At 44.8% G+C, this 121,896-nt stretch overlaps 2 protein-coding genes across 2 annotated transcripts in view; one reads left to right on the forward strand and one right to left on the reverse strand.

Moving 5' to 3' along the window:
- The window catches only part of LOC121571120 (neurexin-2), a 712,543-nt gene extending 678,136 nt beyond the window's left edge, over positions 1-34,407 (forward strand). The window contains 3 exon segments of the mRNA XM_041882424.2: positions 8,342-8,670; positions 20,395-20,473; positions 31,091-34,407. Coding sequence (XP_041738358.2) covers positions 8,342-8,670; positions 20,395-20,473; positions 31,091-31,953 — 1,271 coding nt within the window. The 3' untranslated portion in view covers positions 31,954-34,407.
- Positions 34,408-65,265: 30,858 nt separating this feature from the next.
- On the reverse strand, positions 65,266-117,180 carry LOC121571017 (mitogen-activated protein kinase kinase kinase 11-like). The gene is made up of 10 exons (XM_045221708.1): positions 115,239-117,180; positions 91,627-91,807; positions 82,554-82,702; positions 81,771-81,946; positions 81,263-81,509; positions 77,642-77,758; positions 76,207-76,378; positions 75,972-76,072; positions 75,140-75,814; positions 65,266-69,089 (listed from the first exon to the last, which is right to left on the reverse strand). Exons 1-10 carry the CDS (start codon positions 116,008-116,010, stop codon positions 68,461-68,463), a joined length of 3,219 nt encoding a protein of 1,072 aa, XP_045077643.1. The 5' UTR covers positions 116,011-117,180; the 3' UTR covers positions 65,266-68,460.
- Between the last annotated feature and the right edge of the window lie 4,716 nt (positions 117,181-121,896).

Raw genomic sequence — 121,896 nt, forward strand, 5'->3', positions numbered from 1 at the left:
CGTTAAAAATTCCGCTTTTTGCCAATGAGGTATATTTACTTCCTGGCTTTACCTCCATGAGGCTTAATGTTCAGTGTTTAATGGCCTGGTTCAGGCTCTCCCTTTCTCCCTAATCGAGAACGATCGAGTCCTCCCACTCGATACCAGAGCCAAGGCCCAAATCAACCCTCTCCTGGCTGGGCGCCCATCCAGACAGGGCATGCGTGAGCCTGGCTTTATTGCAGAGATTTTTCAACCCGGGCCTCTCACCAGTGGGGCCGGCTCTGTGGCCCCTGCAGAACCCTCCAGGCCGCCCATGACGAGTTTATTTGGCCGCCTTCTCCTCTTTCACCTCTTTTCATTCACTCTTTTTCTTTTATTTCTGCTGTGTTGGACGCATTTCTAACTCGTTGAAGGAACAGTGGCTGCAAGACACCGTTTCCTCCTGGCTTAAATAATGGGGCACCGTGGCTGTGTTATTTCACTGTCCCCTACCATGTAATGGGAAAAAAATGTAATGGTGTAGAACAGCGCCGTTGCAGCTGGAGTGACTGGAGAAATAGGATCTGTCCCGAGCTCACCGATATGCTTTTCAGCACTTCTTAGAATTCTCCAGATGTGTAATTATATGGAAAAAGCCACTACGCCGTGTCATATCTAGTGTACTGTACCCTATCTGGAGTCCTCAGGTACCTCCCCACCACAGTGTGTCTCTATCTATGTCCCCTGGCCCCTGAGGGCCCCACTACCTGTTCCTTCATGCAGCGCTTTCTTCCAATGTCACGTGCATTCCGGCCCTCTCCTTCCTTTGTCAAACACAGTTCATTCACAACGAGACCAAATCGCCTACTTTTCCATTGGAATAAAAAAAGTGAAAGACGCCTTGAGCTAAGGAGATAACTACTACCCAATTCATAATCAACTTTGTCTGCAGTGCACCCCATTCTCTCTTGGCTTGGAGGCAAGAAAGGGGGGGCTGTGTTTTTGAGATAATTATTGAATTCTGTAGTCAAGGGAGGGATTCGCTAATGGACAGAGCCATATGAAAGCTTCTCAGTGTAAACGTTCCAAGCTTCTGTCAATCAAAACCTCCAAAAAGTGCTTGCGCAGTGGAGGAGCCTGGGTAATCCATCCATCCGCTCTACTAGCCGAGTCGCCCCCGCAAAGCACTTAAGATGGTAGCTTCTTCTTCTGTGCCCGTGTGTCACTCCCTCTCTCCTGGATAATCAGAAAGAGAGGTAACATAATGATGTCAGAGAGAAAGAGTCATCTCGCCTCCACTTCCAATCCCTCCCTCTGATCCCTTCCACTGGAGTGCCATTAGATCCAGAACAGCCCCCCTTCTTCCTGCCACCTCTCTCCCACCTTAGCCACTTGGAAGAGGGCTAAGCTGTGTTCAAGCCTCCCCCACCCCTCCACATCATGGTTGTAGGCTTGCTCTAGTTACCTCAGTCTTCAGACAGGCAATTTGTGCATTAGGCAGCCGAGCGTGGCCCGGACTCAGCCCACTCCCCCACGGCTTCGTGGGCTCAGCCACTAATTGCCGTCTCATCTGAAAACCCTGGCCCTTCTCTCTCTCGTCAAGAAAACATAGGAGGTGGATGGACACATAGGAGGTGGATGTGCTACGCCCCTATGAACGATTCTCTTCTGGTCACTGGAGAGTGGAGCAGTGATACAGTTGACGTGAACAGGTTTCCCATGGAACAAGTAGCAGAGTCCCATGGTTTTTCTCGGCCGAGCTCTGGTGATTGCTGCTAGGTTAGCCGTATGCTTAGTTAACAAGAAAAGGAGAGGGGAAAGCTTGCGTTGTATGATTCACTGAAGTTGCATTACTCCTACATGCGTTTAGCTAGGGCACAAATTCTCTCCATCTCTCCCTCTGTTACACTAACTCTCCTCCTTTCTCTCCCCTGGGTTCTCTCTGGTCTTCTCTCTCACCCTCTCTCTCAATCTTTTCTTCTCTCCATCGTCAATGGTTGACACGCTCTCTCCCTTTGTTTTACAAACTCCCTCCTCCTTTCTCTCCCTTGATTTATTTTTCATTCTCTCGCTCTCTCTCTTTTAACCTTTTTTGCTTTCCATAATCCCTGGTTAACACTCTTTTCTTGCCCTTTCTCACTCCTCTCCTTTATCAGGCCTGTCATCCTCTCTGTCTCTCCCTCCCCTGACTCTATGACATGCCATCCTCAGCCTGTTATCTTCCTTTAGTCCTGCCCTCGTTTGGCTTCCTCCCTCTGTCTTGTCATTTCCCAATTCTCCCTTCTTTCTTCTTTCTCGTATCGTTAACTCGTATCGTTAACTCGTATAGGCTATAGTCTCTCTGAGTGTCTTATGGCACTGTCTGTCTCCATTCATTTCAGATATAAATAAAAAGAGAAATTGTAAAGATATTAGGAATGATTGTAAAACCACAGATATTTCTTTCACGGTCAGTCTGGCTCTCTTTCTCGCTCGTAGATTATAATTATTTTGTTTCGTTTATTTTATCATTTAAAACAAGGTAGCCCTACACATAAAAAATGATGCACTTGATTAAGAATCATTGAGGGTAAACACCAGAAGTGTTATTGCCCTTGTGTTCCTCTTTCATGATAGCATTTGGCAAGTTTGTCGTATGTGGCAGCATAAAAAAACAGAAGCTAAAATGGCAGGTCAATTTGGTTATTTAGTCATATCAAAACACAACAACATACACATAACATACACAAAGGAATACTATTTGGCACCAAGATCATCATTATATCTTATTAATTGATTATCCCCCCCACCAAACAAAACACCCGAAGAAATCACTTAAGGAAATGTGCAATCTCATAATATGAATAGTATTCAATCACCTTGTTTTATTTCATAATTCCGTTGTTCCATATAAGCACTAATTTCAGAACAACCACCAAGGGGTACAATTGCAGAGTCAATCTTTTTTCATTTCCTTGTGTTAAAAATTGGGAGATTACGACCCCTAGAACAATTCAACCAGTCTCAACATTTCCTCACACAAAAAAATGGCACAGTAGGGATTGAAAAATCACCCCTCCTTCGCCACTACACAAGGGGGTCATAGCATTGGGCTAGGGGATCGTTACCACATCCCCTCAGTGAGGAAATCGAAGCCTCTCTCACCTCCTAGCCGCCATGCTAGGCTATCAGCCGCTAAGCCCTCGTGTGATTCGGCGTTGTCGCAAGTGATTGCCTCCATGCCCCCTTCCCCTTTACCCAGATGCCCCATTTATGTAGCGAGGAGCATTCATTGCTTCCATGATCCTCTCTTGTCTCAGAGCGACCAAGCGACTGGGACAATTTTCCTGGGTGCGCCACTGATGAGTGATACAGTGTGAGGCCTTACAGAAGGTCGTGATGGGGCCGGAGCGTTATGACGCTCCAATGCAGACTTATTTTCCAGGCTGGAGGGATTTACATGACAGCTTGCTAAGCTATCTGTTTGGCTGTCTTCTTCGCTCTTTCTACAGCATTTCTCGTCCTCCCCTCTTATTCTCCTGTAAATCCCTTCCTTTATATCACTCTCTCTCTCGGCTTTCTAGCATGTTCTCTGTCTACATGATTTCCCTGGTCCGTAGTGCTATTCTTACCCACAGCGCTAGCTAGCTAGTGTCATCGCGTCAGTCAAATAGACTGGATGTCCCCCCTCCTGGATTAAAACACAATACAGCCATGTTGTAATGATAGAGGGAGAGGAAAATACAGCCATGTTCTAATGATAGAGGCAGAGGAAAATACAGCCATGTTCTAATTATAGAGGGAGAGGAAAATACAGCCATGTTCTAATGATAGAGGCAGAGGAAAATACAGCCATGTTCTAATGATAGAGGCAGAGGAAAATACAGCCATGTTCTAATGATAGAGGGAGAGAAAAATACAGCCATGTTCTAATGATAGAGGGAGAGAAAAATACAGCCATGTTCTAATGATAGGAGAGGAAGAGGAAAATACAGCCATGTTCTAATGATAGAGGGAGAGGAAATACAGCCATGTTCTAATGATAGGAGAGGAAGAGGAAACTGGGGGCAGAGAAGAGCTATATGTCAAGTTTGTGAGAGAAAAGGAGATGCAGGGAGAGAGAAAAGAGAGATTGTGAGATAGAAAAATAAATATAAGAGAGTGAGAGAAAGAGAAGGGAAGATCAGGCAGGAGAGAGAGAGAGAGAGGAGAGAGAGAGAGAGAGAGAGAGAGAGAGAGAGAGAGAGAGAGAGAGAGAGAGAGAGAGAGAAGAGAGAGAGAGAGAGAGAGAGAGAGAGAGAGAGAGAGAGAGAGAGAGAGAGAGAGAGAGAGAGATAAAGAGAGAGAGCCTATCACCCAGCCACCTAAGTGACTTGAGTTCCTTCAGGACTGAAGGACGTCCATCACTCTAGAGTCGGCAGGGCTGAAGGACGTCCATCACTCTAGAGTCGGCAGGGCTGAAGGACGTCCATCACTCTAGAGTCGGCAGGGCTGAAGGACGTCCATCACTCTAGAGTCGGCAGGGCTGAAGGACGTCCATCACTCTAGAGTCGACAGGGCTGAAGGACGTCCATCACTCTAGAGTCGGCAGGGCTGAAGGACGTCCATCACTCTAGAGTCGGCAGGGCTGAAGTTATTTAGGTAGTAGTGTGTTTCGTCTTGAATGGCTGTTTTAATGAGGACCAGCTAGTGGCTGTCACCTCCCTTCCCAGCCCAGCCCTGCCTGGGACCCAGGCCCTTGGGCCATTATGTGCCCATCATCATAAGGGCCCAGAGAGAGAGGAGACCAGGGAGCTGACACTTGATCCAACACCCAAATTGGTGCAATAAACTCTCATCAATGCAGGCCAGCCCGGCACTGTCCACCGAGAGATCACACACACTGCAAAGCAGGCAGGGAGGAACACACACACAGATGCACACACTGCAAAGCAGGCAGGGAGGAACACACACACAGACACACACACTGCAAAGCAGGCAGGAAGGAACACACACACAGACACACACACTGCAAAGCAGGCAGGAAGGAACACACACAGACACACACACTGCAAAGCAGGCAGGAAGGAACACACACACAGATGCACACACTGCAAAGCAGGCAGGAAGGAACACACACAGACACACACACTGCAAAGCAGGCAGGAAGGAACACACACACAGATGCACACACTGCAAAGCAGGCAGGAAGGAACACACACAGACACACACACTGCAAAGCAGGCAGGAAGGAACACACACACAGACACACACACTGCAAAGCAGGCAGGGAGGAACACACACACAGATGCACACACTGCAAAGCAGGCAGGAAGGAACACACACAGACACACACACGCAGAGGAAAAAACCTGCTGTTCAAAGAGGCTACCTATCACACACACAAACACACATGTAAAGGTCACCTTGCTGACAGCTCACGCATGTTATTATGCGCGCAGGCACACACACACACACACACACACACACACACACACACACACACACACACACACACACACACCTGGTTGTGTCATATTAAGCAGTCTCATTGCCAGTCGTGCCAAGACCTTCCTCTCTCCTCTCTCCTCTCTCCTCTCTCCTCTCTCCTCTCTCCACTCTCCTCTCTCCACTCTCCTCTCTCCTCTCTCCTCTCTCCTCTCTCCTCTCTCCTCTCTCCACTCTCCACTCTCCTCTCTCCTCTCTCCTCTCTCCTCTCTCCACTCTCCTCTCTCCTCTCTCCTCTCTCCTCTCTCCACTCTCCACTCTCCACTCTCCACTCTCCACTCTCCTCTCTCCTCTCTCCTCTCTCCTCTCTCCTCTCCCTACCTCTAGACCCTCCCAGCCTAAATTGGCTCTGAAGTGACACGTCAGTTTCAATTTAACCCGGCAGGCCCCAAAACAATAACTTCATCAGCCCCTGTTAAAGTCTCCTTTCCATCGGACAGTCTCACAAACAAACACTGATTCCCTCCACTTTCTTCCTGAGGGCACCTCTTCCTTTGACTGATGTCGAGGAGAAAATAGAACGCCTTCAAGGATCCCTCAAGGACCTCTCAAGTGTTGAATACTGTTTTAGAATACTGTTTTAGTTCACTTTCTCTCAGCCTACACACTTCCTTCTTACAGTGCATTGCTTTACTGGCTAAAAGTAAGACACAGCAGTGTGCTGTTTTCCCTAGCTTTCTCATAGCTACAGGAGATTCCAGAATTCAGCTAGTTGATAAAGCTGAACTCATTTGAGACAGCCGTATTTCCTGACCACATGACCAGACCATGGTAAAACTCTTGTGTGTGTGTGTGTGTGTATGTGTGTGTGTGCGTGTGTAGACTCTTGAATGTGTGTTCCTATTGTCCATCCTCAATGCAGTCTCCCCCTCCTTCTCCTCCCCTCCTTCTCCCATCCCCCTCCTTCTCCCCCTCATTCTCCCCCTCATTCTCCCCTCATTCTCCCCCTCCTTCTCCCCTCCCCCTCCTTCTCCCCCTCCTTCTCCCTCTCCCCTCCTTCTCCTTCCCCCTCTCCCTCCCCTCCTTCTCCTCCCCCCTCCTTCTCCCCTCTCCCTCCCCCTCCTTCTCCCCTCCCCCTCCTTCTCCCCTCCTCCCCTCCTTCCCCCTCCTTCTCCCCTCTCCCTCCCCTCCCCCTCCTCGTTCCCCCTCTTTCTCCCCTCTCCCTCCCCTCCCTCCTCCTTCTCTCCTCTCCTTCCCCCTCCCCCTCTCCTTCTCCCCTCTCCCCTCCTTCTCCCCTCTCCCTCCCCCTCCTCCTTCTCCCCTCTCCTTCCCCCTCCCCCTCCTTCCCCCCTCCTTCTCCCCTCTCCCTCCCCCTCCTTCCCCCTCCCCCTCCTTCCCCTCTCCTTCTCCCCTCTCCCTCCTTCCCTCCTCCTTCTCTCCTCCCCTCCATCCTCCCCCTCCTTCCCACCTCACCACTCTTTCCCCCTCTCCCTTCCACCACTATTACCTTCCCAGCAAAACATGTTAAACTACATCTTTACAGAGATAATAGAGTGAGAAGGAGCTATTCTGTCAACATATGCCCCACATTAAGTGTCATCATTAGTCAGGCATGGAGGACCTAATGATCACATCTAATGATGGCTTGACATGTGTAATGGACTGTCTCACTGGAGGCTTTATCGCTGGGACATCTACACACACACACGCACACACAGACATGCAGGCATATACACACATCTTCATAATGTGAATTATTGTTACACATTTGTACACACATTAGATGCACACGCATCACCTCTCTCTCTCTCTCTCTCTCTCTCTCTCTCTCTCTCTCTCTCTCTCTCTCTCTCTCTCTCTCTCTCTCTCTCTCTCTCTCTCTCTCTCTCTCTCTCTCTCTCTCTCTCTCTCACACACACATGCCCCCAACAGGGATTGGTTCATCCATAAAGAGGGGCCTCTCTTGGCTTCTCCTCTTCTCTTTCCTGTCTCTGCAGTAATTACCTCATCAAGTCTAATTTTAACCCACTTCCTACAAATAAACATCCTACAGTAATCCTCTCTCACCCCTCCCTCCACCCTCCACCCTCCTAACCCCCCGAGAAGCCCATGAACGAGGTCAAGTGTCATCACTTCTGATATCCAACTTGATTGGCCCAGCATGACTCCCCATCCACTGAGAAAATGAGTGTGAGGGAAGCAGAAGGGAAATTAAAAAGAACTGACATCAGCAAAGAAAATGTGATTTTTTTTCTTCACCTGCTCAGATCACCCCCCCTGGTAACACATTAGTATTGGATCATGCAAATTGGACGAAACCTCATCCGTCCAATTCAGATGCATAATAATGGCTGAAGGACGAGAAGAGAGAGAGCTGTTTAATTAAACAATAAACCAATTTCCTCCAAAATGGTTTATTTTGGCTAAACGGCTCCTTTCTCTGGGATAGGATGTTTTTATTTTTTTGTCCGAGGCACTTCATCATTTGTGTGTCTCGGGTGAAGAGGGGTCAATGACACCGGCTAGCACCGCCTGTAATGTATTCCATCTCTGCGGGGAATGAGATGCGTCTCCACCCAGCCCCCTGCCTCAGGGTCAGACCACTACTACAGCCTGCAATCTATTACTCTGCCAGTTTCCACATTCTTCAGGCTCTGCTGTGAAACTGAGTGGCATTTGTGTGTGCCAGAGTCGAGCCGTAATGGCCGCCACCTGCAGCAGAACGGCTCAGGCAAGGTTCCAATCTCCCTAACGTGTTACCAGGGGAAAATCCCCCCGTGTGATGGATACTGTCCGCCGCTGTTTCACTACTCTGTGTCTGTCTGTGTGAGTGTGGGGAATTGGGATGTGTGTTGGTCAGCATACGAAGAGACAGAGACTGATGGTGTCGTCCTTGCCACTTTTCTCTCTTCTTTCTTCTTTCTCTTCTGTCTCTATTTGTTTCTCTCGCTTTCTCTCCTCCTACCTCCACCAGGTCGACAGTTGACCATCTTCAACAGCCAGGCGTTCATCAAGATCGGAGGTGGTGGCGGCGACAAGGCTCGTCACTTCCAGGGCCAGATCTCAGGCCTCTACTACAACGGGCTGCAGGTGCTCAAGCTGGCGGCCGAGGGCGACCCCAACGTGCAGGCCCAGGGCAACCTGCGGCTGGTGGGCGACGTGCCCTCAGTGCTCACCACGGACACCACCAGCACCACGCCGCTGGCTGACATGTCCACCACCATCATGGAGACAACCACCACAATGGCTACCACCACCACCCGCAAGCAGCGCTCACCCACCATGAGGGACAGTGTCACACAGGTTAGTGTATGGGGACTAGGGTGGGTTAGGATGGGGTAGGGTGGGTGGGTTAGGGTGGGTTAGGGTGGGGTCTGATGGGTCAGGGTAAGGTAGGCTGGTTGTAGACTATAGACTGGGCTGGGCTGGGTAGTAGGGACAGGGATGAAGTTACCCTGCCGGGATCCTAGACAGTATTCAAAGGTCAGTTTTGAGTTTTTCCTATGAGATGTTGGGGTTTGGCAAGGGTTATATGATCCTAGACCTGTGAGTATAAGGACAACTTTCTACCCACAGTGGTAGGTGGCTTAGTATTGGTTTGAGATAATAGGGGTCATGAATGTTTCATGAAGTTTATCCTTCCCTACAAAATTACACTAGAACTTCAAATTAACTCCATAAAAATTCCACAGTCTAGTATACCCTAGTATACCCTAGTATACCCTAGTATACCCTAGTATACCCTAGTAGAGCAATCCAGACTGGGGTTTTGATTCCTTCCAAAGCAATATCACTGACCGAAGCCTAAACACATTGTTAGGGACATTTAACATTTACATTTACATCATTTAGCAGACGCTCTTATCCAGAGCGACTTACAAATTGGTGCATTCAACTAATGATAGCCAGTGGGACAACCACTTTTTTTTATGGGGGGGGTAGAAGGATTACTTTATACTATTCCAGGTATTCCTTAAAGAGGTAGGGTTTCAAGTGTCTCCGAAAGGTGGTCGTTGATTCCGCTGTCTTGGCGTCGTGGGGGAGCTTGTTCCACCATTGGGGTGCCAGAGAAGCAAATAGCTTTGACTGGTCTGAGCGAGAACTGTGCTTCCGTAGAGGTAGGGGAGCTAGCAGGCCAGAGGTGGATGAACATAGTGCCCTCGTTTGAGTGTAGGATCAGAGCCTGAAGGTAAGGAGGTGCCGTTCCCCTCACAGCTCCGTAGGCAAGCACCATGGTCTTGTAGTAGATGCGAGCCTCAACTGGAAGCCAGTGGAGTGTGCGGAGGAGCGGGGTGACATGAGAGAACTTGGGAAGGTCGAACACCAGACGGGCTGCAGCGTTCTGGATAAGTTGTAGGGGTTTAATGGCACAGGCAGGGAGCCCAGCCAACAGCGAGTTGCAGTAATCCAGACGGGAGATGACAAGTGCCTGGATTAGGACCTGTGCCGCTTTCTGTGTAAGGTAGGGTCGTACTCTGCGAATGTTGTAGAGCATGAACCTGCAGGATCGGGTCACCACTTTGATGTTAGCGGAGAATGACAGGGCGTTGTCCAGGGTCACGCCAAGGTTCTTTGCACTCTGGGAGGAGGACACAATGGAGTTGTCAACCGTGATGGCGAGATCATGGAGCGGGCAGTCCTTCCCCAGGAGGAAGAGCAGCTCCGTCTTGCCGAGGTTCAGCTTGAGGTGGTGATCCGACATCCACACTGATATGTCTGCCAGACATGCAGAGATGCGATTCGCCACCTGGTTATCAGAAGGGGGAAAGGAGAAAATTAATTGTGTGTCGTCTGCGTAGCAATGATAGGAGAGACCATGTGAGGATATGACAGAGCCAAGTGACTTGGTGTATAGAGAGAATAGGAGAGGGCCTAGAACTGAGCCCTGGGGGACACCAGTGGTGAGAGCACGTGGTGCGGAGACAGATTCTCGCCACGCCACCTGGTAGGAGCGACCTGTCAGGTAGGACGCAATCCAAGAGTGAGCAGCGCCGGAGATGCCCAACTCGGAGAGGGTGGAGAGGAGGATCTGATGGTTCACAGTATCAAAGGCAGCGGATACGTCTAGAAGGATAAGAGCAGAGGAGAGAGAGTTAGCTTTAGCAGTGCAGAGAGCCTCCGTGACACAGAGAAGAGCAGTCTCAGTTGAATGACCAGTCTTGAAACCTGACTGGTTTGGATCAAGAAGGTCATTCTGAGAGCGATAGCAGGAGAGTTGGCTAGAGACGGCACGCTCAAGAGTTTTGGAGAGAAAAGAAAGAAGGGATACTGGTCTGTAGTTGTTGACATCGGAGGGATCGAGTGTAGGTTTTTTGAGGAGGGGTGCAACTCTCGCTCTCTTGAAGACGGAAGGGACATGGGCAGCAGTCAAGGATGAGTTGATGAGCGAGGTGAGGTAAGGGAGAAGGTCTCCGGAAATGGTCTGGAGAAGAGAGGAGGGGATAGGGTCAAGCGGGCAGGTTGTTGGGCGGCCGGCCGACACAAGTCGCAAGATTTCATCTGGAGAAAGAGGGGAGAAAGAAGTCAAAGCATAGGGTAGGGCAGTGTGAGCAGGACCAGCGGTGTCATTTTACTTAATAAATGAGGATCGGATGTCGTCAACCTTCTTTTCAAAATGGTTGACGAAGTCATCCACAGAGAGGGAGGAGGGAGGGGGAGGAGGAGGAGGCTTCAGCAGGGAGGAGAAGGTGGCAAAGAGCTTCCTAGGGTTAGAGGTAGAGGCTTGAAATTTAGAGTGGTAGAAAGTGGCTTTAGCAGCGGAAACAGAGGAAGAGAATGTAGAGAGGAGGGAGTGAAAAGATGACAGGTCGGCAGGGAGTCTAGTTTTCCTCAATTTCCACTCGGCTGCCCGGAGCCCTCTTCTGTGAGCTCGCAATGAGTCGTCAAGCCACGGAGCAGGAGTGGAGGACCGAGCCGGCCGGGAGGATAGGGGACATAGAGAGTCAAAAGATGCAGAAAGGGAGGAGAGGAGGGTTGAGGAGGCAGAATCAGGAGATCGGAGGGAGAAGGATTTAGCAGAGGGAAGAGATGATAGGATGGAAGAGGAGAGAGTAGCGGGAGAGAGAGAGCGAAGGTTGCGATGGCACATTACCATCTGAGTAGGGGCAGAGTGAGTAGTGTTGGAGGAGAGCGAGAAAGAAAAGGATACAAAGTAGTGGTCGGAGACTTGGAGGGGAGTTGCAGTGAGATTAGTAGAAGAACAGCATCTAGTAAAGATGAGGTCAAGCGTATTGCCTGCCTTGTGAGTAGGGGGGGACAGTGAGAGGGTGAGGTCAAAAGAGGAAAGGAGTGGAAAGGAGGCAGAGAGAAATTAGTCAAAGGCAGACGTAGGGAGGTTAAAGTCACCCATAACTGTGAGGGGTGAGCCATCCTCAGGAAAGGAACTTATCAAGGCATCAAGCTCATTGATGAACTCTCCAAGGGAACCTGGAGGGCGATAAATGACAAGGATGTTAAGCTTGAATGTGCTAGTGACTGTGACAGCATGGAATTCAAATGAGGAGATAGACAGATGGGTCAGGGGAGAAAGAGAGAATGTCCACTTGGGAGAGATGAGGATTCCTGTGCCACCGCCACGCTGACCAGATGCTCTCGGGTATGCGAGAACACATGGTTAGACGAGGAAAGAGCAGTAGGAGTAGCAGTGTGTTCTGTGGTAATCCATGTTTCCGTCAGCGCCAAGAAGTCGAGGGACTGGAGGGTAGCATAGGCTGAGATGAACTCTGCCTTGTTGGCTGCAGAACGGCAGTTACAGAGGCTGCCAGAGACCTGGAACTCCACGTGGATCGTGCGCGCAGGGACCACCAGATTAGAGTGGCAACAGCCACGTGGTGTGAAGCATTTGTATGGCCTGTGCAGAGAGGAGAGAACAGGGATAGACAGACACATAGTTGACAGGCTACAGAAAAAGGCTACAATAATGCAAAGGAGATCGGAATGAAATGAACTAAACATCTGGGAAAGCGAGAGAGCGGGGCCTCCCTCACTTACGTTTCACTGAAACACTCAAATATAACTCTCCCAACTTCCACTTTAGAAATTATAATTGTTGTAAACTACAGCGGTTCAATGTTTCTAGGAATAGACTAACTTAGTTTATTCAGCTAGCTAACTTGGTACAGTATTCTTCCGTGAAAACCGTCCACGGCACCGAATCCTATGATGCCGAAGCCAACTAGCATGCCAGCCTCCAATAACACGGTTTAGCACCAATACTCGGTCACAACAAACCACTAGTGTGTTAACACGCCAAGCAGATAATTCGTGTCCGTGTCTAACGTTGTGTAAAGTTTTGGGTTAGTTTTGACAGTTTGAGTGAGTACGTCGTCAACTTATTCAGCCAGTTAGTTAGCTAGAATAGTTAGCATACTAGCTAGCCATTGCTCCCACGGCACGTACACACAGAGAGCCAAGCTAACGTTAACTAGTCACCCATGTCCCGAATTCCCTTGAACGACTCTGGTTACCAGTAGGTAAAAACAAAACAAAAATAAATGTAGGTTATAACTTACCCTTAGTAGCTACTGTTAGCCAGTTAAGTGCAAAGCTAGCCACTGAATCGATTCAGCCAGTTCGCGTCTGTCCCAATGGAGAGAATGCGTCTCCAATTATTAAAGCTAGGTTGTTCCAGCTATTGTTTAATTAGCTATCCAGGTAGCTACATTCCGAGTACAGTAGCTACTAACTACCTAACGTTAACGCTTCAGATAATGAGGTTAGAAAAACAGCTGAATGGTAGGTAGCTAGCTGGCATAATCACAGGTACTCTTAAGCGTGAAATAACATTGGAAACAACTATCCACAGTTGCTAATAGTTACCAGTAGCTACCCACTAGCTAGCTAGCTTTATTGGTCCAGGTAGTGAGTTAGCTAGCCTCGTGCTTCACCGGGCTCAGTTGAATACAATACTTACCTACAATAATTACCTACAATAACCTACAATAACTACCTAGATAAACTACCTACAATACCTAACTACAATACCTACCTACCTACAATCTAAATACATGGTTTAAGCTTTAGTCGACAAGCTTACCTCCCGCCAGAGAGAGACACAACCTCACCCGAGTATGTCCAACCGGACCATATGAATCACACCCATCCAGCCCTACCAATCACACCCATCCAGACCTACCAATCACACCCATCCAGACCTACAAATCACACCCATGCAGACCTACCAATCACACCCATCCAGACCTACCAATCACACCCATCCACACCCCACGCAGTCCATAATAAGCTGTAATAACAGTCCCCATGTCATCGCCATGCCTCCGAGTCCCCACGCAGTCCATAATAAGCTGTAATAACAGTCCCCATGTCATCGCCATGCCTCCGAGTCCCCACGCAGTCCATAATAAGCTGTAATAACAGTCCCCATGTCATCGCCATGCCTCCGAGTCCCCACGCAGTCCATAATAAGCTGTAATAACAGTCCCCATGTCCTCCAGGAGAGGAAAGCGCTTGCCCCCATTTCACGGCCCCTACCATCTATTAATTAGCCCGCAAGCCACATGCATTATAATGTAATGTAGTGTAATGTAAATGCAGCTATGCAGCAGCAGTGTGGTGTCATAGCATTAGAATAGTATTAGGCTCCAGGCGCCCAGAGAGAAATGGTTTAGTGGAGGACAAGCTGTTGGTTAATAGTTCAAATGTTTTTTCCCAAATAGTTTAGCTATATTGATTGAGCTAGCCTGACACATCTGAACAAATGGAATAGTCCCTAAAGTGCAAACCCCGGACATCTGCCATTCCAGGCAGTCTCAAACACTCAAAGTCAACTGCCAAGAACTCTTACATGTATCATAATCATAATTTGAAAGAAAATGAATAACTAAAGCAGGTCTGGATGGATGTTTTTTTGTATATCTGTTTGTTTACTTGGTTCCATGTTTTAAGTGTTGCAGAATACCAAATGATGTAAGGGTGGATTAGGTAAGGCTCAGTTCTTACGCAAGCTGTGGCCGTTTATAACATTTCAACAAACTTGCCTGGTGTTGCATTGCAAATATACAAAAGTTCCAATTAACATTGGGTTTGTCTCCAACAAGTGGGTCATTATCAGCCTCCTTGTCCTCCAGGGTTGGGGAGTAACGGTAACCTACCCAACCCTGTTGTCCTCAAGCTTACCTAAGATCAGTCACACAAAGCTCTCAGCATGCCAGCCTGCCTTTGACTACCGTGATTAAGCGTTCTCTCTCTCTCTCTCTCTCTCTCTCTCTCTCTCTCTCTCTCTCTCTCTCTCTCTCTCTCTCTCTCTCTCTCTCTCTCCTCTCTCTCTTCTCTCTCTCTCTCTCTCTCTCTCCCCCTCTCTCTCTCCTCTCTCTCTCTCTCTCTCTCTCTCTCTCTCTCTCTCTCTCTCTCTCTCTCTCTCTCTCAATTCAATTTCAATTTAAGGGCTTTATTGGCATGGGAAACATATGTTAACATTGTCAAAGCAAGTGAAGTAGATAATAAACTAAAGTGAAATAAACAATAAAATTGACAGTAAACACTACACTCACAAAAGTTCCAAAAGAATAAAGACATTTCAGATGTAATATTATGTGCAAATTCTCTCTCTCTCTCTCTCTCTCTCTCTCTCTCTCTCTCTCTCTCTCTCTCTCTCTCTCTCTCTCTCTCTCTCTCTCTCTCTCTCTCTCTCTCTCTCTCTCTCTCTCTCTCTCTCTCTCTCTCTCTCTCTCTCTCTCTCTCTCTCTCTCTCTCTCTCTCGCTCTCTCTCTCGCTCTCTCTCTCCTGAGCTGATAACAACAGTGCTAATTACTGTGTGGAACTAAAAGGTTCTCAGAGAGAGAGACAGAGAGAGAGAGAGGCTGCGAGAGGCTGCTTGAGAGAGACTGAGTGTGCCAGGGGGTTGAGAGGGTGTGTAGGGGTAGACACACTGAAAACACCAATCAAGTCCCATCTAATTCAATGTTAGCTATTGGACCATCGTGGTCCATCCCTGATCGCGCTGCATAGGCAGAGCCACAATCCTTTGACTTCAGTTTGACTCAATTCAATAAATGGGGTGAAATGCACTTAATTATCTCTATATGGTGTTATCAAAGCAGTTGGGGACTGTCCGTGTACTCTTTCCATCGGTTGCGAGGAGAGAGGAGATCAGACATTGTGGACAGTATAAAGATCAACGCTGCTAGCTTCGCCAACCTTCCAAGGTCATGTATGATTCAATAGTTGTGGTTCTGCACAGTTATCAATGCAGATAGTCTGTCCTTCCAAAGTCAAGATGTACAGTATGACGCAACTGGCTCTACTGTTAGGAATGGAGTTTAGGGACTTCTGTAGAGTTATATTACACCAAATGGTAGCTTATTCCCTATCGGCCCTGGTCAATAGTAGTGCACTATATAGGAGATAAGGTGTAATTTGGGATACAGCCTATGTTATATCTGATTACCTTTTTGCTGTGGTTATACAGGAGACATGATGGTGTGCGGTTTAGCTACTCTCAGAGCCTAGTAAACATGAGATCAATGAAACCCAAGCTTTAATATCTGTAGGCTTCCTAGCACCCGGAGGCACAGTCAGCTCCTGCAGATATCTGGTGTTTTGTGTTTGTTCGGCTCGCCACCACCACTGCTTTCTATCATTAATGAGCGTAACATTCATTGCCTGACGTTTATGAACGGCACAAAGTCATAACACAACCCCAGGTCCTACCTTCACTGTGTTCTTAGAGCTAATAAGCTATTTCTCCGCATTTCTCAGAGATGTTTGAAAATTTTAACGGCTTTGCTATATTGCCTTGTACCTACACAGGCATACACGAAACCCCAAATAACATTTTATTTTACGAATAGCAACGCACAAGTTACTCAACCAAGTGCCATAATTATAAATTCTATGATCTAAGCCTTAAAGGAAAACTCCACCCAAAAACTATATTTTGGTGTTTGTTTCATTAGTCCATTGTCCCAAAACAAATGGGTGGAATTCAGCCATGTGCATTAGTACGGATGCTTTGTTGGGCTAACCCAGCTTTCACCACTCTAACGGATGGCTCTGTCAACGCCCTGCTTTTCCTGGTATATCTTCCTTTTACTCCACTAATAGCTGATGTGTCGTTTTTCATGGCCCGGCGACCTCGCCTTGCTCTCCCACTGGCGGACAAGGAGAGAGAGATGAGACAAAGGGAGAGATGGAGATAGAGGAGACAGAGAGAGGGATGGAGGAATGGGGAAGTGAGGACAGGAAGAGACAGAACATTTCAGTTTTGGGGGAGCGGAAAGACAATGAGGAAAAGACGAAGGAAAGGCCCCCAAATCACAAATGACACATTACAACTATGGCTGAATGGCCCATCCCTTTACAGCTGAAGAAATCCAGAGACCATATGCCACGTTCAACAGCTAAGATGGCCGCCCATCAGATCCTGTTGATTTTCTTAGTTCCATTTCCTGGGCCAGTTATCTGATGGGGTGCTCCTCTCAATCCTGTTCACATGGCCCATGCATTAGTCAGTTAGCTAGCATTGCGTCCCCAACACACACACACACTGTCGTCTGTGCAGTTAATAGGCAATCTTATGTCATGTGTTTTGCGCTAGACCAAACTTGGCAATTGCTCTATAAATACTGTACAGCCTCAACTGGGGCCCAAGCTAACGAGCCAGAAGGCCCACTTCTGCTCGACGTGTACGCCACCAACACCATCGAAACGGGATAGGGGGACGGGACACAGGCGAACTAACCCACATTTCTCAAAGACAGAGCAAAAAATACTTGAGTGAGACGCTTTGATCATGACAAATAATGCTTTGATGTTTTTAATAAGACCGTACCTTTTGATGGTTTCGTTTTACCCTGATAGCAGACTAGATGCCACAGAATGGGGGGAGTCATCTCTTATGCTGACGTTTCCCCTGGGTAGAGATCTAGGATAATATTCCCCTCCCCCAATCTTAACCATAACCATTTTTGGTGGAAATACTAAACTGACCCCAGATCAGCGTCTAGGGGCAACTTTACCCAACTCTGAGTACCACCAGCCATTACACTTACTTGGTACATGTATATTCCAGTCCTACATATAGCACACTTGATTCAACTAATCAAAAGCTTGATGATTAGTTACTAGTTTAATGAGGTGTGCTGGTACTGGAATATATTAAATAAATGGAACTGGCTCGAGAAGAGATTTGGTTAACACTGACCTGGATGAAAAGTATTGCAGCAAGACGTCAACAGTGCAGCTTGGGCAGGTTGTCCAGGTGTACAGATTAAAGAAGTGAATGTCTGCATTCCGAACTCCAGGGGGAGGCATTGAGACAACTCCTTGACAACATCAACATTTGTGTCATTCTCAAAACATCAAAAGTTTTGAGAATGACACAAATATTAATTTTCACAAAGTCTGCTGCCTCAGTTTTTATGATGGCAATTTGCATATACTCCAGAATGTTATGAAGAGTGATCAAATGAATTGCAATTAATTGCAAAGTCCCTCTTTGCCATGAAAATGACCTTAATCCCCAAAAAGCATTTCCACTGCATTTCAGCCCTGCCACAAAAGGACTCTGTTCATGCTGATTGAGTTAGAATAACAGACTGGAAGCTTTAAAGGGAGGGTGGTGCTTGAAATCATTGTTCTTCCTCTGTTAACCATGGTTACCTTCAAGGAAACACGTGCCGTCATCATTGCTTTGCACAAAAAGGGCTTCACAGGCAAGGATATTGCTGCTAGTAAGATTGCACCTAAATCAACCATTTATCGGATCATCAAGACCTTCAAGGAGAGAGGTTCAATTGTTGTGAAGAAGGCTTCAGGGCACCCAAGAAAGTCCAGCAAGCGCCAGGACCGTCTCCTAAAGTTGATTCAGCTGCGAGATCGGGGCACCACCAGTGCAGAGCTTGCTCAGGAATGGCAGCAGGCAGGTGTGAGTGCATCTGCACGCACAGTGAGGCGAAGACCTTTGGAGGATGGCCTGGAGTCAAGAAGGGCAGCAAAGAAGCCACTTCTCTCCAGGAAAAACATAAGGGACAGACTGATATTCTGCAAAAGGTACAGGGATTGGACTGCTGAGGACTTGGGTAAAGTCATTTTCTCTGATGAAGCCCCTTTCCGATTGTTTGGGGCATCCAGAAAAAAGCTTGTCCGGAGAAGACAAGGTGAGCGCTACCATCAGTCCTGTGTCATGCCAACAGTAAAGCATCCTGAGACCATTCATGTGTGGGGTTGCTTCTCAGCCAAGGTAGTGGGCTCACTCACAATTTTGCCTAAGAACACAGCCATGAATAAAGAATGGTACCAACATTACCGAGAGCAACTTCTCCCAACCATCCAAGAACAGTTTGGTGACGAACAATGCCTTTTCCAGCATGATGGAGCACCTTGCTATAAGAAATGTTGGGTCCATGGCCAGGAAACTCCCCAGACCTTAATTCCATTGAGAACTTGTGGTCAATCCTCAAGAGGCGGGTGGACAAACAAAAACCCATAAATTCTGACAAACTCCAAGCATTGATTATGCAAGAATGGGCTGCCATCAGTCAGGATGTGGCCCAGAAGTTAATTGACAGCATGCCAGGGCGGATTGCAGAGGTCTTGAAAAAGAAGGGTCAACACTGCAAATATTGACTCTTTGCATAAACTTAATGTAATTGTCAATAAAAGCCTTTGACACTTATGGAATGCTTGTAATTATACTTCAGTGTACCATAGTAACATCTGACAAAAATATCTAAAAACACTGAAGCAGCAAACTTTGTGAAGACCAATACTTGTGACATTCTCAAAACTTTTGACCACGACTGTATACAGCATCTAATACTATACTGGACTCCTTCTAAAACAGTGGCAAGTGTTACCGAGTGGACCATCCTAAATAAATAAATACCAATTCTATTGTAGGGCCATTGTCAAACATGAGGATATTTTCAGATATTCATTGATTTTTTCAAGCTGCATTCCTAAAATGTAACGTAAAAAGGCCAATAATGTGTGACATGGGTTCAAACCCCACCTGCTCCTTCATATCTGTATTAATCTACCCACCTGTCTCCCCCTCTCATTAATGACGTTCTATATTAATAAAGAGAAAATACAAATCAAATATACATTAAAAGACCAATACTTTGAAAGCACAACATTAGAAATCCATTATAGGCTACAACATCATTAGATATTTGTTATCAAAGGTAGCGCTGGTCATTTCGGAGATGGTAAATGAAATGTAAGAGTGTGCAGATTTTTACCATGGGTTCATTAAGCCCAGGTGGGGACACACGCACTCACACACACACACACACACACACACACTCTCGTTCGCACTCTCTCACACACACACACACACACACTCTCGCACTCTCTCACACACACACACACACACACACACACACACACACACAAACACACACGCACTGCATTTAATGAATAAGTAAATCCATCTTGGCTATGGATACATAAAGGTGAACTCTGTGTACAGACACAGTGAACAAATCACTGTGCTCAAATCAATTGTGCTGCTCATGATAAAAGCCCTCATCCCTCCCCCTGTATTCCATCAGGCTGAGCTTGTCTTGAATATTAACTTGAGCCTGGGGGTTGAGGAGAATAGATAAGGTATTCTGCCAGGCAGTACAGGCGTGTGGGAGTGAGAGTACACGAACGACAGAGTTCTGAATGGGCTTTTTATTATGGGCGCTATTAGCCTGGCTTCCACTGTGATAACGTAGTGCGCAGTGGCTCTGGGCTTAATGGACGTCAACAATGTGTTATCACTGGGTTGTATTATATGGAGTGTGGTGAACTCAAAATGGAGGTGTGTCAGCTTGGTTGCCATTCTGTTTCTTCTTGACTATGATGATGGGGGAGTTGGCCAATGCAGAAACAGTGATAACCAGGTTGAAGGTGTGACACTGTAGTGGGCTTACCTTGTTCTTTGGCGTCCGACTAGTTGCATAACGGCTAGGGACGTATGTTTAAGGCTACCTAAAACTCCTGTCTGTCCCAGAAATAGAACCCACTCTCACACCCTCTACCTCCCCCCTCTCTCTTTCTCTCCCTCCCTCTCTGTTCCAGAACACGGATGACATATTGGTAGCGTCTGCTGAGTGTCCCAGCGATGACGAGGACTTGGAGGAGTGTGAGCCTGGAAATGGTGAGTCCACTCTGGGGGTTCTGTGTCCACTACAGGGGGTCCAGCAGCCCAGCAGAGACCCAAAAGAACAGAAACAGCTAGCTCCCCTAACCCACTTTGTTCTACTACTGTGACCCCATGACCTCCCATATGCAGCTCTGATTGGCCAGATGTGCACCCACCCTGGTTTCTCATTGGCTAAGATCTCAAAGCGGCGCAATGACAGCTCCAAAGTCTCCCGAGCGATCTGCCAGGTAGCCTAGCATCCAGATTGGGTAGCAGCAGGTGTTAGACGAGCTGTTGCACCAATCAGCCGCTCCGATCTTAACGAGGCCGGACAGGTTCAACATTGAACTCCTCTTGACTGTCTGCCCCGCAGTGGCGGCTGAGTGGACCCGGTACTGAGCGATGTCGACGTGAACAGAAAGGTCAAACGAACTTCTGACACTGGATGGACGGGGGTGTGAAAAGGGCAGGATGTTGATAGATTTTACCGTGGTTTCAGGACATAGTGCGCTGTCCGGTTGCTTGGGAAATTACAAGAACTCTTACATGCATCATAATGCTAAGACTGCCAGAGTTAAGTTCCACTGGGCATGTTTCTGTGTTCTCCGGTGAAGGCTCAAATCAAACGCTTACCCTACAGCAACCTAGGAGGTCTATAAATAACCTTAATAAAATATTTAGTTAACATTCCGTTTTTTTACCTTTCATGTTTTCATTTGATGTGGAATAGAACTCAGCAAAGATTACATTACGTTTGACAATTTTTATTCAATAGATGTTAACATGCTGACCAGACCTCTCGCACGCATGTTGATTTTGTCCACCCACACCAGACGCGATCAGGACACGCAGGTTGAAATATCAAAACGAACTCTAAACCAACTATATTAATTTGGGGACAGGTCGAAAAGCATTAAACATTTATGGCAATTTAGCTAGCTAGCTTGCTGTTTTATTTGTCCTGGGATATAAACATTGGGTTGTTATTTTACCTGAAATTCACAAGGTCCTCTACTCCGACAATTAAGCCACAGATAAAAGGGTAAACCGAGTTCGTTTCTAGTAATCTCTCCTCCTTCAGACTTCTTCTTCTTCTTTGGACTTTATATTGCGGTTGGCATCCAACTTAAAGGTGCATTACCACCACAAACTGGACTGGAGTGTGGACCTCAGTTCATCTTTCAATCACCCACATGGGTATATGCTCCTAAAAACCAATGAGGAGATGGGAGATGTGGGACTTGCGCGCCAAGTGTCTATTTTAGCGTCTGGCTATGCAGACGCTTGTTGACGCGCGCGAGCAGTTAGGTGCAATGATTGAATAACATGTATGTGTACATTTATTTTTGCAACGCTCGTGCACACGACGCGAGCGGTGTGGTCAGCAGGTTAAGGCGTTTTAAAAACCACATGAAAATCTTATTACACCTTAAGTGGGTGGAAATTACTGTGTTTACTAGGTAATACTGATCTAAACCAAGACGAAATACTTGACACTACATCAATTCTCTGTGCGGTTTCACCGTAGGTGGTGGAAGCCAAAATAGAGGTTTAATTACCTTGTTATCAGAATGATAAATGTTTTTCGGTGGCTGCCTGCTGCCCAGAAGACAGAGGAGTACCACACACTATCGTTTTGGGGCCTCCCGAGTGGCGCAGCGGTCTAAGGCACTGCATCGCAGTGCTAGAGGCGTCACTACAGACCTGGGTTCGATCCCGGGCTATATCACAACTGGCCGTGACCGGAAGTCCCATAGGGCGGCGCACAATTGGCCCAGCGCCGTCCGGGTTAAGGGAGGGTTTGGAAGGGGGGGGCCGCCTACAGGCTGACCTCGGTCGTCAGTTGGACAGTGTTTCCTCCGACACATTGGTGCGGCTGGCTTCCGGGTTAAGAAGTGCGGTTTGGCGGGTCATGTTTCGGAGGACGCAAAAAAGCAAGTAAAATATGCAAAAATGAAACTTAAGAACGGGAAGCATAGAAACAGTGCACATAGAACATATATACTACTTCTTAGACTTGCTTTCAAATGAGAACGACAGATCTACAACACACAGTTCTATGTGAATTCGGTCGAGAACCCATAGAGAACCCATAAAGCTGCCCTTGGTTTGGAAGATCGAAAATCCACTTTACTCACTCCATTGTGAAATGATATGACCTTTTGAGAGAGTCTGAGCTTTTCCACTAGTTAGGTTAGCCTGCTGTGGTCACTTGTCTGTATTGGTCACCCTCTCCACAGCACTAGAGGAAGACTCACCTTTTTAAAACCGAACCAAAACTCAAAAGGGCGTGGGTTTTTTCCCTAATAAGCAAGCAGATCGTTAAAGATGGATACTGACGCAGACGAACAAACACGGGGACTTAGTTATTCTGCCTATCACGGTGGCTCGTCCTGAGCCACTTGAAATATTAACGGTTGAACGACTGACTGTTCAGAGTTTGTACATTGCAAAAAAAATTGCTTTTATTATGTTGTGGATGGAATAGAGATTAGAAACCATTATGTTCTAGTCTCTGTCTAACCGAATGTATTCTCCATCTCTGCTATTTCTATGCTTCCTGTTCTGAAGTTTCATTTTTGCGTCTTTTACTTTCGGTTTTGTACACCAGCTTCAAACAGCTGAAACAACTATATTTTTGGTTATGGAAAATATATTTCACAGCGGTTTAGATGGTACAATCATTCTCTACACTATACTTGCTTGTTTAGTTACATAAACTGAAATTAGGCGAACTATTATAATTTTTGCAACCAGGAAATGGCACAGAAATGCAGCTTTAAAGGGGAACATTCATGACTTGTCTCTATGCATTGTCTGGCCAGGGAACTAAACATTCCATCTCACTGACCTGGAGCTCTGTGACAGCACCGTCACTTGCCCCTCTCATTAGACTTTTCTGTAGTGTACATGTGTGGGAGAGCGAGAGGAAGGGGGTGGGAGAGAGAGAGGGATGGAGAGAGAGAGAGGTAGAGAGAGAGAGAGAGAGAGAGAGAGAGGTAGAGAGAGAGAGAGAGAGAGAGAGAGAGAGAGAGAGAGAGAGAGAGAGAGAGAGAGAGCGAGAGAGCGAGCGAGAGGAAGAGAGAGAGAGAGAGGTAGAGAGAGAGAGAGCGAGCGAGAGGGAGAGAGAGAGAGAGAGAGAGAGAGAGAGAGAGAGAGAGAGAGAGAGTGAGAGAGGTAGAGAGAGAGCGAGAGGAAGAGAGAGAGAGAGAGAGAGAGACACAGATTGTTAGCAGGTTAAAGAGAGAAGGCTGGAGCTAGCTGTATCTCTTTGTGTGTGTGTGTGTGTGTGTGACTGTGTGTGTGTGTGTTCATGTCTTTGTCTGTGTATGAGTCCTCCAAAGCCGATGCTGTGGTGTAGATAGCAGGGCTTTGTTAAAGAGAGCCCTGCTATGTATTCTCCCTATTCTGTCTGGGGCTCATTAAAAGTGAGTGAAACCAAATCCAGGCTCGGTTGGATGATGTAATTACAGCAAGTCTAACGAGGCCAAATATTAATTAGCCCGGTGGGAGAGGCAGGCAGGGCAGATAGAAAACTCACAAGTTACACAGAGAGGGATCCCTTCTCTACCTCTCTACCTCTCTCTCTCTCTCTCTCTCTCTCTCTCTCTCTCTCTTCTCTCTCTCTCTCTCTCTCTCTCTGTCTCTACCTCTCTCTCCCTCTCTCTCTCTCTCTCTCTCTGTCTCTCTCTACCTCTCTCTCTCCGGCCTCTTCTTTCTTTTATGATCAGTCTCACTCTCTCCCTCTCTGTCGCCATCCTAGTTCTTGTTCCCCTTCTTTAACTTTGTATGTGTGTTTTGACATGTGTGCTTCCGTGTGTATGTGTGTGTTTATTTCCCCTTTGGACTCCACTGAAAAGCCTTCAGAGAGTTACAATGTTTGAGCTCTCTGCATCAACAGTCACTTTCTTCGAGGGAAGAAGTTTTAAAACACAAAAATACCCTTTGAAGCTAGAATACGCAGTTGAAACAACAAAGTGCCCACCCCGCCTCTGTTTTGGTAAAAAGCTGTGGGGCTAGAGAAATGTAACCACTCTCAGATTAATTGACAGAGCTATGGATGCAAGGACTGACCATCCATGATATCAACATTATAGTTTTTTTTACCCCCTTTTTCAATCTTGTCTCATCGCTGCAACTCCCCAAAGGGCTCGGGAGGTGAAGGTCGAGTCATACGCAAAAATGAAACTTATGAACGGGAAGCATAGAAACAGTGCACATAGAACATATATAGCGCTTCTTTGACTTGCTTTCAATGAGAATGACAGATCTATAACACACAGTTCTATGTGAATTCGGTCGGGTTCCCAAAAAGTTACATATTGCAGCTTTAAAGAACAAATGGTGAGGCAGAAATAACTTTTGGTCAAATATAAAAACCCATCCCCTTTAACTTACCATAGAGAGCACTGTAGCCCCCCTGTGGTCAAACTGATCAATTGAGAACAGTGGGCATATATCTGTATGGTGATGTTGATATACACTGAGTGAATCAAACATAAAGAACGCCTGCTCGTTCCATGACAGACTGACCAGGTGAATCCAGGTGAAAGCTATGATCCCTTATTGATGTCACCTGTTAAATCCACTTCAATCAGTGTAGACGAAGGGGAGGAGACAGGTTAAAGGAGGATTTTTAAGCCTTGAGAGAAATGAGACATGGATTGTGTATGTGTGCCATTCAGAGGGTGAATGGACAAGACAAAAGAGAGAATTGGAAAGTGACCTCATTGATTGTAGTCATATATTTCACTTCCTATTAAGTATGTATTATACAGTGTCTGAATACAGAGGAACATACACACCTATGCTGGTTGATACTAGGGCGGCAGGTAGCTTAGTGGTTAAGAGCGTTGTGGCAGTAACCGAAAGGTCGCTGGTTCTAATCCCTGAGCTGACTAGGTGAAAAATCTGTCGATGTGCCCTTGAGCAAGGCACTTAACCCTAATTGCTCCTGTAAGTCACTCTGGATAAGAGCATCTGCTAAATGACAAAAAAATATAAAATAAAAAAATATATACTATATATTCATATATTTCCATGTGTCAATAGACTATATTTGAGGCAGTTTCTGTGCATCAATATATAGTATATTGTCTGTCTTCAAATCCAATACGCTCACTGAGGTAGAATATCAACCAGCTTCAGCTCCACTCTCCTCAGGAAAAAAACACTGCAGCCATATTAAAAATGAATTCATGTTGAAGAAATCACATAAAGAAAAAGTGTAAACAAATGTAGTTTGCCAGATTAATGTAGCTTTTTCTTCTTCTTCTGTCCTTAATGAGATTGTGGGTTTTACTATGCCCTGTAAATACTTCATTTGAATGAAACATCTGACCTTTTTTTATATACTGACACATTTTCTAGTCTTAAATACCATTGTGGATTTTAAAAAAGTGATAGGAACAAAATTATTTCAGTAAATATTAATAAGAGATGAGAAGACTGACAGTGAGAGAGAGAGAGAGAGAGAGAGAGAGAGAGAGAGAGAGAGAGAGAGAGAGAGAGAGAGAGAGAGAGAGAGAGAGAGAGAGAGAGAGAGAGAGAGAGAGAGAGAGAGAGAGAGAGAGAGAGAGAGAGAGAGAGAGAGAGAGAGAGAGAGAGAGAGAGGGGAGAAAGAAGACAAGAAGGAGAGAAAAGAGGGAGAAAGAGAGACAAATTTAAGGGCGGTAAAGAAGTTGATATTTCATGCGTTCACTCAGCCCAGGATCAAACAGAGTTTGTTGGGGCCTCAGGACCCTCTAATTTGAGTCACGCTGAGGTAGAAACAGTATGCAGCCGACCAAGCCAAAACCAGGGAGAATTCATGGACCCCATCCAGACGTGCTGTGCAGAAAGCACTGCGGAAAGGAGCAACCCGTTGTAATCAATCAGACGTGGTGAACGTAGATTCATTGATCAACGTCAGAATACATTACCCTCCCTCAGGACGTAGAACAGCGTGGACTGTGTATTCAATTATTCGCTGTCTATGTGAAAGGAAACTGTGTGCTTTTCGCTATTGAATGCACACTAGGTCCAGATAAAGAACGTCTTAACTAAATCAAGGATGTAGTGTTCATGAAATTGATTATTACCAAATATAGCAGACCATTGCAGAGATGGAGAAGGCATTCGGTTAGACAGAGACTAGAACATACTGGTTTCTAATCTCTATTCCATCCACAACATAATAAAAGCAATTTTTTTAATGCAACGTACAAACTCTGAACAGTCAGTCGTTCAAACGTTAATATTTCAAGTGGCTCAGGACGAGCCACCGTGATAGGCAGAATAACTAAGTCCCCGTGTTTGTTCGTCTGCGTCAGTATCCATCTTTAACGATCTGCTTGCTTATTAGGGAAAAAACACACGCCCTTTTGAGTTTTGGTTCAGTTTTTAAAAAGTGAGTCTTCCTCTAGTGCTGTGGAGAGGGTGACTGATACAGACAAGGGACCAGAGCAGGCTAACATAACTAGTGGAAAAGCTCAGACTCTCTCAACAGGTCAAATCATTTCACAATGGAGTGAGTAAAGTGGATTTTCGATCTTCCAAACCAAGGGCAGCTTTATGGGTTCTTTATGGGTTCTTGGCAGTTCTCATTGTGACGATGACCGAAGCGTTTGAAGCCTGTTTGAACATGTCCATTCACACCAGCTGATTCATCATACAGCCAATGGCATGGCTGTGTGGCCAACCTATGGGTGTTAACTGACCAATCAGAAGCTGCATATGCCGTTAAAGGGCACAGTCATGGGAAGGGGAGGTATACCAGAGGTATTGATAGGACTGTGTCCAGACAAAGACACACTCAGTGAAGAGATGAGCGAGTCAAGTGCAGCTATACATGTACATGTCTGTGTGCTCTGTGTTTGAGTGTTGAGAACCCATCATCTTCTCCATCCTGTGGTTAACAGTAACTTTTCCTATCATGGCATGGCACCAAGGACAAAGCTTATAGCAGTCACGCTAAAGCTGTGAATTCTGTGGCCAGTAGAGAGTGGTGGTATCATTTGCAGGGGTGGTCCTCTCAAAATTATTTTGCATACTCATTTATGATAATTAGTACCAAAGGCCTACAACATATTTGAGAAGAATGTGAACAGTAATACATGACTGTACATTCTAAGAGAGTCTTGGATTCACATTATGATCACAACTACTTAGAAGCAGGTGCACAAAGCATCTTTAGCGATTACTTTAACCAAGTTACACTTTTTCCCAACTATTTTCTGTAGACACATTGAGCAGCTCCACCAGATGCATAACTGCTCTAGGTTTTCTCACAACACTCAGACACCTATAACTGGGCCACGCAGGAGCGGAACACATTGAGGGGTAGTCAGCATACAGACAGACGGATGGCGAGGTAAAGATACACTACATGACCAAAAGTATGTGGACACCTGCTCGTCAAACATCTCATTCCAAAATCATGGGCATTAATATGGAGTTGGTCCCCCCCTTTGCTGCTATAACAGCATCAACTCTTCTGCGAAGGCTTTCCACTAGATGTTGGAACATTGCTGCGGGGACTTGCTTCCATTCAGCCACAAGAGCATTAGTGAGGTTTGGCAATGATGTTGGGCGATTAGGCCTGGCTTGCAGTCGGCGTTCCAATTCATCCCAAAGGTGTTCGATAGGGTTGCGGTCAGGGCTCTGTGTAGGCCAGTCAAGTTCTTCCACACCGATCTCGACAAACCGTTTCTGTATGGATCTCGCTTTGTGCACGGGAGAATTGTCATGCTGAAACAGGAAAGGGCCTTCCCCAAACTGTTGCCACAAAGTTGGAAGCACAGAATGGTCTAGAATGGCATTGTATGCTGAAGCGTTAAGATTTCCCTTCACTGGAACTAAGGGGCCTAGCCCGAACCATGAAAAACAGCCCCAGACCATTATTCCTCCTCCACCAAACTTTACATTTGGCAATATGCGTTCGGGCAGGTAGCGTTCTTCTGGCATCCACCAGATTCGTCCGTCGGACTGCCAGATGGTGAAGCGTGATTCATCACTCCAGAGAACGCGTTTCCACTGCTCCAGAGTCCAATGGCGGTGAGCTTTACACCACTCCAGCCGACGCTTGGCATTGCGCATGGTGATCTTAGGCTTGTGTGCGGCTGCTCGGCCATGGAAACCCATTTCATGAAGCTCCCGACAAACAGTTATTGTGCTGACATTGCTTCCAGAGGCAGTTTGGAACTCGGTAGTGAGTGTTGCAACCGAGGACAGACGATTTTTACACACTACGCGCTTCACCACTCGGCTGTCCTTCTGTGAGCTTGTGTGGCCTACAACTTCACAGCTGAGCCGTTGTTGCTCCTAGACGTTTCCACTTCACAATAACAGCACTTACAGGTGACCGGGGCAGCTCTAGCAGGGCAGAAAATTGACGAACTGACTTGTTGGAAAGGTGGCATCCTATGACGGTGCCACGTTGAAAGTCACCGAGCTCTTCAGTAACTGCCAATGTTTGTCTATAGAGATTGCATGGCTGTGTGCTCGATTTTATACACCTGTCAACAACGGGTGTGGCTGAACTAGCTGAATCCACTAATTTGAAGGGTTGTCCACATACTTTTATAGATACAGTATAGCTGCACCTTCATCTTATCCAGCCACAGACAAGAAGCTAACTATCTCTAGCGTCCAGAAGATGGGAGAGTAGGAAACATTTGAAAGATTACTTAGAATCTGACGAGTTTACAGAATATGTATGACAAGTCCTCTAATAATCTATAGTGCTATCTTATTTGGGCTAATGGTTAATTCATTTTCTCTGTGAATTTTTCTCTGTTCCTCAAATATGCCACCACTTTCTTCAAGGTGTATCTTAACCTTCAGACACAGAGATACACACACATAAAAGCAGGCGCCCTTATGTTGCCAGGGTAACACAGTGGCCATTTATCTGTGCAGCAGGAGTTGTATGAGTTGGGAATGGGCTGGATCCTATAAGGTTGAATACTGACTAACTTTTCTCTTTCTCAGCATTCATGTTTTTACTCCCTTTCAAGGCCTGTTTTTGTGCGCTGTGTATTATTGTTGATAATCTTTTGAAAGGTTTTGTGTAAGAGTTGCACTATAACCCTTCTGAAAGTCCCTTGTCCTACTAATTGTGGGGTTGTCAGGAAAAATGTGGCTTGGGGGGCTTGAGCACTGGTGGGATATGTTGGCCTGGGGGTGACAAATACACCCCAAAATACCCTTGATACACGTTTCTAGATTCCCCCCTCCACACTCACTCGCTTCATCCGATCTCTATTCCGTTTAGATGCATTAATTTACCTCATCAACTCAAGAAAGGGCCAACGTTAAGACTATGTATGATTAATGTTATGGACATTTCTGTGGCTTACGTTATCATTGTCCATAAAAATAAATGTCATAACCTTTTAAATTGCCCCTAACATTTTTGCTAATTGTTTCTGTGATTGTGACCCTGACACGATTACGGGATGTGGCAGAGGGTAGCAGATCGTTTTTTGAAGAGGGAATGTAATTTGTTATTTACGTTGTTCTTTGTACTGCTAACACTTTCCTATTATGTTTAACATCTCCAATTGGTGCTCCTGTGTTTGACTCAATGATTTTGTCCTGACTTAACTACAAAGCAATGTACTGATGTGTAACACCCTAAAATGTTTTATTAACTGTGGGTGTGAATATATTACAAAGGACAAAAAAGTAGTTCACAAAATCATTCAATTCCCCTCTAAGACCGAATATGAAGGCATAGAGATCCGGCTAAGACAGAAAGATCTGAGAAATTGTTGTTAACTGTGTTGGGTGATAATTGAGAACAGGATTTTTTTATGTCCCATGTTTTAGCATATCTAGTGGGAGGAGATGGGTGTTGGGACAACATCTGTAGACTGTGTTTTAGGGTAGAAACTAGGGGAATCAGTTTCCCCTAGCTGGTGTTTAGGGTTTGAATACAGATTACAGCTAAGAATTTAGCTGTAGAAATCACCATGCCCCCAGGCGGAATGGGATTTGAACCATTCTTTATGAAAACTGAAAAACACAATGAATTATTAAGACAATTATTTTATTTTTCACACGAAAAAGAAAATAAAATAAAAAGAAGTGGGGGGAAAGTTGTTTATCACTATCCGAGAACAATCTTACACAGCTTTCTTTTTGTAATTTTTTTTTTCATGCAAAAATCATGCGGCCAATTTGTTGATGTAAGTGACCTGAACTCCGTGGTTTGCTATCTTATTTAACCCAAAGAAAAACTGAGAGTTAGCATAGAAATAGAACAGCATAGACAGGCAGACAGAGAAGGATAGCTTGTATCTAGTAGATGTTGATCTGTTGTTTAGTCTTTTAAACATGTAAAGTAACATATCTGTGTAGTCATGTCCAGTCTAGCGTCAGGGAGATATCATAAGGAATATCAGAATATTTATTATTATCTTTATACCATATATTGTACATCTGTTTAGTCAACTTAACTCTTTAAATAGAAGACTAAAGACTAACTAAACTAGCTTTAGAACTAACCTCATGTTAAGTTTTAGTGCTGTTCTAATAATGGTGTTGGTGTTTTCATTTCAACTGTTGTTGCTTTTCTTTTTTTGTCCGGAGGGGGTGCACTCAGTTTCTCACTAACGCTTTCTTCCCTCCGTTGTCTCTTTCTTGTCCTAGGAGGTGAATTAGTGTTGCCCATAATAACTGTGGACTCACTAGACCCCCCCTATGCCACCCGCTACCCCGTAATCCCCCCGCCCCCCACCTATCGCCCCTTCCTCGAAACCACCAAAGAGTCCCTCCCCCTGCCCAACGGTCGCCCCCCCTGCCCACTGGATCAGGAGGACTGCGAGGAGGCGGGGCCCATCGAGGTGTCCGCCTACGGCTCAGGCGAGATGACTGAGTCGGACGACGAGGACTATTACAAAAACTCCCCCCTCGTCACCGATAGGACGGTCCTCCCCCCTCCCCCCAACGAGGGCAGTGTCCAGAACCCCCGCGACCGACACTTCTCCCACCGCCCCCCCCTGTCGTCCACCCCCACGGCCAACCCCGACCAGCTAGGTCCCAGGCTCAACAAGCCGGGCGGCAGCAGCAGCAACATTCCCGCCGGCAAGATGAACACCCGGGATCAAGTGCTGCTGCCGCCCGCCCACCCCTCTTCCGACCCTGACCGCCACCGCCACGTCCCGGGCGTAACCTACCCTCCCAATTTCCCCCATGTGCCCACCCAAGACCCCACGTCCCCGGAGAGAGGAGGGCCTCCCGGCGCGGTAGAGGTGATCAGGGAGTCCAGCAGCACCACTGGCATGGTGGTGGGCATCGTGGCGGCCGCTGCCCTCTGCATCCTCATCCTACTCTATGCCATGTACAAGTACCGTAACCGTGACGAGGGCTCCTACCAGGTGGACCAGAGCCGTAACTACATCAGTAACTCGGCCACGCAGAGCAACGGCACCTTGGTGAAGGAGAAGCAGCCGGGCACAGCCAAGACAACCACCAAGAACAAGAAGAACAAAGACAAGGAGTACTACGTCTGAGACCAGCCAGAAACAGAGGACGAAAGGAGACGCACAGAGAGGAGGAGGGATGGAGAGGAGGAGAGAGGGAAGGGTTGAAGGTATAGGTAGGAGAGGTAGGAGAGGGTAAGGCACTAGATAAACTGACAACTGTAGAGTAATGAGTAAAATATTTGTTGGCAGAGTTTTCTTTTGTTTAGTATAGTGGTTACCTTGCTGACAAAATGACCTCCTAGCTTTCCTTCTCATCCCATTTAGAGCCTAAAGCAGAGAGAGAAAAGATGGGATTGGCACAGAAACATATTTAATTAGATCTACACATAGTCCTATTTTTTCCACAGTTATTAAAAACACGTGTGATATTCTTCATTACAGTAATATTCTTTCTCACATAGCCGTATAACCTTTTTTTTGAAAACACAGAGCGACAAAGTCTTGGCTACAACGAATGGCTGCCAAACCTCGCTCAAAGCAACATATTTTGGGCCAACTGCCAGACCCAGAGCTCATGCCACAATGGAGCCAGCTAATCCAGCAGCGTTTTAAAGGGTACAATCAGAGTTAAGCATGGTGCTACAGAGACACAGAGAAGAAAGAACCACCATCAGTGTTAGAGCAGAGGCCTATTGTTTGGTATCAGATGCTAAGTAGCGGGTCTAAACAGCCAAAAAAGCTAACGGATTAAATCGTAAATGTGTTGATTCTATCTAAATAGATGGGTTTGTATTGGAAGTTGAAACCTCACTGCTAGCCAAGTATGATAACACCAAATTACTGCCAACATACAGAAACTAGGTGTCAAATCTGCCTCCTTCCCTCATCCAAGAATTCAAACATCACCTCACTCCTCTTGTAAAGTCTTTCTCTTTCTCTCCCACTCCGCTTCTCTTTCACTTGTGCGCTCTCTTTCTCTCCCTGTCTGTGGTCCTGAGGAGCTGATGCGACATTATTCTGCTGTGTTTCAAGCATGTAGTATTAATTTACAAAAAAGAGATGCCTATTTCTGTGGAGAAAAAAAAAAAATGATAATGCTGTTTGATAACGTTTAACTAGCGAACCATGTGTGAGAACAACAAAAACTCCAACCAACCAACGGATGCTACTTATTACGTTTTAGCCGCCAAACCAACTTCTGAGAACAAAACCCTGGGTCGTCTTTCAGTTTTCCAACAGATAGGCTATCCGTCATGTGTTCTCTTCTGGGCTCCACACAGCATTTCACCCTACTGAGCCCACTAATGCGGAGGAACTAGCTCACATCGTTACTATCGAACAAAGACCAGAAACCAACCTCCAGCAGATAAACTGACTTTGTTCTAAATAAATATATATATGTATAGACGTTTCAGAGAAAAAAAACCTATGGACCTAACTGAGAGCGTGTCATAAGAGAAGAAATTCACCCGAATGCGCGTGCATCAGTGGACTGGGTGATAGATAACGAATATGATGAACGATTGATACTTTGACGTGAGACCAATTTCCCCCCCACCCCCACCAATCATACATACTATGACCAACATTCAACGACAGTGGGAAACGCAGGTAGAGATTAAAATACTTTTTTTGGTTTGCTGTTTTTGTTTAGTTTTTTGGTTTCTTTCCCTCAAAAATGAGAGACATTTGATGGAAATTGTGAATTCATTTGGCAGGGGAGTCCCACTGTCGCCCCCTGGTGTTGGGGGGAAAGCGTACGTTACCTTGGATCTGCGTTCTTGCCTCTCATTGGTCAAGACAGATGACAGCCAATAAGGGCAAGCCCAGCGAAAAACATTCAATGAAAAAAAAAATTTACAGAACAAGCAGTTCCCTTGCAGATGTACAAGAACTCTAGTATTCCAATTTTCTCAACTCTATTAAAAAAGAAAACTGTACAATGAAAAGAAAAGAAAAACCTTCAAAAAAAGTTTGTGAAATGTCTAAATATTTGAATCTCTCATCCCATTACTAAGAAAATATGTGTTTTCCCTATTACCATTCCTGTTTAGAGAAAACATTATGACAAAGATAATCAATTCCGGGAAATTGGAAATTTATATTTAATTGGTAATTGAGCAAATATGATTTGGGTTTACAAACATAAAACCGTGTTTTCTCATTGTCAGTACAGAGAAAATATATTCTCCATCCCTCCTGCTGCCATCTCAATCTGTTCTTGTCCCACATACATCCCCCTATCCTTCATCCCCCTTTACTCACAATGGCAGATTGTATGTTACCATTTAACTGAAGACCGAACAGGGTTCTTATCCATCTTGTATTTTCTATTGTTTTATATATATATATCTCTATAACTGCTAGAGTCTGGAGACTGGCTCCATCCCACCCATCCTTCTTCCTCATCCAGTTTGTTCAGTTTACATTCCAATCCATCCTCCTCCCAGTATCTTCCTGTTCTTTCTAAATGTTATTGTAAAGTGTTCCAGTGAGATGACTCTAAATATGTGGGGAATACACTTGGTTATATACTTCTTATATATCTTGTTGCGTGGTCTGTTGATCTCAATCAGTCAAATATATTCCAGATGTTGTTTTTCAGGTTGGAAGGTGTTAACACAACACTTATTTCAACACTCCTTCTTTAACACGTACATACAGTGAGGGAAAAATTTATTTGATCCCCTGCTGATTTTGTACGTTTGCCCACTGACAAAGAAATGATCAGTCTATAATTTTAATGGTAGGTTTATTTGAACAGTGAGAGACAGAATAACAACAACAAAAATCCAGAAACAAAAATGTTATAAATTGATTTGCATTTTAATGAGGGAAATAAGTATTTGACCCCCTCTCAATCAGAAAGATTTCTGGCTCCCAGGTGTCTTTTATACAGGTAACGAGCTGAGATTAGGAGCACCCTCTTAAAGGGAGTGCTCCTAATCTCAGCTTGTTACCTGCATAAGATAGAGGCCCGTCTGAAGTTTGCCATTGAACATCTGAATGATTCAGAGGAGAACTGGGTGAAAGTGTTGTGGTCAGATAAAACCAAACTCGAGCTCTTTGGCATCAACTCAACTCGCCGTGTTTGGAGGAGGAGGAATGCTGCCTATGACCCCAAGAACACCATCCCCACCGTCAAACATGGAGGTGGAAACATTATGCTTTGGGGGTGTTTTTCTGCTAAGGGGACAGGACAACTTCACCGCATCACAGGGACGATGGACGGGGCCATGTCCTGTCAAATCTTGGGTGAGAACCTCCTTTCCTCAGCCAGGGCATTGAAAATGGGTCGTGGATGGGTATTCCAGCATGACAATGACCCAAAACACACGGCCAAGGCAACAAAGGAGTGGCTCAAGAACACTAAGTAGCTCCTACTTCAACTTACAGAAGTGTTATAGATGCTGCATTATAGGTACTAATTATAGGTACTACTCCCGTATAATGTTAGTCCCGTACACCTGTCAGGAGTCATTGTGAAGTCATTAATACACATGCAGAGACATCACAACCGACATCACAACATAATCCTGTCTGCCTTCCAGGATGCGTAGGTGATGAGTGGAAGAGGTGATAAGCGTGCTGCATTGTATCCTTACCTACACACATAGGTCACTGTATATACCAGCTGAAACACTATACACTCACCGGCAAGTTTATTAGGTACAGCACCCCGTTCACAAAAATGTATCGTTCCTACAGACAGTGAGTCACGTGGCCGTGGCTTGCTATATAAAGCAGGCAGACGGGCATCCTGTTACTAAGCGAGTTTTGGGCGTGGTATGATCGTCGGTGCCAGGCATGCCGGATCCCGTATTTGGTCTTTTCACGCAGGACATTGTCTAGGGTTTCACGAGAATGGTGCGACAGACAAAAAACATCCAGTCAGCGGCTGTCCTGTGGGGGAAAATAGCTTGTTGATGAGAGAGGTCGAAGGAGAATGGCAAGAATCATGCAAGCTAACAGGCCTCAAACAGACAAATAACGGCGCAGTACAACAGTGGTGTGCAGAACGGCATCGCCTAACGCAGAACTCGTCAATCCTTGTCACGGATGGGCTATTGCAGCAGACTACCAGGAAGAGTAGCTGCTGCTTTGGGGATCCCTAATAAATACAAATACAAATACACCGGGTAAAAATAAGAAGAAGCCGCTCCAGTGGGCACGTGATCACCAACACTGGACAATTGTGGAGTGGAAAAACATCGCCTGGTCCGACAAATCCCGGTTCCAGTTGCATCATGCTGATGGCAGAGTCAGGATTTGGTGTAAGCAGCATGAGTCCAATGACCCATCCTGCCTGGTGCAGGCTGGTGGCGGTGGTGTACCGCCATCCAATCTGCAGCAACTGCGTAATGCCATCACATCAGCATGGACCAACATCACTGTGGAACGTTTTTGACTTGTAGAATCCATGCCCCGAAGATTTCAGGCTGTTCTGAAGGGAAAGGGGGGTCCGACCCGGTACTAGATGGATGTACCTAACAAACTGGCCACTGAGTGTATACTTAAGCAATAAGGCCTGAGGGGGTGTGGTATATGGCCAATATACCATGACCAAGGGCTGTTAATAATAATATGCCATTTAGCAGACGCTTTTATCCAAAGCGACTTACAGTCATGCGTGCATACATTTTTTGTGTATGGGTGGTCCCGGGGATCGAACCCACTACCTTGGCATTACAAGCGCCGTGCTCTACCAGCTGAGCTACAGAGGACCACACTGTTCTTAGGCATGATGCAACCTGGATACAGCCCTTAGCCGTGGTATATTGGCCATATTCCACAAACCCCAGAGGTGCCTTATTGCTATTATAAACTGGTTACCAACGTAATTAGAGCAGTAAAAATAAATGTTTTGACATACCCGTGGTATACGGTCTGATATACCACGGCTTTCAGCCAATCAGCATTCAGGGCTCGAACCACCCAGTGCATACTCCCACATAATGAGCACGCACACTATGGAGAACATCTGTCTTCCAACCCCACAGAGGTGAATGTTACACTGGTAGTGACGGTATCTTCTACATCCCTTTGGCTCTCACAATCCTGGAGGTACTTCATCTGACCAAGACCTGCGGCTGGAAGACAAGGATACAGGTTACAGCGTTATTGGGGTTAGCGGAAAGCTAGTGGAGACACTAGTAGGAAAGTCTGATCATTGAAATGTTTTATTCCTCTCTACAGCAGTCCTGCAGTCGGCAGGCAGAAACCCACACACTGTTGAATAAGAGAATACACACTCACACTCGCAGACATACACACACACACACACCCACGCCTCCCACCGAAAAAAGACTTGTGTACCAAATAAATATTATCTTTCTCCAAGTATGATGCTAACGTTATTGAAAAACATGAAAAGTGAACCCAAACCCAACTGTCACAGAGTTACACATGTTTCTCTGGAGCAGGTTAGGTAAAGGATGGTTTGATCATTGACTTCACACCCCAAAGAATTCCCTCCAATTATTGTTGGTTTCCCCTCTATTTCATCATCCCTTGTTCTTTCTCTCCCTTCGTTCCAATAAAAAACAAATGCTCCCCCGCGTCCGTTTGCTCTCACCACACCTTACCAACATGACAGGTCTCCTCAAACGCTACGACTCCAAACTAGTCTGAAGAAATGAGAGAGAGCTTCGCACCGACGCCAACCCCCTTCTCTGAAAATACTCATCTTTGTTCTTCCTGAGCTTGCTTCGCTCTGCATTCATCAAAACGTCTTTATTTCCTGCATGGCTACTGTTGAGAAAAGCATTATGGTAAACAAGCCTTAACAAGGACTACGTCATCACTCCCCCCAACGAGCCATCAGCTCTGACATAATCTGAAGCAGCCGCCGCCGTAGCACGCACAAATTAGTGTTACTGTGTGTTCGCGTTTGCGTTCGCGATGGGACTTCAATCCCAGTTTATTGTTTATTCACTTCGCTTTCTGACGCTCAAATGTCTTGTGTGATGTGTGTGTGTGATGTGTTCCCCCCAGGCACATCGTTTTAAATGACAGAGGAGCGTCCCTCAGGGCTAGAAGTTGTGCCCTTGCAGAGAGCAGGGCAGGTAATCCTTCCCAGTCTATTACCTGTAAAGGGATTTGGGGCAGGGACTCCTCAGGGCTTTTAGAATGCCAGGTCATGATGAACTACTGGTATTATTTTGTTAACATACAATCAAAGATGCAGTGACATTGTGTCCCATATTGCATCATGGAAAAAAATCAAGAAGGAAATGGCAAAAAGGAATATAAATATGCATTCCTGTGTGCATGTGTGCGTGTGTGTGTGTTTGTGTACGTGCGTGAATAAACGTTTATCACTCATAGTTCTCAGTGCCACTACCAACCCAGCTTCAGTGTCCTGAACTGCTGCTGTGTGTTAACACCATCCAAATCTGCATTAAATCCCTCTCTCTCTCTCCACTACGGTGGCCTAGTCTCTCTCTCCTATCACTCCCCCACACTCAAGTCTCCTCCACGGGGTGCATCATGTGTTACTGATCCAGAACCTTTCTCTCAACCGCCGGGGGCCTTCTCTGATGACACACCAGCTGATCTAGGACCTGTCGAAACCGCGGGAAGCTTTCTCTGATGACACACAAGCAGCAGCAGCTTCTGACGGTCCTCCTTCTCCTCCTCTCAAATCAAATCAAATCAAATGTTATTTGTCACATGCGCTGAATACAACAGGTGTAGACCTTACAGTGAAATGCTTACTTACAAGCCCTTAACCAACAATGCAGTTAGAAGCTAGAATCGTGCAAGCCCTTAACAATGCAGGGTAGAAGCTGTTTATAAGCCACTTGGACCTAGACTTGGCGCTCTGGTACCACTTGCCATGCGGTAGCAGAGAGAACAGTCTATGACTAGGGTGGCTGGAGTCTTTTTTTAGGGCCTTCCTCTGACACCGCTAGGTATAGAGGTCCTGGATGTCAGGAAGCTTGGCCTCAGTGATGTACTGGACCGTACGCACTACCCTCTGTAGTGCCTTGCGGTCGGAGGCTGAGCAGTTGCCATACAAAGCAGTGATGCAACTAGTCAGGATGCTCTCGATGGTGCAGCTGTAGAACCTTTTGAGGAACTGAGGACCAATACCAAATCTTTTCAGTCTCCTTAGGGGGAATAGGTTTTGTCAAGCCCTCTTCACGACTGTCTTGGTGTGCTTGGATCACGTTAGTTTGTTGGTGATGTGGACACCAAGAAACTTGAAGCTCTCAACCTGCTCCACTACAGCCCCATCGATGAGAATGGGGGCATGCTCGGTCCTCTTCTTTTTCCTGTAGTCCGCAATCATCTCCTTTGTCTTGATCACGTTGAGGGAGAGGTTGTTGTCCTGGCACCACACAGCCAGGTCTCTGACCTCCTCCCTATAGGCTGTCTCGTCGTTGTCGGTGATCAGGCCTACCACTGTTGTGTCATCGGCAAACTTAATGATGGTGTTGGAGTCGTGCCTGGCCATGCAGTCATGAGTGAACAGGGAGTACAGGAGGGGACTGAGCACCCACCCCTGAGGGGCCCCCGTATTGAGGATCAGCGTGGCGGATGTGTTGTTACATACCCTTACCACCTGGGGGCGGCCCGTCAGGGAGTCCAGGATCCAGTTGCAGAGGGAGGTGTTTAGTCCCAGGGTCCTTAGCTTAGTGATGAACTTTGAGGGCACTATGGTGTTGAACACTGAGCTGTAGTCAATGAATAGCATTCTCACATAGGTGTTCCTTTTGTCCAGGTGTGAAAGGGCAGTGTGGAGCGCAATAGAGATTGCATCATCTGTGGATCTGTTGGGACGGTATACAAATTGGAGTGGGTCTAGGGTTTCTGGGATAATGGTGTTAATGTGAGCCATGACCAGCCTTTCAAAGCACTTCATGGCTACAGACGTGAGTACTACGGGTCGGTGGTCATTTAGGCAGGTTACCTTAGTATTCTTAGGCACAGGGACTATGGTGGTCTGCTTGAAACATGTTGGTATTACAGACTCAGAGAGGGAGAGGTTGAAAATGTCAGTGAAGACACTTGCCAGTTGGTCAGCGCATGCTCGGAGTACACGTCCTGGTAATCCGTCTGGCCCTGCGGCCTTGTGAATGTTGACCTGTTTAAAGCTCTTACTCACATCGGCTACGGAGAGCGTGATCACACAGTCGTCTGGAACAGCTAATGCTCTCGTGCATGTTTCAGTGTTACTTGCCTCGAAGCGAGCATAGAAGTAATTTAGCTCGTCTGGTGGGCTCGCGTTACTAGGCATCTCGCGGCTGTGCTTCCCTTTGTAGTCTGTAACAGTTTGCAAGCCCTGCCACAACCGACGAGCGTCGGAGCCGGTGTAGTACGATTCGTTCTTAGTCCTGTATTGACGCTTTCCCTGTTTGATGGTTCGTCGGAGGGCATAGCGGGATTTCTTATAAGCTTCTGGGTTAGCCCCACTCCTTGAAAGCGGCAGCTCTACCCTTTAGCACAGTGCAGATGTTGCCTGTAATCCATGGCTTCTGGTTGGGATATGTACGTACAGTCACTGTGGGGATGACATCATTGATGCACTTATTGATGAAGCCAGCAACTGATGTGGTGTAATCCTCAATGCCATCGGAAGAATCCCGGAACATGTTCCAGTATGTGCTAGCAAAAGTCCTGTAGCTTAGCATCTGTTTCATCTGACCACTTTTTTATTGACCGAGTCACTGGTACTTCCTGCTTTAGTTTTTGCTTGTAAGCAGGAATCAGGAGGATATAATTATGGTCAGATTTGTCAAATGGAGGGCGAGGGAGAGCTTTGTACGCATCTCTGTGTGTGGAGTAAAAGTGGTCTAGAGTTTTTTTTCCCTCTGGTTGCACATTTAACATGCTGGTAGAAATGAGGTAAGACGGATTTAAGTTTCCCTGCATTAAAGTCCCCGGCCACTAGGAGCGCCGCCTCTGGATGAGTTTTTTCCTGTTTGCTTATGGCCGTATACAGTTAATTGAGTGCGGTCTTAGTGCCAGCATCGGTTTGTGGTGGTAAATATACAGCTACGAAGAATATAGATGAAAACTCTCTTGGTAGATAGTGTGGTCTACAGCTTATCATGAGATACTCTTCCTCAGGCGAGCAAAACCTCGAAACTTCCTTAGATATCGTGCACCAGCTGTTGTCTACAAATATACATAGACCGCCACCCCTTGTCTTACCAGAGGCTGCTGTTCTATCCTGCCAATACAGTGTATAACCCGCCAGCTGTATGTAATTCATGTCTTCGTTCAGCCACGACTCTGTGAAACATAAGATATTACCGTTTTTAATGTCCCGTTGGTAGGATATACATTCTTGTAGTTTGTCAACTTTATTATCAAGTGATTGTAAATTGGTCAATAGTATCGATGGCAAAGGCAGATTAGCCACTCGTCGCCGGCTCCTTACCAAGCACCCCGATCTCCTTCTGCGATATCTCCTTTTCTTTCTACTGCGAATGACTGGGATGAGGGCCCTGTCGGGTGTCTGGAGCAAATCGCTCTCGTCCGACTCATTAAATAAAAAGTATTCGTCCAGTTCAAGGTGAGTAATCGCTGTTCTGATGTCCAGAAGCTCTTTTCGGTCATAAGAGACGGTAGCAGCAACATTATGTACAAAATAAGTTACAAACAACGGCAGCCATCCCCTCCGGCGCCATTGAGCCATTCTCACTACGCATATCTATCAATCTGACTGTCAGAGGATTACAGCAGCTCAGTGGCAGATGGAGAGATGGATGGAGGGAGAGATGGAGGAGATGGGATGAAGTGATCTCTATTGCAAAGGAGAGACGTAGCTGAGATTGGAGGAGCAAGCCTAGGTGTGTGTGTGTGTGTGTCTGTGTGTGCGTGTGCGTGCGCATGTTTTTTCCGAGCTGCACTATCCTTCCCCCACCATTTTCCCCCGTGGTTGCCATGGTAACCGGGTCCCGCCATTGCGTGCGTGTTTGTTTTGGATGTAAAGGCGATGTTGAGACCAGCAGCAGACACCACAGAGAGAATAGGGCCCTTGTCTATAGAGACTCAGATGCTTATTCACTCAGCCCATACAACCACTCCCAGTTGAGTTCTAATGACCACCTTACCAATAACAAACTACATAATTGTCATTGATTAATGAATCATGTTTGTGATTAATCCTATGCTCATTCACACTGAACAAATTAAGGACACAAAATAATGAATAGGTGCTCATTAAATAAGCCTGTATACCATTGTAATCAGGCCACTGTGGCATTGAAGTAAGTATCCAGCTCACATATATATATTATTTAAAGGAAGTCACATTCTATTCTACTAAAATCTACTCTTTATTCCATTCAACTCTATCAAACTAATGAGGATATTCAACTCTATCAAACTAATTAGGATATTCAACTCTATCAACCTAATGAGGATATTCAACTCTATCAAACTAATGAGGATATTCAACTCTATCAAACTAATGAGGATCTTGGAGATGATTGTACAATTCACACACTCTCAGGTGAAAACAATACCACACACAGTGTGAGAAGTCTTAGGAAGGACTGGGATAGGGAGGACTGGGATAGGGAGGACTGGGATAGGGAGGACTGGGATAGGAAGGACTGGGATAGGGAGGACTGGGATAGGGAGGACTGGAATAGTAGGAAGGACTGGGATAGGGAGGACTGGGATAGGGAGGACTGGGATAGGAAGGACTGGAATATGGAGGACTGGGATAGGGAGGACTTGGATAGGAAGGACTGGAATAGGGAGGACTGGGATAGGGAGGACTGGGATAGTAGGAAGGACTGGGATAGGAAGGACTGGGATAGGGAGGACTGGAATAGTAGGAAGGACTGGGATAGGGAGGACTGGGATAGGAATAACTGGGATAGGGAGGACTGGGATAGGGAGGACTGGGATAGGGAGGACTGGGATAGTAGGAAGGACTGGGATAGGGAGGACCGGGATAGGGAGGACTGGGATAGGAAGGACTGGGATAGGGAGGACTGGGATAGGGAGGACTGGAATAGTAGGAAGGACTGGGATAGGGAGGACTGGGATAGGAAGGACTGGAATAGGGAGGACTGGGATAGGGAGGACTGGGATAGTAGGATGGACTGGGATAGGAAGGACTGGGATAGGGAGGACTGGGATAGGGAGGACTGGAATAGTAGGAAGGACTGGGATAGGGAGGACTGGGATAGGAAGGACTGGGATAGGGAGGACTGGGATAGGGAGGACTGGGATAGGGAGGACTGGAATAGTAGGAAGGACTGGGATAGGGAGGACTGGGATAGGGAGGACTGGGATATGGAGGACTGGGATAGGAAGGGACTGGGATAGGAAGGACTGGGATAGGGAGGACTGGGATAGGGAGGACTGGGTTGACCGAACACAATATTGGGATGACCTTCAACAGGTAAGGATTAATCATAGACCTGTGGAACAGCGATGGGGGTAGAGAGGAAACTAGAGGGTTGATGAGAAAAGAGGGCAAAGAAACAGAGTGAGTGATATTTAGGACACAAGAGGGAGGAGGAGGGAGGGTCAGCTAATATGAAGATATTGCCCAGCTACATATCCAATTGGTTGTCTGTTAAAGGTGGTCGATGGATGGATGGACTTCCTGGATTTCATTTGGATAAGAGATGGGGGCAATCTGTCATCATTGTTCACACAGCAGGGCTATGGACGGCTCTTAAGAACACCATGTATTAAGCCTATAGGGAGAACAGCTAACACTGTATACGCGACACATTTATGTTCAATTGCACCACCGCTGGCCATGAATCACAATGACTTCTCAAGTCCTCGGGGACAGAGGCGGAAGGAGAATAGTGCGATATCGTCCTCAGCACTAAGGCTATAAGAGATGGGTTTATACACTGCGCTTGGTTTCCCACCTCTATGTTTATCTCTGTTGTTAATGTGGCGAATGTGTCCGGCTGAGCTTTTTCATGAGTCTGTGACGGGGAGATTTGTTTAGTTCTGTGTCCTTTTCTCTCTTCTCTCGCTATCGCTTATCATTGTTTCCCTTTTGGGATCAAAGTTTTATTGTAATTTGGCTTATTGTGCTCTATTAGAGGGGGAAATTATTGTATTCGGGTGCTTTTTATAGCCTTGGGTCCTGTCTTTTTCTCAGCTGTTCCAATATCCACACTAGGGTAACAGAGTGGACTAGGATGCTTGGGTTGTTTGATATGGAATTGGTCCTATTATGCTGACTGGGTACATCTCAATACTCTTTCACTGGGGTGCATCTCAATACTTTTTCACTGGGGTAAATCTCAATACTCTTTCGTCAGGGGTAAATCTCAACACTCTTTCGTCGGGGTAAATCTCAATACTCTTTCGTCGGGGTAAATCTCAATACTCTTTCGTCGGGGTAAATCTCAATACTCCTTCGTCGGGGTAAATCTCAATACTCTTTTGTCGGGGTAAATCTCAATACACTTTCGTCGGGGTAAATCTCAATACTCTTTCATCAGGGCTAAATCTCAATACTCTTTCGCCGGGGTAAATCTCAATACTCTTTCGTCGGAGTAAGTCTCAATACTCTTTCGTCGGGGTAAATCTCAATACTCTTTCGTCGGGGTAAATCTCAATACTCTTTCGTCGGAGTAAGTCTCAATACTCTTTCGTCGGGGTAAATCTCAATACTCTTTCGTCGGGGTAAATCTCAATACTCTTTCATCGGGGTAAATTTCAATACTCGATTGTTGGGGTGCATCTCAATACTCTGTCATTGGGGTGCATCTCAATCCTCTTTCATTGGGATACATACATCTCAATACACTTTCAGGGGGAGCATCTCAATACTCTTTCAATGGAATACCTTCTACTACAAATCAAGACAGTATGCTGACAAGTTAAATCCATATTGCACATTTATTCATTTCAGAGCATGAGCAGTATGAGATCATTCAAGAATTTGCTGTTGTAACAGATTTTTACAACAGAACACTCATGTGTTTACATGGTGTGCTGAACCACAGCATGGCTTATTAGGAAAAACCACCCCACCCCTTAATATGCACATTGCATATTACAGTGTAGCTTCAAAACAAGCAACATTTATTATCTTGTGCGCTGTGACACACACACAGCCAAACAAAATGAATACCAAGTGCCCGCCGCTTCTCAAGCAACTGCCGTCGTCTCGGCCATTTTGTCACAATAATGAAGCATGTAATTGTTCTGTACACATTATGCAGAGGCCAATTGAAATATTTACCCCCAAACACTCCTTCTCTGAAGTATTTCATGCAAACACAACCTTTTATTCAGCTTCTCTTATCAGCCGCCTCAAAACGGCAGCTTTTGTAGTTTTCTGTGTGCTGGCATGTACTTCACAGTCCAAATACACAGCCATAGTATTTGTAGAATTAGTTTGGCTATCAACCAAAAGGATGTTACACCTTTTAGGGATGCCAGTACCAAAGAACAACTACAATACTGAGTCATTTAGAATCTGGTACTAAGGAAGGTCAAGATATCACAACAAATTGCAAAAGCAGGCTTGGCATACTCCTCAGTGGAGCTATAACTATTGCAATAAAATGGTCTTGTGTTTAGAGAATAACTTAACTATAATTGAGTATTTGATCCAAAAATACATTCTGCAATAGATTTAATAGGATATTTAAGCAGGCTAGTTTTCTTTGCCATGTGCCATCTTTTTCAGATAATGTATGTGGCAAAGGAGTAATTTCACAAGTACAGTAGAATTCTACAAGGCAGGCTTTACATAGCATTCTCTTCTGTGATGTTGCTGTTCTCAATCTGTCAATATGCAGTCTTGGCTACCATAACTCACTATGATAGAAGCCTTGTTCAATCTTCTCAAAACATCAGTTGACCATTCTGAAGTGAAAGCCTTTTGATCAATTTGATGGTAGGGGCTGATCAGCAGAAAAATACAAGCTCAATAATGAGTCATAATGAGTACTGCCTAAACATTGTGTATGTTTTGTAATTTAGCCTTGATAGATCCATCAAAATGTGCAAGTGATCTAAATAAAATAAAAATTAAATGATTAATTCAGAAAATCTTTGAATATGCATCATGCAATTGGAGCTGTTGACACTGCCCTCTGGTGTCCATCTTCAGAAAACAGGTCATTTTTACCCTCATAGTATCTGGTCTTTTTGTGTTTCTGCACATGGGAACCGTAAGTCACTTTAATTTACCTATGTGGTTTTCAGTTTTTCAAAGGATAGCCTGGAATGCACACTGAATATCACTCCATTTCACTATTGTTTTGTTTGAACGGAGCAATATTCTGTATATACCCCAGGCCAGTGGAGGCTGCTGAGGGGAGAACGGCTCATAATAATGTCCGGAATGGAGCCGATGGAATGGCATCAAAACCTGGAAACCATGTATTTGCTGTATTTGATACCATTCCACTTATTCCGCTCCTGCCATTACCACAAGGCCGTTCTCTCCAATTAACGTGCCACCAACCTCCTGTGCTCCAGGCTATCCTTGATAAAAGTGAAAACCATGTAGTTCAATGAAAGGGACTTCCGGTCTCCATGTGCAGCAACACACCAAAGATTGTCTATTATATTGACAAGATAGTCAAGTAACCTCAAAGATGGAAGGCAGGCGGGAGGTGGCATGATCAGGTGGGACCATTCTAGCCAATGAGAGGGCAGATACGCATGTGAACAACAGGACATAGAGATAGATAGAGGGCTCGTCTTTGTATCTGTCCCATTATAGCGTCTGTGACAGCATGGGGCTCCCGAGTGGCGCAGCGGTCTAAGGCACTGCATCTCAGTGCTAGAGGCGTCACCACAGACCCTGGTTCGATTCCAGGCTGTATCACAATCCGGTCATGATTGGGAGTCCCATAGGGCGGCGCACAATTGGCCCGGGGTAGGCCGTCATTGTAAATAAGAATTTGTTCTTAACTGACATGCCTGGTTAAAAAAATAAAACAATTGAGGCTATCTCCATTTTAAAGTAATGAATTTCGTTCTTCATTGGCTGATTGCTCCTAACTCATTGGAATCCCCACCCAGTTGACTACTTTAAAATGGTGGAAGCCCTCAATTGCAATATCCATGATAAAGCATGTTATAGCCACGATGAGTCCTCAATCTATCTCTATGACAACAGTCATATCTCCGATATAAAGTTGTCCACTTATATCAGTGCATTCATAGCCTCTGGTGAGTCCCCAACAACCGGATGATCTGATTTTCAGGGGAAATTCAAGAGAGCCTGCTTTTGGACGTTATCAAGGCGACACCGGAGATATTAGAGAGAAGATGAGATAGGAATCCAATTGGGCATATGAATGGAGAAAAGTATAACGCCCCGCCCAGCAGACTGTTGACCAATCGTGTTCACATTGTCATACGGTTGCTAAGCTAACCCTTCTCAAAGTCAGGGTATAGGTCGAGAAACCTGCCCATTTTCCTCTAAAGTACGTAATGTCACGATTCCAAAGCTATACAATATTACAGAGAACAAGTTAATTATCTCACATTTCGGAAAGATTTGTAATGTTTTTGAGCTAGCGCCCAATTGACTCCCATTCATTCCTTGAAGGAGAGCTCTCTTTGTCCCAGAATCGCCCAGAATGCACCGCACGGCCCATTGACAACGCATGGGCAACGTACACAATGGGTGCTAATACGAGTCCAATGGAGTTACCCATCTCCAAAAATATATCTCTGGATAGTTTTTTCTTCTCCTCAAGACCAGTATGTAAGGGATCTAGTTTCAGGCGTTTATTTTACACCTGCTGTGTTAGGTTAGTGCATTTATAACAACCTAGCTATTCCGAAACTTCTATTCGAACAAATAAGCCTCAAGTCGCAAATTTGCCATTACCTTTTTTGTTGACCAAATTTGACACAATCTCATCATTGACTCTCTCAACTTTCCCACTTCGTAGGCTTATTTACATGGACAGATATTGTGCAGAGTAAAACCTCTTGCTTCCTCTCTGAGCACACCAAACAACCAGCCCTCCCATCACCAGAGACAGAAGAGGAAGCAAGTGTTGTGTCGAGAAAACGTTGCTAATTATGCTGTGAGACCAAGGAAATCCGCTGACGCTGTACTTTGATCATAAAGGTTTATTTATATCAAAGGGTTACAGCTTCAATTTACAGATATCTGCAGACATCTGGAGACCAACGACCCAAAAGAATAAGTTGTTCTGACTTCCTTTGTCTCAACCAAGTATTTATAATCTTTACCATGATATGGGTGGTTTCCCATACAGACCAATCACCTGTCTCCACACAACAGACTCCCTCTGTTCTATGGGGTGTCCCCATAAAACTGCTCCCCAGATGCTCCCTCTAAGCTGAATAAACATCCTCTCAGATTCCATTTGAAAACGTTAGCAAAGTCATAATTCCTCAGATACTACACAAGACACCCCACTTGCTGTTTTTTGGGGGGGGTTCAAAGAAAGTCAATGAACTAAGTAGACCAGACCCAACTGCTATTGTATTGGTGTCTATGGGAAACACACCCAGTTAAATAGACTGGAACTGACCTTTTTTTTTTCAACTGTAAAATGCCTGCGTGAACTATCTTCATTTATCCACCATCTTTGACCACCACATGGAATCTGAGTGAGGGCTAGACTAGCCACACCCTTCCTTTGAGTAGCCTTGAGAGTATCGCTAGCAACTGCCTGTGGGCATGGAGTGTGATTACGTCGTGATGCTGTCTAAACTAAATGCCCTTTCCTAATACAGAACTACCACTTTTTTGATGATGATGATATGATTGTGTGTTCATACTTTTCTGATCTTGTGTATGAAGTTAATCTAACAAATTATGATAATTTAAAAAAACGGAAAGAAAACTACTAAGATTTAGCTCTATTTGCCTCACCTTGAAGGCCCTCAGAAAAATGTATTTGGTCTTGCTTTCTTTTTGAGTGGGACTACAAACGGCATAGGTATTACGTATTCACCCAATTATATTTCTGCAAGGCAATGGAGTTCAGTTCATTGGTGTGGTTGTGTTAAAATCATCCCTGGTTACAAAATGAACGTCAGGGGCATTGTCTGGAAATTGACCCAAAAATATTTGTTGAACGCAAACTATCAAATCTACATAGAGCCATGACTACATGGAACTCTATTCCACATCAAGTAAATGATGCAAGTAGCAAAATTAGATTTAAAAAACACCTTATGGAACAGCGGGGACTGTGAAGCAACACAAACATAGGCGCAGACACATGCATACACACACACAATAACATATGCACTATACACACACGTACACATGGATTTTTGTACTGTAGATATGTGGTAGTGGTGGAGTAGGGGCCCGAGGGCACACAGTGTGTTGTGAAATCTGTGAATGTATTGTAATGTTTTTAAAATTGTATGAACTGCCTTAATTTTGCTGGACCCCAGCAGCTAATGGGGATCCATAATAAATACAAATACAAATCAGAAGGAAAAAAAAAAAGTTTATAAGCATTTCTTTCCCTCAGAAAGCTTGCAAGCCCCCATCAAAAATAAAAATCATAATTTTGGCCAAGTTTTTTCCCAACTTTAATAATCTTCTTAGCATTACAGTTTGATGAACAGGGAAATGCACTCTTTTATGGATTTGGATTTAAACAAATCTAATCTCGCATTGGGCTCAAGGTTCTCCGCTCCTTCATATTTACCTCAAAGAAAATGAATCACTTCAAAGGAGAATCACCAGAGGGGAAGAGCAGAAGCAGATAGGAATGCTAAGATAAAGTATATTCTTTATTAATGATGAGGATGGTGTCCTCCCTTGGGGAGTGGAGCGCTTTGGACGAGTGGGGATTCTGATTTAATTGCTGACAAAGTGTACACACACGCAATGATTTGATGTGCGTTAATGTATTAGGCCCACGCTAAAATTCTGCAAATCATTTGTCAAATATAGGACGTATTTTGTTACTTGAAAGTAGGATTTGGGGGGAAATGTAAAACATTTCTTTCTAGCATAGAATTATTTGTGTTCTAAGAGCCAAGGTAAAATAAAATACGTTCACTTCACATGGTGTCCATGGTAACAGCGAGAGCTTCAAAGACATCGGTCGGGATGGAAGAGGGTCATATATCCAGATGGTCCTCTTTTTATACATCTTCCAAATGGCACCCTATTCCCAATATAGTGCACTACTTTTGACCAGGGCTCATAGTGCTCTGGTCAAAAGTAGTGCACTATATAGGGAATAGGGTGCCATTTGGGACTCAGTATTTGCTCTCTCTGTGTGTTTTGGATGTAAATTGGCATTCTATGAGGCGTAAGAGTTTTGAAGTGCAAAGTCTCAGAGTAGTACTTAGATACAGAGCTTTCAGAAAGTATTCAAACCCCTTGACTTTTTCCACATTTTGTTGTGTTACAGCCTGAATTTAAAATGGATTAAATTGAGATTTTGTGTCACCTGCCTACACACAATACCCCATAATGTCAAAGTGGAATTATGTTTTAGCAATTCTTTACAAATTAATTAAAATTGAAAAGCTGAAATGTCTTGAGTCAATAAGTATTCAACCCCTTTGTTATGGCAAGCCTAAATAAGTTCAGGATTAAAAATGTGCTTAACAAGTCACATAATAAGTTGCATGGACTCACTCGGTGTGCAATAATAGTGTCTAACATTGTTTTTGAATGAATACTTCATCTCTGTACCGCACACAGTCGAGCAGTGAATTTCAAACACAGATTTAACCACAAAGACCAGAGAGGTTTTCCAATGCCTCGCATTGAAGGGCACCTATTGGTAGATGGGTGAAAATAAAAAAAGCAGACATTGAATATCCCTTTGTGCATGGTGAAGTTATTAATTACACTTTGGACGGTGTGTCAATACACCCAGTTACTACAAAGATACAGGCATCCTTCCTAACTCAGTTGCCGGAGAGCAAGGAAACCGCTCAGGGATTTCACCATGAGGCCAATGGTGACATTAAAACAGTTACAGAGTTTAATGGCTGTGATAGGAGATAACTGAGGATGGATCAACAACATTGTAGCAACTCCATAATATTAACCTAAATGACAGAGTGAAAAGGAGGAAGCCTTAACAGAATAAAAATATTCCAAAACATGCATTCTGTTTGCAATAAGACACTGAAGTAAAACTGCAACAAATGTGGCAAAGAAATTAACTTTATGTCCAGAATACAAAGCGTTATGTTTGGGGCAAATCCAACACAACACATCACTGAGTACCACTCTTCATATTTTCAAGCATGGTGGTGGCTGCATCATGTTATGGGTATGCTTGTCATCGGCAAGGACTAGGGAGTTTTTTGGGATAAAAATAAACGGAATAGAGATAAGCACAGGCAAAATCCTAGAGGAAACCCTGGTTCAGTCTGCTTTCCAACAGACACTGGGAGAATGAATTCATCTTTCAGCAGGGCAATAACTTAAACACAAAGCCAAATATACACTGGAGTTGCTTACTAGGACAACATTGAATGTTCCTCGGTGGCCTAGTTACAGTTTTGACTGAAATCGGCTTGACAATCTATGGCAAGAATTGGAAATGGCTATCTAGCAATGATCAACAACCAACTTGACAGAGCTTGAATAATTTTTTTAAGAATAATGTGCAAATATTGTACAATCCAGGTGTGCAAAGCTCTTAGAGACTTACCCAGAAAGACTCACAGCTGTAATCAATGCCAAAGGTGATTGTAACATGTATTGACTCAGGGGTGTGAATATGTATGTAAATGACATATTTCTATACTTCATTTTTCAATAAATGTACAACAATTTCTAAAAACATGTTTTCACTTTGTCATTATGGGGTATTGTGTGTAGATGGGTGAGAAACAAATATTTAATCAATTTTGAATTGAGGCTGTAATATAACAAAATGTGGAATAAGTCAAGACTCATTTAATGATAACGTCTCTAGAAACGTAAAGGCACTGCATTTTAGAGTCACTTCAGAGCTAATTTGCATGTTTAGACCTCACAACATGAAATAGCCTAAATTCTGAAACAGTTTCCCCCCTTTTACATATAGCGTGACTTGGGGGAACACTTTCCTCTGTCACGTTAGTGTGGTTGTTCCTGAGGATTGCTAGCAATAGTTTATTATATAAGGCTAACATATTACAAGTTGTGCAATCATTTGACACATGGAGCCTATTTTAATCATTATGGAACGCAGACCATAGCAGTTTTTCAACCTGGAGCGCGGTTCACGATGACTGGACCGTTGTCATCACAGTTCCATGATTAGTGAGGATTATTACGGTAGATTTATAGGACTACTGTTAAACCCCTATTATACACTTCTCAGCTTCCAATATTTCACGGATTGAACAATTGAATATGGCAACTTTCAGGATTAATCAAACCACTATTTTTTTAAAGGCTCTCCAAAACAGTTTTTTTTTTTTATAAATACTTTCCTAAACCTAAATAACATACAAGATCATAGTATTTTTAAATATACCACTTGGTGCTGAAAAGGAGACGAATATGCATATATTTATTTGACTTTCTTTCATTGATACCATATATTCTAGTGAGTCTGTCTAAGAAAAATCTATTTAAAGGTACACCAAATTTAAAGGGATGGCTTTATATACATTTACTGAAAACTTTATTGAATGAAAACTCCACAAGAAAATCTGTTGGCTAGCAAGTGGGAGGATTTTCAGTGGTTGAATTACATTTATTCTGTGCACGCAAGGGAACCACAACTGCAAAGCCTGTTACGCACCTGCATAAGGTAAGTCTGAATACCAACTACTGAGAAGTGAGTAGGAAAGGTGTGCACAGGAAAGGCGTACATTTTCTAAGTCTGAATCGGGCCCATACTGAATTAGCTGCAGCATATTATTAATTTACAGTCCCTCTATATGCCTGGCTCAGATACTTAAAGGAAAACTCCACCCAAAAATGATATTTTGATATTTATTTCATTAGTCAAGGAGTTTTCATTTAGAGCATGTATATGCACTGCAGCATATGCCATTACGTTAATAATATAATAATATGCCATTTAGCAGACGCTTTTATCCAAAGCGACTTACAGTCATGCATGCATACATTTTTGTGTATGGGTGGTCCTGGGGCTCGAACCCACTACCTTGGCGTTACAAGCGCCGTGCTCTACCAGCTGAGCTACAGAGAACCACTAGTTACACAGCATTGAAAATCTGAGCCAGCCATATACAGTCACCTCCAAAATTATTGGCACCCTTGATAAAGATGAGCAAAAAATACTCTATATAATAAATAATTATAATAAGTTATGCTAATACATTTGCTCAGAGTAATACATTTGAACAAGTAATAAAAAAAAATCTAAAAAAGATAAGTGTCCAAATTATTGGCACCTCTTAAAGATTCTTATAAATAAAATAAAACAAAATTAAATCTGCATTAACATTTTACTGTATTGTGGCTTTCAATGGGGTATAAAACACATTTGGTAAAACGCATGTAAAATCACTTTGTCATCCATCACCATGGGGAAAGGCAAGGAACTCACAAATGAAGATACAAATGGTTGTTGATGTTCACAATCAGGCAATGGGTGCAATTATGCAGTTTAAAATGACTGGAAGTGGTAAACGTATATGGTAGAGGAGACAGGTGTATCTTGTCCCCACGCACAGTAAGGAAGATTGTTTGGGAGGCTCAGAAAAGTCCAAGGGACACAGTTGGAGAATTCCAGAACTTTGTCACATCTTGGGGTCACCAAGTCTCCAAATCTACAATCAGACGCCACCTCCACACCAATAGACTCTTTGGAAGGGTTGCCAAAAAAAAGCCTTTATTGAGAGTAACCAATGAATGTAAACACCTGGAGTTTGCTAACCGGCATTGGCACTTGGATTGGAACCGGTGCTATGGTCAGATGAGATGAAAATAGAGCTCTTTGTCTACGCACACCAGTGGTGGGTTTGGCCTCGAAAGAAGGACGCATATTCAGAAAATAACCTCATACCTATGTTAAAATATGGTGGTGGATCTTTGATGTTATGGGGCTGTTTTGCTTGCACTGGTCCTGGGGCCCTTGTTAAGGTCAACGGCATCATTTTAACCAAGAACCTGGTTGCCTCTGTCAGGTGGCTGAAACTTGGCAGCAAGTGGATCTTCCAGCAAGACATTGACCTCAAGCACACAAAATCAAAATCTACAAAGAAATTGTTAATTGACCACAAAATCTAAATTTTGCAATGGCCATCTCAGTCTCCGGACTTGAACCACATTGAAAATATGTGGTTTGAAGAGGGCAGTCCATAAGCGCAGACCAAAGGATATCAAGGATCTAGAAAGATTCTGTATAGAGGAATGGTCTAAGATCCCTCCCAATGTGTTCTCCAATCTCATAAAACATTATAGAAAAAGTCTAAGTGCCGTTATCCTCGCAGAGGATGCACAAGTATTGAAAACAGCGATGCCAATAATTATGACACCTATCTTTTTGTTAAACAAAATATCTTTCTCCAAGCAATTGTATTAGTATAACATAGTATAATTTTCCCATTTTCATGAGCATACAATATAGCTCAGTATGTGTAGTCTTTTTTTGCTCATCTTTATCAAGGGTGGCAATAATGTTGGAAGTGACTATCCATCTTTGTATCTGGGTCCTCTTTTGTTTTAGGTCAACATGTATTTCTACCAACTGTATCAACTTGTGACTGTTCTGCCTGGTCTGTCTTTCTAAAATGGCACTGGGTTAGTCACAACGTAAGCGAGGCAAGGTGATGTGAGACAAGGCCAAAAACACACCCTCACTCTGATGTGTGTGTGTGTGGAGCGTATGGGTCAGTGAACTCAGCCCCTTCCTACATGCTGTGCTAGCAGGCACAGTGAACACTCATTGCACACTGCTCCTCACCCCATCATCACCCCATGTATCTGAAAAGCATTGGGCTTCACAACTGCCATAACAGTGTAAATGTGCTGTCCCCTCACACAGAGAAAGTGGGAAAGATGAAGACTGCTGATCCTTCCATGTGTCTAACACGCTTCACCATGGAGGAAGCATATAGCCTGCATGGCTGTGTAGGCCTACTTGATGTTGACATTATTTCCTACTTATATCCATTGTGCAGCTTGATATTCTATTGTATAGAGATTTGTTGTAACATTAACTAAATCTATTATGTAGCTATATTTTCAAGAGATGTTCTATAGCTATTCACAGTTGGACAATTTACCATAGACTATTTTTGAAAAGTTCCCTGCAAGCCAAAAATGTTGAATAAAATTCAATTTCATCTTACCCAGACAGTTGTCTGTGTGGTTAGCCCTTATTCAGCTGGGAACAAAATATCCACAGGAAAGTATTATTAAACAGACTTTCCAAACACGGATTTGCTTTAGGTACCATTCCTCAGCTGACAGGTCACTTCTTCTCTGCTCATCACAAAATAAAAGTCCTGCATGTGCACCATATGTGGGCAAGCAATCCATGCGCAAGAGGCTTGTAGGGGACTTTTATTTTTACATGAGGCGTAGAGAGGAAGTGTAGAAAAAATAAGATATATATACAGTATCTCACAAAACTGAGTACACCCCTCACATGTTCGTAAATATTTGAGTATATCTTTTCATGTGACAACACTGAAGAAATGACACTTTGCTACAATGTAAAGTAGTGAGTGTACAGCTTGTATAACAGTGTACATTTGCTGTCCCCTCAAAATAACACAACACACAGCCATTAATGTCTAAACTGCTGGCAACAAAGGTGAGTACACCCCTAAGTGAAAATGTCCAAATTGGGCCCAAAGTGTCAATATTTTGTGTGGCCACCATCATTTTCCAGCACTGCCTTAACCCTCTTGGGCATGGAGTTCACCAGAGCTTCACAGGTTGCCACTGGAGTACTCTTCAACTCCTCCATGACGACATCACAGAGCTGGTGGATGTTAGAGACCTTGCACTCCTCCACCTTCTGTTTGAGGATGCCCCACAGATGTTCAATAGGGTTTAGGTCTGGAGACATGCTTGGCCAGTCCATCACCTTTACCCTCAGCTTCTTTAGCAAGGCAGTGGTCGTCTTGGAGGTGTATTTGGGGTCGTTATCATGTTGGAATACTGCCCTGCGGCCCAGTCTCCGAAGGGAGGGGGTCATGCTCTGCTTCAGTATGTCACAGTACATGTTGGCATTCATGGTTCCCTCAATGAACTGTAGCTCCCCATTGCCGGCAGCACTCATGCAGCCCCAGACCACGACACTCCCACCACCATGCTTGACTGTAGGCAAGACACACTTGTCTTTGTACTCCTCACCTGGTTGCCGCCACACACGCTTGACACCATCTGAAACAAATAAGTGCATCTTGGTCTCATCAGACCACAGGACATGGTTCCAGTAATCAATTTCCTTAGTCTGCTTGTCTTCAGCAAACTGTTTGTGGGCTTTCTTGTGCATCATCTTTAGAAGAGGCTTCCTTCTGGGACGACAGCCATGCAGACCAATTTGATGCAGTATGCGGCGTATGGTCTGAGCACTGACAGGCTGACCCCCCACCCCTTCAACCTCTGTAGCAATGCTGGCAGCACTCATACGTCTATTTCCCAAAGACAACCTCTGGATATGACGCTGAGCACGTGCACTCAACTTCTTTGGTCGACCATGGCGAGGCCTGTTCAGAGTGGAACCTGTCCTGTTAAACCGCTGTATGGTCTTGGCCACCATGCTGCAGCTCAGTTTCAGGGTCTTGGCAATCTTCTTATAGCACAGGCCATCTTTATGTAGAGCAACAATTCTTTTTTTCAGATCCTCAGAGAGTTCTTTGCCATGAGGTGCCATGTTGAACTTCCAGTGACCAGTATGAGGGAGTGTGAGAGCGATGACACCAAATTTAACACACCTGCTCCCCATTCACACCTGAGACCTTGTAACACTAACGAGTCACATGACACCGGGGAGGGAAAATGGCTAATTGAGCCCAATTTGGTCATTTTCACTTAGGGGTGTAATCACTTTTGTTGCCAGCGGTTCAGACATTAATGGCTGTGTGTTGAGTTATTTTGAGGGGACAGCAAATTTACACTGTTATACAAGCTGTACACTCACTACTTTACATTGTAGCAAAGTGTCATTTCTTCAGTGTTGTCACATGAAAAGATATACTCAAATATTTACAAAAATGTGAGGGTGTACTCACTTTTGTGAGATACTGTACATATATATACATATATACATATACATATATATACATGTACATAAAGTGAGGGAAAAAAAAGATTTGATACCCTGCTGATTTTGTACGTTTGCCCACTGACAAAGACATGATCAGTCTATAATTTTAATGGTAGGTTTATTTGAACAGTGAGAGACAGAATAACAACAAAAAAATCAAGAAAAACGCATGTCAAAAATGTTATAAATTGATTCGCATTTTAATGAGGGAAATAAGTATTTGACCCCTCTGCAAAACATGACTTAGTACTTGGTGGCAAAACCCTTGTTGGCAATCACAGAGGTTTGTTGTTATTCTGTCTCTCACTGTTCAAATAAACCTACCATTAAAATTATAGACTGATCATTTCTTTGTCAGTGGGCAAACGTACAAAATCAGCAGGGGATCAAATACTTTTTTCTCTCACTGTACATATACATATATATGTACAGTGGGGGAAAAAAGTATTTAGTCAGCCACCAATTGTGCAAGTTCTCCCACTTAAAAAGATGAGAGAGGCCTGTAATTTTCATCATATGTACACGTCAACTATGAAGTCTGCTTGTAGGATTTTTAATGAATTTATTTGCAAATTATGGTGGAAAATAAGTATTTGGTCAATAACAAAAGTTTCTCAATACTTTGTTATATACCCTTTGTTGGCAATGACACAGGTCAAACGTTTTCTGTAAGTCTTCACAAGGTTTTCACACACTGTTGCTGGTATTTTGGCCCATTCCTCCATGCAGATCTCCTCTAGAGCAGTGATGTTTTGGGGCTGTCGCTGGGCAACATGGACTTTCAACTCCCTCCAAAGATTTTCTATGGGGTTGAGATCTGGAGACTGGCTAGGCCACTCCAGGACCTTGAAATGCTTCTTACGAAGCCACTCCTTCGTTGCCCGGGCGGTGTGTTTGGGATCATTGTCATGCTGAAAGACCCAGCCACGTTTCATCTTCAATGCCCTTGCTGATGGAAGGAGGTTTTCACTCAAAATCTCACGATACATGGCCCCATTCATTCTTTCCTTTACACGGATCAGTCGTCCTGGTCCCTTTGCAGAAAAAACAGCCCCAAAGCATGATGTTTCCACCCCCATGCTTCACAGTAGGTATGGTGTTCTTTGGATGCAACTCAGCATTATTTGTCCTCCAAACACGACGAGTTGAGTTTTTACCAAAAAGTTCTATTTTGGTTTCATCTGACCATATGACATTCTCCCAATCCTCTTCTGGATCATCCAAATGCACTCTAGCACACTTCAGACGGGCCTGGACATGTACTGGCTTAAGCAGGGGGATACGTCTGGCACTGCAGGATTTGAGTCCCTGGCGGCGTAGTGTGCTACTGATGGTAGGCTTTGTTACTTTGGTCCCAGCTCTCTGCAGGTCATTCACTAGGTCCCCCCGTGTGGTTCTGGGATTTTTTCTCACCGTTCTTGTGATCATTTTGACCCCACGGGGTGAGATCTTGCGTGGAGCCCCAGATCGAGGGAGATTATCAGTGGTCTTGTATGTCTTCCATTTCCTAATAATTGCTCCCACAGTTGATTTCTTCAAACCAAGCTGCTTACCTATTGCAGATTCAGTCTTCCCAGCCTGGTGCAGGTCTACAATTTTGTTTCTGGTGTCCTTTGACAGCTCTTTGGTCTTGGCCATAGTGGAGTTTGGAGTGTGACTGTTTTGAGGTTGTGGACAGGTGTCTTTTATACTGATAACAAGTTCAAACAGGTGCCATTAATACAGGTAACGAGTGGAGGACAGAGGAGCCTCTTAAAGAAGAAGTTACAGGTCTGTGAGAGCCAGAAATCTTGCTTGTTTGTAGGTGACCAAATACTTATTTTCCACCATAATTTGCAAATAAATTCATTAAAAATCCTACAATGTGATTTTCTGGAAAAAAAATTCTCAATTTGTCTGTCATAGTTGACGTGTACCTATAAATTACAGGCCTCTCTCATCGTTTTAAGTGGGAGAACTTGCACAATTGGTGGCTGACTAAATACTTTTTTTCCCCACTGTATATACATACATATACACTTTTATGCCATTTAGCAGACGCTTTTATCCAAAGCGACTTACAGTCATGTGCGCATACATTTTTACGTATGGGTGGTCCCGGGGATCGAACCCACTACACTGGCGTTACAAGCGCCATGCTCTACCAATTGAGCTACAGAGGACCACAGTTGAAGTCGGAAGTTTACATACACCTTAGCCAAATACATTTAAACTTAGTTTTTCACAATTCCTGACATTTAACCCTAGTAAAAATTCCCTGTCTTAGGTCAGTTAGGATCACCACTTTTAAGAATGTGAAATGTCAGTATAATAGTAGAGAGAATTATTTATTTCAGCTTTTATTTATTTTATCACATTCCCAGTGGGTCAGAAGTTTACATACACTAAATTTGTATTTGGTAGCATTGCTTTTAAATTGTTTAACTTGGGTCAAACGTTTCGGGTAGCCTTCCACAAGCTTCCCACAATAAGTTGGGTGAATTTTGGCCCATTCCTCCTGACAGAGTTGGTGTAACTGAGTCAGGTTTGTAGGCCTCCTTGCTCACACACGCTTTTTCAGTTCTGCCCACAAATGTTCTATAGGATTGAGGTCAGGGCTTTGTGATGGCCACTCCAATACCTTGACTTTGTTGTCCTTAAGCCATTTTGCCACAACTTTGGAAGTATGCTTGCGGTCATTGTCCATTTGGAAGACCCATTTGCGACCAAGCTTTAACTTCCTGACTGATGTCTTGAGATGTTGCTTTAATATATCCACATAATTTTCCTTCCTCATGATGCCATCTATTTTGTGAAGTGCACCAGTCCCTTTTTCCTCCAAACATAACGATGGTCATTATGGCCAAACAGTTCGATTTTTGTTTCATCAGACCAGAGGACATTTCTCCAAAAAGTACGATCTTTGTCCCCATGTGCAGTTGCAAACCGTAGTCTGGCTTTTTTATGGCGGTTTTGGAGCAGTGTCTTCTTCCTTGCTGAGCAGCCTTTCAGGTTATGTCGATATAGGACTCGTTTTACTGTGGATATAGATACTTTTGTACCTGTTTCCTCCAGCATCTTCACAAGGTCCTTTGCTGTTGTTTTGGGATTGATTTGCACTTTTCGCACCAAAGTACGTTCATCTCAAAGTACGTCTCCTTCCTGAGAGGTATGACGGCTGCGCGGTCCCATGGTGTTTATACTTGCGTACTATTGTTTGTACAGATGAACGTGGTACCTTCAGGCGTTTGGAAATTGCTCCCAAGGATGAACCAGACTTGTGGAGGTCTACAAAAACAATTCTGAGGTCTTGGCTGATTTCTTTTGATTTTCCCATGATGTCAAGCAAAGAGGCACTGAGTTTGAAGGTAGGCCTTGAAATACATCCACAGGTACACCTCCAATTGACTCAAAATATGTCAATTAGCCTATCAGAAGCTTCTAAAGCCATGACATCATTTTCTGGAATTTCCCAAGCCGTTTAAATGCACAGTCAACTTAGTGTATGTAAACTTCTGACCCACTGGAATTGTGATACAGTGAATTATAAGTGAAATAATCTGTCTGTAAACAATTATTGGACAAATGACTTGTGTCATGCATGAAGTAGATCTCCTAACCGACTTGCCAAAACTATAGTTTGTTAACAAGAAATTTGTGGAGTGGTTGAAAAACAAGTTTGAATGATTCCAACCTAAGTGTATGTAAACTTCCGACTTCAACTGTATATATATACAGTATATATACAGTATATTATGGACTTGGATTCATTGGATTGATATATGGATTAATTATTGCTGGCTTTTCAATTGAAAACCCCCAAAAGAAAATTACAAAACCACACATCTCAGGGTTGTGTTACATTTTATTTGGTCTCGTTTTCTTTGAGTTTTTCCTTTATGTTTTTCCACAGGTTAAACCCCATTAAAATAGTCAAGAACAAAAAACAAGTACACACATTCTCACATATACACACAAACACGCCTCTGATGCACAACAATAAAATAGTTTTTGATTAGGCCCAGCCCAGTGCGAGATTTCACAAACAACACAACAAATGACGACATAATCTCAAAGCCCAACGACAAACTCATACGAGCAGAAACCAAGGGCTCTATTCACTTCCTATTGCCCAACTGAAATTTAAAGGCAATGTTCCCGCGTTGGCGGAAACGGCATTCAAGGTAAACGCTGCGTATGTCGGCTCACTCAGAAATTACCTTTACATTTCTATCGCGTAATCTGTAACGCTTCAGCGATACAGATTGAATAGAGCCCCAAATGTGGATAGTTGTACAGCAGGCTTTGAGGAAATGCAACATAATACTCATCACATAGCCTATGTAAAATAAAAAAGGATTCGGAAAGGAATGTTTAACAAACACAAAGCAAACATATATTCTACAAAAACAGGGAGGAGGTCACAAAATGTCCACTGTTGTCAAGACATATTTCAGTCAAACTGAAGACCTCATCTCTACTTAGGTAGATAGCAGTTTTATGCACATACCTGTTAATCAGTATGGGTGCCTCGAAGGGATCTCAGTTTGGGATCTTGTTCAATGTACAAGTCAGAAGGATATCTTTCGATAACATATTTATCAAACTATAAAAAGTAAAGTCTTCCATTTTTTGCTATTTAAAAAATACTGGGATGCCTAGATAGATTTTACAAAACCATTTTGGTTCAATTTGGAAGCAGGAACGTAAGAGTTTTCGCCAGTGAAGCACCCATACTGTTTTATCTTAAATACTCCAGTGAAAACCTAAAGTGAAATACAAAATACAATTAAAAACTTTGTCGTCCAAAAATATGAAGCAATCAAGCATCCTAATGTGGACTGTATCTGGCCCTCTTCAAAATATTTTATGTCCAGTGTTTAAAAAAAAAGGCCATTATAAATATAATATCCTATCCTTTGTCCCCCTATATAAAACTCCATAGCAAGCTGATGGGAGCCAGTCACAGTAAGGAGTGCAACAGTTCATTCGGAAAGTATTCAGACCCCTCCCCTTTTCCACATTTTGTTACGTTACAGCCTTATTCTAAAATTGATTAAATAAATGTTTTCCCTCATCAATCTACACACAATACCCCATAATGACAAAGCGAAAACAGGTTTTTCGAAATTGAAAATGAATATATTTAAAAAGCACACCTGTCTATATAAGGTCCCAAAGTTGACAGTGCATGTCAGAGCAAAAACCAGACCATGAGGTCGAAGGAATTGTCTGTAGAGTTCTGAGACAGCAATGCGTCGAGGCACAGATCTGGGGAAAGGTACCAAAAAATGTATGCAGCATTGAAGGTCCCCAAGAACACAGTGGCTTCCATTATTCTTAAATGGAAGAAGTCTGGAACCACCAATACTCTTCCTTGAGCTGGCCGCCTGCCAAACTGAGCAATCGGGGGAGAAGGGCCTTGGTCAGGGAGGTGACCAAGAATCCGATGGTCACTCTGACAGAGCTCCAGAGTTCCTCTGTGGAGAACCTTCCAGAAGGACAACCATCTCTGCAGCACTCCACCAATCAGGCCTTTATGGTAGAGTGGCCAGACGGAAGCCACTTCTCAGTAAAAGGCACGACAGCCCGCTTGGAGTTTGCCAAAAGGCACCTAAAGACTCTCAGACCATGAGAAACAAGATTCTCTGGTCTGATGAAACCAAGATTGAACTCTTTGGCCTGAATGCCAAGCGTCACGTCTGGAGGAAAGCTGGCACCATCCCTACGTTGAAGCATTGTGGTGGCAGCATCATGATGTGGGGATGTCTTTCAGTGGCAGGAACATGGAGACTAATCAGGATTGAGGGAAAGATGAATGGAGCAGAGTACAGAGAGATCCTTGATGAAAACCTGCTCCAGAGTGCTCAGAACCTCAGACTGGGGTGAAGGTTCACCTTCCAACAGAACAACGACCCTAAGCACACAGCCAAGACAACGCAGGAGTGGATTCGGGACAAGTCTCAATGTCCTTGAGTGGCCCAGCCAGAGCCCAGACTTGAACCCGATCTAACATCTCTGGAGACCTGAAAATAGCTGTGCAGCAACGCTCCCCATCCAACCTGACAGAGCTTGAGAGGATCTGCAGAGAAGAATGGGAGAAACTCCCCAAATACAGGTGTGCCAAGCTTGTAGCGTCATACCCAAGAAGAGTTGAGGCTGTAATCGCTGCCAAAGGTACTTGAACAAAGTACTGAGTAAAGGGTCTGAATACTTCTGTAAGTGATATCTGTTTTTTATTTTTAATACATTTGCAAACATTTCTAAAAACCTGTTTTTGCTTTGTCATTATGGGGTATTGTGTGTAGATTGATGAGGGGAAAAAACTATTTAATCAATTTTAGAATAAGTCTGTAACGTAACAAAATGTGGAAAATGTCAAACGGTCTGAACACTTTCCAAATGCACTGTACACAGTACTGTGATTATCTGAGTGCGAGTCCGAACATATTCTACCACAAAGTCCCAGGGAATTGCACCATCTAAACCATCTTTCATAGGTTACTTATTGTTTGACGATTTAGATTGAAATTAGTTAATTTAAGCAGGACTCGAGTGAGATGACCTATACCAACAAATACCCCCAAATATCTTGAAATATGAACTGTTTACTCAAATGAACCAAAGGACAAGGAAAAGAGAAATCAGATACTTAATTGATCGGATTCAGTCTAATTCAGGTTGACAGGGTCACCCTCTCTATCAACATCTTAAAATCTTGACGGTTCCATCAGAGATATTCTAATTAGATTTATTCCATTTCTTTGTTCCATATGCTTTTGTGCAAGGAATGTATTTTTGGCACAGGGATGATTAAAAATAAAGTACACTTTAGAGGGAGCCATTGGCTTTAGACGAAACAATTACACGCGCATGTGCTTTTGACACATCTTTGTTAAATTGCTCGTACCGGTAACGGCTTTCTTTCATAACACTCGGTCAATAGTCAAACCGGACAATAATAACGGCAGTTTGGCTACGGAGGAGACGCATCTAGACCTTGGAACTAAATAACCACAGATTGGTCCATGCGTCGTTTCCCCACACTTTATGAACTGAACAGAATTCTGGGTAGCCGCTGTAGTGTGGTTGTCTTGGAAACAAATCTGTCTCCTCATTTATTCGATTTAGGGCTCTTAAGTGTTATCTTTTGAACGAGCGGACAACAGATGGTGACCTTGAAGAGTGATCGGACTAAAACGGATGAGAAATACGCTTAAGAGCTAGCTTCAGAACTAGGCTACACCTGGTATTGGTTTAGCCTCACACAGACACGTTGTTGGGTCCCTAGAGGCCATTTTCCCCTCACGTTTGGTAAAGGTCATCTTTAATCATTTTGTTTGACAACATCATGCAGAACAAAGGCAGGTGTTCACAAAGAGACATAATCCCCCTCTGGTAATAATAGCTGGGTGCGAGAAGATGGAAATGGAGGCCATAAATCGGGTTTATTTGAATGATTCATTCAGTCCAGGTAAGTAGCGAGGATGCTGGGTAAATGAGCCGAGTCCGGCACTAAATCTCCACTAACGATGAAGGAGAGGGAGAGCATGCCTTGGCTGAGGCAGGAAGCAATTACCGTAATAGACCCGATGCGATTTGCTAAGTGAAAATAAAATAGCTTCAATAATTTGGTTATGTTACTAACTGATACCCCTCAAAGCTTGACACAAATGGACAAAGTAAGCATGAATGAAGCCAGTATTTGTCCTACAGCCATACCTTCCTCTCCTCCTCTGCAAAGTTCTGTTTCATTCGGCCTGTCAGCACGGATGGGGGGCGCTGATTCGCGATGACGGATGAGGCAATGCCTGAAAGGGCGGCGCGTCACAAACAACTCGTCAGGAGTTTCTTATTGGAGCACCGCCTGTCATCCGCATCAATCTAGGGACCGGCAGCGCGACCCGACAGCATTCTAGGACCATTCGAGGAATCTAGTTTCCTGTCCAAAAACCTGTCATCACCGTGACCAGGTTAGAAGACCATGAAGAGAATCAAAGAGAGAAACAAGGGGGAGGAGGGTTTTGTCTTTCAATTGGGTTAAGGCCAGGGAGTTAAGGTAGACTTTTGATTCTATCCAGACATCATGAGTGAATTTGATGTTTTGTGTACAACCGAAAGGTAATTGTCTAATGACCTTTGCAACTTATGAAACAGCGGGGACTGTAAAAGACACAAACACAGGCACATGCATACACACACATGATAACATACACACTATACACACACATACACATGGATTTTGTATTGTAGATTTGTGGTAGTAGAGTAGTGGCCTGAGGGCACACACTTAATGTGTTGTGAATGTATTGTAATGTTTTTATATTTGTATAACTGCCTTAATTTGGCTAGATCCCAGGAAGAGTAGGATGAAACTGAGACTGGTGGTCGAAATCATCACAAGAGCTTCAGCATTGCTGCCTGTCCGTCTGTCTCGTCATGTGTCAGTCAGTCTGTCACCCTAATGGGGATCCATAATAAATACAGCTAGTTACTTCAAGAAAAGTGTAAATGTTCAATCTCACTAAAGGACCATTGTAGTGTGACACCCAACATGAAGGGGAGATTCCACTGTATCTGTTTGTCTGATGGCTTGTCAAGATCAAAACACACTCCTCAAACCTATCACTGACTCTTGACCTAAGATGATAAAATATAGTCAAACTGATATAATCTACACAAGATCATCACTTAGGTGGATAGTGACTCTGCCCTTAGTAGGGCAAACATACAACCTCACAACAATTCAGAGAGGCATAAGTTGAGTAAACTCTCTTTTGGGTTATCTGTGTACTACACTATAACCTTTAAGGGGTTGGACGCATCTGACTGACAGCGTGTGGTCTAAGGGAAATTAAAGTCTACAGATAAGACGGTGAAGAACAGCCGGATATGAGGGCTCGGTGTCTAGACAGACTGACTGACACATGACGAGAAAGATGGACAGGCAGCAATACTGAAGCTCTTGCGACGATTTCGACCATCAGTCTCAGTTTCATCCTGTCCCTATGGGAGTTACAGGGGTTGTCTGTTAACTTGTATGTTGAGGCTAAAGCGCAGGGTTCAAGTATGGATTAGTATTGTAGGCAATAACACACCTGCCACAGCTTTAGATGACTCTGTGATGGGAGAGGGGAAAGCCAAGGGGCCCAGAGCTGAGGAGATCTATATTAAATGGCACCCTATTCCCTATATAGGGCCCTGGTCAAAAGTAGTGCACTACTTTTTTTGGCACGCATGCACACACACCGTGGGCTGTTGGGTTGGACCATAAGTCAGTACAATAAGAGTGCATTTTGTGTATTTAAGCGTTGAGTGTCACAGGGCACTGCATGGCTGCTTTACAAATCTAACAATTAAACCTAGAGAGGACCCTTTTGAAATACGAATATGTAATACTATGAATGGGAATAAAACTCATTTTTGCAGATTACTTTTATAATCCTAAATATGAAACATCCTTGGCCATTTCCTTGTCCTTTGGTGATGATTAGACCACTGGCCTACCCTTGTAGACTCAGACATCGATGCCACTAGCTGTTTATCTCCATTGAACCACAATTGAAATTCCATAGTACATGTATCTTCTACTGGAGTGAATTCTCACTTTCTGTTCTTTATCGAATATGAAATGATGACAGACAGATTTGGGGTTGACATATACTGTAGTCTCAGGCCACACCTGCCCTTCAAACAAATCTCAGTAAGAACGATGATAAAGATCAAAGATGATAGGTCTCTAAGTAGTTATGTGCACGTCACATAGGGGGAGAGGTAGAGAGGGGAGGCACCTTATAGGTTGAGATGCAGTCCCGTCAGTAGTCAATGGCGTGAAGCGAAAACGGAACCCAATCTCTTTGGATCAAGAGAGGAGCAGTTTGCCTGACCTGAGAATAAGTGGGATCTGAGTGATGGGTAAGGTTAGGAGTCTCTCCTGACCATGTGACCTGACCAGGAAGGAAGAACTCTGGGCCCCTGGTCACGTGACCATGAATGAAGAACTCTGGGCCCCCGGTCAAGTGACCTGACCAGGAAGGAAGAACTCTGTGCCCCTGGTCATGTCCTTTGGTCAGGAAAAATTCCAAGCCCTTATAATGAGGCATTGCTCTAAAGGGAGCGGGCTTCTGTATAATCTGGAATCTCATTAAATGGGCCTCCTGCCGTGGATGCGATAAAACGGACAGCGCTGCTTAAATCCCCTTTATGATCCTGACTCATTTAGTCTAAACTTTATGTTGGGGGAAATGTATCAATTAGGCAAATATCTCCATGTTAATAAATTAACCCTGTCCTTATCACAATGCTAATTAATATTATCACCCGGTTCGTCAGCACAGTCATTAAGACTAATCACAAAGCTTGCCACTTGGGTAAACTCTCTTCCCCTAGAACGGAACAGCCATTGGATTCTAATGACACGGTTTTTGTGAGGGGATATCTTACCCAAATTTGTTTGCAGTCTATTATACTGTAGCTTCCCTTCTAACATGCCAATTAGTCACTAAGAAGTTAGTGTAATACTTAGTGATTTTCTTTTAAGTCGCTACTTCCGGGATTTCATCCAATCAGATTTAACAGTATTCCCATGTTGGACTGGACAGAACCAATCCTGGTAGATAATACTTGACAAATGGGGGAGGGGCTATAGTTTTGTGCCCTACCACTCTGCCGTACTGTGGGGGGAACATGTATAACACTGTTGGCCGAAGCAGTCGCATTCTTTGGCACATGAACGGAATGTGCTGTGTGGCGCCTCTAGTCTCCCCATGCTTTGTCACCTGCCGACCAGCCAAATAAATAAGTCGCATTTTGAGAATGTGTTTTTAATGTTATATTTTTCCTGGCGGAATGCCTGGGTTCTGGGTTTGTTTGGCTTTAATATCCAGAGACTTTCTAAGGAATTTTGATTGGATGATATGGCACCTCTGTAGCCATACTTGGAGTACTCTCTCACATTGACCCACCACATGCTATTTATTGCAAAGAGAGAGACAAACATGCTTGAGACTTTTTTGTTTGTCAAGGGTAAGACCAGAATCATCCTCACATCTTGCACCTAGCTTCCCTTAGCTCCCAGTCCTTTGCACATTTAAGCCAAATCATAGAAAATAGGTTCTGAAGTAGGTTCACCACTCAAGACAAGACCAGAAATAAAATGGGCATCAGACATTGGTTTGTTGTGCACAGGGATCCACTTCCACAATCCATTATCACTGAGCTAGATGGCAGGCAGGATTAGCTTCCTGGTTGGTTTCTAAGGCAACACGAAACCACTCCACTGTTTCGGCACCCCACTTCCCACAATTACCCTAAAGGGGAGCGGGGGGCGGGTCATGTGCATTTTTGTTTTAAAAAGGACTCCAAATCCTCATCATTCCTAACACAGGATATACACGACCTGTACTCTGTCCATTTAGGGGGCGGGGGGCCGCATTCTTTAAAAAAATGCCTGTAAAAACTCTGTCTATGAGAAAGGCAAGGTCGGGGTTGGGGGTTTAGTTTAGAAGCGATCGTCTCTGGGTTGCATGGGGGACTTGAAGGGCTTGAGTCCCAGAGTCCTTCCGGGTCGCATCTTTTCTTTGGTGACCTCCAGGGGCTTGACCCTGACCCCGCACACCGCCGCCCAGCCCAGGTCGATAAGCGGCGAGTCGGCCGGGTTCAGGGGCGCCACCCGGAACGTGGGCAGGGTTGGGGACCCGTTAGTGGAGCAGGGCGCCGAGCGGGAGGTGGGGAACGGTGCCGAGAAGGGGTCAAAGGGCGAGGGCATGTCGGGCGTGATGCCTGACGATGGGTCGGCTCTCAGGGAGAATGGGTCGCAGTCCGGGGAGGGGAAGGGGTCACAGTTTGTGAAGGGGTTGGTGGGCGAGGGCTGGTACCCCAATGGGTGGCTATCTGACCGCCGGGGGCTGCGGGCACCACCAAATGCTCCGCCACCGCCCCCAGCAGAGATGAAGCTCCAGGGGTCGATGCGGGGTCGGATGGGGGAGGGGCGCGGGCGGGGGATGACGTTGACCTCCAGGCGGCATGTTTTGGGGCTCCAGAGGCGAGGGTCAGGGAAAAGGGAGAAGGGGACCGCCGAGGGATTGTCTTCGGACTCCAGACTGTCCTGGCACATGGGGAGGTCCAGGACTGAGAGAGAGAGAGTGAGAGAGAACAGATTAGATGAGTGGAACACAGAGATTATAATAAATATGTTACGTAATAATTAATTAAAACAGTGTCACAGACTGAAGCATCAAAATCTACCACACACCCCAAACAGGTTGCTAAGATACAGGAAGGTAAATAATAACAATTTCACTGACAGCTTAGCTAATATAAAACTATCAAATAAATGGCAATTGACTAAGTGTGCAGACATTTTCGTCTTAGTCTAGTATTACTGACTGACAAAAGACTCACTTTCAGTGATGGAAATTAGATCCTATTGGGGCATTGAATAAGCACTGAAGCGAGATCAGCTTGCGTGCAGACGATAGGGTGGAAAAGGTGAGGCGGAAACCAAAGGTGTGTGTCAGATGACCTGATACAGCTCTCTGGAGGTATTAAAGGGCAACTCCACCAATATTTCAACCTCATGTTCATTATCTCCAGCACAATACCAATGTCAACATACGTGAAAATGACAAATTTCTAAGTTTTGTAGAAAAAAATATAAAGTGAAAAAGTTCTCCTCGATGACATCATCAAGAAAATACCCCCCTTTGGGCTAGAAACTCGTTGCAGGTTTTGAAAATCACAGATGTCACAGAGAAGCATTTCGTTTTTTATGTTAAATAAGGAAATACATTTTAATGACAACCGCACACTTGAGCCGTGAAAATTACCATTAAGCCTACGAATTATTACAGAGGCATGAATACAACCCCCTTTTTAATGCATAAATGAATCAAAAAGATGTTTTCAGAAACCACTAAACCAATAAAATATTTTATATAAATTCAATTGCGATCTTAATTGTGCTTTTAAACTCAACCATTGTGGTTAGGCCTATTTTATGGGCATTTTGGGAAAACCCATTTAAGTCTGTTGGGACACAGCAAATTCCTGTAGGTGTGTTATAGGACATTATCTGTGGGGAGAATTCTCCCACTAAGGGGAAACAGTCATTATAATGTAATTTGTCTTTAGCTCTGACTCCAGCAACTCAATATTAAGAAGGAGTTCCTAATGTTTGGTATACTGAGGAGCGATGGGGTGAGGTTGTGTTCCTCTAAGCGGGGAGGTAAGCTTGGCTTCTTTATATGTGTCGAGTAAAGCTTAAACCATGCATTTAGATTGTAGGTAGGTATTGTAGTTAGCTATTGTAGGTAGTTTATCCAGGTAGTTATTGTAGGTAAGTATTGTAGTGTATTCGACTGAGCCCGGTGAAGCATGAGGCTAGCTAGCTAACCCACTACCTGGACCATTAAAGCTAGCTAGCTAGCGGGTAGCAACACCGCAGCCACTGCTTAAACCATGTATTTAGATTGTAGGTAGGTAGGTATTGTAGGTAGGTATTGTAGGTAGTTTATCCAGGTAGTTATTGTAGGTAGTTATTGTAGGTAAGTATTGTAGTGTATTCGACTGAGCCCGGTGAAGCACGAGGCTAGCTAGCTTTAATGGTCCAGGTAGTGGGTTAGCTAGCTAGCCTCGTGCTTCACCGGGCTCAGTCGAATACACTACAATACCAGCTAGCAGTACTGTAGCAACTAAATACTTTTCAACAGAACGATTTGATTAGTGTAAAGTTAGCTATCTACATAGTTGTCTTGGTATCAAAGACAAAGGTGTAGTATAGAGAAACTATCGAGGTTAGCTAGCCAGCTACATTTTCAAACAGTCAACACCGCAGCCACTGCTAGCTGCCAACATTACCAGCTAGCAGTACTGTATCATTTTAGTCAATGAGAATTTTGCAACGCAAGCTTCACTTTCTGAACATTCGAGATGTGTAGTCCACTTGTGTAGCTAGCATGACTGACTTTGTGCTAGCTAGCCAACGTTTAATTACTTCTGCGTTATGAAAGGAACTAGACACGGACATGAATGATCCATTGGTAGTTTGTTGTAACCAAGTATTGGTGCTAAACCGTGTGTTATTGGATGCTAGCATGCTAGTTAGCTATGGCGTCATAGGATATGGTGCACTGGGCGGTTTTCACAGAAGAATACTGTATCAAGTTAGCTAGCTGAATAAACTAAGTTAGTCTATTCCTGGAAACATTGAACTACTGTAGATTATAGCAATTATAATTCCTAAAGTGGAAGAGTTGTATTTGAGTGTTTCAGTGAAAGGTTAGTGAGGGAGGCCTCGTTTCCCCAGATGTTTAGTTAATTTCATTCCGATCTCCTTTGCATTAGTGTAGCCTTTTCTGTGTGTCTGTCTATCCCTGTTCTCTCCTCTCCGCACAGGCCATACAAACGCCTCACACCGCGTGGCTGCTGCCTCTCTAACCTGGTGGTCCCTGCACGCACGACCCACGTGGAGTTCAAGGTCTCCGGCAGCCTCTGGAACTGCCGTTCTGCGGCCAACAAGGCAGAGTTCATCTCAGCCTATGCTACCCTCCAGTCCCTCGACTTCTTGGCGCTGACGGAAACATGGATTACCACAGAAAACACTGCTACTCCTACTGCCCTCTCCTCGTCTGACCATGTGTTCTCGCATACCCCGAGAGCATCTGGTCAGCGGGGCGGTGGCACAGGAATCCTCATCTCTCCCAAGTGGACATTCTCTCTTTCTCCCCTGACCCATCGGTCTATCTCCTCATTTGAATTCCATGCTGTCACAGTCACTAGCCCATTCAAGCTTAACATCCATGTCATATATCGCCCTCCAGGTTCCCTTGGAGAGTTCATCAATGAGCTTGACAAGTTCCTTTCCTGAGGATGGCTCAACCCTCACAGTTCTGGGTGACTTTAACCTCCCTACGTCTGCCTTTGACTAATTTCTCTCTGCCTCCTTCTTTCAACTCCTTTCCTCTTTTGACCTCACCCTCTCACCGTCCCCCCCTACTCACAAGGCAGGCAATACGCTTGACCTCATCTTTACTAGATGCTGTTCTTCTACTAATCTCACTGCAACTCCCCTCCAAGTCTCCGACCACTACTTTGTATCCTTTTCTCTCTCGCTCTCCTCCAACACTACTCACTCTGTCCCTACTCAGATGGTAATGCGCCGTCGCGACCTTCACTCTCTCTCTCCCGCTACTCTCTCCTCTTCCATCCTATCATCTCTTCCCTCTGCTCAATCCTTCTCCCTCCAATCTCCTGATTCTGCCTCATCAACCCTCCTCTCCTCCCTTTCTGCATCTTTTGACTCTCTATGTCCCCTATCCTCCCGGCCGGCTCGGTCCTCCACTCCTGCTCCGTGGCTTGACGACTCATTGCGAGCTCACAGAACAGGGCTCCGGGCAGCCGAGGGGAAATGGAGGAAAACTAGACTCCCTGCCGACCTGTCATCTTTTCATTCCCTCCTCACTACATTTTCTTCCTCTGTTTCTGCTGCTAAAGCCACTTTCTACCACTCTAAATTTCAAGCCTCTGCCTCTAACCCTAGGAAGCTCTTTGCCACCTTCTCCTCCCTGCTGAATCCTCCTCCTCCTCCCCCTCCCTCCTCCCTCTCTGTGGATGACTTCGTCAACCATTTTGAAAAGAAGGTTGACGACATCCGATCCTAATTTATTAAGTCAAATGTCACCGCTGGTCCTGCTCACACTGCCCTACCCTATGCTTTGACTTCTTTCTCCCCTCTCTCTCCAGATGAAATCTTGCGACTTGTGACAGCCGGCAGCCCAACAACCTGCCCGCTTGACCCTATCCCCTCCTCTCTTCTCCAGACCATTTCCGGAGACCTTCTCCCTTACCTCAACTCGCTCATCAACTCATCCTTCACCACTGGCTATGTCCCTTCCGTCTTCAAGAGAGCGAGAGTTGCACCCCTTCTCAAAAAACCTACACTCGATCCCTCCGATGTCAACAACTACAGACCAGTATCCCTTCTTTCTTTTCTCTCCAAAACTCTTGAGCGTGCCGTCTTTAGCCAACTCTCTTGTTATCTCTATCAGAATGACCTTCTTGATCCAAACCAGTCAGGTTTCAAGACTGGTCATTCAACTGGGACTGCTCTTCTCTGTGTCACGGAGGCTCTCCGCACTGCTAAAGCTAACTCTCTCTCCTCTGCTCTCATCCTTCTAGACCTATCTGCTGCCTTTGATACTGTGAACCATCAGATCCTCCTCTCCACCCTCTCCGAGTTGGGCATCTCCGGCGCGGCTCACTCTTGGATTGCGTCCTACCTCACAGGTCGCTCCTACCAGGTGGCGTGGCGAGAATCTGTCTCCGCACCACATGCTCTTACCACTGGTGTCCCCCAGGGCTCAGTTCTAGGCCCTCTCCTATTCTCTCTATACACCAAGTCACTTGGCTCTGTCATATCCTCACATGGTCTCTCCTATCATTGCTACGCAGACGACACACAATTAATCTTCTCCTTTCCCCCTTCTGATAACCAGGTGGCGAATCGCATCTCTGCATGTCTGGCAGACATATCAGTGTGGATGACGGATCACCACCTCAAGCTGAACCTCGGCAAGACGGAGCTGCTCTTCCTCCCGGGGAAGGACTGCCCGTTCCATGATCTCGCCATCACGGTTGACAACTCCGTTGTGTCCTCCTCCCAGAGTGCAAAGAACCTTGGCGTGACCCTGGACAACACCCTGTCGTTCTCCACTAACATCAAAGCGGTGACCTGATCCTGTAGGTTCATGCTCTACAACATTCGCAGAGTACGACCCTACCTTACACAGGAAGCAGCACAGGTCCTAATCCAGGCACTTGTCATCTCCCGTCTGGATTACTGCAACTCGCTGTTGGCTGGGCTCCCTGCCTGTGCCATTAAACCCCTACAACTCATCCAGAACGCTGCAGCCCGTCTGGTGTTCAACCTTCCCAAGTTCTCTCACGTCACCCCGCTCCTCCGCACACTCCACTGGCTTCCAGTTGAAGCCTGCATCTGCTACAAGACCATGGTGCTTGCCTACGGAGCTGTGAGGGGAACGGCACCGCCGTACCTTCAGGCTCTGATCAGTCCCTACACCCAAACGAGGGCATTGCGTTCATCCACCTCTGGCCTGCTGGCCCCCCTACCTCTGCGGAAGCACAGTTCCCGCTCAGCCCAGTCAAAACTGTTCACTGCTCTGGCACCCCAATGGTGGAACAAGCTCCCTCATGACGCCAGGACAGCAGAGTCACTCACCACCTTCCGGAGACACTTGAAACCCCACCTCTTTAAGGAATACCTGGGATAGGATAAAAGTAATCCTTCTACTCTCCCCCTACCCCCCCAAAATGTTTTTTTTTTTTATATATTGTAAAGTGGTTGTCCCACTGGCTATCATAAGGTGAATGCACCAATTTGTAAGTCGCTCTGGATAAGAGCGTCTGCTAAATGACGAAAATGTACAATTTAAATGTATACTCAGTGTATATAGGGAATACGGTGCCATTTGGGATGCAGCCTAAAGAAACATAGAAATACAATTACACAGCCATATTGAGCTTACCATGAGAGTACAGTCAGATTGCTGTGCAGTGTTCAGAGTTGTTTTCTTCTTCTATGCAAACAAGTTGCTGCCAAAAACTTTACAACAACTTGTTATTTTTGGAGTCATTACAGCTAATAAAACGTAACATATTCCGGTATACGGTAATAGCATTGTAATTTGTTTTATGTAGCTTTTGACTCTACGTGCATCTTGTGATGAGTTGCTTGATTTGAAGATGATAGTTATTAGCAGTATTACAAGCAGAGACAGGCTTGATGAAGGTCTCGAGGCAGTTCTACGATGGCATCCTTAGCGAGAACACTGTTGTGTGACACAGACAAGACTAGATATGAAGTTAGCATATAAAATGGCCCCGGAGGGCAACTCTTTAAAACAGCCCTTAACTCACTGTGAGAATCTCTTACCTTTACTGTGCTCCTGCTCCAGCATCATTATAACTGTGTCAGAGCTGCTGCTACGTAAGCCACACGCAATGCATATGGGTGAGATGTGTGTTTTTGCTTTGTAATGAGTAAATAACAAAAATCCCCTGTCTGGAGTCTGTAGGGGGAAGTGGGGTGGGGTGGGTGTGTGTGTGTGTTGCGTGCATGCATGCATGTGTCTGTTTTTGTGCATGTGTGCGTATACACTCACCTAGTTGAGAGGCAGAGAGCAGGCCTTGGCTGGACCTCCTCCTCCTGTCTGACCCCTGGCCCCAGACGTCACAGCCTGGTTCCCCGTTGGTGTGGTGGGGGGACGGGGCCCACTCTGCTGGGCTAGCCTGCCTCTGGACCTGGTAATAGGGGCTCCGGGGGGTCTGGGGACTCTGAGGGCTTTGAGGGCTTTGAGGGGTCTGGGCGTGCCTGTGGCAGGTCCTCTCCCGTGGGTGAGGCGGAGGTGGCGTGAGGGGCAGGGGCTTCACCCCGGGGGCGTGCAGGGCGCAGGGGAAGTCGAAGAGGGGCCGGGGGAGGTGCTCCAAGCTGGAGAAGGTTATAAGGTCATCCACCACCGGGGGGTCTGAGGAGGAGGGGATTTTGGGGGCCGTGATGGTGACCTCCTGCGGAAGGTGGTGGTGGTCCAGGGGCTGGGGGTTAGTCCGGGGGGGAACCCTGGGGGGGATGTGGGGCACGTCCAGGTGTCGTCCCAGGGCCACAGAGGCCAGGAGGAAGCCTCCGCCCAGTAGGGCCCGGTGGGTGCTCCTCAGTAGGCCTCCCAGGGAGCGGTGCTCAGGCCTGGGGGAGCCGGCCGGGGAGCCCCCCTCCAGCCCCTCCTCACTGCCCGAGTCCCCCTGTGGTAGAGTAGGCCTTGGGGGCTCCTTCACCAAGGAGCCTGGGGAGGAGAGGGAGAGGGGTAGGTTGGTCAGCTCATGCATACAGAATACTAATTTAGCACAATTTACAATCAGCTATGACCCAATTAGTTAGGATAGAGGTGGTGTGTGTGTGTGAATATGGTAAAGTAACTCTGGTAGTGGTGAAGAGCATACCGTTTTGGGCAGGCGTGGAGGGTCTGTACTCCTCAAAGTCATCCTTGGATTCTCCGTTCTCATTGCTGTCCATGTCCAGAAGCTTGGCTCTCATTGAAAGACTGGAACATACATAATTGCTTTAAAACACAATAGTTCTGCTTCAGCCAATACAGTGCCAAACAATGTTCCATTTCTGATTCATATCTGGCCCTGTGTATAGAGGGGTGTAAGAGAGAGGCGAGGGGGTTACTACCTGCTCTCCTGGGGGCTGAGGCGCAGGACTTTGGGGCTCTTGGGGCTCTTTGGGCTCTGGGGCCTCCAGTGGGGGCCCAGCCGGTCCCCGTTGGCCTGCTTGTTGTGTGGAGGGGCCTCCAGGGGCCACATGGAGCTCAGACCAAACGCCCTGCTGTTCTCACTAGGGCTGACTGGAAAGAGAGAGAGCGAGCGAGCGAGCGAGAGAGAGAGAGAGAGAGCGAGAGAGAGAGACAAGTTTGGGAAGAGAGGGGAGTGCGGGGGAGCGACAGAGAATGGGGGATCAAAACGGGCAATAATAGAAGTGAGACTCCACCTGGTGCTGCACACTTACAGCAGACTTTCTCATCCCCTCTGGGCCAGCGATGCTAACTCAGCTACGCTAATGTTAAACAAACACTGACTGCATGACTCAGCAGCTCTCGCAGCACCGTCACACAACAGGCTTCCCGTCCCAAAGGGGGTTCTGACTCCGAGATGCAAACTGCTGTCACGTTAGTCATTCACGACATCGCTGCAATCTCTATGGGCTGATACAGTGCGAAGATGCTAAGACGCTAAAGCGCTAACACAATTCTACCCATATGGCCCCTGGGTTCAGTAAGTCATTGTCTGCCGTGACATTGCTAGCACAGATGTTCGCTAAATAAGGAAATACATTTTAATGACAACCGCACACAGAGCCCTAAAAATTACCATTAAGCCTACGAATGATTACAGAGGCATGAATCCAACCCACTTTTTAACGCATAAATAAATCAAACAGATGTTTTCGGAAACCGCTAAGCCAATAAAAAATTTAATATAAATTAAATTGCGATCTTAATTGTACTTTTAAACTCAACCATTGTGGTTAGGCCTATTTTATGGGCATTTTGGGAAAACCCCTTTAAGTCTGTTGGGACACAGCAAATTCCTATAGGTGTAGAATAGGACATGATCTATGGGGAGTATTCTCCCACTAAGGGGAAACAGTCATTATAATGTAATTTGTCTTTAGCGCTGACTCCAGAACAGTGCTGTTAACCTCCACTCCTACTTAGCACTGTGACACACAGCCTCACAGAGACCAATGAATTTAGCTGGTTTCTTATTCAGTAAAAAGGCAATGTGTAACAGCACATGCTTGTAAAAGATGAGGAGATTATTTTTGTCATTGTAAGACATGGAGCAAAGACTCCCCTAGCTGGTAGAAAGAGGACATTGCAGATAGAGAGAACTGAAGGCTAAAGCAAATACACTGTTGATCCATTATTAAAAGAAAGGAAGAGATAATATTTGGACTGGAACAGGTATTGTTGTGAGAGGGTGTGTAAGAGGGAGAGAGGAAGTCTGTAGGGAAAGCGACAGAGAATGTAAGGGCGGAGTGAAGTGAGCGTGTAGAGGTGAAAAAAGGATGGTGTGTGTGTGTGTGTGTGTGTGTAGACCACACTCACGTTGGATTGCTCGGAAGCGTGGGCCGAAGGAGGGAGAGGTGCCGGTGCCCAGATCGGGAGAGTTGCGTCTCTTCTCCAGCCCTGGAGACGCCTGGACAGTGATCTTATGGATGAAGTCTGGAAGAGACATACACTAGATGTGAGACCAGACCACACAGACAGAAAATAAATCATAAAATCAAAATTTGGGGTCCTGTTCAGTAGGGAGGAAACGTTTTGAAACAGAGTAAAACGGGGAGGTACTACCTTAGCTTCGTCCAATAAGAACACATTGATTTTACAGATGAAAAGTGTTTTGCTACAGTGTGGCCCACTGAACTCGACCCAGATTCAAACAAAGACAAAGGAACTAACAATCTTTAACAACATTGTTTACCTTGGAAATAAATATTTATTTTATGTGGTGGCATGGGTGTCTGAATTTCCTTTTCATGCCATTAGAATATGGTAATATGTGAGATAATATGGTAATTTGTGAGAGTGTATGGTAATTTGTGAGATCATATGGTATTATGTGAGAGAATATGGTCATTTGTGAGAGAATATGGTCATTTGTGAGAGATAATGGTAATTTGTGAGGCCAAAGTAAACGAAAACAAGCCTGAAGGATGTCTGTCCTCGGCTAGCTTGGCGTCGTAGGATACCTTGGGTGTGGAAGTACTGGGAGAGAAGAAGAGAGAGGCAAGAAGGAAAAGGAGAGCTGGGGGAAAAAAGAAGAAACAGCTGGGAGAGAGAGACAGGGAGTGAGAGAGAAAAAGCTGGGAACGAGAGATATAGCTGGAAGGGAGAAATAAGTTAGAGTTGGAGGAGAGAGAGAGAGAGAGAGAGAGAGAGAGAGAGAGAGAGAGAGAGAGAGAGAGAGAGAGAGAGAGAGAGAGAGAGAGAGAGAGAGAGAGAGAGAGAGAAAAAGAGAGAAAAAGAGAGAAAAAGAGAGCGAGAGAAGGGCCAGCCAGGAGTGACAGGAAGCCCAGAGGCGTGGTTGGGTTAGCTCCATGTCCCTCTCATCAACCCCCCATCAAATCACTACCCTGCTGCTGGGAATGGCCTGACCACAGCCTCCACACACACACACTAGTGAACACACACAAAGTAAGTCTGTGTGCATTTGGAAAGAGGGAGAGTATCTGTATGAGGAACTCTGAGTGCCTCTGTTTAGGCATGATGAGTGTACAGCATGTTTGTTTCTATGGTGAGTTTCTTATCAGTAGACAATGGGAGTTGTCTACAAGAGAAAGTGAATCTACAGCAGATAACGGGTATATGATTCTTCTGCACACTCAGTTGACACAGTAGTGAAGGAGTGTGAGGTGAGCTGAGGTGAATGACATGTACTGTATACTGACTGACTGACTCTTTCTCTGCCTATGTGCCTGCCTGCCCGTCTCACAGACCGAGCAACCATTAAACCAAATGACCAATTCCTCTACGTATGTATTTGTGATGCTTTTTATTTAAATTTTTAAGTTGGCTCTATATTCCAGCCTTTTGGATTTAAGATTAAATGTTTGAGATGACAGTACAGAATGTCAACTTTTATTTGAGGGTATTTTCATACATATCTGTCTCCCCATTTCAAGGTGTGATACGTATTTGGACAAATTCACTAATAGTATGGGGGGAATAGATCTATAAAGTGCTTACATTTCTTAACAGTAAAACAGATATTTATGAAAAAACCCTCAAATAAAAGGTGACATTCTGTACTGTCACCTCAAACATTTAATCTTCAATCCAAAATGCTGGAGTACATACAGTGGGGAAAAAAAGTATTTAGTCAGCCACCAATTGTGCAAGTTCTCCCACTTAAAAAGATGGGAGAGGCCTGTAATTTTCATCATAGGTGCACGTCAACTATGACAGACAAAATGAGAAAGAAAAAAAGAAAATCACATTGTAGGATTTTTTATGAATTTATTTGCAAATTATGGTGGAAAATAAGTATTTGGTCAATAACAAAAGTTTCTCAATACTTTGTTATATACCCTTTGTTGGCAATGACACAGGTCAAACGTTTTCTGTAAGTCTTCACAAGGTTTTCACACACTGTTGCTGGTATTTTGGCCCATTCCTCCATGCAGATCTCCTCTAGAGCAATGATGTTTTGGGGCTGTCGCTGGGCAACACGGACTTTCAACTCCCTCCAAAGATTTTCTATGGGGTTGAGATCTGGAGACTGGCTAGGCCACTCCAGGACCTTGAAATGCTTCTTACGAAGCCACTCCTTCGTTGCCCGGGCGGTGTGTTTGGGATCATTGTCATGCTGAAAGACCCAGCCACGTTTCATCTTCAATGCCCTTGCTGATGGAAGGAGGTTTTCACTCAAAATCTCACGATACATGGCCCCATTCATTCTTTCCTTTACACGGATCAGTCGTCCTGGTCCCTTTGCAGAAAAACAGCCCCAAAGCATGATGTTTCCACCCCCATGCTTCACAGTAGGTATGGTGTTCTTTGGATGCAACTCAGCATTCTTTGTCCTCCAAACACGACCGAGTTGAGTTTTTACCAAAAAGTTATATTTTGGTTTCATCTGACCATATGACATTCTCCCAATCCTCTTCTGGATCATCCAAATGCACTCTAGCAAACTTCAGACGGGCCTGGACATGTACTGGCTTAAGCAGGGGGACACGTCTGGCACTGCAGGATTTGAGTCCCTGGCGGCGTAGTGTGTTACTGATGGTAGGCTTTGTTACTTTGGTCCCAGCTCTCTGCAGGTCATTCACTAGGTCCCCCCGTGTGGTTCTGGGATTTTTGCTCACCATTCTTGTGATCATTTTGACCCCACGGGGTGAGATCTTGCGTGGAGCCCCAGATCGAGGGAGATTATCAGTGGTCTTGTATGTCTTCCATTTCCTAATAATTGCTCCCACAGTTGATTTCTTCAAACCAAGCTGCTTACCTATTGCAGATTCAGTCTTCCCAGCCTGGTGCAGGTCTACAATTTTGTTTCTGGTGTCCTTTGACAGCTCTTTGGTCTTGGCCATAGTGGAGTTTGGAGTGTGACTGTTTGAGGTTGTGGACAGGTGTCTTTTATACTGATAACAAGTTCAAACAGGTGCCATTAATACAGGTAACGAGTGGAGGACAGAGGAGCCTCTTAAAGAAGAAGTTACAGGTCTGTGAGAGCCAGAAATCTTGCTTGTTTGTAGGTGACCAAATACGTATTTTCCACCATAATATGCAAATAAATTCATTAAAAATCCTACAATGTGATTTTCTGGATTTTTTTCCCTCAATTTGTCTGTCATAGTTGACGTGTACCTATGATGAAAATTACAGGCCTCTCTCATCTTTTTAAGTGGGAGAACTTACACAATTGGTGGCTGACTAAATACTTTTTTCCCCCACTGTACTCTAAGAAAAAAAGGTGCCATCTAGAACGTAAAGGGGTCCTTCGGCTGTCCGCATAGGAGAACCCTTTGAAGAACCCTTTTTGGCTCCAAGTAGAACCCTTTTAGGTTCTACATTGAACCCGAAGGGGTTCTACCTGAAGCCAAAAATGGTTCTACCTGAAACCAAGAAAGGTTATCCTATGGGGACAACCGAATAACCTTTTTGGAACTTGTGTAGAGAGACATTTCAAGACATCCCAAGCAAGTTTCATCCCCGTCCCCTCACCTTGAGGCATGCTGATCTTCTCTCCATTCTTGCTGCCCTTCAGCTTGTGCTTCTTGAAGGTTCCCTTCCTCTTCTTGACGTTGGGCTTCTCCTGGTTGTTCATGTGCAGGATGAGCAGACTGAGCTCCCTCTCAAACACGTCCTGTTCCCACTGGGCCAGCTGCTGCTCCCTTTGCCTCAGGAACTCCTCGTGGGACTTCTGCTCCACCGCTGCACGCTTCAGCTCCTCCTCGCGACAACGCAGCTCCTGGAGTTATTACCATCTTATTACTGGTTATTGTTGTTTTACTATGCAAACACACACTTACACAAATACCATTACAAAATGTTCAGTGCACATGTAATAACATGCATAAACATGTATAAACATGCATAAACACGCACACTCATAGTCCTACATACATACCCATCACAAATGCACCATCCGAACACACAAAATAATCATCATACAATCCTACTCTCCAAGCCTCTCTCTAATAGAAAAGACAGCCGGCTCTGTCTGCCTCACCTTCTCCTTGGCCCTGAGCTCATCAAACATGTCCTGGATCTCCAGTTTCCAGTCCTCCTGTAGGGAATGAAAGGAGTCCTGAGGCATCTCCTCCATGACCTGCCTTTCAAGAGCCGTTAGCTGAACCAAGATGGAGGCAAAGTTGGGCCTGTGGTGTGGGTCCTGATCCCAGCACTCTGTCAAGGCAGAAATACTCAGTTAATATAAATTATAATAACATGCAAATTACAGTTGCTCCACTACCAAAGCATAATCACGGGACGTTTAGCTATAAGTGCAGGATTGCATTCAGATCATGACACAATTCAAACACAAACTCTCCAACTATTGTGGTTGTATTTTAGCAGAATTTTGACAAGGCATTGTCAAGACTGATACCATGACAATAATTGGGACAGTGACTTTTCTTTTGTGCTTTTATCAAACGTTACCACTACCAACACAACTGGCACAGCAAATCAACAACAACCTCAAACCAACAATATCCTTCAGAAAATATATGAACGGCAGCCAAAATATATTGCACAACATATCAGCTGCTCAGTGTTCTTTCTGTATGTGACAAATTTCTCCTCCAGGTTTGAGGAAAAAGAGAGAGAGAGAGCGAGAGAGAGAGAGAGAGAGCGAGAGAGAGAGAGAGAGCGAGAGAGAGAGAGAGAGAGAGAGAGAGAGAGAGAGAGAGAGAGAGAGAGAGAGAGCGAGAGAGAGAGAGAGCATTATGGTAACACCAAATTCAACACACACAAGTGCGCGCACGAGCACACACACACACAGGACTCTTACCTGCCATGAGCTGGGCGAAGGGTTCTGGGCAGGTGGAAGGGATGGGGAGGGTGAGTTTGTTGACAGCCACTCCGTAGGCCACAGCCAGACCATCTATCCCCCTGTAGGGAACCTCCCCTGTCAGCAACTCCCACAATAGAACACCATAGCTGGGGAGGAGAGAGGGAGAGCAAGGAGCCTTCAATGGAAGGTTCGGGCAGTTTATCAAGCCAGTCCCTGGTCCTTCTAGTACTAGCAAATATGGTGGATAAAGGAAGATGGTTCCCTCAGGCTGTTTGCCATTGAAGAAAATGGTCAGTTCCGGTATACTTAACGGGGTGGGTCTCCCATAGACACCAATGCAATAGCAGCTGGATTTGGTGTACTTAGTTCAGTGGTTCTCAAACTTCTCCTCGGGGACTCCAAGACATTTCACAATTTAGTCGTAGCCCTGAACTAACTCAACTGATTCACCTAATCAAGGGCTTGATGATTAGTGTCAGCTTCCTGCCTCCTGTTTGTCTCCGGGCCTCTAGAGGTCATCTGTGTTCCCCTCTGCCTTAGTTCTTCCTCGTGTGTGTCAGCTTCCTGCCTCCTGTTTGTCTCCGGGCCTCTAGAGGTCATCTGTGTTCCCCTCTGCCTTAGTTCTTCCTCATGTGTCCTAATTAGCTTGATCCAGGTCACCTGTGCCTTGTTTCCCCTTGTGTATTTTAGCTGTGTGTTTTCCCCTTGTTTCTCACTTGGTTATTGCGTCCTGACTATGTGTCTCCTGCTTTGTCCCACCGTGTCAGTCCTAGTAAGTTGTTCAAAGTTATCTTTAGTTTGTTTTTCCCCTCGTGGAGTTGTTTTGTTTTGCCTCCTGTTTTGGAACATTAAATCTACTTGCCTGGAGTATTGCCTTGGGTGTTTCATTTGGGTCCTACAACACCTCCTCTGTGGCTAAGGGGTAGTACCCCCAGCTCTCCACATCTGAGACCGGAGTTTCTAGCCCGGCTTGTGATAGAATAACCAAGTCAATCATGGACCCAGAAACACTCAGTTCCCCGGACCTGTTGGCGGTGATCACTCGACATGAGGCTTCTTTCCAGCGCCATGAAGCCGTTCTCAGCCGACAAGAGGAGCTGATGGCTAGTCATTCTCAACTCCTGGCCGAAATGATGAGTTCCCTCCGCCAGCTCTTTGAACGCCTCCCTGGTCCTCTCCCTTCCCCCAGGTCACCCCCCAGTGACGACAGGTCGTCTCGGTTGGCGGAGCCCCGACTACCACCTCCCAAGCCCTTTTCTGGGGATCCAAGCTCTTGCCAGGGTTTCCTCACCCAATGCTCCCTCACCTTCGAGCTCCAACCCTCAAGTTTTCCCACAGACCGTTCCAAGATTGCCTACATCATTACCCTTCTTTCAGACAAGGCGCTCGCCTGGGCTTCTGCGGTGTGGCAGTCCCAGGAGGCCTGTTGTGACTCCCACGCTGCATTTGTAGAAGAGTTCAAGCGGGTGTTCGATCATCCTGTCAGTGGGCGGGAGGCTTCCAAGCGCCTACTGTCTCTCCGTCAGGGGCCCCGAAGCACGGCAGATTTTGCCATTGATTTCCGGACCATAGCAGCAAGGAGCGGATGGAATGATGAAGCGCTGAGGGTCTGCTTTCAGGGAGGGTTATCTGAGCCCCTTCAAGATGAGTTAGCCACCCGAGAACCAGCTGGTGATCTCGAGTCCCTCATAGCCTTGGCCATCCGCCTGGACAATCGTCTAAGAGAGCGGAGAACGGCTCGCCGTCAGGTGTCTCATTCCCAAGTTCCTCTGAGCAGCTCTGTTTCTCCTGTTTGGACTCCGTCATTCAGAGCTTCCCCGGCTCCTGAACTGCTCCAGGATTCCCCGGAGAGCATGCAGTTAGGCCGCTTCAGGCTTTCTCCCAACGAAAGGGAACGTCGCATGAGGGAACGTCGGTGCCTCTACTGCGGGGTTGCCGGCCACTTCCGCTCCGCTTGCCCCGAGCTTTCGGGAAACGCCTGTCCCCGCCCAGCTACAGGAGGGCTGTGATGGGGAGAGTTAGAGCGCCTCCTACTAACGCTGTCCTGGCTATTCCAGCCACTCTGTCCTGGGGGGCCACCAGCATCGGGTCCAGGCTATGATCGATTCCGGTGCCGCAGGTGATTTCCTGGATGTAACCTTGGCTAAGGAACTTAAGATCCCTACCCAACTACTTCCTCAACCCCAGGCAGTTACAGCCTTAGATGGCAGACCTCTGGAACCAGGAAAGGTTACCGAGGCGACTCAGTCCCTGCGACTTACCATCTCTCAACACCAGCAGGAGGAGACCTTCTATCTCATTGACTCTCCCGAGTATCCTATTATCCTGGGTCACCCTTGGCTATGCAGACATAATCCCCAGATCGACTGGCCTACGGGCACCATTCTAAGCTGGGGTCCCGCCTGCCAACTCACCTGCATGCTACAGAGTCCCTCAGCCCCTAGTACCCAGTTTCAAGAGTCTGTTGACGTCTCCCGAGTCCCCAGTGTTTACCATCGGTTCAAGGCAGTGTTCAGCAAGGCCCGGGCTACTTCCTTACCGCCTCATCGCACGTATGACTGTGCCATTGATCTACTCCCTGGGTGCTGCCCTCCTAGAGGTCGGATCTTTTCCTTGTCCTCCCCGAGCACGCAGCTATGGACACCTACATTAAGGAGTCCTTGGCAGCCGGCCTCATCTATGCCTCTACTTCCCGGCTGGGGCGGGCTTCTTTTTTGTTGAAAAGAAAGACGGGGGTCTTAGGCCTTGTATTGATTACCGGGGACTCAACAAGATCACGGTTCGGAATCGATACCCCCTTCCTCTCATGGCCACTGCTTTTGAGCTGCTTCAAGGGGCTTCCATTTTTACTAAGCTGGATCTCCGCAATGCTTACCATCTCGTGCGGATCCGGCAAGGAGACGAATGGAAGACGGCGTTCAACACGCCCACGGGGCACTATGAATATCGGGTGATGCCGTTCGGGCTCACCAATGCCCCCCGCAGTATTCCAAGCCCTGATTAATGATGTTCTCCGGGATATGCTTAATCTGTTCGTCTTCGTGTACCTGGACGATATCCTCATCTTCTCGAGGTCACTGAAGGAGCATGAGGGGCATGTTAGCAGGGTTCTCCAGAGGCTCCTTGACAATCACCTCTACGTTAAGCCTGAGAAGTGTGAATTTCATGTTTCTCAGACTCAGTTTCTCGGGTTTATTGTCACTCCCGGGCACCTAGAGATGGATCCCAAGAAGGTCAAGGCGGTCCACGATTGGCCCACACCTGCCACGGTCAAGGAGGTTCAACGGTTCATTGGCTTTTCTAACTTCTATCGGAAGTTCATTAAGAATTTCAGCTCGGTGGTAGCCCCCTTGACGACGCTTACCAAGGGAGGAGGGACCAAGATTCACTGGGGTCCGGAAGCAGCAGGGGCCTTCGAGGATCTCAAGCGCGCTTCACGTCTGCTCCGATTCTGGTGACCCCTGACCCAGAGAGACCTTTCGTGGTGGAGGTGGACGCCTCAGAGGTGGGGGGTGGGAGCCGTCCTGTCACAGAGGGGTGCGGATGGGAGATTACACCCTTGTGCCTTCATGTCTCGCCGCCTGTCTGAGGCCGAGCGCAACTACCACGTGGGGGGATCTAGAGTTGCTTGCGGTAAAACTGGCATTGGAAGAGTGGCGCCATTGGCTTGAGGGGCTCAGCACCCTTTCCAGGTTCTCACAGACCACAAGAACCTGGAATATCTCCAACAGGCTAAGCGGATGAACCCTCGGCAAGCACGATGGTCCCTTTTCTTTAATCGATTCCAGTTCCTCCTGACTTACCGACCTGGCACCAAGAACGTCAAGCCGGATGCTCTGTCTCGAGTCTATTCTCCCGAGTTACAAGAGAAGCCCTTGGCATCGATTATTCCGAGGTCTAGGATCGTCGCACCTCTTCAGTGGGAACTAGAAAGAGGGGTACGAGAAGCTCTTGTCCAGGAGCCCGATCCAGGCGGTGGTCCTGCCGGTCGCCTGTACGTTCCTCTCTCTGTTCGGGGCCGCGTCTTGCAGTGGGGTCATGAGTCGCCCTTGACATGCCATCCAGGCAGTGCTCGCACACTGGAGTTCCTCCGACGGCGGTTTTGGTGGCCGTCCATCAAGAAGGACGTGCAGGTCTATGTTGAGGCCTGCCCTGTGTGCAACCAGGGAAAGTCGACACGCCAGCGACCCCAGGGACTGCTCCATCCCTTACCTGTTCCTCGAAGGCCATGGTCACACCTTTCTCTGGACTTTGTTACGGGACTTCCTCTATCCCAGGGCAACACCGTCATCCTAGTGGTGGTAGACCGGTTCTCTAAGGCTGCCCGGTTTATTCCCCTGCCCAAGCTGCCCTCGGCTAAGGAGACTGCTGAGCTCCTCGTGAACCATGTCTTCCGGATATTTGGTATTCCCCTGGACGTGGTCTCTGACCGAGGTCCCCAATTCTCGTCCCGGTTTTGGGGGGCCTTCTGCAGGCTTGTTGGGGCCACAGCCAGCCTATCGTCGGGGTTCCATCCAGAGTCTAATGGCCAAACGGAACGGATTAATCAGGATCTGGAGACCACCCTGCGGTGTATGGCGGCCAGTAATCCCACGTCTTGGGCCACCTATATCATTTGGGCTGAATATGCCCACAACACCCTCCAGTCCTCAGCCACCGGATTGTCCCCCTTCGAATGCCAGTTCGGTTACAACCCTCCATTGTTTCCAGAGGAGGAGGCGCAAGTTGGTGTTCCCTCGGCCCAGCGCTTTGTCCAACGCTGTAGGCGGACCTGGAAGAAGGCCAGGCGTGCCCTCCTTCGGACCTCCCAGAGATACCAAAGTCAGGCTAATCGCCACCGCCGGACGGCCCCTAGTTTCCGAGCTGGTCAGAGAGTTTGGTTGGCCACTAAGAACCTGCCCCTCCGGGTCGAATCCAGGAAGCTTTCCCAGAGATACATCGGGCCTTTCCGCATTGCTAGAAAGGTTAACCCTGTGTCGTATCGTTTGGTTCTCCCTCGCTCCCTTAGAGTTAACCCCACTTTCCATGTTTCACTCCTTAAACCTGTCTTGTCTTCTCCCTTTGCCCCCCCACGCAGACCCCCGCCACCTCCCAGGATCATTGACGGCCAGCCAGCCTACACAGTCCGCCGGATACTGGACTCCCGGAGGGTCCAGAACTCTCTGCAGTATCTGGTGGACTGGGAGGGCTACGGGCCGGAGGGGAGCGCTCCTGGGTTCCAGCCAGGGACATCCTGGACCCAGGTTTGATCCGAGATTTTCGCACCCTGGGGCCAGGGTGTTCTGGAAGGAACGTCAGGAGTCGTTCCTAGAGGAGGGGGTCCTGTCAGCTTCCTGCCTCCTGTTTGTCTCCGGGCCTCTAGAGGTCATCTGTGTTCCCCTCTGCCTTAGTTCTTCCTCGTGTGTGTCAGCTTCCTGCCTCCTGTTTGTCTCCGGGCCTCTAGAGGTCATCTGTGTTCCCCTCTGCCTTAGTTCTTCCTCATGTGTCCTAATTAGCTTGATCCAGGTCACCTGTGCCTTGTTTCCCCTTGTGTATTTTAGCTGTGTGTTTTCCCCTTGTTTCTCACTTGGTTATTGCGTCCTGACTATGTGTCTCCTGCTTTGTCCCACCGTGTCAGTCCTAGTAAGTTGTTCAAAGTTATCTTTAGTTTGTTTTTCTCCCCTCGTGGAGTTGTTTTGTTTTGCCTCCTGTTTTGGAACATTAAATCTACTTGCCTGGAGTATTGCCTTGGGTGTTTCATTTGGGTCCTACAACACCTCCTCTGTGGCTAAGGGGTAGTACCCCCAGCTCTCCACATCTGAGACCGGAGTTTCTAGCCCGGCTTGTGACAATTAGTTGACATTTTGAATCAGGTGCGCGAGCTGTGGAATAGTTAAAATACATATGGAACGGCTGGGGGTCCCCGAGGAGAGGTTTGAGAACCCCTGACTTAGTCCATTGATTTCATTGAACCAGAAAAAAACAGCAAGTGGGATATCTCCCTTCCTCGCCGTCTCTGGTATTAGCACACCTGATTCAATTAGTGAACTAATCATGAAGTCATTGCTTGACAAATTGAATCAGGTGTGTGCCAGTGTTGGAACAAATATGTGGAATGGCTGGGGCACCTCAAGGAGGGGTTTGTTTTATGTACGTATAGCATCACACATACAAAGCATGCAAATTATATCAACAGCTGAAGTGGAGGGAAGATAACTGTGCAATATATTATTATTATTTTGCATTTATTTATATGCAATAATGGCGCTCATGGAAGTGGGAAGTGCATTATGCTTCTATAAAACATCATGCATAAAGACAAATAGGGTAGAAAGCAATACACTTTTTTACAATGTACTACAACAAACAACAAAAACATGATAGGACGGTTTCCCCATATATATGACACACACACACAAACACACACACACACACACACGGGACGTTGCCGATCCTCAGAGTGGCAAAGTGCTTGGATCTCCCACACTGTCAATTACATCCATTCAATCAACACACAAACTCCTCTAAAAGGCCTGTAGGCTGCCTGTAAGTGGGGGGTGTAGCCTTCAGCGTTTTGATATAGTCCTTTAATAACACCATCCAACAGAGACTGTGCCTCTCCACTGCTCTGTTTTTACCTCATCATCTGAGATCTACAGCTTTATGATGAAGAAGAAGTGAAGTATTGCATCCTAAATGGTACCCTGTTCCCTAAATAGTGCACTACTTTGGAATAGGGAGCCATTCCACTACCTATGTGGAATAGGGAGCCATTTGGGATGTAACCAAGGAGATGGATGAAAAAGAATAGGGGGGGGTCAGGATTACCCCTCATTTTCATAGCAGGTTCCACCACCCTCTCATTAAGATATGCAAAGTGTCTGTTATGAAGCTAAAACGGAAAAAGCTATTTTGGGAATAGTTAAGTGTCCAAGGAGAGTGTGAGAGAGACATTTGTGTGTGTTGGATCCTGTGCTTGGCCACATTCTCACACAGCCACACACAGCCACACACAGCCACACATAGCCACACACAGCCACAGATAAAGGGCTGCGGTCAGGTCTGCAGTGTGGCCTTCCACCCTACTCTCTCACTCTCTCCGTACTGGTGAACAATAGGACAGTGTGCACGACACGTCTCACACAAAGCACAGAGCAGGCTATGAAGTGCTGCTGCTATCACATGGCTGTTTCCCTCCTGCAACATATCCCTCTATTCTATCACTGCTGCTATCACATGGCTGTACCCTCCTGCACATACAGTGGGGGAAAAAAGTATTTAGTCAGCCACCAATTGTGCAAGTTCTCCCACTTAAAAAGATGAGAGAGGCCTGTAAATTTCATCATAGGTACACGTCAACTATGACAGACAAATTGAGAAAATAAAATCCAGAAAATCACATTGTAGGATTTTTTATGAATTTATTTGCAAATTATGGTGGAAAATAAGTATTTGGTCACCTACAAACAAGCAAGATTTCTGGCTCTCACAGACCTGTAACTTCTTCTTTAAGAGGCTCCTCTGTCCTCCACTCGTTACCTGTATTAATGGCACCCGTTTGAACTTGTTATCAGTATAAAAGACACCTGTCCACAACCTCAAACAGTCACACTCCAAACTCCACTATGGCCAAGACCAAAGAGCTGTCAAAGGACACAGAATTGTAGACCTGCACCAGGCTGGGAAGACTGAATCTGCAATAGGTAAGCAGCTTGGTTTGAAGAAATCAACTGTGGGAGCAATTATTAGGAAATGGAAGACATACAAGACCACTGATAATCTCGCTCGATCTGGGGCTCCACGCAAGATCTCACCCTGTGGGGTCAAAATGATCACAAGAACGGTGAGCAAAAATCCCAGAACCACACGGGGGGACCTAGTGAATGACCTGCAGAGAGCTGGGACCAAAGTAACAAAGCCTACCATCAGTAACACACTACGCCGCCAGGGACTCAAATCCTGCAGTGCCAGACGTGTCCCCCTGCTTAAGCCAGTACATGTCCAGGCCCGTCTGAAGTTTGCTAGAGTGCATTTGGATGATCCAGAAGAGGATTGGGAGAATGTCATATGGTCAGATGAAACCAAAATAGAACTTTTTTGGTAAAAACTCAACTCGTCGTGTTTGGAGGACAAAGAATGCTGAGTTGCATCCAAAGAACACCATACCTACTGTGAAGCATGGGGGGTGGAAACATCATGCTTTGGGGCTGTTTTTCTGCAAAGGGACCAGGACGACTGATCCGTGTAAAGGAAAGAATGAATGGGGCCATGTATCGTGAGATTTTGAGTGAAAACCTCCTTCCATCAGCAAGGGCATTGAAGATGAAACGTGGCTGGGTCTTTCAGCATGACAATGATCCCAAACACACCGCCCGGGCAACGAAGGAGTGGCTTCGTAAGAAGCATTTCAAGGACCTGGAGTGGCCTAGCCAGTCTCCAGATCTCAACCCCATAGAAAATCTTTGGAGGGAGTTGAAAGTCCGTGTTGCCCAGCGACAGCCCCAAAACATCACTGCTCTAGAGGAGATCTGCATGGAGGAATGGGCCAAAATACCAGCAGTGTGTGAAAACCTTGTGAAGACTTACAGAAAACGTTTGACCTGTGTCATTGCCAAGAAAGGGTATATAACAAAGTTTTGAGAAACTTTTGTTATTGACCAAATACTTATTTTCCACCATAATTTGCAAATAAATTCATAAAAAATCCTACAATGTGATTTTCTGGATTTTTTTTCTCATTTTGTCTGTCATAGTTGACGTGTACCTATGATGAAAATTACAGGCCTCTCTCATCATTTTAAGTGGGAGAACTTGCACAATTGGTGGCTGACTAAATACTTTTTTCCCCCACTGTATCCCTCTATTCTATCACTGTCAGAGAAGGTGGAGGACATGTTCCTACACACACACACACACACACACAGTCCTGGCCCATAAATAGTCTCGTCATATATCTGTATTTTAATTGAACCCTTATTGTACCATTACAAAACATACACACAGTTTTGTAATGGTAGAGGTAAGTAGCTATTTATTGCTGGATATTGCTTCTGCACTGCTTTACCACACATACACACACCAACCACCTTACCTCCAAACGTCGCTGCCCTTGGAAAAGGTGGAGGACTTGATGACCTCGGGTGCCATCCAGGCATATGTGCCTGCTGTGCTCATCTTGGTGGTCTTATGCCACTCCCGTGCCAGGCCAAAGTCTGTGATCTTCAGAGTTATCCCTTCCATACAATCATTCTCCATAGGCTGGGCCAGGAGGACTGGGAGAGAGAAAGGAAAGAAAGAAAGAAAGAGAGACATTTTTATTGAGACATCCTCCTTCACATTTTACATTTTAGACATGCAGCAGACGATCTTTGCCAGAGCAACTTACAGTTAGTGCATTTAAGGTAGGCACAACAAACACATATCACAGTCATAGTAAAGTAAAAACGTTCCTTATTTATTTATTTATTTATATCTTATGTATTTATTTATTTATATCATCATGTTCATCTTCATATCTCATTGTCATGTGGTTAATCAACATTCTATCCAAATTTAAATGGAAATGATACAAACCTAAAAAGTTACTTCTATTGCCATTGCCAACTATTTAAAAAATAGCCTACATAAAGCCAACAAAGAAAAAAATTGCAGCCTGCAGGTAGAAAATATCCTGATAAAAATAAATATCCTATAAATCACATTGGCTACACATGGCCTGTCTGCAACGAACTTCAAACATTGTATCAACTTTTAACTTGGGTCTGGCCCGAGGCTTGACTAGCGAACTTGCAACATTGAATAAAATATTCTGGGCCCTCAGAGTTTCCTGTGCCAGTGAGCTCGGGACAGACACAGCTGTAGGCTATTTGCGCAAGGGATAAGAAGCAGTGCTTGACTTGGGCAGGAGCTCACCTGAGCTGAGTACCTGCACCTCAAATGTTCTACTGCTTGAGCTCCTGTTCCTCTTATAGAATATTAGCTCAAAAGTATTGTGGAGCTCCTGCACCTAAATATAAACAGTACCAGCACCCAAAATGAGTTTTATTTTATGACGTTTCCACTGGAGCAGAGCATTACATTTTTCCCTTTCACACGGAGTGGTTATCGAAAGGGAGAGAGCTGGAAAGATTTTTCAAATACATTGAGGAATTATTGTCATTCTCAATGGATGCAAAAACAGACTTCGTTTGCTTGCTGTATAAGGTGAAGAAAACATTACTTTGAGAAGCTCCACAGGTCATTAGTGGTGGTGTGTTAAGCCAATCAGAAATACTATCAGATCCCCAAATGGGCACATTTATATGCTTACATTTGCGCGCAGGCCAGGTAGCCTATAGGCCTACTTCTATGCATGCGTGTCCTTACTCAACATTGACAGGAGTGCGCCAAACAAAAGACAATGACTAAATTGGCAAAACTCGTAAATGGAATGAAATAAACCAAAACTTGTTTCTCACAAGTGTAGCATAGGTTGTGCGCTCTGCAAACAATTTGTCCACTTCGAGTATGAGAAAGGGAAGATGGGAATAATAATATTGAATGCATTAAAATAAATTACCGGAACCAAAGTAACAAACATTGTAGATTAGAAATTATAGGAATTAAGGGTAAATGTACTACTGGTGATATACAGTGCATTCGGAAAGTATTCAGACCCCTTGACTTTTTCCACATTTTGTTACATTACAGCCTTATTCTAAAATGTATTAAATAAACACAAATCCTCATCAATCTACACACAATACCCCATAAAGAAAAAGCGAAAACAGGTTTTTAGAAATGTTTGCAAACGTATTAAAAATAAAAAACAGAAATACCTTATTTACATAAGTATTCAGACCCTTTGCTATGAGACTCGAAATTGAGCTCAGGTGCATCCTGTTTCCATTGATCATCCTTGAGATGTTTCTACAACTTGATTGGAGTCCACCTGTGGTAAATTCTATTGATTGGACATGATTTGGAAAGGCACACACCTGTCTATATAAGGTCCCACAGTTGACAGTGCATGTCAGAGCAAAAACCAAACCATGAGGTCGAAGGAATTGTACGTAGAGCTCCAGGACAGGATTGCGTCGAGGCACAGATCTGGGGAAAGGTACTAAATAATTTGTGCAGCATTGAAGGTCCCCAAGAACACAGTGGCCTCCATCATTCTTAAATGGAAGAAGTTTGGAACCACCAAGACTCTTCTTAGAGCTGGCCGCCTGGCCAAACTGAGCAATCGGGGGAGAAGGACCTTGGTTAGGGAGGTGACCAAGAACCCGATGGTCACTCTGACAGAGCTCCAGAGTTCCTCTGAGGAGCTGAGAAAACCTTCCAGAAAGACAAACATCTCTGCAGCACTACACCAATCAGGCCTTTATGGTAGAGTAGCCAGACGGAAGCCACTCCTCAGTAAAAGGCACATGACAGCCCGCTTGTAGTTTGCCCAAAGGCACCTAAAGGACTCTGACCATGAGAAACAAGATTTTCTGGTCTGATGAAACCAAGATTGAACTCTTTGGCCTGAATGCCGAGCGTCACGTCTGGAGGAAACCTGGCACCATCCCTACGGTGAAGCATGGTGGTGGCATCATCATGCTGTGAGGATTTTTTTCAGCGGCATGGACTGGGAGACTAATCAGGATAGAGGGAAAGATGAACGGAGCAAAGTACAGAGAGATCCTTCATGAAAACCTGCTACAGAGCGCTCAGGACCTCAGACTGGGGCAAAGGTTTACCTTCCAACAGGACAACGACCCTAAGCACACTGCCAAGACAACGCAGGAGTGGCTTCAGGACAAGTCTCTGAATGTCCTTGAGTGGCCCAGTCAGAGCCCGGACTTGAACCCGATCGAACATCTCTGGAGAGACCTGAAAATAGCTGTGCAGCGACACTCCCCATCCATCCTGACAGAGCTTGAGAGGATCTGCAGAGAAGAATGGGAGAAACTCCCCAAATACAGGAGTGCCAAGCTTGTAGCGTCATACCCAAAAAGACTTGAGGCTGTAATCGCTGCCAAAGGTGCTTCAACAAAGTACTGAGTAAAGGGTCTGAATACTTATGTAAATGTGATATTTCCTTTTTTTTTTTTTTTTGCAAAAATTTCTAAAAAACGGTTTTTGCTTTGTCATTATGGGGTATTGTGTGTAGATTGATGAGGGGGGAAAACAATTTAATCAATTTTAGGGTAAGGCTGTAGCTAACAAAATATGGGAAAAGTCAAGGGGTCTGAATACTTTCCGAATGCACTGTATGTTATGGGGAATTGATATACACTAACAATCAAACGCAAACAATTCACACAATGAAGTTATGAAACAATGAATGTGCACAAATCGGCGGGAGAGAGCACATTCTGGAGAGAGAAGTGCATTGTGCATCTAGGCGCATGGTCAATCCGTTGTCTGCATTAACCATGCAGCATTTATGGTGATATGGCCTCAGCAGAAGTCAGGGCATTCATACTTCTTGCGCTTCGCAGAGCAGTGCAGAGCTGTTGTCAAGGAAGTGAATTTGTGTTTATACAGGATGTCAATGCGGAGCTATTCAGAGCTATACAGAGCCCACCGCATTGTTACAAAATGTGGGAGGCGCATGGTGATGCGGTACATACATTGGCTTTTAGTCTAGGCCTCCGCAATGGAGTAGTTCACTGGGATGGGCGCAAATACTGTATATATATTTGTTACTGCTCGACTAAAACAATCTCGGTCAACCAGCAGCTTAATGGGCAAACAATCAACCGGTCGACTAATTGGGGTCAGCCTTAATGTACACGCATACTGGTACTGGCCTCAAAGGAAGGTGGGAATGAAGAAAGTAATAAATATTTCCTCAACACTCAACAAGGCGTCCAGGTCCTGAGGCAGGTAAGCATCCCCAAACCATCACACCACCACCACCATGCTTGACCTTTGGTATGATGTTCTTACTGTGGAATGCAGAGTTTGGTTTTCGCCAGGCATTACTGGAACCATGTCGTCCAAAAGTTATACTTTTGAATCATCTGTCCAAGAGTCTTGATGATCATCCAGGTGCTTTTTGGCAAACTTGAGTCAACTTTTTGGACGAGATGGGTCCCATTATGCCTGGTGAAAACCAAACACTGCATTCCACAGTAAGAACATCATACCAAAGGTCAAGCATGGTGGTGGTGGTGTGATGGTTTGGGGATGCTTTGCTGCATCAGGACCTGGACGACTTGCCTTAATAGAAGGAACCATGAATTCTGCTCTGTATCAGAGAATTCTACAGGAGAATGTCAGACCATCCGTCTGTGAGCTGAAGCTGAAGCGCAGCTGGGTCATGCAGCAAGACAATGATCCAAAACACACAATCAAGTCTACATGAAAATTGTTAAAAAGCAACAAATTGGAAGTTTTGGAATGGCCTAGTCAAAGTCCAGACCTAATCCCAATTGAGATGTTGTGGCAGGACTTGAAACAAGCAGTTCACGCTTGAAAACCCACACATCACTAAGTTAAAACAGTTCTGCATGGAAGAGTGGGCCAAAATTCCTCCACAGCGATGTGAGAGACTGATCAACAACTACAGGAAGCATTTGGTTGGAGTCATTGCAGCTAAAGGTGGCACAACCAGTTATTGAGTGTAAGGGGGCAATTACTTTTTCACACAGGGGAATTTGGTGTTGCATAACTTTGTTTATGAAATAAATATGGAATTGTTGTGTTATTTGTTCACTTATGTTCCCTTTATCTAATATTAGGTTTTGGTTGAGGATCTGATAATATTCAGTATCACAAATAGGCAAAAGTAGAGAAAATTAGAAAGGGGCAAATACTTTTTCACAGCACTGTATTTCCTGCCCTCTATACCTGCATGCCTTCATGTGATGGTTAGCTAAGCTATGCATGGGCAATACATGTCAGGTACAATCAACCTGCATTGAGAGGCCTTCATTATACAGTACCAGTCAAAAGTTTGGACACACCTACTCATTCAAGGGTTATTCTTTATTTGTAAAAAAAATTATATTGTAGAATAATAGTGATATCAAAACTATGAAATAACACACATGGAATTGTGTAGTAACCAAAAATAGCCACCCTGTTCCTTGATGACTGCTTTGCACACTCTTGGCATTCTCTCTTGGCATTTTGATGTCTTCACTATTATTCTACAATGTAAAAAATAGTAAAAATAAAGAGAAATCTTTGAATGAGTAGGTGTGTCCAAAGTGTGTCTACTTAGAGTTGTGGTGGATATGCTCTCTCTCGTGTGAGATGAAGAGGTTGAAGCTCTTGAAATAAGCCAAACATGTGGTAGGATGTGACTGACTCCATGCCCTCCCCCTTCGCTGCCCAAATGGGCATCCTCAGGGTGAAAGACAAGCACCCAACGTCCAGCGAAAAAGACAGAGAGAGTCAGAATTATGGAAGAATTTGACGTGTTACAGGGAAGTAAGCCTTCCGCTATTTCCAGACACTTTCAGTTTATTTCAGAGTATAAGTGCATGTTTTCTTTCTCCCTTTCTCTCTCTGTCCGTTTCACCCACAAACACTCTGGATCCCTCCCTCCGTAGACGTCCTGTGCTCTGCCTGGCAGCCCAGCCGGCGTGCCGTGTTTGACGTTACAAAGGAATGCATCACAAGAGTCTGGGGTGGGGTGGGGTGGGGTGGGGGTGGGGTGGGGTATCGTGAAAAGGCTCAGCTCTCACAATGAACAGCAACCTCTGCACCCTCACACAGTGCTCGCTCCGGCGCACACACACACACACTTCAACAACTAGAAAGATGGTGAGAACAGTGGAACGCACAGGCGTATGCACAAGGGAACACACCCCACACAGTATCACACACAGCGTCAAATAAACATGCATGTTGTAAACACAGAGATGCCTTAGGAGGAGTACCTAAAAACTGAGCACAGACACAGTTATGAGAGCTGATGGCATTAAATTGTTTGATGAGATCCAGACAAATGCCGTCTGTCCCGCTTGACCTCTATTTTGTATTTCTAAGAATCATACTGTTTTTCTCATTTATGTGCGTCAGACTTCTATTAACTTTCTCTCCTTCAGAGGATTTACAGTAAAACCATTGTCTTAGAATCGTAGGTTATCAGGTAACTAGAGAAAAACAAACCAAATGGGGTAGATATGAGACTTTAGACAGGAGACTTTTCTTTGTCAAAGTTGTTAGCATTGTAAGCGAAACGTAAACAACAATAAAACGAGTCTCCATTCCATCCATCAAGTGTCGCTAGTGTTGAGCACATTTCAAAACAAGGGCTGCGCTTCATCATGCAGATTAAGACTAATCCTATTTTTAGAAACTGGGGTTAACAGGGGTGAGGTTGCTCTCATGATTGATACAGCCAGAGAGGACTGTGGGATATTTGGGTGAATTAGCCAAATTGGTCGCTCCGGTGAGAGAAGGTTGATTGTTATCGACCAATAAACGGACAGTCTAGGACACCCAGAGGTGTCTGCCAGGGTCGTGACTTGCAGTAACTAAAATAAAAACTGTTGAGACGTGCGCACGTGCACACAGTCACACAGACAAAGCATTTTAGCAATGTAGCATGCTCAATAGTCTTCCTCCACTTCCTGTGATGAAGCAGAGTGCATCCTTAATTCAGACACTCTTTGGCCCATCGCACCACATGACCACAGCATTCTCCACTCAATATCATTGGCTGCTATAACAATAACCAGTGAACTGTGTGACCACTGACTTCTATAGCATGACATATCTCAGGGTTCAAGGTTCAAGGTTCACCAACTGATGTAGCAGACTAGAAGTCTAAGGCCTTGTACACATTTGTGCTCATTACTAACATTACCGTAACCGTTATGTAGAAGGTAGTAGGCCTACAGTGGGGCAAAAAAGTATTTAGTCAGCCACCAATTGTGCAAGTTCTCCCACTTAAAAATATGAGAGAGGCCTGTAATTTTCATCATAGGTACACGTCAACTATGACAGACAAATTGAGAAAAGAAAATCCAGAAAATCACATTGTAGGATTTTTAATGAATTTATTTGCAAATTATGGTGGAAAATAAGTATTTGGTCACCCACAAACAAGCAAGATTTCTGGCTCTCACAGACCTGTAACTTCTTCTTTAAGAGGCTCCTCTGTCCTCCACTCATTACCTGTATTAATGGCACCTGTTTGAACTTGTTATCAGTATAAATGACACCTGTCCACAACCTCAAACAGTCACACTCCAAACTCCACTATGGCCAAGACCAAAGAGCTGTCAAAGGACACCAGAAACAAAATTGTAGACCTGCACCAGGCTGGGAAGACTGAATCTGCAATAGGTAAGCAGCTTGGTTTGAAGAAATCAACTGTGGGAGCAATTATTAGGAAATGGAAGACATACAAGACCACTGATAATCTCCCTAGATCTGGGGCTCCACGCAAGATCTCACCCCATGGGGTCAAAATGATCACTAGAACGGTGAGCAAAAATCCCAGAACCACACAGGGGGACCTAGTGAATGACCTGCAGAGAGCTGGGACCAAAGTAACAAAGCCTACCATCAGTAACACACTACGCCGCCAGGGACTCAAATCCTGCAGTGGCAGACGTGTCCCCCCTGCTTAAGCCAGTACATGTCCAGGCCCGTCTGAAGTTTGCTAGAGTGCATTTGGATGATCCAGAAGAGGATTGGGAGAATGTCATATGGTCAGATGAAACCAAAATATAACTTTTTTGGTAAAAACTCAACTCGTCGTGTTTGGAGGACAAAGAATGCTGAGTTGCATCCAAAGAACACCATACCTACTGTGAAGCATGGGGGTGGAAACATCATGCTTTGGGGCTGTTTTTCTGCAAAGGGACCATGACGACTGATCCGTGTAAAGGAAAGAATGAATGGAGCCATGTATCGTGAGATTTTGAGTGAAAACCTCCTTCCATCAGCAAGGGCATTGAAGATGAAACGTGGCTGGGTCTTTCAGCATGACAATGATCCCAAATCACCGCCCGGAAACGAAGGAGTGGCTTCGTAAGAAGTATTTCAAGGTCCTGGAGTGGCCTAGCCAGTCTCCAGATCTCAACCCCATAGAAAATCTTTGGAGGGAGTTGAAAGTCCGTGTTGCCCAGCGACAGCCCCAAAACATCACTGCTCTAGAGGAGATCTGCATGGAGGAATGGGCCAAAATACCAGCAACAGTGTGTGAAAACCTTGTGAAGACTTACAGAAAACGTTTGACCTGTGTCATTGCCAACAAGGGTATATAACAAAGTATTGAGAAACTTTTGTTATTGACCAAATACTTATTTTCCACCATAATTTGCAAATAAATTCATAAAAAACCTACAATGTGATTTTCTGGATTTTTTTTCTCATTTTGTCTGTCATAGTTGGCATGTACCTATGATGAAAATTACAGGCCTCTCTCTTCTTTTTAAGTGGGAGAACTTGCACAATTGGTGACTGACTAAATACTTTTTTTCCCCACTGTATGTAACGTTACCGTAACCGTTATGTAGAAGGTAGTAGGCCTATGTAACGTTACCATAACTGTTATGTAGAAGGTAGTAGGCCTATGTAACGTTACCATAACCGTTATGTAGAAGGTAGTAGGCCTATGTAACATTACCATAACCGTTATGTAGAAGGTAGTAGGCCTATGTAACATTACCATAACCGTTATGTAGAAGGTAGTAGGCCAATTTACCATTATCTTACAGTTTTTCTCAATTGTTTACACACAAATACTGGTACTTGAGACACAATGACCACAACATGTAACTCATGCACCAACCCCCTGAACCAATTCTGCTAAACTACAAGCACAATTCCTGCTTTACACTCAAATTGCAGTTCTACAACACACTTTTTTCAAAACACTACACACAAATCTTTGCATTTGGCACAATTATCATGCAGAAAATCTCTTGTTTTCACAATGAACACACTGCCATTCAAATATGCACACTGACTCATCACATGGGCAAACACCCGTCACACAGTTTTACAATTAGCAATCAGAGCTTCAGCATAAAAGGGCAACAGGTGAGCTCTTCTGTTTTGGAGCAATGGATGCCAACATTGGAAACAGAGGCAGAGCCAGAGGAGTGAGAGTAAGAGGAGGAGGACGGGGAGGACAAGGACGAGGAAGGCCAAGGACCGTAATCTCTGATGAGATCCGAGCCACTTTGGTTGATCATGTGGTCAACCATGGTCTAACAATGAGGGAGGCTGGGCAAAGAGTACAGCCAAATTTGAGCAGGTACACTGTAGCATCCATGATCCGGACATTCCGATATGAGAATAGGTAAGAAATCTACTCTCACTAGAAAATTGCAGTACTGCATATCAATACAGTACTCAATGAGTACAGTAGTACAGTATTGCCTGTGGACTGTTCTGTAGGACTGTAAAAATAAAGTATGTTTCAAGTATTTGGGAAGTGTATTTCTACTTTGTATTTACAGCATTTTACTATTTGTTTGGCAGAACTGAAAGATTACCAACACAAGGTGGTCGGGAACGTGTTCTGTCTCCTGAACAGGAAACTGAAATCATGAACATGGTCCTAGAAAATAACGCCATAACATTACAGCAAATACAAAGAAAAATAATAGAAAACAATTAGATATTTCAAAATATTGATAGGCTTATCAACACTGGACCGTGTCTTGCGCAGAAATAATCTCAGGATGAAGCAGGTCTACAGGGTGCCATTTGAACGCAATTCAGAAAGAGTCAAAGAATTGCGATATAACTATGTGCAAGTGAGTCCTATACAATCCCACAATTGATGCATACTCTCAACACTGTATAAATTATACATATTTCAGTATTGTAATCATAATGATTGTGCTTCACAATAGTGACCACTCCATGTCTATTTCTGATATTGTCATGTGTTTCAGAGAGTCCTTGAGCTAGAGGTGGCTGCAGTGGAGCACCAGTTCATCTTCATTGATGAGGTAGGATTCAACCTCACAAAAAGACGAAAGAGGGGAAGGAATATCATCGGCCAGCGTGCCATTGTTCAAGTCCCTGGCCAGCGCAGAGGGAACATCACAATGTGTGCAGCGATTACCCACCACGGCGTCATCCATCACCATGCTACCCTTGGCCCCTACAACACCGCCCATCTGATCACATTCCTGGACCCTACACAACACACTCATTCCACCAGATCAGGTAGATGGCCCAGAGCAGCTCAGGTACGTTGTCATTTGGGACAACGTAAGTTTCCACAGGGCTGCTCTGGTTCGTAACTGGTTCACTGCCCACCCACGCTTTCAGTTGTTTATCTCCCTCCATATTCTCCATTCCTCCCAAAGTGTATGACCGAAATCCACAAACGCGTATACAGTACCTCTTCTCCAAGCTGTGGAAGACGCATGTGGAGATATAGCAGCTGATGCTTTTCATGGCTGGAATCACCATGCTAGGCGATATTTCCCCCGCTGCTTGGCCAGGCAAAACAATGCTTGTGATGTGGATGAGGTGCTGTGGCCAGACCGCAACAGAAGAGAGGATGCAGCATAGTTTTAAAAAATTTTTTGCTGTAACTGTATACATTAAATTCTTCTGTTTTGTATGTAGACCACTGTATGTGCAACTTTGTGTTGGTTGGGAATGGGATGTACACTGTGTACATTGTTTTTGTGGGAAAAATTAAATATATTTGTTACCGTGTATTTGTGTGTTCTGAGTATAAAAACAATATTCTCAAATATTTTACAACACACTTATGTATGTACTGTCTGTAGTAATGGCAACACTGAACCAAAAGTCATTATGATGAATGGAGAAGAAGTGTTTTCCATTCATCATAGTGTTTTACATTGAGCACATCAGTGTTCAACTGGTTCTTATAAATGTCTATTCATATGATGGTTTGTGTGTCATTTGAAAATAAAATACCATTGTGATAAGAAATAACATTGTTTTGAATGTAAAGTTTCATTTTGCTGGAGAATTGAGGGGTTTTGCCCATTGTGTGTGTGTTTTTTGATTTGTGTGTAGAGTTCTGAGAATATGAGGCATGCTTTCAGAAAATGTGTGTAAACAATCGAGAAAAACTGTAACAGTTGTAGTTAACTGGTCCCTGCTTGTCATTGTGAATAAGGGGAACATGGACATATGGCACTCCTACACCCAGAGCTGATACCTGCCTCTCTGCCCAGCCCCAGACAATCAACCTCCAGACACAGACACAGCAACCAAACAGACGCCCGCAAGACAGCAGCTCCATCCCCATGGCAACGGGACTCTGTTTGGTATAGTTTGTTGTTCAGAAAACAGAGTAGGTAGTCACTTACTGAAATGACTCTCTCAGGAGCGACCTAGAAATGTATTTACCGGCCCAGTCTACAATAGATACATATATATGAAGCAAGATCTTCTGCTCTGTTGCATTGCATTGTGGGAAGAAAGGTTTCCTAATGCCTTACCTTATCTAGGGGAACTCAAGCTATTTACATTACATCTCAAGAGTGTGGGTGAGTTAGCACTGACATGCACTTCATTAACCACAACCAAGGAAGGGCTGTGGGCCTATTTCACTTTCTCAGCAGCTTATCAGAGAACACACATTTGCATTCTCCAGAGGCATGCCGTTCCAATAAGTGTAGCTTGTACTTACAAACATATTGGTTGTTATTTTTTCAAAAGGAAAAGTGGCAATGTTACGTAATAAGGCCTCACCTGCATTGACAACTTGACTAAATTCATTAGTAGCATGACATTGATCAGTAATTCATAAAGTGGTAATCTGTCTCTTTTTACCCTATCACTTCTCTTCCTTTCTCTACACCTCTCTCTCTCTCTCTCTCTCTCCTTCCCTCTTGTGTGTTTGTGCCGGATCTGCTCTCTGTCCGTAGGCGAGGGAGAATTCCGGCAGGGGTAGGGGCTTTCCCCAGGAAGAACGAGAGCTTTGTCCCCTGAGGACGGAGCCATAGGCTGACAGACAGTCTGCCAACCTCAAACACTGAGAGGGAGAGGGAGGGAGGGAGGGAGACAGAGACAGAAAAGCGAGAGACAGAAACAGAGACCGAGACAGAAGAGCGACAGAGACAGAAGAGAGAGAGACAGAAGAGAGAGAGAGAGACAGAGACAGACTGTGGGATAAATGTCCAAATCACAGTGAAGCTGACATCAACACTAACATCAAAGCTGTCTGAGAGAGTTATTAATGATTATCTCTGCACCAAATTGGCCTGGACCATGTAATGAACCAGGGGCCTGAGATAACTCACCTATTAACCAGCGCTAGCTAACAGCTAACACAAACTACTGGAGCCACAATGGCTGCCAGTCGTTGAGTTTAACCTCCATTCGCAGAGTATCCTCAAAGATGATGTATATATTGACAAGATATTGGACTGTCTGCTCTAACAATGGGAATAAATGTCTGCAAAGGCGAAGGCAGGTGGGAGGAGGCGGAAACATTCTGGCCAATGAGAGGGCAGATACGCATGTGAACAACAGGCACAACTCCGTTATAAAATAGTTTCTCTCAGGGCCTCCCGAGTGGCGCAGCGGTCTGAGGCACTGCATCGCAGTGCTTGAGGTGTCACTACAGACCCGGGTCTGTAGTGGCTGTGTCACAACCGGCGGGGACCGGGAGTCCCATAGGGCGGCGCACAATTGGCCCAGCGTCGTCCAGGTTGGGGGAGGGTTTGGCCGGGGGGCTTTACTTGGCTCATCATGCTCTAGCGACTCCTTGTGGCGGGCCGGGCGCCTACAGGCTGACTTTGGTCATCAGTTGAATGGTGTTCCCTCCAACACATTGGTTAAGCTGGCTTCCGGGTTAAGCGGGCGGGTGTTAAGAAGTGCGGTTTGGTGGGTTATGTTTCGGAGGACGCATGACTCAACCTTTGCCTCTCCCGAGCCCGTTGGGGAGTTGCAGCAATGAGACAAGATCGAAAAAGTGGGTAAAATACACACACAAAAATAATAATAAAATAGTTTCTCTCAAAGTTGCCAGGACGCCACGTGCATCCACTTATATCAGTATATTCGTAACAACCTAAACATTACGAAACCTCTATTTGATCAAATAAGCCTCACGTAGCAAATTAGCAATTACATTTTATGTTGACTAAATTCAACACTCTCTCATTGACCTCCCTACAAAAAATCCCCACTTGGTCTGCTCAAGGCTTTATTCTCGAGTAGACCGATTTGGGGGCGGAGTCAGCCCTCTCACTTCACCTCTTTCTCTCTGGTATTCAGGGAAATCCAGAACATGGGGTCAATCAGGGGTCGACCTCACATGGTGTAGTGGTAAGTGGGCAGTCACTTCCTAACTTTATACAACATGGTACAATGCGATGGTCCCATGTCGTGCATTGACCTAGCTAGCTATCAAGGTTTGGCTGACTAAACACTCCAATGTTTGCACAGTCATGTAGAACGGCACTGGAACAGATAAATCAGTTTCAATTTACTGAGAGAGCCAACGGAAATGTAGAAGTATGATAAGTATACCTCAACTCTAATACATCAACTGCATATACACCTACAAATGCTCAGGTACAGAGATGGAAACATAATACAGGAAAATGTGTCAAATTATTCTAACCAAATATCAGCCTGATCCTTGCATCCATTTAGCATTTCACAAGCCAGTGGTGAGAATTCTCTATCTACATGAGAACTGCCTTAGGATCACTGTAGAAAAGATGCCAAACCAAGCCAGTGAGAGAAACCAAATGTTAGCCTAAGCCTGGAAAAAAAATCTCTACAATTTCCTGGGTTTTGGAAACCTCTCCACATCCTGTGTGGTGTGACCTTAGAGTGTCTTATTTTCCCCTCTCTCCTCTCCTCCCCTGAAGTTATGTTGTTCAGCCCCTCATCCCATTGCTCTCTGTTCTATACATAGCATTTTATTATTCTGGAACTATAGTCAAGTGTGTGTGTGTGTAGGGGGATTGTGTGTGTGTGTGTGTATGGTGTACGTGCATGTGTGTGTATCAATGCGTGTGTGTATCCAAGCCAGAGTTACCCAATGGGGCCAGCAGTGTGTGTGTGTGTGTGTAGGGGAATCCCGTGCCAGCTCCTACAGTGCCTTGCAAAAGTATTCATCCCCCTTGGCGTTTTTCCTATTTTGTTGCATTACAACCTGTAATTTAAATGGATTTTTATTTGGACTTCATGTAATGGACATACACAAAATAGTCAAAATTGGTGAAATGAAATGAAAAACATAACTTGTTTCAAAAAATTCAAAAAAAAAAATAACGGAAAAGTGGTGCGTGCATACAGTGGGGAAAAAAGTATTTAGTCAGCCACCAATTGTGCAAGTTCTCCCACTTAAAAAGATGAGAGAGGCCTGTAATTTTCATCATAGGTACACGTCAACTATGACAGACAAATTGAGGAAAAAAAATCCAGAAAATCACATTGTAGGATTTTTTATGAATTTATTTGCAAATTATGGTGGAAAATAAGTATTTGGTCACCTACAAACAAGCAAGATTTCTGGCTCTCACAGACCTGTAACTTCTTCTTTAAGAGGCTCCTCTGTCCTCCACTCGTTGCCTGTATTAATGGCACCTGTTTGAACTTGTTATCAGTATAAAAGACACCTGTCCACAACCTCAAACAGTCACACTCCAAACTCCACTATGGCCAAGACCAAAGAGCTGTCAAAGGACACCAGAAACAACATTGTAGACCTGCACCAGGCTGGGAAGACTGAATCTGCAATAGGTAAGCAGCTTGGTTTTAAGAAATCAACTGTGGGAGCAATTATTAGGAAATGGAAGACATACAAGACCACTGATAATCTCCCTCGATCTGGGGCTCCACGCAAGATCTCACCCCGTGGAGTCAAAATGATCACAAGAACGGTGAGCAAAAATCCCAGAACCACACGGGGGGACCTAGTGAATGACCTGCAGAGAGCTGGGACCAAAGTAACAAAGCCTACCATCAGTAACACACTACGCCGCCAGGGACTCAAATCCTGCAGTGAAAGACGTGTCCCCCTGCTTAAGCCAGTACATGTCCAGGCCCGTCTGAAGTTTGCTAGACTGCATTTGGATGATCCAGAAGAGGATTGGGAGAATGTCATATGGTCAGATGAAACCAAAATATAACTTTTTGGTAAAAACTCAACTCGTCGTGTTTGGAGGACAAAGAATGCTGAGTTGCATCCAAAGAACACCATACCTACTGTGAAGCATGGGGGTGGAAACATCATGCTTTGGGGCTGTTTTTCTGCAAAGGGACCAGGACGACTGATCCGTGTAAAGGAAAGAATTAATGGGGCCATGTATCGTGAGATTTTGAGTGAAAACCTCCTTCCATCAGCAAGGGCATTGAAGATGAAACGTGGCTGGGTCTTTCAGCATGACAATGATCCCAAACACACCGCCCGGGCAACGAAGGAGTGGCTTCGTAAGAAGCATTTCAAGGTCCTGGAGTGGCCTAGCCAGTCTCCAGATCTCAACCCCATAGAAAATCTTTGGAGGGAGTTGAAAGTCTGTGTTGCCCAGCGACAGCCCCAAAACATCACTGCTCTAGAGGAGATCTGCATGGAGGAATGGGCCAAAATACCAGCAACAGTGTGTGAAAACCTTGTGAAGACTTACAGAAAACATTTGACCTGTGTCATTGCCAACAAAGGGTATATAACAAAGTATTGAGAAACTTTTGGTTATTGACCAAATACTTATTTTCCACCATAATTTGCAAATAAATTCATTAAAAATCCTACAATGTGATTTTCTGGATTTTTTTTTCTCAATTTGTCTGTCATAGTTGACGTGTACCTATGATGAAAATTACAGGCCTCTCTCATCTTTTTAAGTGGGAGAACTTGCACAATTGGTGGCTGACTAAATACTTTTTTTCCCCACTGTATGTATTCACCCCCTTTGCTATGAAGCCCCTAAATAAGATCAAAAATAAGCAAAGACGTTTGGTGTTTACCAAAAGGCATGTGGGAGACTCCCCAAACATATGGAAGAAGGTACTCTGGTCAGATGAGACTAAAATTGAGCTTTTGGGCCATCAAGGAAAACGCTATGTCTGGCGCAAACCCAACACCTCTCATCACCCCGAGAACACCATTATGTTTTTCATCGGCAGGGACTGGGAAATTGAAGGAATTGAAGGAATGATGGATGGCGCTAAATACAGGGAAATTCTTGAGGGAAACCTGTTTCAGTCTTCCAGAGATTTGAGACTGGGACGGAGGTTCACCTTCCAGCAGGACAATGACCCTAAGCATACTGCTAAAGCAACACTTGAGTGGTTTAAGGGGAAACATTTAAATGTCTTGGAATGGCCTAGTCAAAGCCCAGACCTCAATCCAATTGAGGATCTGTGATATGACTTAAAGATTGCTGTACACCAGCGGAACCCATCCAACTTGAAGGAGCTGGAGTAGTTTTGCCTTGAAGAATGGGCAAAAATCCCAGTGGCTAGATGTGCCAAGCTTATAGAGACATACCCCAAGAGACTTGCAGCTGTAATTGCTGAAAAAGGTGGCTCTACAAAGTATTGACTTTGGGGGGGTGAATAGTTATGCACGCTCAAGTTCTGTTTTTTAGTCTTATTTCTTGTTTGTTTCACAATAAAAAATATTTTGCATCTTCAAAGTTGTGGGCATGTTGTGTAAATCAAATGATACAAACCCCCCATTTTAATTCCAGGTTGTAAGGCAACAAAATAGGAAAAATGCCAAGGGGGGTGAATACTTTCGCAAGCCACTGTACCTGCTCCGCCCTCCCTCCACCATCCTGCCCTCCCCTATCCCAATCAGAGCCTGGGATCTCCGGATGCAGCCTGCCGGCATTTCCAAAATAAAGAGTAGGGAACACACAAAGAGAGAGAAGGGGGAGGGGGGGCTAGCGCACTCTTATCACAGCCAGCCAGACACTGTGCCAATGGAAATACACCAGAGCCTTGCCCTGGTTGACCTCCTCCACAGAGCCTGGTACTGCCACCCCATCACAGGTGATGCCTGTCAGGCAGCAACACGCTGGCATTGAAGATATGCCAATGTCAGTGGAAGGATAAGCACAGGATTGTTCCAATCAAGGCTGAGGGAGTTGTTCCTTGCCACTCTCTGTCGGCTGTGTTGTAGTTGGGGGTTTTGAACTTTGTGGTCTCTCCTAAGCAAAACTATGCACTTTGTGCCAAACGTATTTGTAGAAAAAACCTTGATTGGTTGGTGAATTAATATAGAAGATTGAAATTAACCTATAGTAAGGTCATTTACTCAATCGATTTGTGGCTACATTTAGCATTCAGCCTGTTTCTATCTACAAGACCAGGATCTTATCCTAGTTGTATTTCAAGCCACAAATAGAGCGTAATTTGTTTTCTGTTTTAATATGCAGATTAGTTATTGATTTGAATTTACGAGTACCGTCTCCTCCTACTCATCTCATGACCTACTTAACAAGCCACATATTCTATTTTAAATGACTAACTGGCCATAACTGTCAAGCCTTATCTCCAACCATCACAGTGCCTTCAGAAAGTATTCATACCCCTAGACTTATTCCACATTTTGTTGTTCTACAGCCTGAATTCAAAATGGGTTAAATAGATTTTAATAATTACAAAGTGAAAACATATTTTTCAAAATCTTTGCTAATTTCTTACAAATGAAATACAGAAATACCTCATGTACATAAGTATTTACACCCTTGAGTCAATACATGTTAGAATCACCTTTGGCAACGATTACAGCTGTGAGTCTTTCTGGGTAAGTCTCTAAGAGATTTGCACACCTGGATTGTACAATATTTGCACATTATTCTTTAAAAAAATGTTCAAGCTCTGTCAAGTTGGTTGTTGATCATTGCTAGACAGCCATTTTCAAGTCTTGCCATGGATTTTCAAGCCGATTTCAGTCAAAACTGTAACTAGGCCACTCAGGAACCTTCAATGTTGTCTTGGTAAGCAACTCCAGTGTATATTTGGCCTTGTGTTTTAGGTTATTGCCCTGCTAAAAGGTGAATTTGTCTCCCAGTGTTTGTTGGAAAGCAGGCTGAACCAGGTTTTCCTCTAGAATTTTGCCTGCGCTTAGCTCTATTCCGTTTATTTGTATCCACAAAAAAAACTCCCTAGTCCTTGCCGATGACAAGCATACCCATAACATGATGCATCCACTACCATGCTTGAAAATATGAAGAGGGGTACTCTGTGATGTGTTGTGTTTGCCCCAAATATAATATAATGCTTTGTATTCATGACATAAAGTTAATTTATTTGCCATTTTTTTGCAGTTTTACTTTAGTGCCTTGTTGCAAACAGAATGCATGTTTTGGAATATTTATATTCTGTACAGGCTTTCTTCTTTTTACTCTGTCAAATAGGTTAGTATTGTGGAGTAAATACAATATTGTTGATCCATCCTCAGTTTTCTCCTATCACGGCCATTAAACTCTCTAATTGGTCTGTATCTTTGTAGTGACTGGGTGTATTGATACATCATCCAAAGTGTAATTAATAACTTCACCATGCTCAAAGGGTTATTCAATGTCTGCCTTTTTTATTTTTTACCCATCTACCAATAGGTGCCCTTCTTTGCGAGGCATTGGAAAACCTCCTTGGTCTTTGTGGTTGAATCTGTTTGAAATTCACTGCTCGACTGATGGACCTTACAGATAATTGTATGTGTGGGGTACAGAGATGAGGTAGTCATAAAAAAATCATGTTAAACACTATTATTGCACACAGAGTGAGTCCATGCAACTTTTTAAGCACATTTTTACTCCTGAACTTACTTAGGCTTGCCATAACAAAGGGGTTGAATACTTATTGACTCAAGGCATTTCAGCTTTTCATTTTTAATTAATTTGTAAACGTTTCTAAAAAAATAATTCCACTTTGACATTATGGGGTATAGTGTGTAGGCCAGTGACACAAAATCTCAATTTAATTCATTTAAAATTCAGTCTGTAAAACAACAAAATGTGAAAAAAGTCAAATCTTTCCTCTAGGATTCTCTTTCTAATGTGTATATCAGGGCCCGTCTTCATACAGCGTCTCAGAGTTAGATCATGATGACATGGACAGATGATAGCTGATCCTAGATCAGCTCTCTTTAGCCTAGCTAGCTTGACTCAGTAGTCTCCAACTACATACCTGTGACTGGCAAAGCAAGTCTATTGACGCAGCAACCCCTGTTACAGATAATACAAGTCACCATGCCAGACTTGGGTTGCATTTCAGGAGTTTATCAAGTTCAATATGTCTATTTCCTGGACTGAATACCTCGCATGCCACCACTATGGGCTAAATGTCTAAATTGCCCTCATAATTCCCCTCAGTGAACTTGGGAATGTTGATGTGTGTGAGAACGTGTGTGTGAATATCGAGAGACTGCCAGAGTGTGTCTGTGAGTGCAAAGTAACACAGGGGATGTTTTCAGTGCGCTGCGTTGGGGCGCTAGGGGCCCTGAGTAAAAACATGCTGGTGGTGCACAGCTGTATCAGATGCTTGTCCACTCTGGGGGGAAAAAAAGTGTTGATGCAAGATCTATTTAATCCAGGGTATTTAAACCTTTTCTAGCATGAGAGCTACTTTGAAAAAAATGTAACATGTCGTGAGCTACAATTCTTTCTAGCTTTCAAATAGGCATATTCTTCTCTTCTCCCCTGCGACTGTTCCCAGAGTCCTTAGTGCACTACTTTCTATTGTACACTATGTTTTCTGTCAGTACACCTGGTAGAATGAAGGTTAATAAACAACTCTTAGGGGGGGGGCCCTATACATTTATTGTTTTATTTTTTTGAAAATGTAGCTTTACATTTTCCCAAATTATGTTTTCTCAGTTATATTTTTCCTGGTTTCAGAATATATATTTTTTTCACTCTCAAAATTACAATTGTTAAAAGAGAAACAATGAAATTGGATGTTCTGAGTCCATGTCAATGCTTAAACCACATCTGAACACCATTCTTATTTAGGTCTGGAAGAAAACGAACAAATGTGATTTTTAAAATGTAATTCCCTTTAATTGTGAATCTAGCGAATGAGGAATGTGCTGTCCGATGTGCCGGTCTAGTGATGGTTCTGTACTGCTGCTGCTCATTTCATTGCAAGGTTTGCAAATAACAAATAATAGATACAAATGATATACTTCCTCATGATATAAGCCTACTTTGAAGTTAACATTTAATGGAGGTTTTGGGGAAAATATTTCTGTCAACCCACGAGACGATTATCACATTAACTGGCTACACACGGAGTGATAGACAAATGCACGCACCACACAGACAGGGGCAATATTCCTGGAAATTAATAGGCAAATATTGTGTTGGGTTTGGCTTTTTAAGCCAATAGTGGCTAACCAGGGGTGGGATAGTGTCAATGTTGCATTGATTAGATAATAGCTGGGAGCTTGCAGTGTCGGATACTTGTGAGATTTGTTTATGACAGTTTGCGGTGGAACACGTGAAAATTGCATGTACTTTCAGAATTGTTTGGCGAGCTACTCATAGGTGGGCTGCCAGCGACTTGTAGCTCGCAATCGACCTGTTGGAGACCCCTGATTTAAACTGTGGTTCTTCTTTTAAAAAGACCATTAATGCTTAGTGTGGCGTTTTCCATGTGATTTCCAACTATAGTTGGCCAGAGCTTCGGCGACAGGGCCTTCTCCAGGGTTGCTCCAAGGCTCTGGAACTCCCTCCCTCCAGCCATCGGTGACTGAGTCCATCACCATCTTTCAGACCCTCTTAAAGCCCCACCTTTTCACCATGGCTTACTCCTAAGACCCCCCCCCACACACACACACACACACACAAAACATCTGCTTGCTCACTCATACACTCTCCCCTTTCTCTTTGTTTCATGTGTGTTTCTTCCTGCTGTTAGTCTGGCTTTGTCTTGTTTAGATCTCATTATTTTGTTTAGTTTCTCCAACTGTAGAGCGACTTTGGGTCATTGAAAAGCGCTATATAAGTCCCATGTATTATTATTATTATTATAACAGTGTGTATTTATAGTGTCTAAATATACTGTATGTGTGCCAATGTATTTATGACTGATTGTGTGTGTCTGAAGGCCAATATGTCAATGACTGACTGATAAGGGGGCTGAGGTTAATGAGTGTGTGTGTGTGTGTGTGTGTCTCTATGTCTGACAAGTAGTGTGGGAGATGCGGCTCAGAGTATTGATTCTTCATCCTATATCATGTATTGTCCGTGAATTTGGTGATGTTTTTTTCCCCCTGTTCAGAGAAATTAGTCATTGAAGTTGTTAGGTTTATGTCCCATCCTACATCCTGATATTACCAGGTTCTGACCACTAGATGGTGTTGTTCCTGCTATTATGTGATTTTAAAAAGAAAATAGAATTCTACCTGTTTGTCTTGTAAATATTTATTGCCGGCTGTCACAATTGAACACTAGAAATAAAAATTGTACACCTTTGCACCAGAACCTTCTGTATTCTTCAGAATGTCTGCCCTTAAGACCGCATCTCTACGCTACCTATTTCACAGTTCACCTAATAGCAGGAACTTATTGAATCTAAGGCCTCGTTGTGGTTCAATGGTTTGTAATTATTTTTTAGAAGCTCGAACACCTCAATGTTCCTTCAATGGCCACCAACTTGTGCACTTCGCTACCTTTCCTTGAACCCTTAAAGCATTTCGCTACACCTGTAATAACATCTGCTAAATATGTGTATGCGACCAATACAATTTGATTTGATTAAAGGGGTGGTTCTCCTGTACACTTTTAAATGATTGGTGAAACACTGAAGAAACCATGCCCTTGTTCTCTCGCTCTTTCTCTATAGGAACAAATAGTGTGTTTTTAAACCCATCGGGAGCGAGCACAGACCTCCCTTTCCCCAAACAACTGGATATTGCTCACTGCCACAACAGAGAGACAAGTAGAGGCAGGTCTGGGACAAAGCTTCAGAGAAGAAATAAATAAAAAACAAGAGGTAGGAGGTAGTGCAGAGATAACATTTTAACAGCACAAAGAGGGACTGTGTTGGTTGTGTTGTTCCATATAGCCTACAAACTCTACATTAAAAAACAACAGGGGTGTTTTCCAGTCCAGTGGGTTCATTGATGTCTGCTCAGTCAGAACAATGGAGAATGAGAGTAGAGGGGAGTGTATGGGAACAAGTTAAGATTAAGATTATTTTATTTATCAATTGTACACAATGTCCAACTGAAATGTGAGTCTGCTTCATCCCAACCCTTCCAAAAGACACACATACAGGTTGGAGAGGTTGGAGCAGGGGGCTGCCATACTGGGCGCTCGTGGAGCAGTTGTTGTGGGGGGTTAAGTGCCTTGCTAAAGGGCACAACGGCAGGCAAGGCAATGGCATCAAGGATTTTATACCAGCAACCCTCCGGTTGCCAGCTCACTTCCCGACAGATTTTTTTCCCCTGTCAGACCCGGGATTCAAACTGGCAATCCCCCGGCTGCTGGCTTGCCTCTTAATGAGGAAGATGAAGAAGATGGAGGTGATGGACTGAAACAGTGATACTTTGGCCAACTTAGTGTTTGGTGTGACCGAAAACCTTGAAACTGGGTGTAGAACTAAGACCTACCAAGGCCCATATTCTCAGAAGTGGTGTCGGACTCTAGTCTAACAAAAAAACTACCTTGATCTTTTTCTGTTTTGCATAACGTAACACGGCTGTACAGAGAGATTATCCAAGATGGAAGTGGGTCTTTGGTGATCTGAATGAATGGAAAAAGAGGGGATGTTGAACAATAACAAACCCTGAACCATTACAGATATTGCCCGAGCCACTGACAGGGATTATCGGATTTGTCAAAAGTATGATAATAATGGTTTTGCCTCTGTGTGAATTCAGGTGGCCTTGTGTTTTGACAATCAAGGATACGATCAAGCCTCTCAGCCTGACAGTTCCAAGAAGCTGTTGTTATGGTTTGAGAGGGTTGAATTCTCTCTTTATCACCTTTATTGCATCTATTTGATGTGGCTTAATGACAAGGTCCATGTAAGGGCTAGAGCTCAAAACACCTACATAAATCACAGTTATTCCCAAAATCAAAGTCATCAAAGTCCAAAGAGTGAGTTCTGACTGTCTTGAAATGCACCCACTAGAATTCTTGACCTTTGCTTGCGAAGCGGCTGGTCTCGTTATCGAGAAATGCTCGCTTTCACAATCTCCTCAGAAGGAGAGCTCTCTCCCTTTCTGTTATATTTATACAGGCTACAGTGCTCACATGATATGAAGCAATAACCTAGCGCAACAGAGAGATGCTCCGTCCAAATAATAATCTAATTTCCCACGCTCCCTGTGAGATCAAGTGGGGGGTGCAAACACAACAAAACATGTGGTGAATTGAAATCCCTCTTTGACTGCAGCCAAAGTGGATTAAAAGGTATCCCATTTTGCCATTTGAAGGGACAATAATCATCAAATGTGTCTGGTAAATGGTATGTTTGTGCTTGTTACTTGTGAGCTATAAAAGCCAATATTGTAATGGATTGGGAGAAAAGCGAGCTTTGTCAAAGACAAAGTGTGTGGTGTGGTGTAGCCTCTGGCAATGCAACAATATAACCTACAGCACAATGTCCTGAGTCCTGTAGGTCAAGCTCCCCAGCAAATAGGAAGACTATAACCATTTCACTCAGAGCCAATTGAACTGGTGAAACTGAATTTGACAGTTTGTCTTGGAGTTAAGGAAATGTAGTAATTCACAGTAGTTGACACCTGTTTATGACCTTCAAGCTCTCGTTAGTGTCGTCTATAACAAAGTTCTAACCACTGTGCATCGTTAAAACCAGCTTACTGTGGACGTGACTAGTATAGTGACTTACTGTTGTTAGACTTGAGGTCACGGTGGATGACAGGAACGATGGCCTCTGTGTGCAGGTAGAGCATCCCTCTAGCAATCTGCACCGCCCAGTTGACCAGGACGTGCGGTGGGATGCGGCGCCCAGCCAGTGCACGGCTCAGCGGGCCACCGGACGCATACTCCATGATGAGGCACAAGTTGGGTTCCTTTAAGCAAACCCCTTTGAGGGCGATGATGTTGGGGTGAGTGAGCATGGCAAACAGCCGGGCCTCCTGGCGCACGTTCTGGGCCGTCACACTGATGTCCTCGTCCGGGTCCTGGCGGGCCGCCTTCACAGCAACCTCCAGCCCACCTCTCCATGTACCGCGATACACCTTGCCGAAGCCGCCGACCCCAATGACCTCCTCGAGGCTCAGTTCCCTGAAATCCACGGCCTCGGGTTCGAACTCCCCCACCCCCACTACGGCTGGCCCAAGCTCCCCAACCACTCCAACTCCATTGCCCTGCAGTTTCCCATATGAAGGAGGTTTGAAGGAGACGTAGTTCGAGGGAAAGATGCCCACTTTGTTGTTGACCTTGCCCGCCCACCATCCCTCGTCACCGGATATCTCTGAGTCCAGTGACAGAACTTCCACCAGGTCACCTTTGTGGAGGGTGAGCTCGTCTTTACCGGACGCCTCATAGTCGAATAAAGCTGTCCACACGGGATTGGTGAAGTTCCCTTTTTGCGTTTGATCCAAACCTTTCCAGTTCGACAGTGGGCCACGGCTAAAAATGTTCTTCAGCGGCTCCATGGAGCCACAATGAGCAGATGTTCAGACACTGGGTTTGATTCTGTATGGTTTTGAAAATAAAGTACAATAATGTACTTTATTGAGCCTCTCTCCCGTTCGTCTTTGTCTAGTTGGCTCATCAGGGACCAGTGAAATTTGTTCAAAGGCCTGGCCAACAGGAACACAACCGTGTTCAAAGACAACAGGATAAATAACGTCTCTCATGCGACCTGACATGGACTGCATATGTTTCCATTGGAGCTAGCAACAATCAAACAAAGGCCATGGATGTGACCAGTCCTGCCAAGTCTGCCAATGTGTAAAAAGGCAGAGTTGTCTCCATAAAGCACGTTTCTACTCGACTGTTGTGGTGTGGTTTCTCAATGCCTGGTTTGAGCACATAACTCATTTTATTACTCTATTACTATAACACAAATAGTCCCATATTGACCAATGATTAGGTGCTGCTTCTTGAGATATGAAATAAAGGATACTTTTTTTAATTATAGCAAAACCACGACTGTGTAGAGCACTGGTTGGATCACATCATACTAAAATGAGCATCAGGTGGTTGTAGAATATCCAGTCCAGAACATTGGACAATAATAACCCAACGGAAGAGTTCAACTCCGTTTAGTTGTCCATTTTGAGTTCTGTATTTTTAGCCAATAAGTGCGGTGGCCACCATAAGCAGGAAGCGCTGAGAAGAGGAGAAGAATAGCAGGAAAGGCGCATTTAGTCCTGCGAACCCCGTGCTTTACGACAAGTTTCAAAGCTGACCAACTCGCCCTAAACCATGAGCACGAATAACAGTGTCTGGCCAAAACTTCTATGCGTTCTGTCAACAAATCCCGCACCCGTTTGCGCAACTCTATCCATATTTGCTGTCTTACCCGATTGTGATATACAATGTCTCAATTGTACACGTATGTATTTTCAATAAGAACTTGATAACCACCGAGTTCGCAACAGGAAGAGTTGTACAAACCTGCTTAGGAGTCTACTTTTTTTTTTTAAGAAACGCAAACCGAAAACAAATCCTGTATTGTGCGTAACGATACTTTAGTGCCAAGCCCCGGCAAGCTCATTGTTATTATCAATGTCCAAAAAGCATCATAATAGATGCATTAACATTTGTTATCATGTCCCCTCTTCCTTAAGCAGTCTTCCCTCGTCCCGTTCTCGAACCACTCTACGTCTGTGCTTACAGTCAAGGAAGAGGGTGGGGTTTAGTAACTTTTTTCCCAACAGGAAAATAAAGAATCGGGTGTATTCATTACTTCTTGCCACGGAAACAGTTGACGTTTAAGAACCAAACGGAAGCAAACAGAGCAACCGGAACGAATCGGGGCGGGACCTACCTGAATTTGTCCAATAGAAGCTCTTGTTTTCGTTGCAAAGCGTTTTCCGTTTGGAGTAAACGGTTTCTGTTGCAACAGACGAAACGTTTTGCAACAGAATCGGCGAATACACCCTGGGCCCTGATTAGAGAAACAACGCAACTCTCGCTCTGATCGTGAGAGGATGGAGAAGCCACACTAAAAAGTAAAGGTTCCTGGAGGATCCTTTAGGGATTCTTCAAATTGAAACTGTGGGGGAACCCCTATTAGTTATTCGAATAACTCTTTAAAGGGGTTCTTCAAAGAACCCCTTTTAATGGATCCTCAAATAACCTTTTGAAGAACCTTTTGGGGTTAATTTTTTTTAACTACTGACCCCCCCCTATTATTATTAATAATAATAGTCTTAACAATAACACTATATTTTAGTTATCAGTGTTTATTATGATTTTAGGGGTAAAGCAGAATAAAAAAAACTCCCAGCAGAGCCCCAAGTCCAATGGGTATATCCTCTGGCATGTTGATGTTAATGTGTTGATGTTCTCCATATCCATAGCCAGAATGATTTTTGCAGTGCATGGTGATCTAACAGGTGTAGGGAGGGTGAAGTCTGTGATTTCAAAAAATAGTAGTTATACAGACGATTAACAAAACATGCACATGCAAAGCATGTAAATGTGAATGAAAAAAACTGTTTTAATATTGGTTTTCATACACATACCTTGTCCATAATGTAGAGGCCTATGGGATATTCATTGAAGAGGTAAGGGAGGAGGATGGTAATACCAACTGACATACCTTTGTATGCCTCCTCGTCTGTATACTTACAGACACAGACACAAAAGTGAGCAGTTCAGTCATCTGCACCCAATACAGCTAGCCTTCAACATATTCTTATAGCCTACAGTACATATTTTCTTAACTCTGTGTTGATTGATATCCATTGAATTGTGTCCATTTTCTGTTTAAGAAAGATTACCAATTGAGAGCATACAACGGACAAACCTTACCTTAAATTGAGGAGATCTTTACATTTTTCAGTTAAGTGCCTGCACCTGCTGTCCTTTCAAATTCAAATCCAAATGTTTCAGTTGGGCAGTTAGGTTCCTGCAAGAACCCCCACCAACTAAGGAGGTTCCTCGATTAACCCCACCTCCTATGAGATTCTTGTATGAACCTTTTGGGTGCAATTTTCAGTGCCAAGAACCCTAAGGTTCTTCAAAGAACTTTGAAGATCTTAGAAGAACCCTTGTTGAACCCCTAATCTTTAGAGTGCAGTAATATGTGGACTAATTCCTGTGTTCTATATTTGAGGTTCACTGGAATATCTGTGTGCCAAATAAATACGCATGTAGCCGTATTGGCATTTAGGCCGCTAATTGTTATGGGTCAAGTTTCACAATTGGATGGGGTTATACAGTGTCCAAAACAATAGGAACACCTGCTCTTTCCATGACATGACTGACCAGGTGAATCCAGATAAAATAAGGAATTTTAAGCCTTGAGACAATTGAGACATGGATTGTGTATGTGTGCCATTCAGAGGGTGAATGGGCAATACTAAAGATGTAAGTGCCTTTGAATTGAGTATGGTAGTAGGTGCCAGGAGCACCGGTTTGAGTGTGTCAAGAACTGCAACGCTGCTGGGTTTTTCACGCTCAACAGTTTCCCATGTGTATCAAGAATGGTCCACCATCCAAAGGACATCCAGCCAACTTGACACAACTGTGGGACGCATTGGAGTCAACATGGGCCAGCATCCCTGTGGAATGCTTTTGACACCTTGTAGAGTCCATGTCCAGACGAATTGAGGCTGTTCTTTATCTTGGGGCAAGTTAGTGGTCCGGTCCAACATGTGCAAATGTTGGCATATACAGTGGTGTGAAAAGGTGTTTGCCCCCTTCCTGATTTGTTATTTGTTTGTCACATTTAAATGTTTCAGATCATCAAACAAATTTAAATATTAGTCAAAGATAACACAAGTAAACACAAAATGCAGTTTTGAAATGAAGGTTGTTATTATGAAGGGAAAACAAAATCCAAACCTACATGGCCCTGTGTGAAAAAGTGTTTGCCCCCCCCGTTATAACACAACTCAACTGTGGTTTATCACACCTGAGTTCAATTCCTCTAGCCACACCCAGGCCTGATTACTGCCACACCTGTTCTCAATCAAGGAATCACTTAAATAGGACCTGCCTGACAAAGTGAAGTAGACCAAAAGATCCTCAAAAGCTAGACATTATGCAGAGATCCAAAGTAATTCAGGAACAAATGAGAAAGTAAGTAATTGAGATCCATCAGTCTGGAAAATGTTATAAAGCCATTTCTGAAGCCACCTTTGACCTGTGCTGCTGTGTGGAAACAGTGTTGGTCCTTCTGTGAGGTCTTTCAAATCAAATCAAAATGTATTTGCCACATGCGCCGAATAAAACAGATGTAGACATTACAGTGAAATGCTTACAAGCCCTTAACCAACAATGCAGTTTTAAAGAAAATATATATATTTTTAAGTGTTAAGTAAAAAAGAGCTAATAATTTAAGAGCAGCAGTAAAATAAAATAACAGTAGGGAGGCTATATACAAGGGGTATCGGTACAGAGTCAATGTGCAGGGGCACCGGTTAGTCGAGGTAATTGAGGTAATATGTACATGTGGGTAGAGTTAAAGTGACTATGCATAAATAATAAACAGAGTAGCAGAAGCGTAAAAGAGGGGGATGGTGTGGGGGTGTGGGGGGGCAGTGCAAATAGTCCGGGTAGCCATGATTAGCTGTTCAGGAGTCTTATGGCTTGGGGGTAGAAGCTGTTAAGAAGCCTTTTGGACCTAGACTTGGCGCTCCGGTACCGCTTGCCGTGCGGTAGCAGAGAGATCAGTCTATGACTAGGGCCTTTAATAGCTTCCCTGCGCTGTGGCAGGCGCTTGTTGCTCCGCCGCCTCCTAAAGTCAACCCCCCCCACCCCCCCTCGCCAAACACCACCGCATGCTAACAAGCGCTGACTCATTGCTTGTGCAGGAAGGATGCAGTTGTTTTTGTGGCCGAGACAGGCCCGTTGCTACATATATAATATGAAACCAAACTCAGAGGATGAGGTGCACACACACAGTGACAATAGAAAGAGTATTTCCTCTGTGCAGTGTCTAATCAAAGAAATCTTCTCTCCATGGGAACCTCTACCACAGATCAGACCTGTGCTGGCCTGCACTTCAATCACCTTTCCTACTCTGTTGTTGATGACATGACCTTGACAGGCAAAGACCCATCAGCTATGGTGACAAATGGCCATTGTTTAAAAGTTTATACACACTTCATAGGAGTACTGACAACTAATGCATGGTCGGCCTGGCCATTTCTTTTGTCCATGCCTGGGAGTCTGGCACAACCCTCAGGAAGTCTTTGGAGACATGAAGGCTGTTTAGAGAGAAATACAGATTTTCCATATAGGAATGTGAAGTCAAGAGAATATGGGTAGCAGGGTGGGGTTGAACACAAAGGATGTTTTACACTACTGTAAAGCCGTAAGGTGAAGCTTTGTGCAATGTTTTGCTTATATGCCAATGGATTTAAGTTCATTGCCAGTTTCAATGGACTCAATAACAGCTTATGGCATCATGGCTTGTAATGTCACAGATACGTTTGGTAAAACATCTGAAATAAATAAAAAGTTGCCGGTGTTTTATTGAAATCTGAACTTTATTTCACCCATAAAAAATAATGTTAAAAGTTTACATAAAGCGTCAAGTTCAACTGCCTACCTTTAAACATTTCATATCAAGACAGACACAGAAACCCTATCCCTCTATGCTTTTTAATGTGTACATTAAAACAATCTAAAAGAGAGAGAAAGTACAACACGTAATACAAAGGAGAATTTTATTCCAAGTGGGGGGAGGAGGGTACGATATCTTCTTGAAAACAAATTATAGGTGAGGAGGAAGGGGGAGGGGTTTAACAACTTTAAAAACAAAGTTATGGTTCAGGAGGAGCATCACAGTATCATTCAGATAAGATTAGCCAGCACAGACACTTTGGTCTTCAAGAAGATGGTTGGGGTGAGGGGGTACAAAACAACATATTTCATGTCATACCTCCAAAGTAGTGACTTGTCACCCAAATCTCAAATGAACAAACAAGAACATCCAATTGGAGTTGTTATCATTAGCATAATTACATGTGAATATGGTTGAAGTAAGCCACCGGTCAAGTTCTTCATGAAGATAAATTGTCACAAAAAGTTGAATTAAAAGGGAAAAAATGTATTGACAAGAATTCTTAACCTTTAGTAAAATACATATCCTTTCCCATTTGTTGAGAGCCTATGTAGCATAACAATCAAACTAGTTGGCGAGGATGCCAAGCCTGCCACTCTGCCAAATTCATGCTAATCCTCACAGACAATAATCTAATCTCCTTTTCCTATAGGCAAGTGCTGATCACTTTTAAAATACTACTAACTGCTGCTCTGAAATCATCAAGTAGGTGTCTGTGTGTACAGTATTCTATGAGGCTATGTTAGGGCTGCGCAGGTGTTACAGTTTGTGGATCTCAACCGAACCTGAGCAGACG

The sequence above is a fragment of the Coregonus clupeaformis genome, chromosome 8 (assembly GCF_020615455.1).
Source record: "Coregonus clupeaformis isolate EN_2021a chromosome 8, ASM2061545v1, whole genome shotgun sequence".
NCBI lineage: Eukaryota > Metazoa > Chordata > Actinopteri > Salmoniformes > Salmonidae > Coregonus > Coregonus clupeaformis.

Excerpts from the sequence above, each read along its gene's own strand:
- LOC121571017 (XM_045221708.1), bottom strand. The coding sequence starts at position 116,010 with ATGGAGCCGCTGAAGAACATTTTTAGCCGTGGCCCACTGTCGAACTGG. Across the intron at positions 81,510-81,770 it reads AGCTCAGGGCCAAGGAGAAG|GAGCTGCGTTGTCGCGAGGA; the intron begins GTGAGGCAGACA and ends TAATAACTCCAG. Across the intron at positions 75,815-75,971 it reads CTCCACGCCTGCCCAAAACG|GCTCCTTGGTGAAGGAGCCC; the intron begins GTATGCTCTTCA and ends TCTCCTCCCCAG.